Source organism: Monodelphis domestica, chromosome 8, assembly GCF_027887165.1.
Source record: "Monodelphis domestica isolate mMonDom1 chromosome 8, mMonDom1.pri, whole genome shotgun sequence".
NCBI lineage: Eukaryota > Metazoa > Chordata > Mammalia > Didelphimorphia > Didelphidae > Monodelphis > Monodelphis domestica.
Window position 1 is genome coordinate 213,958,765 of NC_077234.1, and position 144,179 is coordinate 214,102,943.

General features: G+C 36.4%; 1 protein-coding gene across 2 annotated transcripts; it reads right to left on the reverse strand.

Annotated features, from left to right (window-relative positions):
- Nucleotides 1-8,471: 8,471 nt before the first annotated feature.
- On the reverse strand, nucleotides 8,472-83,946 carry P2RY8 (P2Y receptor family member 8). 2 transcript variants are annotated; one of them, XM_007501009.3, is made up of 6 exons: nucleotides 83,642-83,946; nucleotides 53,860-53,938; nucleotides 48,508-48,620; nucleotides 43,919-44,047; nucleotides 35,236-35,411; nucleotides 8,472-13,530 (listed from the first exon to the last, which is right to left on the reverse strand). In XM_007501009.3, exon 6 carries the CDS (start codon nucleotides 13,466-13,468, stop codon nucleotides 12,392-12,394), a length of 1,077 nt encoding a protein of 358 aa, XP_007501071.2. In that variant the 5' UTR covers nucleotides 13,469-13,530; nucleotides 35,236-35,411; nucleotides 43,919-44,047; nucleotides 48,508-48,620; nucleotides 53,860-53,938; nucleotides 83,642-83,946; the 3' UTR covers nucleotides 8,472-12,391. The 2 variants fall into 2 exon arrangements, with proteins under 2 accessions (XP_007501071.2, XP_016280299.2); XM_016424813.2 differs by lacking the exons at nucleotides 43,919-44,047; nucleotides 48,508-48,620; nucleotides 53,860-53,938; nucleotides 83,642-83,946 and having other exon boundaries at nucleotides 35,236-37,693.
- Nucleotides 83,947-144,179: the final 60,233 nt, after the last annotated feature.

A 144,179-nucleotide genomic window follows, 5' to 3' on the forward strand; every position in this document is an offset into this window, starting at 1 on the left:
ACCAGTATAGATGATTAACAATGCAGAATGGTTCACTAATTAATAATACAGATTCTGCAATTTATACTTGACTAATGCTAAACTACAGATTTTACAATTCATGCTTAACTAGTACAAGCTGGTGAGAAATACAAGATTTCAGAAAATGAGGGTCTATCATTGCCCATTGCTACCCACTGCCCAACTCCATCAATAAGGCAGTTATAACAAAACAGACACATTACTTTTAGGAGTAAGAAAAACAGATTTCTACATCTTTATAAATATAGTTGGAAGGCAGGGACTGGCTTCTTCTTCCTTTTTTTTTTACCCACAGTATCTAGCACATAGTAAGTGCTTAAAATGCTTATTGAGGTGTTGGTTAGGTGGCTCAATTGATGATGAGAGCCAGGTCTAGAGATGGAAGGTCTTGGCTTCAAATCTGGTCTCAGATACTTCTTAGCTGTATGGCCTTTGGCAAGTCACTCAACACCCTTTGCCTTATCCTTACTGCTCTTCTGTCTTGGAACTGATACTTAGTACTTCACTAAGTGTCCAATTCTAAGACAGAAAGTAAGGGTTTTTAAAAAATGCTTATTGAACTGAAAATGAATAACTCCATTCTGGCTAGGGATAAAATATTCATTATTAGCTAAAATCCCATATACAATAAATATTTATTAAATACTTGCCATGCTAGGCACCATGAGAAGTGCTAGGGATATAATTAGTAAAAAAGACAGCTCTTCACACCAAAGGTGCATACCCTTTGACTCAGCAAAACTCCTAGTAGGTCTGTTTTGAGATCAAAGAAAGGGGAAAATGACCTATTGGTACAAAAATATTTATAGCAGTTCTTTTTGAGATAGCAATGAATTGGAAATCGAGGAATGGCCAAACAAGTTGGTACATCATCATAATGGGATACTATTATGTCATGAAGTGGGGCACTTCATAAAGTGCATCCAGATACCCAGAAATTCAATTCTTGGAATCATTATTTATTGATAAAGAATAAAGAATCTACCAGTTGGGACAGACTTGCTAGTGGAAGCTGTTATCAGACTGACATTACAGGATAGTTTATATAGGTTACAAGATACAAAGTTATTTCCTTTCACATACAGATTTTTATTTCACAATCAAGCAAACATTATCACAAAACACAGGTATGTGTTGTCAGTGATAAGTGGACAATACTCAGGTCAATTCAGAGTTTGTTTACTTTCACATGAACCTAATCACTTATCCCTAGTTAGCTAAGAGTTACCTTGGATTCCATCCTGACCTCTGATATTTCTTTGTTTCCTGACCTTCCAGATTCTCAGCTTTAGGTTAATTAGATTCTAGCCTGCTGGCTGCATAAACTGCTTGATCTCCTGGGGGGGGGGGACTGGGTCAGTTTCCTAAAAAATGAAGGAAGGGATTAATCTGCTTTATCTACTTCAATTTTATTCTCTTACCTACTTCCCTTATTCAGACTTCTTCAGTCATAAGAAATGACAAATAGGATGATTTCAGAAAAACTTGGAATGATTTATACAAACTGATGCAAAATTGAGAATAAAATTAGATAGAAAATTGTAAATAGTAGCAGAATATTCTACCACAATCAACTATGAATGAACTTATTATAAGCAATGCAAGGATCCAAGATAATTCCAAGGGATTCATGATGAAAAATACTATTCACCACCTTAGAAGGAATTGATATGCAGATCAAAGCAAACCACTTTTCACTTTATTTCCTTTCCTTCAGTTTTTTCTTATAAAAGTGATATATGTCTTCTTTCATAATATGATGAGTATGAAAATACGTACAGATTATATCTCTGAAAGGGAGATAGAAGAGAGGGAGGAATTTAGATCCCAAAATGTCAGAAAACAAATGTAAAAATTACTTCTTCCTGTAATTGGGGAGAAAATGTAAAAAAAATATTACTGGGAGGAAAATAGACAGTTCTTGCCCTCAAAGAGCTTACCATATAAAGGCAAAACTAGCACACAAAAACAGTCATTAAAGGGAGGAAGAACACCAGGGTGTACTTGGCACAGTGGTATTTTGTATCATGAAATTGGAACTAGGCAGAGCAGCAGATGCAGAGTTGAGTGAACAAAAACAGAGTGGAAATAGAAAGAAATCCTTGGGAAAATGTTAAATAGGGTCAAATCCTCTGCACAATTTCTTTTTTAGAATTCTAGTTAGTAATATTTTATGACTATGTGACATGTGAATAAAAACAATCACCCCATATATTTGAGTATATTTGTATATCAATAATGGACTAGATTATCTCATATAATTGTATCCTTCATAAATTCTGGAGATCTTTATCCCAATTTTTAACTGTTTGGTCCTTGAAGTCTAGGCTAACTACTGTTCCCCTTTGAGTTCTCAGGACAGATTTAAGGAGTTTTTGGGTATCTGAGACACCAACTCAAACTTCCATTCCAGAGCATTTTCCCCTGTTATAAATCACTACTTATAGTCAGCATCTCTCATATCATTGATTACTTCTAGTGGTTAACATTTATTTTCATTAAACACTTAACATTAATTAGCTTTTACAAAGGGATATTTACTGGTCATACATAGGACAATTGTACAAACCATTCTCCCCAACACCTAGGGCCATTTTCTTCCCATACCACCTTGTTTCCTAGGGGGAATAGTCTCAAATTTAGAGTAGTTTCTGTAAACTTTTATTCCACCAAATCCACTTCCAAATTGAAATTAAGCAGATGGACAAAGGAGCTCCAAAAAATGGAATCTTGGCTACTGAATTTAATTTGCTGCTGGGTGGCTCTTTCAGGGTCTCATTGGCACTTTTACTGGACCATTGTTTTTCTGATTTTTTGAACCTTATAAAGTTTTCGCTTGCTTGTCTCCTTCTGCTTCATCTAACAGTAGGAAAGAATTGGCACAATACAAAAAGAAGCAATAGTTAGGGTCATGCACAACTGTGGTGGTGGGCTAGTTGGGGAGATAAAGGCCTCAGACTCTCTCCCTAACTGGAGACTTACAAACAGGAAACAGAGGGATCAAAGCATCTGGTCAGTGCATCACAGAAACAATATCTGTATATGCTATTAAGCATATATGGAGGTTACTGAATTTATAACCAATACCCTTCCCCTTACATAATTAAATGCCTTCAAGATAAAGTATATTAGTAGTTGTTTTTCTCTGGGGGAGGGGGTAGAAGGAGGAGGAAAGAGCATTGCTTAAGAAAGGATCATGGGTTTTTCTGGCACTTTTATCTTCTAAATACCCCAGGATATAAAGTTATTGAATCTTGACCTCTTGAGGATTTTGAAATATTTTATAAGGTCTTATTTTCCTGTGTTATACTTTGATGAATAGTAACATTAGATATCATTATTGTGCCTTTATTGTATTCCTCACCTCCCTTCAATGCAAAGCATGACACCTTGAGAATCTGGTGGAGGACACTCTTGATTCTGTTGCACACTTTAGGCCATAGAAACAGATGCCTTTCTGAATGCCAATTTGGATGTCCTATCCAGGAGGCTGGAAGGAGAGCCAGAGAGCTTTCTTGTTCCTTCCAAGAGATGGGAATTTGTGAATCTAGAGTAGGGAGGAAGAGGCCTCATTGAAGTAGAGTTGGAAATGGGAAGTAAAGAGGCAAGATTGTACCATGAGAAAGTCATTGGTGAGATAGAGTCCAGTTGACCTCTTCCTCCATCCTCCAAGGGCTCAGAGAGGAAATCTCTGCAAATTCTAAAAGCTTGTCATGATTTCTTTTTCATCTTTCTTTTTATTTGCTAAGGAGGCAAGTTGTGGGGAAAAGGTAATCAATCCAAGCTATCATGATTCCTGCAGTTTGCCAAATGAAAGTCCGTTACAGTTTGTGTGTTTTCCTGCTATTTCAATAAATCAAATCAGATGGCCATTAAAAGAGTAACTTTCAATTCTATGAACAGGAATTCTAAAAGAGGAAAGAATAAAACCTCAGGAGGAGGATTTGAAAAGCAAAAATTAGAGAATTTCATAGATATGTGGAATTCTCATACATCTGTGAAATTCTCTAATACATATGAAATTCTCTAATATATATGAAAACCTCTAATATATAAGAAATTCTATTATATATGAAATCTCTTACATATCAAATTTTATTATATATTTACATATGTATTTATTTTTGGAATTTGGGGACAGATTCCAAAGCATTTGTCTAGAACTCTTTAGAACCTTGAGAGCCTCAAAAATCTTTTCAGGGACTCCGGGAAGAGCCACAGCCAGATATGCTCATTAGGTGGTTTGACCACCATCTACTGGCCAAATTGTACATTACAGCCTTCACTAGTTAATAAATTCATCACAGGACCAGGCTGCTCCCATTAAATAGCAAGAAGCTGGGACAGGAGTCAAGTAGTTTTGGCAATACCATCCATGCCAGCTAATCATGTCTAGTTTCAGAATTAAAAACAACAGTAACAATTTTTTATTAGATTATAAACAATTGGTTTGACAAATTTCAGGAATTAATACTTTTTAATGTAACACCTTTTGGAGTTCAAGCTCTCAAATTGTTAATGAAAGGACAAAAGCAAACGTAAGAAATCATTTATTTCTTCTTAAAAGAAATGATATTTAAATAAATATATAATAAATATTTATATATAATGTAATAAACTGTATATTCACATATAATTTATACATGTAACTATAAATAAACAAATAAAATTTTAAAATATTTAAAATTTATTTTAAAATACTTAAAATAAAAAATTTAAAAATAAAATAAATAAAAGTTGCTATTATTTATTATTTTTGAGATACAGAAGGTCCAAAGGGCAGAATCCATCATTAGGGCTGGTGTGTGTGTGTGTGTAGCAGGTTGCTTCTGGGGCTATCATTCCCATGACTTATGGACTTTACCATTTCTTCCCCTCACCTAGTCTATTCCTTAGGGTTCCCTTGGCACAAATCTCCTGGATTCATCTTATCCCTTAATTCATACAAAGGCACAGGAAAGATTCTCTGGGTGACAGGCTACCCCTCATCTCAGGGTGAATGAGCTCAGTTGAATAGTCTTAAGCACTTTTGCTGGTAGCCTTATCCTCTATTATTTTTTTCTCTAAGTTAAGTGATTACTAATTATAGTTCTGCCAAACAGTTGCAAAAATCTCAAGTAAATCATATCATATGGTGTCTCTAAGTCTATACACAAGTCCAAATACTGTTATGTCTTATGTGTATGAGGTAATGGAACCCTTTCTCCCATACTACAGGGTTTAGAACAGTTCTCACAAAACTGACCCGGACCTGCCATTTTGGGCCATTCTCCAGATGATTGTTTCTTTTCTATCCATGAATAATGGAGTATAAGATCTCATTTTCTCAGGTTAAATTTTGAGGATAAGATCTCATTTTCTATGGTTAAAATTTGAGGGGAAGAGAAATATAGTTATAGCAGAATAAGAACTTAAAAGTTTTTTTATTGTTCAATCATTTCAGTCATGTTTAACTAATTCTTCGTGACCCTATTTGAGGTTTTCTTGGCAAAGACACTTGAGTGGTTTGCCATTTCCTTCTCCAGTTCATTTTATAGATGAGGAAATTGGGACAAAGAGAGTTAATTGATTTGCCCATGGTCACACAGATAGTAAGCTTCTGAGGAGAGAAACGAACTCAAAAAGATGAGTCTTTTTGACTCCAGGCTTTGCACTCTATCCATTGGGCCACCTAGCAGCCCCTAGCAGCAGTAGAATCTTAGAATTAATCATAGATTCAGAAAGGAAAATGACCTTAGAAGATCATATAGTACAGCCCCCTCATTTTACACATAAGGGAACTGAGACCCTGAAAAAGGACTTGCCCAAGATCATACAGGTGCAAAAAAGCAGAGTTGGGATTCCAACCTGATTTGTCTGACTCCAAACTCAGTGCTCTGGCAGCTAAGTTGCTCGGTGGAAAGAGCAGAGCATGGGATCTGAAATCAGGAAAACCCAAGTTTAAATCCAGCCTCAAGACATTTTTACTAGCTATGTGATTCTGGGAAATAATTTAACCTCTGTTTGTTTTAGTTTCCTCACCTATAAAACAGGGATAATAGCATTTTTCTCCCAAGACTGTTGTAAGGATCAAGTGAGATGATATTTGTAAGTTGCCTGGCACAAAGCATAAATAAATAAATAAATGCTTGTTTCTTTCTTTTCTTCCTTGGTATTCCACTGAATATCTAATTTCAGTTTCCCCAAAGTCACATATTTCCTCTCACTTCCATGTATTCTTTGGAAAATTGAATAATACATTTATTAAAAACTTTTACCTTCCATCTTAGAATTAATACAATCTATTGGTTCTAAGGCAGAAGAGCAGTAAAGGCTAGCCTGGGGATTACTTGACTTGCTCAGGGCCACACAGCTAGGAAATGTCTGAGGTCAAATTTGAACACAGGACCTCTAGTCTCTAGGTCTGGTTCTTAATCCACTAAGCTACCTAGTAGCCCCAATAATATAATTTTAATTATATTGTTTATTTATATTAGTTAATATTATATGTTTAATTATATATGATATTTATTTTAATATATTTTAAATATATGTAATAGATCATATTATATATATTACAAATACATAATATATTTTTAATTATATTAAACAACTACTTTGAAGATTGACTAATAAAGATGTCAGGAAATATCTTGAAAATAAAAAGAAAATCTGTTTTTTCTTTGGCTACAATCTTTCCCGGATAGTAAGATATTACAAGGGATTGAAATTGTAGTTTTGGAACTGGGAAAAGAACTTGGAGATGTTATAGGATAATATCTTTATTATGGAGGAGACACAAAGCTCAGGAATGTTAAATAATTTGTTCAAGTCCACAGAACAAATCTTTAACACTTATATAGACTACTTACTGAGTTTCCATCAATTGATTACTGTAGCAATTGAGTAAACTGTTCTCTAGTGATATTCTAAAAACATTTTAATTATGAAAGTCAACAATACACTAACATTCCAATATACAAAGGACAAAAATATGATTGCATATGAAACCATGTACATATTACATAGTTTTAAAAAATACATTAAATTGAATCAGAAAGTAACCATTGTGAGGAGTAACAAGTGGATGGTTTAATTGCTCTGGATACCCTAGCTTTGTCAGGAGAAAGCAAACAATTGTAATGGGCATACCACCTATGGAGAAGTTTTTCAGAGGAATATATGAATTGCACAGAACTGGCAAACTTGAGTGGGTTGTGGTCTGCATTGTCAGAAGGAACACTAGAACTGAAGAGATAGAGAATCCATCTGAATACTGTATAAAATAGTAACAAAATTATCCTATGTATACCTTTTTCTGAACATTTTTTCTTTTCTTTTTTTTTGTAGAAAACCATCCCCAAGACTTTATTTTTTTTCCATTTGAATTAATTTATTTAGTCAATTATCAAATAATCACATTATTTCCCTCCCTCCCCTCCACCCACCCTTCCCGCAGCCAACATGCAATTTCATTGGGTATTACTTGTGTCCTTGATCAGAACCTATTTCCATGTTGTTGATGTTTGCACTAGGATGTTCATTTAGAGTCTACATCCCCAACCATATCCCTTCAACCCATGTATTCAAGCAGTTGTTTTTCATCTGTGTTTCTACTCCTACAGTTTTCCCTCTGAATGTGGATAGTGGTTTTTCTCATAGATTCCTCCAAGTCTGAACGTTTTTCTTATTAATTTAATGATGTTCCTTGCTTCCTCCTTACCATCATCTCTACCTACTAACTTATTCTCACCTCTCCGGAGTAATTGATCAAGTTAATAATGTACCAACTCAGTGCCCAGCTCATGATAGTAAAGGATTTGGGCAAAGGCAAAAATTTGTCTCTAGATAATATTTATAGTGAAATTTATGATAATAGTTCATATTTATAAAATGATATTTGTAAATCTGTAAATTTCTAATTGTCAGCATTGCTTTTTTTGTGGGAAGATACAAGGGGAGAACATTTTGAGGATAGGATAAGGGCTTGCAAAGTGAAAAATAAAGAACTTCTATGAATCCTACAATGAACATAGAGCCTTTGGATGTCTAGGAATGCAGATCTGTAGCTTATGAAGTTAACTATTTACCTGTGTAGAATATATGCATATATACATAGAATATATGTACACATACATACACATAAACACTTATACCTATATAGAAATTCTGGTTTAACTGACAAATGAGAACTTTCACAGTCTTCAGTGTTACCATGGTGTTACGACACAAATGGCCATGTTAGCTGATTTTTACAGGCTGAGGTTCAGAATAGGTACAGTGTTGCAAGATATTAAAGAAAAGGCAGAATATTTTATGTGGACATAGGTTTTTCTGACTTCACCATGAAGCATATTGTTGACAGAATGTTTTTTAAAATTCTAAATTCTAATGTTTAAACAAATATGATATTATTTGAAGAAAAGAAAATCAGTGAAACAAGAGCCTAGGCTCTATGAGAACAAAAACTGTTTGGTTTTTGTCATTTTGTCCTGATTCTTTGAGAAGGGCCAACTAAAGTAGAGGCTTAATGAAATGAAAGGCCTGTTAAATGAATGAATATTTATTTGAATTAGTATAGAACATCCTGTTTTAGAAAGCATTAGATCTCATTCAGTCCTCTGCAAAATTTAAAATTTGATCTCAAATAATAAAAATATTATATTTTACTGAGGTTTACCAAATATCATTAGAAATCAAGGAATAAAGAGGATACAAAATAAAAACTATGTGCCGGTGGCTAGTTAGCCATTTTCAAAATTCCCACTCACCACCATCATTGCTGATTCTACATCATGCCAAAAATAAAAGAGGAAGAGCCTCAATGCCCACTCCCTTTATCCTCTGTCTACAGGAAGTATGTAATGACAGGAAGTCAGCGGGCTCTTGGGATATGTAGTTCTTTTTTTAGGGAAACAGATTTTCAATTATATACCTCATAACCCTGTGAGGTAGGCAGAGCCACCATTATTATTCCCATTTTCTGGATGAGGATGTGATGATCAGCTAAAGTCATGAGGATGGAGTCCAGCCTGGAACCCAGGACTTCCCATTTCATTTCCATTTCTTTTTCTACAACATCAAGGGAAAAGGCCATAGTAATTTTTCTGTAGATTCTGCACTAGCCTCTTTAAAGCGATATATAGAATATACATATTCTCTCTATATGGAATAGGTGTGTATATAGAATACATACACATACATACTGAAGGTTTATGTTATAGCTATATAGATTTGTATATCCATACAGATATCTATATATCAATAGATATCTAGATATAAATATATCTATATAGATGGATCTTTCTATCTTTTACATTGGGGTGGTATATCTACTGTACCTTGTTGAAAGTGGACCAAACTGAACTCCTGCATTTCCCAATCACCTAAGTATAAATGAACTCTAGGACTTTTTTTTGGTGGATAGGGCTCCATTCAACCAAATGACTTGACCCAAGGCAGAGCTTCTTCAAGAATCAATTCTGGCCAAACAAGCGGACCTTCCACAGTTGGTTGACCATGAGAGTGCATCTAGACATGCCTAATCTTTCCACTCCTCTTGACCCTTCTCCTTTTTCTCTGTGGTTCTAAAGTTGGTTAAACTTTTCCTTTTGTTTCCAATGGTAGGCCTTGGGCATAAACACCCAAAGCAAATAGAAAGAATGTCTGCTATAGATAATAACATATAGACAACATTAGCATTTAAAATAAAGGAACAGGATGCAAAATGGAAAGGCTTTTATTCTGGCACCAAAGTCACACCACAACAGGTTTGGCCATATCAAGGTTTTTCCAATTGTATTTTGTGTTGCAGAACAGGTGACATCTATTTTACACAATTTTTTGTTGATTGGGTGAGTATGCTTCCCCTTGCCCCCTTCCCCCCTTTCCCAAGAACATACACATGCCTAGCATGCTGTTTATTTATAGGGTTTGCCACAGGGCCATGCTATTTTTCTAGTGTGACTTGAAAACTAGGCGAAGGCTTCTTTGGCTTGAACACTTGGTAAAATTCTATCCAAACTAATATCGTGTTTTGCTCTTGCCTCATTTTCAGAGGTATACACTGGGAAATCCAGCATCAGGGGCAAGTTCATTGTTCCTGACCCAGGTTGCCTTGCCAATCTTGGTCAACCCATAGATGTTAAATCTTCAGTCTTGGCAATGTGACAGATGGCAATTCTTCTTGGTCAGTCCCAATGCAGTAATGGCAAAAGGAATCACCAGAGGAGCATGAGAGAGATGCTGCTCTTGGAAGGTGGTGGCCCTGTCACTAAGGAAGGGAGGCTGGTCTTAATTCAGAATAAGCAGCGTCAGCATCACCTGCTCCTTTGATATCAGCTCCCTGGGACACAGACTCAGTTGTCCTGATATCCATCTCCCAACCCTCATCCAATACTATAAGATTTTTCCATGTTCTAAATTGGTGTAAAGTCAATAGCAACAGAACATTCTCCTGCACCCACAATCCCAGACATTTTTCAAGCAACATAAATTGACACTCAAACATTGGCCCATCTCAATTTATTTGTGACTTATATGATAACTAATCCTTATAAAAGTCCACAGACTTCAGCCAAAGTATTGCCTGTAAAGAAGAAGGACCACAGTTGTGGTCATAAAGCATAGCAGCCTCAGAGAGCTTCTAGGATAATCTTTTCATTTTAAGATGAGGAAACTCTTTTGGAGGACAGGGTTCCCTTTCAGACAAATGACTTAAAACAAGGTATAGATTCCGTGACAGTCAATTCTGGACAAATAAGCAGTACTTCCACAGCTGGCTTATCATGGAGTAAAATAATAATCCAGGCCTGCCCTGTGACTTCTCCAGGGTTATAGTGTATGTCAGTGGTGTATCTGAGACTAGAACCCAGGTATTTCTGAGTATCAGTTCGGTGTCCTTTGCCTCCAAGGATTATATTTCTCTAATCCCAATTTAGGTCCATTTCCTTCAGCTGTTCCATGATGGTTAATCAGAAATGCCCTGCTCTGTTCTCATTTATCCTGTTCTTTGGCCTGCCATGGAAAAATTCCTGGATTAGGAGGTTTGTGAATTTATTAAGAGTTCTATATACAGGTGAAATCATGGGTTGAATCTTTTCCCTTCTCTGCCATTTTTTTCTTCCTTTTTATGCCTCTTACTTTGTACTACCATTTTGGTAGAGCTGGGTCTTGCACTTAATATAATCCTAACTCTAGGGCTTCTGCAAGCAGAGAGTGGAATCTTCCTTTGGTTCACTTACCTGTTAGCTATCCTTCTTTTCCCCCCTTTTTCATTGTCCAGTCCAACCGCACTAACTTTCAGTGAGGTCAGCTTAGTTCATTTCTGTGTTATTATTTTAAGTGTCACAGTTTGGCACCTTTCAGAAAGAGGAAGATTTGAGTATAGAAAGACAGAGGTCAGGAAACTCAAACCACAATAAAGGGCCTGGTAGCACACAAGTGGGCTGATTTTACCATTGGGTATATGAGGCTGAGAATTGTCAGATCCATTAATGGAGGCTGATTCAACACAAAACGATGCCTCTGACTGTATATACTTGGAGATCCTATTCAGCATTCATTTTTCTCTTGTTTTCTCAGAGATGTATCAAATGCAAAAGAAGGAACTTTCAGACCAAGTCCTCCCATGGCTGCTGAAATGGACCACAACACACTTAATCTGGTCTTGTGGGTCATCTTGTCAGCTGTTGGTGAACACTTGATTGCTCGTGACTAGAACACAAGATTGCTTGTGTGGTAGCTTGGTCTTTAAGGGTGACTGGGCCTGACGAATGCCCTTACCACTCACAAAAATGCCCATTTTTCCATATTCCCTATGCCATAGTGACCCAATTGAAACCGGCTATTTGAGCACATAGTTCTTATGATAATAGCCTTAGAGCTGGAAGGGATTTCAGAGGTCATCCAGTCCAACCCCCTCATGCCCAGGCCAGGGGCAGGAGGAGAGAATACATCTGGCTATGAACATAGTCAAAAGGCTTATTATAAGCACAGTATTGCTGGGAGAATCTCTAGTGGAGACTAGAGGCAGGAGAGTAGCTGAGTCTGTGAATAGCTGCCTGGAAGGAAGAAAAAAATTCTTCCCTCCCTTTCTGGGTTCAAAAGCCTTCAGTCTCCGACTTCTTACTCAGAGAACTAGACTGGTTATTTCATACTGCTTTGCTTTTCTTCTTTTTCTTTTCAGGAATCCATCTTTCTAAAGTCCATAGGGTATTCTGTGCCTGATGTAACGGGCATCCTTTCTTTGGCTCAAATTTTAGCCACCCCCTCAAGAACCGAGTCCTACTGCCAAGCTTTTTTCAGACCTGAAAGAGATGGGCTTTTTAGTTTAATTCCTTCACACTCACCTCCCACAGGCATCAACTTTTTTTGCCCTTCTTGCTCACTGTTAAAATAAACTTTCCTGTCTTTTCAAGCAGGCCCGGCTGCCTCCAGCTGACCCTTCCACCTGCCCACTTGACATTGATCTGGCCGAAAGCGTCCTGGCAGAGAATAAACTTTCCCTTCTGGCCTCTGAGCTATCACTGAAGAGTGCATTTTTACCCAGGAACTTCTTTAATTTCTGATGAAACTCTTTGGAAGCAAAGTAGTAGATGAAGGGATCCAAGCAGTTGTTGAGGCAGCTGAGGCAGAGGGTGAGTTTATAGATGTGGTAGTAGCTCTTGTGGAAGTAGAGGCGGCTGATCATGTGCACGAGGAGCACAAAATTGTTAGGGGCAAAGCAGGTGACAAAAGCGAGGAGGACGATGCCAGCAAGACAGATGGACCGGCTCTTCTGCCCATTCCCGTACCTTTCAGAAGTTCGAATCAGCTTGAGGATGGTGGCGATGTAGCAGGCCACGGTCACGATGAAGGGTATAAAGAAGAGAAAAATGAACAGGGTGAAGAGGAAGATGGCCCACATGGCAAGGCTGGGCAACATATTCCACTTGAGGACGTCAAAGCAGGTGACAATACCCAGAGCTTTCACTTCATAGGTCAGGTCTGTGATGGCCAAGGGAGACAAAGCAAGTAAGAGAAGGAGCCATATGCCCAGGCAAGCCAGAACCGCATATCTCTTCCTTCTCCACCTGGTGGAAGTCAAGGGGTACACGACGCCCAGGAACCGCTCGACACTGATGCAGGTCATGGTCAGGATGGAGGAGTACATGTTGGTGTAGAAGACCACTGTTACCAGGTTGCAGAGGAACTTCCCAAAGGGCCAGTTGTTGCTGTTCAGGTGATAGAAGATCTGAAAAGGGAGGGCCACAGCCAGCATGAGGTCAGTGATGCACAGGTTGATCATGAAGATGACCGAAGGTGATTTGGGTTTGGTGTGGCAGCAAAGGATCCAGAGGGAAAAGAAATTCCCAGGAATGCTGATGAGAGCCACCACTGAGTACACGATGGGGAGGGCCACGCCAATGGTTGGGTTCCCAAGCATTATTATTGTTTCGTTATCTGGCTGGGATATGTTGCTATTCATAATTCACAAGACTGTAGATCTCTCCACAAAAGAGGGATCATATCCTGAGGTCAGTTGAAAGTCTGAAAATTAAAAAAAAAGAAATCAGAAGTAATCAGGAACATACTCAAAGAATCAATACTGGATTTAATACTGATTTATTTTTATTTTTATTAGCATTTATGTGGCACTTTAAGGCTTGCAGAAAGCTTCATGAATATTATCTCACTTTATCCTTATACTAACCCTAGGAAGTAGATGTTATTATTAATTATTATCCTTATTTTACTGAGGTAGATAGAGGCTAGGTTGGAACTCAGGTCTCCCTAAATCTAGTTCCATTGTTTTCCTAGTTACTGATTTAGGGTCATCTTTGTCAATATTTTTATATGGATAATAAACTATATAGGATTAAAAAGGAAAACAATTATATTGAAATATCAAAATATATATGTATAATATGATGCATGCAATTATACGACTATTTTATATATGTATACTTATAATGTATTTGTGGATAATTTTTATAATACATAATATTATATACAATAATGTGTATATAATAAACATATAATATATACCATATAATATATAAATATTTTATGTACACACCCACACACATGTATGTATATACACAAATATATATGCATATATGTATGTTTATATAACACATATGTAAATATATTTTATTACATATAAATAAAATAAAATTTTAGTAAAAAATTTTTGATTTAGTCAAAAGCAGAGGAGGACAGGGAGTTCCATATAGGAAGGTAGAGAATCCATTGAGATTGAAGACAGAAAAAATGGAGACAAGGCTTCCACAAATAGGCCAATCTAGTTGAAGCAAAAGTTTCACACATGTGCCATAAGAAATAATGAGCAGATTAATTGTTTTAACTTGGAAAGAACTACATGAGAAAGTGAAGAGTGAAAAAGTAGAACCAAGAGAATATTATGTACAGATTTAATATTTGAAGAACAACCTGTGAATATTCATCTCCAGGGAATGAACTGAGAAACAAAGACAGGAAAGACATATTTTGCCAAACAATGCCTTTTGTAGTGTGGGGAGAAGAGGGAGGGACTGAATAAAAAAAGAAAGAAAGAATAAAAAAAAGAAAAAGTTGTTAATGTAGATTAAACTTTTTAAAAAGTAACATTACTTATTTTTTTAAAAAGTTTCTGTTTAAAAAGTTTCATACAGATGAGGAGTAGAAATTACTCTTAAAAAATCTATTTGGATTGGGACCAAAACAGATGAGATACTGGCTGGCCTGATCAACATGAAGCCAAGAAATTCTTCTTCCCAGAATTCAGAGTCACTAGTTCACCTGGTCTGTAAAGAAAAGCCAGGACATAGAAACCCAGGAATACATCCCTTCCTCTCTGTGGGCCTTTTACATTGATGAGTATAAAGGAGAGTTAGCACAAAGAGATAATTTAATTGTATTAGAATTGCCTGTAGAAAACACAAAAATCTCAACAATATTTGTAACTAGAACCCATAATTCTCATCTCTTATTTGTGGTCTTTCCTATTCTTCAGAAGTTTGTAAGAAAATATTCATCTTACAGATATTAACCACAGGTGAAAGGGGGGAAAGGCATGAACAGGCACCTCAAGATTTGAGTACTTGAGGTTACAGAGAACCTTCTCCCTTAATAACCCTTACTCATTTAAGGGTTCCCTCACTCTTACAAAGATATCTAACTGTGTTTTTATTAATTATAGATGAATTTAATAATAAGTTTAAACTGGGAAGGTATCAGGGTAAAGGGAATAGATTTCCTTGTACTTTGCCACAGATTGGGTTTGAGTCTCTCTCACTTTTTGAGCTGAGGTCAGGCCTCACAGGCTGGTGGAGGGTTTCTTTTATTCCTGACTGTGCTAATCTATGCTAGCTTTCTTAAGTTCAAAATCTTTAGCAGGAGACAGAAAGTGGAAAAAGAGAATCTGACCTTCAAAACTGGTTGGACCTGTATCATCAGGCTAATGCCCCTAAAGACTGGCTTTATAGTTCAAACCACTCCCTTTAAATCCATCTGTTTGTTGACATGATCACAGGGATCCAGATAGAGCACACAGTTGGGAAAAATCCAGGAATAGAGGTACTTCTATCCAGAGATAGGGAGAGAGCGCTCCTTCCAGTCAGGAAAGAGTGCAACCATTTTTGAGCAACAGTCACTCTCCAAGTCTCCCCTTTGCATTTATTTTGAATGTAATTTTATGTGGATGTGATATCTCCCCTGATAAGAATGTAAATTCCATAAGAGCAGATAATACTTAATTTTTGTCTTTGTATCACCACTGCCACACATACATATTAGGTACTTATTAAATATTTCTTCATTGAAGTCATCAATGTAGCTTGCATTTAAAGTTAAAAGCCAGAATTAGAAAATTGCCTAAATTAATCTTTATGAATGAATTAGGTTTAATCTTGCTGCCTAACAGTAAGTTACTTCAGGAAGAGCAGGTAGTTGGCACAGTGAATAGAGTATAGGAGCTGAAGTCAGGAAGACTGAGCTTTGTGAGTTTAAATCTGGCCTCAGATGCTTACTAGCTGTGTGACCCTGGACAAGTCACTTAACCCTGTTTGACTCAGTTGGAAAAGGAAATGGCAAACTACTCCATTATCTTTGCCAAGAAGACTGCCCCCCCCCCAAAAAAAGAGTCATGAAGAGTTGGACACAACTGAAAATGACTGAACAATACTTTAGGAAGGAGAGAGAACACTCAGAGTATGCAGATCCATTTTAGAATGGATTTAAGAATGAATTTAAGAATTATCTTTTCTTATGTATTCCATGATGTATAAGCTGCTGAAAGTACAGACATATACCCAAACATACACAAAAACACTGGGCAGATAAGTCAGGGTTGGAAAAACAGAACTCAGAAATGATAGGATATTCAAAGTAAGTTATTTAGCCCAGGCTCCAAGTCTGTATTAATTTGTTCAGACTATTAAACCAGACCAATGAAGTGGAAAATCTAGACACAAGAGGACAGTGTGCAAGACTGCAATTTGAATGCTGGTTTTGAGCACAAACCTCATGCATCAGCAAGGATTTACACTGTAAGTAAGGGTGGTAAGTGTTTGACATCCTACTCTCTGGGGGAAAATGTATGGCTGGCACACATTTTTTTAAACCCTTACCTTCCATCTTAGAATTAATACTGGATATTGATTCCAAGGCAGAAGAGTGGTAAGGGCTAGGTGATAGAGATTAAGTGATTTAGCTAGAGTCAAACAGCTAGGAAGTGTCTGAGTCTAGATTTAAACTCAAAAGCTTGTCTCTGAGCCTGGCTTTCAATCCACTGAGCCACCTAGCTGCCCCCTGCATGACGCACTTAAATTTTCCTCTACCATTTAAGTCTGGACAATCAACAAAATAATAAACTCTGCTGTGGAGCATTTACTGGTTTCTGAAGTACAAGTGTTCACATTAAAAATTTAATAATAGGGTCCTAGCCGTAGCTGGCCCTAGCACACTACTGGTTAATAGGTCATATTTAGAAGTAGAAAGGACCTTAAATTCAGGTTATTCTTACCCTTTCATTTGCCAGAAGAATAAACTGAGGTTCTGAGAAGTCTTTAGCCCAAGATTGCTGTTGACTATTACAGCCAAGGTTTGACCCTAACTTTATTCTGACTCCACATCCAATGCTACTTTCACCAAGATAATAGTCTAGAGCTTTTACTATATACTTATTATCCTCAGACACTTACTGACTGCATGGCCCTGGGCAAATCATTTAACTTCTTGCTTTAGTTCCCTCATCTGTAAAATGGGGAAGCATAATTAAACCTACCAAACAGGGGTATTGTGAGGATCAGACAGGATAAGCTTTGTAAAATGCTTTGCAGACCCTAAAGCCTTATATAAAATATAGTTTTTTGTTGCTATTATTACCCCCTTTCTCTCTTTCCCTTTGTGATCCTGCTTCTAGATCAGATCTCTTTCCACAGATCAATCCATTTACTGACTTCAGTAAATTCGTGTTCATTTGTCTTGACTTGATTCTTCCAAAATCCACATAAAATTCAGCCATGCTTATCCCTTGAATTAAGAATACTCAAACAAATTGCCCAGTGTCCTTCTACTCTTCCCCACCCTCCTAACATATTTATCTAAGTGACATGCCCAACAGAATCTTGGAGGGACTTGGAGGGGAAAGGAACTTCAGAAATCATCTGTATCAACCTTGACCAATGAAAATGTTTTCTACAGTTTACCCAAGAGGTCATCTCTCCACTAGAAACTTTCTAATGATCTGGAACTCATAAAGTAGCCCATTTCCCACTCCACTCCCCCTTTTTAAACCCTTATCTTCTATTTTAGAACAAATTCTGTTTATTGGTTCCAAGGCAGAAGAGGGCTAAGTACTAAACAATAGTGATTAAGGGACTTGGCAAGGATCACAAAGCCAAAATATGTCTGAGGCCAGACTTGGACCCAGGACTTCCCAACTCTAGTTCTAGTTCTAGCTGCCACCCCCCCCCATACCTCCCCATCCACTTTTTTGTTGTTAAAGTTGTTATGAAATTTTTCCTTATATAATAATCTGTTTCTCTACAGACTTTCATCCACTGTACTAGGGGGACAAAGAGAATATGCCTTCATATGCATGATTGACCTTTGAACAGTTTCATATGATATTACAGTTAGGAAAAACTTCAAAGGTCATTCAGTCCAACCTTTTTAATTTTATAGATGAGGATTCTGAGATCCAGAAAATTGGAGTGATTCTCTTGAGGCCACATAAGTCATTAGTGACAGAGTCAGGTCTTCTGACTCCAAACCCAATGTTTCCCCCACTGCATGTAACAGCGATCATGTCTCCTAAATATTCTCTTCTGTTTTGGTCATGTCCAATTCTTTGTGACCCATTTGGGGTTTTCTTGACAAAGATTGTGGACATGTGGGGGTTTACCATTTCCTTCTCCAGTTCATTTTATAGATGATGATACTGAGGGAAATAGGGTTAAATGACTTGCACAGACTCACACAGCTAGTAAGTATCTGAGACCAGATTTGAACTCAGGAAGATGAGTCTTTCTGCCTCTGGGCTTGGCACTCTATCCATTGTGCCACTCACCTACCCTTTTCTTCTCCAGGCGAAAACATCCCTAATTACTTCAACTGATCTTTGCATATCATAGTCCCCAGTCTTCTGGTCAACCTTAAGAAGAGAACAAAGTTCCAAATGTACCCTTAAGTGTTCCATAATTTCTCTAGCTTAATGGCTGACCTGAAGTTGTATGAATAAGAAATTCAAGTTTTTGTTTTTGTTTGGAAAAAAACGCATTCACTATCAGGTATTCCTTTACTACCCCATGGCCCATCACTGCAACAACTCAAAACCTAGGTCTATAACCCCAGTTTTCCAAGCTGTAGGAAAGACAATTGACCACCAGAACATCATACCCTGTTTTCCCACTTGTCCAAACATAAGGATATGACACTTTTGTCTTGGATTGTCACCTGACACAGTCATAATTACATTTCATGTAACAGTTGACTGGTAAGAAATTCGGCAGGTGACTAACTTTTTATACACCTTGAAATATTTTTAAGCTTTTAGTAAGAACAGGGAAAACATTTAGTTAATATTCTTCTCTCTTAAAACCTCTGGACTCTTGCATAGAAATGTAAGAAATAAACCATAGAGGTTGATAGGCAATAGCAGAAGAATAGATGACAATAATAATAATAATAATAGTAATATTTATATAACACTTTCTTTATGCCAGGCTCAGGGGAGCTAGTCATGAGGGACAGCATGGGTAAAGGTACAGAATCAGGAGATAGGATATCATATTTAAGGAAGAAGGTGACATTTTTAAGGCCTATAGGAGATTTCTCCAAATATTTTCCCAGCCACTAAACAACATATGGGCTCTTTGCAGGTCACATAGCATTTTTAGCTAAAGAAAAGTCAGGTCTTACCTTCTTTTAGTCTTTCTTTTGAGTCAGTGGTATGTGTTAAGAGACACCTGTATGTTGTTTGGTTTTGCAAGGCATGACTTTTCATGCAAGAATGCAAATGCAAAAGAGACAGCACAGAAATCTCATGGCCAATGGGCAAAGAAAGGATGAATTTGTGGTTTGCTGCCCTGCATTCATAGCTTCAGCAAAGGGGTGAAAAGATAGGCTTGTACCTACAGGCTTATGAGTTTGTTTTTTTCTCTAGATCAAAATGTAAGAATGATGGAAAGACCCCCAGAAGAGGCAGATAAGAACACTAATTGAACCAGATTAACATTCACAATGTAAAGAAAACTAAATTAGCTGATTTCCAGGGACATAGAATTTCACAGGGAAGAGTCTCTGAGTCCAACCATTAGGGTTCTAACAAACTTCAATCAAAATGTAATTCAAAGCGTGTGTGTGTGTGTGTGTGTGTGTGTGTGTGTGTGTGTGTGTGTGTGTAATAGACATAATGTGCATTTTGACAGCATGAAGATATTTATAGTAGCTTTTATTTTTTTAATTAACAATCATTTTTCCTCCCTACCCTGAAAAAAAAAGAAAACCAAAATCCCTGTTAACAGTTATGTGCAATCAAGCAAAACATGGACATATTTTGAATTGGTGCATGACACTGATGATAGTAACATTTGTAAAATGACTATATTACTTAATGAAAATGACTAACTTTGGATGTTTTGTAAGATATTCTTTTGATAGTTGATATGACTGGCCAATATTTTTCATAATTTTGCTCTCTAGTTTTGGATCCTTGATTGTACTAATGTTGCAAGAGTTATCTACAGAACTATAACTGAGAAAGGACTACAGGAGTTTATCCTAGGGCAGGAAATTGAATGGATACTAATATCATCATTGGGCTCAAAGTGAAAGTGGTCATAGATATCCCAGAAGATCTTTCTTCCTCTACTTAGCCCTTCCCTAATGGTAGTGGTGGTGGCAGATTTGTCCTAGGTTATCCTTCCTCTTCCAACAGCAGGGTAGTTGCCTCCTGGTTTCCCAGGAGAAGGATGAGTTTCTCTTCCCTAGATTAGTCCTGAGCCCAAAACTTGCCAGATTTTCATTTATATTTTAGTTTTTATTATAGTTTTTATATTATTAAAATTTTATATTATAATTTAGTTTAGTATAGTATAGTTTAGTTTAGTTGATATTAAGAGTTAAATTAATTTTATCAGAGGGGAGAAGTCTGGACCCTTGATTTCATCAATGGAAAACTCTACAAGTTGAAAATTCCTTCCACCAATGAAGATCATAAAACAATAACACACATTTTTAGAGACTATGTGAAACTGAGTGATTAAGTAATTTTTCCATGGTCACATGACTAAAATGTGTCAGAACAGGTCTTGAATTCAAGTATTCTTGATTCCAAGGCCAGTGCTCAGTCTACCATGTTCTATTACCTCTCAATTAAGTTCATATGAGCTATGTGAAAGAAGTAGATTACATTTATATTTACTCATAATTCCCTTACCTATACTTTCCTTTGCTCATCTTATTTCTTATAGGTTTCACAATTATTCCTCCCAGATTTTCCAGAATAGATACCATATTCAGTAAAGAAAATATACTTTTGGGAGAGTTAGTTGGCTCAGTAGATTGAGAACTAGACATAGAGACAGAAGGTTCTGTATTCAAATCCAAACTCAGCCACTTGTATCTGTATGACTCAAAGTAAATTACTTAACTCTGACTGCCTACTCCTTACTACTCTTCTGCCTTGGTACCTGTAATACAGAATATTGATTCTAAGATGGAAGGTAAGGGTTAAAAAAGTATATTTTTAATGAGTCTTTGGGCTTATCAGGCACTTCATACACTATTATTTATTGTCATAGAAATAGATTTAAAGTTGGAAGAGAGTTTAAGATCATTTGCTTGATACTTCTTATTTTACAGATGAGGAATCCAAGCACCAATGAAGGTCTAGCATAAAGGGTTATTTGCTCCTCTTTCCTCTTTTAGAATTATTAAGAAAGTATTTTTAAATTATCCTAGTTTAAAACCTTCATACCAATCTTAAAGAAAAAAACTATATCTGTCTCTTTTAACTATCAATTCCAAAACAATATTCTGTTCTCCTTTTTCTGAAAATCCCCCAAATGATTTATCTCTCAAGTAATTCAGGCAGTAATTAGTCAAGACAAGGGGTATTTTATTTAATCTGCCTAAGAGTAGTAGCCTCTCCTTGCCTTTAAAGATTAGGGTAATATTTATCCAAGTTGAAGTTTCTTTACATAAGGTCCACGATTCCTCCAAAGGTTCGTAGGTAGATTTCAGGGGATTTGTGACCTTGAATGAATGACAAAAATTTATTTTCACTAGCCTCCAACTGAAAATTGGCAATTCCTTTAATAATTAATTTTTTAAAGCCTCACATTTTTCTGAGGTGCCCTTGGCTTTATCAGCCGGCTTTAAGAGTTCATGAAATACACACATGCATGCATGTACACACAATCTTAAGAACCTCCAAACTAAGAGAAGGAAGTTCTTTTAATAACTTGTTTAATAGTGGTATTGATGAATTGGAAAGGGGAATCTTTTAAAAGAATGGTCAAAGAGGTATTAAACGATTTTAGGAAAAATAAAATAAATAAAAAATAATTTTCTGAGGTTGACTATTTGATGAAAAAATAGTTGAACTTTTATCTTGAAGTCTGTTGAGATGTTTTATAATATGTCAAATTTTGCCTGTTGTCCAGAAATGTTATAATTGGAACTATAAAATAGCCTAGGAAAAAGAGAGATTTTAGAATTATATGGTGTCTCTGCCAATCTTTGGTTCTATCTCTAAGTAGAAATGCTTGTATTAAAATATTCTAAAATTAATAGAGAAGCTGGGTAGCATAGTGGATAGAGTAATGAGTCTAGAGTCAGGGAGATTCATCTTCTTGAGTTCAAAGCTCATCTAGACATTTACTACTTGTGTGGTCCTTGGCAAGTTATGGAATTCTGTTTGCCTCAATTTCTCATCTGTAAAATGAGTTGAGAAGGAAATGGCAAACCCTGAATGGTGTCATGAAGTGTTGGATATGAGTGAAATGATTGAACAACAAACATTAATTTAAAAATCAATTTCTGGCAAGTGGGTGCCTACTGAATGTTTTGTTATGGATAGGATACCTTATGCCCTCAGGTTTGATTTTTTTCCCCCCCAGAAGCCAGAAATACCTTTCAAGTTTTCTACTGATCAATCCCCTCATTTGGCACATACTTTGCTAACATCAATGAATCCTAAGACAAACATGCTAGTTTTTGGCCCACTTTTTTTGGCTTCCATTTTCCAGTTTACAATGGTAGATTATAGCCATTGTTAATATTATGTTGATAGAGGGATTTTCCTTGCTGAGAGTTCTCCATGCCAATAAACTCTAGAGTGAGGTGTAAAAAAAACCACACAAGACCATGGAGAATGAATCACTCAATATAGCTAAGGGCTATTTAAAGGTTGGAAGGGAACTAAGGTAACAATCTAGTTCAATCCTAACCAGAAATTATATTCGTCTTTATTTTGATATCAGAAAAAGGATCTGGAAATCTCATGTGATAAAAACAGGGTAAATATTTTTCATAACATTCAGAGAAGTCATACAAATTTATCTCATTCACATGGTACTAAAAATGGACAGGAAAACCCAAATATAACAAAAACTTTTATTCACTCAAGAAATAGTCCTAATACCTTCAATATGGTTTGAAATATATTCAGCTTGCTATCTATCCAATACAGCACCTTAGTTCTCTTCATCTTAAGGCATAATTTGAGAAAGCACATAAAACTTGAGTTTCCTTTCCCAACTGGGAATTAATTATGGAAGGAGGAACTATGAAGGTAGCAATCCTTTGGTAGATGTTTGCTTCAAGGAATGAATAGCAGCAGTTAACAGTTAATCAATAAACATTTATTAAATATTTACTATGTTCTAGGCACTGTGCTAAGATCTGGGGATATAAAGAAAATCAAGACAGTCCTTGCTTTCAAGTCTCTTACAATTGCTGGAATACTATGTAAATGTCATTTCTTAATGTTAAACTAAAATTTTTGGCTTTTCTGAGAATTGATTTATAGTAGGTGTTAATATGATATTGGTAGAGGGATTTTCCTTGCTGGGAGTTCCCTATGCCAATAAATTTTTGAGCCAGTTGCAAAAAAATCAACAACCAGACCATGGAGAATGAATCACTAAGGATAGTTAAGGGTTATGTAAAGGCTGGAAGGACCAAATGTGACATCTGATTTAATCCTGACCAGATAAAGGAACTCTATTACAACATACCCAGTGGCATGCTGGTTAATGTTTAACAAACAGCTCTTTAAAAACAACACATATTTAAATTTAATTTCCATGATTAATATTTCCTCCATTGATTTAAGTCTAGAAAATCAACAAAGCAATACAGCAAGCCCTAATGTGTAGTTGCTGATTTCTCAGGTATAAATAAATGCCCACAGAAAATTTAACAGTTGGCTCTGCTATGAACTTGCTCTAGCACCCCCCTGTTTATTAGCATTGGACTCTCAGGTCAGGTTTAAAAAAAATTACAGAATTACAGTGAGGCCATGGGTTAGGGATCACTAGAGATAGCTAATGGCTATTTTAGTGTGGGAAAAGATGGAAAATGATATTAAGAATATCATAAAAAAGATTCCTGATGCAATGTACCTGGCTAATGGTCATCTAGCTTCTGCTTGAAGACCTCATCTCCACTGAAGGGGAACCCATTAACCTCCTGAGAGAGCCTATTCTCCTTTTTGAAGAGTTCTCTAGCGATTGTGAAGTTTCCCCTTATATTAAATTTCTTTGTAACCAAATCCCTTTATCTACCTACCTACCTACCTACCTACCCACCCACCCATCCATCTTTCCATCCATCCATCCATCCATCCATCCATCCATCCATCCATCCATTCCTCTATCAATCAATTAAAAAAAAATAACACCTTAATTTCTGTCTTAGTAACAGCTCTAAGATAGAAGGGCAAGGGCTAGGCAAATGGGACTAAGTGACTTGCCCATGGTCACATAGGCAGGACATGTGTCCTCTGGACTCTAGGCCTGGTACTCAATCTACTGTGCCACCTAGCTGCCCCTAATCCTCTTTAAAGTATTAATATTTTTTAAACAACTTGAATTAATTTGTATGGAAATTTTTCTAAAATGGGGTAAACAATTCCCATTTTTTTCAATAAAAAGATTAATCACAAGAATTGTAAAACAACCCTTAAAGGACCAGCTTTCTCAGAAAACCATAGATACTACATAGAAATACATAGAAAAAAAAGCACTAATGCTTTTTTTTCTCCTATTGTTTGGATGTGCATTAGAATCAGAATATGAAACTAGCGACACAAATCACCATTCTTTAACAATGTAGACTAGGAGAAAAATACTGCAGGAACAATAGGTTTACTTCAAGCACTAGGAAGAAAGGTAAGAACAAATGGATTTTCTTAAATGGAGTAGACTGAACTCTATGTAGCCTTAAAAAAAAAAATAAACCCTTACTTTCTGTCTTAGAATAAAAAGTGTATTGGTTTCTAGGCAGAAGAGTGGTAAGGGCTAGACAATGATTAAGTGATTAATGAATTAATTAAGTGAATTGCCCAGGGTCACACAGTGAGGAAGTGTCTGAAGCCAGATCTGAATCCAATCCACTGAGTTATCTAGCTGCCCCTATAAAGCCTTTTCCAGATAGCTCAGGAACATCTTTATATAAATTTATAATAATATTTATAATAATAATAATAATTTATATAATTTATAATAATTTACAAATTAAATTATTTGTTTTAAGGGACCAAGATACTCCGAGGTCAACAAGGTTCTTAGTGGAGATGTGGGCTCTAATAATAATTTTAAACATTTAAATAGTGCCTGTTTCATATACTTTATCTCATTTCAGCTTCATAATAACTCTGCAAGGTGGGTATTTACAGGTATTTATTATCCCCATTTAAAATAAATTATCCCCATGTTTAATAAAATTGAGAGACTTGCCCAGGGTCACAGGTCATATTGCTTCTGCTAAAAGAAGCCAGACTGTGGCTTCTTGAGTTTTTCAAATTTGCTTTATATGATTTTTTAGTTCCTTCCTTTGTTGCCTGACTGTCTGCTGTTGCTTAAAAAAAAACCACCTCAAACTCAATATTTTGTGCATCTGTAAGTTGCTGAACTTTCCCCTATTTGAATGACAGAATCTCAGAGTTCAAAAGGACCCCGAATCCATACAGTGTAGCTCTTATTCAAGTAGTAATCCTTTCTCTAACATCCCTAAAACAGTCATCTGGCCTCAACTTGACGCTCTAGTGGTGGGGAACTCATTACCTCTCTAGGTAGTCAATTCCACTTTTTGGATAACTGAACATTGCTATGAAACGTTTCCTAATGCCAGTCCTAAAACCTGCTCCTCTTCAGCTTCTATCTTTGCTCCTAGATTTGTCTTCTGAGGTAGAACTCTCCCCCCTGTAACTCCCCCCCCCCAAATAACCAAGTCTAATCTGTCTGAAGCTGAGAGGCACAGTGGATAGAGCACCTAACCTGGAATTGGAAGCCTTATTGTCTTGAGTTCAAATCTGGTCTCAGATACTTTCTAGCTATGTGATTCTGGGGAAGTCACTTTATCCTGTTTGCCTCAGTTTCCTCATCTGCAAAATGAGCTGGAGAATGGAAAACTATTCCAGTATCTTTGCGAAGCAAAACCCCAAATAGAGTCATGAAGAATCAGATGCAACTGAAACACAGTGGAACAACAGAGAATTTATCTTTCACTTGATAGTCTTTCAGGTATTTGTGACTAGAGTGAGAATGAGTACAGATGTGTGGCCATTCCACCCTTCTTGAAGGGGAGTCTTCCTGTTAGGCGTTATTGCCCCTTTTCCTCCCAGTCTCCCAATTGCACAATGTCCTAGGGACAAAGCCAGATTATGGTGGGGCTTGATGGGTGTCCCAGTTTCATTACCTCCACTCTCCTAATGAAACTCTGAGGAAAGGAACTAGGTCTCACAGTTTCCTGAAAAAAGTAAGCATTCAATAAGCTTTTATCGTGATTGTGATTACAATTGAAATGTTTCCTATCAAACAAACCTGTCCCTAACTGTAATCACTTGAGGTGGCTCCATCTCAAAGTCAGGATCTGCAGAGCCTCTTAGGTACCATCCCAGTTGGAACTTTGAAGTCAAGTTAGTTTATTAATGCTCTGTAGATGGATGAACCTATTTGCTCTCCCTCCTCAACTCCATCTACTGACTTCCCTTTCTTTAAATACCAACTAAAACTCCATCTTTTATAGGAAGCCTTTCCCAACCCTTCTTAATTCTAGTCCCTTCCCTCTGTTGATTATTTTCTATTTATCCTAGTCATAGCTTGCTTTGTATATATTTGTTTGCATGCCTTCTCCCTGATAAGACTATGAACTCCTTGAGGGCAGGGACTGTCTTTAGCCTCTTTTTTGGATCTCTAGAACTTAACATAATGCCTGACACATTTTTGCTATGAAGTTCTGTCTGACTCATTGTGACCCCATTTAAGGTTTTCTTTGTAAAGATACCGGAGTGGTTTTCCATTTCCTTCTCTAGCTCATTTTACAGATCAGGAAACTGAGGCAAACAGGGTTAAGTGATTTACCACACAGCTAGTAAGTGTCTGAGGCCAGGTTTGAACTCAGGAAGTTGTGTCTTCTGGCCTACAAGTCTGGCTCTCTATCCACTGTGTCACCTAACTGCCTGCCTGACAATAATAGATACCTGTTGATTGATTGATTGATTGATTGATTCATTGTTTATAACTGCAGACTCAGTATAGCTAGCAAATTCCAATTCCAAAAATTCCAATTATTGCAAATTCCAATAATCTCTCAGATTTTGGAGTCACCTTTTTCCTAATTGAAAACCTTGTTTCCCTGTTACCTCTTCCCATATTCTATCTCTATTCAACTAATCCCTAATGGTTCCCAGTCCTCATTCTCTTCTTTCTTCCCATTTCTCTGAGCCTTTCTCTATTGCTAAAAAAATTCTCTATCATCTTAGATCTATTTCTCTCACATTCTTTCCAATTTCTGGCACCTACAGAGACTCAGTTTTTGTTTTTGTTTTTGTTTTTTGTTTTGTTGTTGAAACTGCTTCTCTCCAAAGGTGGATTCTCTCATCTTGTACCCTCTTACCCAGGACCAGGAGGCTCAGTTGGCATGTTCCTTTATCTTCACGTCCAGACCCTCCCTCTGTTACTGTCTCTCAGAAACTTCCTCTCCACCTTTATAGTTCATGCCTAGATCATTGGTGCTGCCGTCTGTGGACCTTGACTTCTCTCCTCTTCTGCCACAATTAGTTCAGGACCTATCAGTTTTGCTTTCTACCCTGATTCTGTTCCACTTTGAACATCTCAACTTCCCTATTTCTCAAACTCCTCACCTTTGTTTTTACTCTATGTCAACCATAAATAAGGGTGACTACTCCACACATCTGAATTTTTTCTGAGTACTAGAATGGATAATTACTGCTCCAAATGCAAGAGGCACTGTGATAGAGAGAGTAGAGTCCTACATTTTAAACCAGGAAGATCTGGGTTCAAATATCACCACTGCCACTTACTAGTGATGCGACCATGGACAAGACACCTAAACTTTAGTTTCTTCATCTATAAAATGATCATTATAATAACTTTCAGCATTTTCTTCACAAGGTTGTTGTATTAGGTGAGATAATGTACATAAAGAACTTTCCAAACTGTAAAGTGCTATTTAAATGACCATTTATTATTTTCTTTTCTAGACTAAGCAGTTCATAGTTCCTTTGACCAATTGTCAAATGACATAGTTTTCTATCACCTTCATCATGGAGTTAGTTTTCTAGGTAGATTCAAATTTGTCATTTAAAAAAACAAACAAACAACCTTACTTTATGTTTTAGAATTGGTACTAAGTATTGGCTCCAGTGCAGAAGAGTGGTAAGGGATAGACAATTGGGCTTAAGTGACTCGTCCAGAGTCACACATCTAGGATGTCTCGGAAGTCAGCTTTGAACACAGAATCTTTCATCCCCAGGTCCAGCTCTCTATCCACTGCACCACCTAGCTGTCCTTCATTGTCCTTAAATTGTGGCAATTAGAAGTGAACACTTACACCAGAGGCAGCATGGTGTTGGAGACTGTTAGATTTGTTGTCAAAAGCTCTGAGTTCAAATCCTACTTCTGACATTAACTACCTGTTTGACTTTGTCAAATCATATAAACTCTCTGGGTCTTAGGTTCCTCTTGTAAAGTGAGAGAATTGGATGAGATGATTTCCCCAAATCCATCCAGTTCTGTATGTATGAAACTCTGAAAGATGTGGCCTAAGCATAGAATAGTACTGCTGGAATGACAGAATCTTCCTTTTCCTGCCATCGTGTTTCTGTCCAGGCTTCCTAAGATTTCCTTAGTGTTTTTAGTTCATGCAAGTAACCTGTGTTGAGCCTGAAGTGCGTGAAAGTCCTGTGGTCTCTAAAAAAAAAAAGTTCTCTTGTACACAGAGACTGAGACACAGTGGTACAGTCAAATGTAATGGATTTCTCTACGGGTAGCAATGCAATGATCCAGGACAATTCTGAGGGACATATGAGGAAGAATGCTATCCTCATCCAGAGAAAGAATTGTGGGAGTAGAAACACAGAAGAAAAACAACTGCTTGAATACATGGGTCACTGAGGATATGATTGGGGATGTAGACTCTAAATGATCACCCTATTGCAAATATCAATAATATAGAAATAGGTCTTGATCAAGGACACATGTAAAATCCAATGGAATTGCTTGTTGGCTTCTGGAGTGGGGGTGGGAGGAGAGGAGGAAAGAACATGAATCATGTAAGCATGGAAAAATATTCTAAATTAATCAATTAAATAAAAATTTTCAAATCACAAAAAAGAACTACAAAAACAAACAAAAGAATAAATCCAATTACCAAAAAAAAACCCAACCCCAAACAAACAACATTACAGCTATTCAACTTTTAAACAGTTGTCTGAGACTCTAAGACTTATTCAGTCTCAGATATTAAGGGACATGGCCAATAAGTCTTTTTTTTTTACTACTTATTTATTTATTTGTTTACTTATTAACTAAAACTCTTATCTTCTGTCTTGGAATCAATACTGTGTATTGGTTCCAAGGCAGAAGAGTGGTAAGGGCTAGGCAATAAGGGTCAAATGACTTGCCCAGGGTCACACAGTTAGGAAGTGTCTGAGACTAGATTTGAACCTAGGACCTCCTGTCTCTAGGCCTGGTTCTGAATCCACTGAGTCACCCAGCTGCCTCCCCCCCCCCCTTTTTTTTAAACCCTTACCTTCCATCTTGGAGTCAATACTGTGCATTGGCTCCAAGGCAGAAGAGTGGTAAGGGCTAGGCAATGGGGGTCAAGTGACTTGCCCAGGGTCACATAGCTGGGAAGTGTCTGATGCCAGATTTGAACCTAGGACCTCCTGTCTGTAGGCCTGGTTCTCAATCCACTGAGCTATCCAGCTGCCCCTTCCTTTTTTTTTTTTACTATTTAAGAATGATTCAGTTGTTTAAATGGAATTAGACTTGCAGAATTCCACAAATAAAATACTGTAAATTCTTTTTAAAAAATTAATTCATTTAGTCAATTTAGAACATTATTCCTTATTTTCAGGAATCACATTATTTCCCTCCCTCCCCTTACCCCATCCTTCCCGCAGTCGACGCACAATTCCACTGGGTATTACATGTTTCCTTGAACAGAACCTATTTCCATGTTGTTAGTGTTTGTATTAGGATATTCATTTAGTCTACCTCCTCAGCCATATCCCCTCGACCCATGTATTCAAGCAATTGTTTTTCTTCTGTGTTTCTACTCTCCCAGTTTTTCCTCTGAATGTGGATAGTGTTCTTTCTCGTAGATCCCTCCAAGTTGTTCAGGATCACTGCATTGCCACTAAGTATTAATAGTAATAATAGTATTCCATCACCAATATATACCACAATTTGTTAAGCCATTCCTCAATCAAAGGGGATCCTCTCATTTTCCAGCTTTTTGCCACCACAAAGAGTGCAGCTATGAATATTTTAATACTGTAAATTCTTTTAAAAAATTAAAAATTTTAAAAATTCTATTGATATTCTTTATTTTTAAGACCACAGCTACTCCTCAGAGATTCCCTCTCCTATACTCCATTCTGACCTAGTTCTCTGGTTCCACAACCAACAAAACCTTCCTTTGCAAAGAACAAAGACATTACAGCAAAACATGTCAAGTTTGACAACCAAACAATGAATCATCATTTGTTAAGTGTTTATTATGTTCCAGGAAGCTAGATGGAGCAGATAAGAGTGCCAGACCTGGAGTCAGGAAGACCCAACTTCAACTTCCCGAGTTCAAATCTGACCTCAGATGATTCTACTTCAAATTGCTCATGTGTAAAATGAGCTGGCAAAGAAGTGGCAAATCACTCCAGTATCTTTGCTAAGAAAACTCCAAATGGGTTCACAAAGAGGCAGACACAACCGAAATAACCAAACAACAGGAATTCTTCCCCAACCTCTCAATTCTAGTGCTTTCCTTCGGTTAATTATTTCCTATTTTTCCTGTAAATATACATTTAATCAAAAGACATTGGTCTAGCTTTTTACATTGAAAAGCCAAAGTGGATGAAAATAATTTATTTTTCAGCTTGGATATTTGGATGGGTGGCCCAATGGATCTGTCTTTTAATATGTATATCTTGAACTCGTGGTAAAGAGAAATATTAGTTGACCTCAGAATTGAATAAAAAATGATCAGTATAGATTCTTTTGGGCAGCCTCTTAGCTTCTATTTGCCTCAGTTTTCTCATCAATAAAATGAGGACAATAATAGGACCAATCTTCCAGGATCAAATGAAATAATAATTATACAACACTTATCATGGTGCCTGGCACATATGAAATACTATGTGAATATTAACTATTATGATAATTTCTGTTGTTATTATAGACTTTCACCTATATCCACTATGCTCGATACAGGAAAAGCTTATCTTTTTAGTACCATTTCAGACAAACCATTGTTATTACCAATATTTCCCCAGTTAATGGATGGCTGAAAATCACAACTCACCACAGTCTCAGAAGAATAAAAAATGCAAGTAATTCAAAGGGAAATGACTGATTCAGAATGAGTGCAAGTAGACTATAAATTTCCTCAGGATTTGCATACTTTTTTTTTTGCTGCTTTTTCAATTTTGATAAAAATTCAATTTTTGATAATTTCAATTTAGATAATGCTGTATCCCAAACCTCAGAGCCCACACTCTCACTGTGTTACCACATTCTCTGTAGCCTTCATAAACCAGATGCTGACATGTCATTTGATATTTTAAAATATTGTCCTCTCTGGCTAATCAAAGGGCAGAATATGTATTCTCAAAAGGTCAAGTAACATCACTGGTGGCAGCAGGATAGGTTTTATGGTCAAGAATGACTAAATCTGGCCAAAGTCTCTCTTCCAGCCCTGAAAGTCAAATTTCCAGGGATGTGATTGTTTAATCATTTTCAGTGTGATCCTTTGACTCTTTGTGAGCCCATTTCAGGTTTTATTGGCAGAATAGTTTGCCATTTCTTTTTCCTGTTCATTTGACAGATAAAGAAACTGAGGCAAATAAGGTTAAGTGACTTACTTGGGATCACACAGCTAGTGTCTGAGATTGGATTTGAACTAAAAAAGATAAGTCTTCTTGATTCCAGGCCAGCACTCTATCCACCAAACCACCTAACTGGCCTTTCCAGTGATGCACAATGATTGAGTGCTAATGTACATTAAACAATATCATCAATAATATATATTAACAGAAAAGTAGATGGGTTGCTTATATAGCAAGGATAGGACAACTAAATTATTGTACTAATATCTATCAATATTAAAAGAACCAAGAGAAGAACTTTGGAATATTGAGTAGATCTTTTTTGGAAGTAAATATGGAGGCAAGATAGAACACTGGAAAGAGTATTGGCAGATAATCTAGGTTCAAGTCCTACTCACCACATATGTGACCTTGGTAAAGTCACTTAACCATATTTGGCCTCAGTTTGCTTATCTGTAAAATGAAGGATTTTTGCCATGTGAACTGTAGGGTCTTTTGCAGGTTTATAACTACAGCACCATGAGGGACTATAATCCATAACAGTAGAGGGATTGCCATTTATCAAAATTTAAGAAGAGAAAATAGAATATAGAAATTCAGAAATAATATATTAGGTAAGGTAATTAGAAGTGTGGGTAAAAGAAAATTAGCATTCCTAGACCCCCTACCTTAGCTACCATCAATCTCAGCTCAAATGCTACCTCTTTCAAGAGAATTTCCTTGATTACCATAGTTAATATAATTCTTCAAACTTAAAATTATTTTGAATTTATTTGTATACATCTAATATTTACTCATCCAAGTACATGCTTTTTCTTAGACTGTTTCTTTCTTTCTTTCTTTCTTTCTTTCTTTCTTTCTTTCTTTCTTTCTTTCTTTCTTTCTTTCTTTCTTTCTTTCTTTCTTTCTTTCTTTCTTTCTTTCTTTCTTTCTTTCTTTCTTTCTTTCTTTCTTTCTTTCTTTCTTTCTTTCTTTCTTTCTTTCTTTCTTTCTTTTTTTTGTCTCTCTTTCTCCAGTGCCTAGTACAGTGCCCAACACATAGTGGACACTCAAACACTGTTGATTTGAATTGAATGGAATTGAATTATAGACTAGATGGTACTCAACCTCTGAACTATTCTAGTTAGATAGAATTCCTCTGGGTCTAAGTGGATACATGTTTCCTTTTTCTAGCTTCTTTACAATTTCCAAAAAGAGAATGACTCTTTTCTATGGAGGCATACCCCTGTGCTAACTGGAGATTTGCCTGTCCAGGGATTCTGGATGTATCCCATTCACTTATTTAATCTTTAGGCCCCATTTCAGTCAAACAGAGAGCCTTTTGTTGGCATACTGAGCTTGGAGAGTATTCTATAGCCTCTGTCACACTGTCCAATACATAATTATTTAACTTTTCCTTATACCAATCAAGAGAAATAATATAACTCATTACATAAAGTATTACCATCATGTCAGAAGTAAAATATCACTCTACTCCATGTTCAAAGGACAAAACCATCTATTATAATCACATTTTATGATTCATAAATGTAAGCTTTAGTGCATAGGTTTTGTCATATCTATTTTGAATTTTCAGAGGTTAGTACATTTCCCTCCCAGGCTTTCATCTATGCTCTAGTCAGCAGAAGAGACAACAGAATTGAGGTTCTAGGCAAATGAAGGATTGTGATCATTTTATTCATTGAAGTCATCAAAAATATGAATTTTAGGAAATGGTAGGACTATAAGATTCTTTATAGAAATCTCATGAATCTCGTTACTTACTCAGCATTCTGTCTCTTTTCATAAAATAGACTATATTTCATTCTTTCCCTTTTACTTAAAATGACAGTTACCTGCCAGGCTGCCTTGATTCTGTAGTCCCTCTCTCTACAAGGTTACAATAGTTTTAGACTTTGGCGGTTGCTTTAATGTGAGATATGACTCATAAAAGCTTTCCCCAGTGGAAATTGAATGGGCCCATCAAAAATAGGTCAACACATAGGATTAAGGCTTACCTCTGGAATATGAAGCATCTTTAGTCAGAGACCACTGAATTTCTCCGTTCTTTCTCCTTAACTAAGCTACAATTTGTTATGACTCTCATATTGTTTTAAGGAACCTATGAGGAAGGTTCCTCAAACTAATTTTAAAATGCTCAAGGTTTCATTTTGAGTATGAATTTTCTGCACAAGTAGTTAACACCCAGGTGTGAAATCTACTCATAACTCATAAGTTTGACCAACATCTTCAGGTTCTCTTGGCTAGAAGCCTGCATTTCCCCTCATTTTCAGGATTCATGAACAACATGCCTGGTTATGGATATGTAGTTTAAAGATTTCAAAACTTTTTCTTTGAATATATATTTTTTCTTTCATTTTATATTAGGAACCTAAATATCAGACTACAACATTCAGTATATTTTGAATCAGCTATTAAACCCTTTCAGTCCTGATTCTACATTTTTTTTTCTTTTTTTGGTATCCCTCCCTTTTGACTTCATTCATTCTGACTATTCTGATTCAGGCGGGACCCACTCCATTCAGTTGGGCTATTATAATAGCTTCTGCACTGTTCCCTCTCCTTTCAGGCTTCCTTCTCCAACCTATATTTAATATGGCTGTCAAAATGCTATTCCCAATCTATAGTTCCGATCAAATTAATTCTTTGCTTACAAATCTGTGATGGCTGTTGTTCAGGCATTTTAGTTCTATCTGACTCTTCATCCCCATTTGGGGTTTTCTTGCCAGAGACACCGAAGTGGTTTGCCATTTCCTTCTCCAGCTCATTTTATAGATGAGGAAACAGAGACAAACAGGGTTAAGTGACTTGCCTAGGGTCACACAGCTAGTAAGTGTCTGAGGCTTCTGACTCCAGTCCTGATGCTCTCTACATTTTGCCATCTGATTGCCTCTGTGATGATTATGCACTGCCCCAAATTAAAAGTGAAACTCCTTAACCTAGCATTCAAGGCCCTCCTTAATCTATTATTATCCTCTCCAGACTTATTTCAAACAACTCTTCTTTCTCTAGTTCACATTTCAGTCAAGCTCACCATTCTCTGATATTATCCTGGCTGATCCCACTACTAAATATTTGTACAGGCTTCTCTTCCCCACGTTTCCCCACCTCCCATCCAGCCTGAAACAGATTGTCTCAGTGTCTTGTTTTTGTAGATTGTAAGAACCAAAAAGTACCTTAGAGATGTTTATACAGATGAGGAAGGAGGACCTCACAGTTGAAGTAACCGGTCTAGCATCACACAGCCAGTAAGTGTGGAAGCACATCTCCGGCTGAGATCTCCTCACTTGTGGTCAGATGCTTTTACCACTGCACCACACCAACCTCTTCCATCTGTGGAAAGGATGACAACCTACAGCAGAAGAGGACTTTCAAGTTTACAAAGTGTACAAAAACCCAGTGAAACAAAGAATGCTGATAGCATTACATCTCCCTGAAGGCAGCTTGGTGACCGAGTGGATAAAACAGTGACTTGAGTTCAAATCTAGCCTCAGACCCTTCTGCCTTGGATCAATATACATTATTGATTCTAAGACAGAAGCTGAGGTTTTTTTTTTTTTAACCAAAATAATAACTTGTAGCTGGCTTTTTCTCCATTCCTCATCCATGGCACCCATCTATCTCTGTGCCTTTGCATTGGTTGTTTTCCATCTGTGAAACTCCACCTCATAAGATCTCTCACTTCAAGCATCTCTTTCTACATGAAGCCTTTCCTGATTCCTCTTACAACAAGTACTTTTCCTCCTTTATCTTCTATTTAACAATCTTATAGGTGGTATTGAGGATGGGGTACCAAGCTCAAAGTCAGAAAAACCTGAGTTCAAATCTGTCTTCAGACATGTGACTCTAGGCAAGTCACTTAACCTTGTTAGCCTCAGTTTCTGGAGAAGGAAATGACTAAATCACTCTGGTATCTTTGCCAAGAAAATTTCAAAAGCAGTCACAAAGACTCAGTGGGACTGAAAAGCAGTAACATTTCTTTTGTCATTATTCTGCATATGATTACATATATATGAACATGTTTTGTCTCTCAAAGATCCTTGAAAGAAGGAATTGGTTCTTTTTTTTCTCTTTATATCCCCAGTGCCTAGCACATTGATTGGGATATAATAAATGCTTGTTGATCAATTACTACTAAATATTAATTATTATTACTTATTATCAATTGATTACTAATTAATATCCATAGCATTTAGCAAAATATCTTGCATAGAGTAGACTTTCATGATTCTTTGGGTTCAAGTCTCACCTCTGACACTATGTGTCACCAATATTTGGCTCTGTGGTCCTGGGTCTATCAGTGTTCTCAGTAATTCTCTAAGATTATAAATTGCAGAGAAGGTATATCATAGAAGGATTTTCCTCACCTTCAGAGTTCTCTTTACTAATATAATCATGTCTAGACCCTACCCTTTATTGGAGTGAAATTGAAATAGAGAAAACATATTGAAATAAAGAAAACATATTCTGAGACCAACTTCATTTACTACTTCTAGGAAGTCCTCTTCAATCCCCCCCAGTTAAGAATTATCTTTCTTTAGTCTTTGCATAGCATTCTGTACCATTTGAATGTTCATGATAGTCTATTCTTCTCCATTACTATTTTTATGAAGACGAAGATGATTGTTAGTTCATATTTGTGTATCTGTTCTATCTCCCTTACTAGGCTGCAAATTACATGAAGACAGACAACATTTTGACTGTTTTTGCATTCTCCTTACAGTCCTTCCCTCTTCCATCTCCACAAGCACATACTATCAGGACTTAATAAATGGTCACTGCATGAGCAAATGAATGATGAGTGAATTGCATTAGGGATACTGTAATGAATCGCAGTTCACCTTCTCTGGGCCCTTAAATCACAGTCATCATATAAGGATTCTCAGAAGAATATTGTGATGTGGAAAACAGGTTATATACCAGCCATACCCCCTAAACGCTTTTCCGCAAATGACTAATGTCATGTTAAGTTTCTCCAGATGTGGTGACACCATGTAGCACTTTTCACTATGGGACACTATGAATATTAACTGAGAGATCAGCAATTTAATGAGTTCAGGTGGATAGAGTCCACTGGACTAGGAAGTAGTCTTGAAGTAAAGGTTTTCCTCAGTATGAAATTCTTACTTCTGCAAAGATGCTCTCTTTTTTACCTGTTAGTATGGCTTTGTCGCTAACCTAGAAGATGAAATGCATCTTGGGAAACATCCTAGCTTGTATCTAGTTTGAATATACTTAGCTAGCAAATCTTATCAATATTTTCCTTGGTCTTGTAAAAGCGAAATATCAATTAACCAATAAATATGCATTACATTTCTACTGTGTGCCATGCACTTTGTTTGGTACCAGAGATACAAAGATAAGAGTGAAAGTCTCTGCCCTCAAGGAGCTTATGATAGATGATATGATAGAGAATCAGATAGGTAGAGGCTGATAGATATCTGTTTACCTGTTATTTACAGATAAATAACAGGTAAACAGATAGAGAAATAGATAGGTAGTAGGTAGGTAGGTAAGTAGATAGACAGACATGCAGATAGACATATAGATAGATAGACATAAATAGGTAGTATGTAGGTTGGAAGTAGATGGATGGATTAATAGACAGATGGATGGATGGATAGGTAGGTTGATAGACATATATATATATATATATATGTAGATAGGTATGTAGGTACATAGGTAGAAATAGATAGATAGATAGATAGATAGATAGATAGATAGATAGATAGATAGAAAATAGATAGAAAATAGCTACAAGATTTTCAACAGTGAAAGCAATAGCAGCCAGGAGATCAGGAAAGGCTTCATGTAGAGAAAGTAGCCCTTGAGCTAACCTTTGATGGAATAGTTGGTGAGGAGAAAGAACATTCCAGGTATGTGAGAAGCCAATGCAAAGAAAAAGGAATATCATAATATCACCTGCCTTTAATATGCTTTTTCACTTTGTCAAAATTCTGTCACACAGGATAAAACTACCAACTCAAGATTTATCAAACTTTTTTTTAAAAGACATGCTAATGGGGCTAAACAAGTCCTACTAGTTAGGGAGAGTAAATGTAGATTACCTAAAGTTAGAGATAGGGACTAGATCTGTGATTTCATTGGTGTAGAGATTTCCTAGTGAGGAACTTTATGAAGGCAAGTCAGCATCTTTTCTGTAATTTTTATTTATTTATTTTTAAAACATTTATCCTCTGTTTTAGAATTACTACTAAGTATTGCTTCCATGACAGAAGAGCAGTAAGAGCTAGGAAATTGGGGTTAAATGACTTATCCAGGGTCACACAGCTAGTAACTGAAGTCAAATTTTAATTCAGGACCTCCCATTTCCAGGGCTGCTCTCTATTCCCTGAGTTACTTAGCTGCTACTTTCTGCCTTAGTATCAGTTCTAAGAAAAAAAGACTGGCAAGCACTAGGCAATCTGGTTAAATGATTTTCCTAGGGTCACACAGCTGGGAAATGTTTGAGGCCATATTTAAATCCAGATCTTTTTGACTCCAGGACTGGTGCTCTATCTACCATGCTTCCTAGCTGCCCCTCTTTAGTAATTGATAATCTTAGAGAATGGGCTTAAGCGATAAAAGGATAAGAAACTTACCCACAGTCACACAACCGATGTATGTCGGAGGCCTGGCTGCCTTATCATCTAAACTTACATTTAGTGAAAAGACTGAATTTACTTATAGTGGTACCTTAATTTTAGGATAATTTTGATTCCACAGACATTTGTCAAGCACTTGCTAGATGCTTAAGATACTGTGATAAGTCTGGAAATTTAAAGACAAAAGGAAAAGTGCTCTTTGCTCTCATAGAGTTTACATTCTCCTGGGATGTGTTAGCTAATCTGATTTAAAGATTGTCCCCAAAGTCTTAGCACAGTTGTTTTTAAACCCTTATCTTGTCTTAGTAGAAATTCTTTTTTCTTCCTTCCTTGCTTCCTTGCTTCCTTGCTTGCTTGCTTGCTTGCTTGCTTGCTTCCTTCCTTCCTTCCTTCCTTCCTTCCTTCCTTCCTTCCTTCCTTCCTTCCTTCCTTTCTTCGTTTCTTCCTTCGTTTCTTCCTTCGTTTCTTCCTTCGTTTCTTCCTTCCTTTGTTTGTTTGTTTGTTTGTTTGTTTGTTTCTTTCTTTCTTTCTTTCTTCTTCAAATTTCCATATAAGTTTTCCAAAGTTATATGATTTTAGTATAAATTCTAAGACAGAAATGCAAAGGCTAGGCAATTGGGGTTGAGTGACTTGTCTGGGGTTTCATATAGCTAGATCACATTTGAACCCAGGTCCTCTCAGTTCTAAGCCTCACTCTCTATCTACTGAGCTACCAAACTGCCCCTTTAGTGCAGTTTTTAGCTTTAATGGCTTTATGCTTCAAAAGTTTAAAACTGCATTTAAGATTTTTGGGATGACTTGTATGCGAAAAGGCATTGTCTTATTTCATTGGACCAAAGACTAATACAAATATTTTCTTATTCAGAAACACAGATGATTAATAAAGAAAATCACACTGTTAACGGTCATCAACCTTCCCCAGCCTATGCAGCCCTTGTGGTCTGAAACTAAATGAGGCTTTGCCTGACGGAAATTGCATAAAGCAATGATTGATCTCGGTTTCCAGCTGTTTCAGCAGGCAGCACGGATTGCAACAGAGCTGATCGTGGGCTTTGGGTAATGTAGGGCTATGAATTCAAGAGAACCAATTGAAAAATAGTCAACTCAATTATCCTGGATAGACAAAGTCTGCCTTGTCAATTCATGTTTGCAAAAAGAAAAGCAAATAAAGGTCTGTTGTGTTATGTTAGTATTGTTTCTCAAATACTTCTTTTCCAGTTGCTGCATTTAGAAAAATTAACTACTATGGAAAAAATCAGCAAGAGGAGGGGAATACTAAATGGTAAAAGACTCCTTTAGATCTAAAATCAGAAAGGATCACAGAGATAAACTAGCCAGTTCCCTCATTTTATAGTTGAGGAAATTGAGGTTTACAAAAAAAAGAAGAGATGAAATATCACAATATGGACTTCTATTAATATGGTACTTAGTATTTTTCTAAGTGTTATTGCCCAGGATAAAACTATCAACTTAACATTTATCAATAGATAGAAGAGAGCTAGAATTCTAGCTCTGGGTCTTCTGACTCCAGATTCATTATGCTTCCGATTGTAATGAAGATGATGATGCTTTCATAGAATTCCAGAGTTGGAAGGGATTCTAGTGGTCACTTAGACTAACCGATACCTAAGCAGGGATTCTCTCTCCAACATGCTTGAGAAGTAGTCAGCATGTCTCCAGTGGGGTGTCATCATTTCTCAAGGGAAGCTGTATTTATGAGGGATCTGCAAGACTATCTAATTGAAAGCTGCCCATTTTAAACACCCCCATCCCCACCTGCTCCTACTTCCACCCTCTGAGGTTAATAGAACAAGACTAATCCTTCTTCCACACATCACTCTTTCAATCTATTAAATTAAAGAGTATTAAGGACAAATTGATGCCTAACTTACAGAGAAGTGTTAAGGACAGATTGATACCTAAGTGCAATTTTATCTCTGATATAATCAGAATAATGGAAAGAACCTTAAAGTGGACAGAGAACTAGGACTGTAGATGGGAGGTCTTGGGTTCAAATTTGGCCTCAGATACTTCCTAGCTATGTGACCTTGGGTGAGTCACTTAATGCCCATTGCCTAGCCCTTACCACTCTTCTGCCTTAGAACGAATATACAGCATTGATTCTAAGACAAAAGGTAAGGGTTTTAAAAAAAAGCTTAAAGTATAAGCAAAGAAACTCAGTCAAGCAGGGTGAAATGACTTGTACAAGGTCATATATCTAGTAAGTGTCTGAGGCTAGATTTGAATTCATAAAGATGAATTTTCCTGACTTTAGTCTAGATTCTAGATTCTAAGAGAATCACTAACATTCTACTTGATTTTTCACTTTCTTCAGCTAAAAAAGAGATACCCTGTGGGTCTGTTTTGAGTGAGGGCCAATAAAACTGACCTGAGAGTCAGGAAGACCAGATTCGAATCCTGCTTCTGTCCCTTACTAGCTTTATGATCCCGGACAAGTCACTTAAGCTGTCTCAGCCTCATAATCCTCATCTGTAAAATACAGATAATAACAGCACCTTCTCCTCAGACACTTCCTAGCTGTGTGACTCTGGGCAAGTCACTTAATCCCCATTGTCTACCCCTTACACTTTTCTGCCTTAGTACTGATTTTTAAGGTGGAAGGTTTAGGTTTAAAAAAAAAATAGCCCTTCCTCATTGAATTGTGATAATAATTAATGTGAGTAAAGTGTTTCATAAATATTAAAACACTATAAAAATGCTAGCTATTATTTTTGTTGTTATTATTATTATTAAATAAAGAATATTAAAATGCCAGAACTAAAAGCTCCTCATTAATTCCCTCCTTCTTTGGATCAATATCATTGTTAGGATCTAATCTATTTCTCTACTTGTCATCTCTAGCAGTACACTGGGCACATATGGCTTCAGTCTTCTTCTTTTTTTTTCTCTAAACCCTTAGCTTCTGTTTTAGATTTGATACTAAGTATGGGTTCCAAGGTATAGGAGTAGTAAGGGCAAGGCAAACAGTGACTTGCCCAGGGCCACACAGCTAGAAAGTATCTGGGGCCACATTTGAACCTAGGTCCTCCCCACTCCAGGTCCAGCACTCTAGCCATTGAGCCATCTGGCTACCCTTGGACTCAATCTTTTAGGGATCTCAGCAATTCTCAGCAATATTTATTTCACCTTAATAAGATCTACCTTCCTACCTGCCCCATGACCTAACCACTGATGGAGTAAGACCTTTGTTTGGTATGTTGTGTGGAGCATTGCACTTTTTGTTTTTATTTATTTTTAATTGAAAAATATTAATTAATTAATTAAGAATATTTTCCCATGGTTACATGATTCATGTTCTTTCCCTCCTCTCCTCCCATCCCCCTCCCATGGCCAATACACAATTTCATTGGGTTTTACATGTGTCCTTGATCAAGACCTATTTCCATAGGTCTTGTTTTGCAAGTTTGCACTAGGATGATCATTTAGAGTCAATATCCCCTATCATATCCCCTCAACCCATGTATTCAAGCAGTTGTTTTTCTTCTGTGTTTCTTCTCCCACAGTTCTTCCTCTGGATGTGGATGCACTTTTTGTTTTTAGAAAGGTGTAGAAAGAAGGAATTTATACATTTGTTTTGTGGAAGTAACTGCATATTACATAGAGGGAAAAATCCAGCCTGAGTAAGTATTACTGGCTTTTATATTATCCAGCTCTGAGAACAATCAGAGAGAAAACAGAAAGCTCTACTGAATGGAGGACTGAATTTGTGGGATCTCAGTTTTTAAAAGGAAGTCATTTATAAGCCACTAAATTAAAATCTGTAGTTAAAACAGTGAGAGTCATGCCTGGAGTGAAGAAGACATCTTCTGGACTTCAAATGTTTTTAGACACCTACTAGCTATGTGAGCCTGAGCAAGTCACTTATCTTGTTTGCTTCAGTTTCCTCATCTGTAAAATAAGCTGGAGAAGCAAATGGCAAACCACTCCAGGATCTATGCCAAGAAAACCTCAAAAGGGGTCACAAGAGTCACACATGACTGAAATGACTGAACAACAACAAAGGAGAGAATGATTATGGGAAGTACTGGAGGAAACAGGAACTAGGAAGCAGATGACCATGAAGGAATGGTCAGTAGAGGCAAGTCAGGACTAGGAAAGTTGGAGTTGGCTCTGGATAACATACATGGAAGCTCATTTCCAGCTGGCACTCAACTGATTTTTATCTCAGAGGGACTACTGAATGGCACTGATGCCCTATGAAATGCAAGCTCAGGGAGGGCAGAGACCACTTGGTTTTGTTTTTTATTCCCTTGAATCTAAGAGGCATTTGATAACTTTATTTATTCATCTATCTATCTATCTATCTATCTATCTATCTATCTATCTATCTATCTATCTATCTATCTATCTATCTATCTATCTATCATCTATCTATCTATCTATATCTATCTATCTATCTATCTATCTATCTATCTATCTATCTATCTATCTATCTATCTATCTATCTATCTATCTATCTACATCTATCTATCTATCTATCTATCTATCTATCTATCTATCTATCTATCTATCTATCCGCCCCTTCCTCCCTCCATCCATCCATCCATCCATCCATCTATCTATCTATCTATCTATCTATCTATCTATCTATCTATCTATCTATCTATCATCTATCTATCTATATCTATCTATCTATCTATCTATCTATCTATCTATCTATCTATCTACATCTATCTATCTATCTATCTATCTATCTATCTATCTATCTATCTATCTATCTATCCGCCCCTTCCTCCCTCCATCCATCCATCCATCCATCCATCCATCTATCTATCTATCTATCTATCTATCTATCTATCTATCTATCTATCTATCTATCTATCTATCTCCCGTTCTGTTTCCCTATCTCTCTGTCTGTGTATCTATCTGTCTGTCTGTCTTTCTGTCTGTCTGTCTCTCCTTCTCCTCTCTCTCCCCCCTCCTTTCTTCCCTCCCCCCTTCTTTCTCTCTCTCTCTCTGTCTCTTTCTCTTTGTCTCTTTCTCTTTGTCTCTGTCTCTGCCTCTCTCTCTCTCTCTCCCTGTACCTTCTCTCTCAGTATTAATTCTACTACAGAAAACTGGTAAGGGCTAGGTAGTCAGGGTTAAGTGACTTGCCCAGGGTCACAGAACTAGGAAGTCTCTGAGACTTGATTTGAATCCAGGTCTTCCCCACCCCATGACTGGTGCTCTATCCATTATGCTACCTAGCCACCTCCTGATAACTTTATTTAAATCACAGAGGAAAAGATAGTACCTGATAAAAGTCAAATGATCATTAATCCTGCAGTAGGAAGATCTGGCTTCAGGGTTTCCAACTCTGCCACTTCTTGATTGTGTGACCACAGGCAAATCATTTAACTTCTTTGGGCCTCAGTTTTCTCATCTATAAAATAGTGACAGTAATATTTCCAGTGTCTATCTTAAAGGGTTAATATGAGGTGCAAGGCATAAACTATGTAAAGGGTTCTATGTGAGGGTAGGTTATTATTTTTTATCTGCCTTAAATTCAATCTTGTCATTTCTGAGGCTGTAGACAAATTTTTTCAGCAGATGCTGATTCCATTTTCTGTCTCTCATCTCTTTGGCCTGCTCTGTTCATAATGACTGCAGAGGAAGTTTCAAGCATGAAAGAGATGAGCAGATTGCAAAAGAGAATGAGAAGCTCTCCATCTGAGTATCAGCATAAACTTCAGATCACACATCAAATATCCTCTTCACACAGGACAAATGCAAATGAAAAATGTCTTTATCTTTTTCTCTTGGCATTTTTTCACTTATTGCAGAAGCCAAGTTTACAGTAAGTTAAGGCTAATTTGCATACAATTGTGTATTTTTGTGCTTTTGATCTCAAGCGAGACAGTATTGAGGGTTGTATCTCTATTGGCTTTTTTTCATATCTTCTCTTTTTTTAGCATCACACAGGGCTGCACAGTTTTAAAACAAGTTTCATGCATTTTGGTTTCCATACTTGCCATAGAATAGCTTCTGCTAGAAATTATACAGCATAATTTTTCCATTATAGTTCTGCAAGACCTGATATCTTTTGGGCAACACCTACGTACTGTTAGAAATATCTTTTTGTAATGTAACTGAAAGATGTAGACTCAGTCAGTAAGCCAGGAACAACTGGTAAATTAATTCATTATTGGTGGATTCCTGAATTCTTTGGGAAGAATGTTTCTTTAGTTTTTTAGTTTTATTTTTTATGTGAACAATGTGCCCAAAGACACACAATAGCTAGTAAGTATCTGAGGCCACGTTTGATCTCAGGACAATGAGAGACCATGGCAACTCTCCTCATCCATACCAGGAAGTGCAAACCACAGGACTCCAAGGATCCCATCAATGACTGCTTGGAGCTCCTCTAAGAGCCATGCAGTTTCCATCCTCTGTGCTGTCTGGGTTGAGGTGGGCTTCCTGCCAATGGCCAAGCTACTTAACTTGAGGAAGATCAATGACATTCTAGATAGCCACCTAGTCCCTAAATAAATCTTTATAGATGGCGCTACTGGCTCTCTGGATCAAAAGCTTGGAGCAGCTTATGAAACTGCATACATAGGCAAATACTTTGACAGAGTCATCTACTGTGTCTATTGTATGCTAGGAAATGGGGAGTTGTCTAAAGACTCCATGGGGGAGACCATGGCTTTATAGATTATAGATTATAACAAGTTGGACAACCTGATTGCCATCCTCAACATTAACTGAGAGGGTTGGAGTGACCCTGCTCCATTGTATCACCAAGAAGAAGTGTACTAGAAACAATGTGAATCCTTTGAGTATAATGTAATCATGGTGGATGAACAGTGGGAGGAACTCTGCAATGCTTTTGACCAGGGCAAGCATTAGTCACTGATTGTTATTGCAAAGATGTATAAGGGCAGAAGAATCTCAGGAGTGGAAGATAAGGGATATTGGCATGGGAAACTCCTTCCTAAAAACATGGAAGAATAGATTTTCAGAGAACTGTATAGCCAAATCCAAAATGAGAAGATTCTAGTAGCCTTCTCCAAAAAGGATGCCATTACACTTAACTCACCCACATCCAATTGCCACCTTCCCTAAATTACAAACTTGGAGACAAGATGGTCACCTGCAAAACCTCTGGCATGGCTCTAGTCAAACTGAAGCATGTTAGTGACCTAACTGGGGACACCAAGAATTTCAGCTCTTCAGAACTGTTTTTTAGCCCCTTAGCTTCCATCTTAGAATTAATACTGTTTTTTGGTTCCAAGGCAGAAGAGTGGGGGGGGGTAAGTGACTTGCCCAAGGTCACATAGCTAAGAAGTGTCTGAGGCCAGATTTAAACTCAAGACCTCCTGTTTATAGGCTTGGCTCTCAATTCATTGAGCCACCTAACTGTCCCCTTCAGAACTCTTCCAGAAGAAGCATCTCTATCACTTTATTGAGTGTTTCATTTCTAACAAAACATGATACACATGTCAGATGTACCATGTGGGACAAGACCACACCTTTCTGCATCATGCTTGCTTTCCTTATTAACAGGTTCTTTAAACAGATCCATCTGGCAGCAGTTTCTGAGAATGACATCAACCTCTGTGGCTCACACTGTGAGATATACCATCAGGAAGATGGTCCTTCTTGAATGGCCTTTGAAAATCTTGCCATATTTTGGAGATTCCTAGTGGGATAGTCTTTTACCCAAGTGATGCTATGACTACTGAGAAAGTAATGGAATTAGCTGCCAATGTGAAGGGCATCTGTTTCATAAGGGATGGTCACCAAAAGAATGCTACTGCTTAGGACAACACTGAAGACTTCTAGGTTGGCCAGGCTAAGATGGTGCTGAAGAGCAAGATGACTGTGCCTGGAGTTAAGGCTGACCCACTCTGAAGCCTGGGCAGCTGCAGAGCAGTCAAAGACAGAAAAGATCAATATCTCAGTGATTAATCCTTTTACAATCAAGTTCCTAGAAAAGAAACTCATTCTTCATAATGCCCATTCAACCAATGACTGAATTTTCACTGTGGAAGACCATTATTCTGAGTGTGGCATAGTTGATAAGCCATGGTTGCTTCATAGTGGGTGAACCTGCCATCATCATTACTCACTTGATGGTCAACAGCATCCTGAGAAGTGGGGTGAAGGTGGAACTGCTGAAGGTTTTGGGGATTGAAAAGGATGACTTTGTGCAGGTCATCAAGAAAGCCCTATCTTAAGCCTAAGAAGTTTGCCAGCAGTGGGTAGGAAATAGAGAGGAACATTCTTATAACTTTAAATACATAAATTAACTTTTGTTACTACTGAAGATCAACTAAAAATAATAAAAATTATAATTAAATTGCTTTAAGAAATTTTAAAAATTTGAATAAACAATATAATAGGGTTGTTAATAATAAAGCTAATGAATTTGGAACTATGTCCCTAAAATTGATAAACAATAATACTTTGTAATCTACAAACTAGGCCAGTTATGCAAAGAAATAAAAAAAAGAGGAAAAAGAATCATGTATAGGAAAATAGAGCAACTCTTTTTGTAGTAGCAAAGAACTAGAAACTAAGGAAATGTTCAATTTTGGAATTGTCAGTTAGTCATTTTTCAGTCATTTCTGACTTTGACTCCATTTGGAGTTTTCTTGATAAGAATACTGGAGTCTCTTGCCATTGCCTTCTCTAGCTCATTTGAAGGGGAAACTGAGGGAAACAGATGTGACTTAAGTGACTTGCCCAAGAGTCACAAAGCTAGTAAGTGTCTGAGGCCAGATTTATACTCAGGTCTTCTTAACTCTATCTTCTGTACTCCCTAGTTGCCCAAATTTTGGAATGGCTGAACAAATTAAAGTTTATGAATGTAATGGAATGCTATTGTACTATAAGAAATAATAAATGAGATGATTTTAGAGAAACCTGGGAAGACTTGTATGAACTGATGTGGAGTAAAGTGAGCATTACAAGGAAGATAATTTATACAGTAAAAACAACTAGAAACACAAACAATTTTGAAAACCTCAAGAACTCCAATTAACCTTGCAATTAATCCTAATTCCTGCTGTGAAAGGATATTTATTCATGGTTCTCTCTGACTATTCTGAGTTTACATCTGTGAAAAGGGAATCCTTTATTCTCTTTGCCTAGTTGGAGTTAAAACTTTGGTTATCAATAATATAAGTATCTCTACTTAGTGCCTCTCTAGATTGTGAGGACAGGACTAACTCTCCTTTGTCTACTTTTGAATTAATCAACAAAAGCAAATACATTTAAAATACTTTTGAATTAATCAACAAAAGCAAATATACAAAAAAGCAAAAATTAACTCTAAAGTAAGTACACAAACCCTTACTATAGGAATTTATACCTCCAAAAGGAAGATGCCCCTCAAGGTGCAACTTGGGATATATTTTTTCTGAACATGTCCACTGAAGAAATATGTTTAGCCTGACTATGAAAATTTATTATTTTTAGTAAATGCTTTCTTTCTCCTTTATAATATTATAATTTTTATATAATATAATATTGTAATAATTGTTAAATTATAATATAATATAATATAATATAATATAATATAATAATGTCTATTCCTGTTTATTAAAAAATAGTTTAATGAAAAATAGTAAAGTAAATGCAATCTCAAATTGTATTAGGTATACACATATGTATATAAATATACAAACAAGAAGTTTATGTGTATACAAAAACATAAAGTTATATATATATGTCTATTACTCTACACACACACATGTGTATATGTGAGTATATATACTATATATAAACTCTCTCTTATTTTCAAGAACAAGAAATAAAACTGGTATTCTAAGTCTCTTGAGTCCAAGTCCAAGTCCAAGCTTTTCCCCCTAATATCACATGATCTCACTGATTTCTTACCAAAGATTCTTGCATTGAGGGGAAGATGAGACTAGATAAATGGTCCAGTTCACTGCTCCGACTCCAATCCTAAGATTCCATGATTGATTCAGGAAATTTTTAGCTCTATGACTCTATGGATAAACAGAAACATTTAAAAATAAGCTATTAAAAAGACAATGCCATTTGTACATTTTTGGTCCCATTTTAATGGTTTATTTCTTGTTTATTCACTCATTCTTTTCAGGGAAACAGGGCTTAAATGAAGCAGAATTTCATAGAAATTTAAATCTGGTATATTTCTCCTTTCTCTTTGTTCCTTTTTGTTTGTTTGTTTCTCAGGTTCAAAAGATACAGATACAAAAATCAAAGCAGTTATATTTTCCTGGTAAGCACAGAGTTGACCCATAAAGATACATATGGGTGAGGGGAGAAAGAAAATAGTGTTAAATGCTATTAATTTTCTTTAATATCAGAAAATAAAATCTTGGCAAATTAGTATATTTAATGATCAATCCCAAGGCAATTGTTAAGAGTTTTAGTTCTAATTTTTTTTTAAATGACTAAATTTTTTTTTCTAACTTTATTCTGACAAAATTCCTTTGTCATCAAACCAATGGAGGATGAAAAAGTTGGAAAAGGAACATGTGAACTGGGTATTTCCCTGTTTTGGCTTCAAGATGTCCTTGGATGATTCCAGTTTTTCCAGGAGAGTCACAAATAGGCCACAACAAAACTGAATTTAGTTCATTTTACTAGTAAAAAGTAATTCTATATGACAGTATATTGTATTGATGGGAAAGCAGTTATGTCCTGAAATTAGTGATAGAACACTCCAGTTTCAAAGAAACTAGGAATTACTGGGTCTTTAATATGTGAGAACAGACCTTATCTTTTTTTTTAAAGTGGGCACAGCCATTTGTGGTGACACCTGCCTATATATAGTCCCTGCTGTTGGGGAGGCTGAGGCTAGTGGATCAGTGGAGTTTTGGACAATAGGACTAAAGTGATCAGGTGGATGCACTGCATTAAATTCTGCCATAGTGAACACTTCCTCTAGTCCCCACCCACCCACCCCCAACCTGTGAGGGGGAGCCATGTGCAATGCTTTATCACTGATTTCAGGACATATCTGCTTTCCCCATCAATATGATATACCATCATAAAGAATTAAGTTTTGGTAGTCAAATGAATTAAATGCGATTGTGTTTCTGATTCTCCTAAAGAAACTGGAACCCTTTGGCATCACAAAACCACTAAGGAGGGCTGACCTAGTCCAGAGAGACAAAAATGGAGCAGGTTAAAGTTTCTGGGCCCGTCAGTATTGGGATCTGGTTTGTAAGCAGCCAAATATTTGTAACCCAGGTGAGATGGAAAGACAGAGAGAAAGGAAGAAAGAAGGAGGAAAGAAAGAAAGAAGAAAAGAAGGAAAACAGGAAGCTAGGAAGGAAGGAAGGGAAGAAGGAAGGGAGGGAAGAAGGAAGGAAGGGAGGAAAGAAAGGAGGAAAAGAGGAAGCTAGGAAGGAAGGAAGGAAAAAAGGAGGGAGGAAGAGAGGGGAAAGGAAGAAAGAAAGAAAGAAAAAAGCAAGGAAGGAAGGAAGGAAAAAAGGAGGGAGGAAGAGAGGGGAAAGGAAGAAAGAAAGAAAGAAAAAAGCAAGGAAGGAGGGAGAGATGGAGGGAGGAAGAAAGAAAGAAAGCATGAATGAACATATAGACCATATTAATCTCTCAAGACTAAATGATTATTTGCTCTACTCTACATCAACAAATCATTTTAAAATCACTATCAGAATTAATTTTGTCATGCATAATTTTATGCTAAATATGTTAAGCGGTCTTCATATCTGAAAATCTCCTAACATGTTCTATACTTGTCTTGCACACAAGTTTACTGCTTTGCAGCCCACTACATTTAATTCAATACAACAAATCTTTATTCAACTCCTACTAAGTGCAAGGCATTGTGATAGAAACAGATAGAAATCTCACCACCTTTGTTTTCTGTCGCCTTTTCTTGGTGTGTGCTTCATTCGGATGCTCTATTTTTTGACACTCACAGAGTCTCCAAATTCCAGATCTCATGTTCTGCTGTGATACTCAGAGACAGCTTGCTTCCTTAGTCTTTATCCCCTTGTGCACAGTTAGAGCTAAGGATCATTTCAGGTCAACATATCACAGCATTTTAGCACTGATATTCCTGTTTTGAATTTTCTGAACTTGTTCCCCCTGAACTTTTGGTCTGTGGTTGGATATGGCTGATTTAATCCCCAGTTGCATTTGAATTAAGAAGAAGAGATGTCACAGACTATTTTGATTGATTAGTTAACTCCTTTCATTCAGGAAGTGACAGTTTACTGGTTGGAGATATTCAGGATGATACCATTTCCCCTAGTTTCATTCTTTTTGCTTTCCTTTTAGGTGTGTGCATTTTTATTTGAATTGGCCTAATGTCTGCATATAGGCAAAGCTCCCCTTCTCCCTCAAGAACCGACCTCAATTTCATGGAAGTCCTGGGAAGGCTATTAAATGCCTCCATTTATATCTATGTGGGGGGGACACCAAAGGGGAGGAATAAAGGGCTCTGATGATGAAAGAAAAAAGAAATAAAGTAGAAGATATAAAAAGGTGTTTTGATTTAAAGAATAGCACAATTTATATGTGAGCAACATCTCTACCTCCTTCCCTTCATTTTCTTTAGCTAGATTTCTTTTTTTTTTTAAACCTTTACCTTCTATCTTAGAGTCAATACTGTGCATTGGTTCTAAGGCAGAAGAGTGGTAAGGGCTAGGCAATAGGGGTCAAGTGACTTGTCCAGGGTCAAACAGCTAGAAAGTGTCTGAGACCAGATTTGAACCTAGGACTTCCCATCTCTAGGCCTGGTTTGACTCAGTCCACTGAGCTACCCAGCTGTCCCCTTTATCTAGATTTCTATAGAGTAGAGCAGTCTTCATAGAGGCAAGTAACTCCATATAATAATGCGTTATCAAGCAACCAATGTAGAATCCTGAAGACATACTACAGAAATATTGAAGGTATTTGCCTCCAACATATTTAGACTTCTTGCCACCTTTCACCTTTCTACTTTTAAAATCTTTACTAAAGAGACAACTCCAGCAAATGTTTTGGGGATAATTATTATTTCATATCCTTTGCTGAAAAAAAAATAGAAGCAAAAAACCTTATTAGTTCATTTAGAAGCATTTGTGATGGGCAGTGGAGTTCCCAGATGGATTGTATTCTTATTTATTGATTCACATCTGTGGAATGGAGGATAGGAGGGAGTCCAGGAAGGAATTTCCAATCCAGACAGAGTGCCTCCACTCAGGTGGGATAAATTTTCATTCTCTTTATTTTATTTTATTTTACATATTGGTTATTGTTGTAAGACCCAACCCCCACCCCAGCCCCAACAACCCATAAATACACCATTGTGAAAGATGACTCCAACAGTTCACCATCATCAGGATTGTCTCTGATCCTTGCATTGCTGAGAGTAGCCAAGTTTTCACAGATAATCATTATCCAATACTGCTGTTATTGTGTACAATGTTCTCCCAGTCCTGATTATTTCACTCCATCAGTTCCTGTAGATCTTTCTAGCTTTTTCTGAAATCATCTTTCTTATCATTTCTTATAGTACAATAGTATACTGTCACCAACATGTACCACAATTTGTCAGCCATTCCCCAATTAATGGACGTTCCCTCATTTTCTAGTTCTTTGCCATCACAAAAAGAGCTGCTATAAATGTTTTTGCATAAGTAGGTTCTTTCCCCCTCTTTTTTAAAATTATCTTTTTGGGATACAGACCCAGCAGTAAGTAGCTGGATTTGCATTATTCTTGATTACATTGTTCTGTATTTTCCTTTAGAAATCTGTCAACCATGGCTAGGTACATGTAGTAGTATCACTAGACAATAAAGCCAGGTCTCTATTAGTGAGAGTAGGGAATCCAGTGAAATGATTGCATTACTATTTGAAGTTATAATTATGTAAAATCTGATTATTGGTTCTAGCCCAATGGGAATATGAAATGTTACTTTGAATAATGCAACTGCTTCAGGGGATAAATTATTGGCACAAATTATGACCTAGTTATAAGGTACTGGCTTAGAAATCTTTATGGACGTCAAAATCACATTTCATAATTGAGTTGTACATAGTTTCATTGTTTTACAGGATTCCTTATTTAAGAAAGGTGGTTTGAAGATAGCTTTCTGGGTGCCTAAACCTTTCATCATCATTGGAAATAATTAAACCATCAGGTAGCTTATCGCTCTTTTTCAGAAAAAGAGATAGATACAGTAGTTTCTGTATCCTGCTCTAAGTTTAGGACAACATCTGAACTTCTCTTTGATGCCACATATAATTTCCACCCAGCTGTGCTAGTGAAGCAGTAATCTCTCTTTATCAAACATCTTCATGGGGTAGTCTATTAAGCCAGCCAGAGCCAGTTGGAGGATGCTAGGGGGCGAGCAAAACTTTCATAGGCAAAAAGACACCATCACTAGAATCCATTGCCAGTGGTATGGTTAGAGGAATGTGGCATAGCCTGGATGGTAACATACATGTCTGGGGTATTGAAATTCTTTTTTTTAAACCCAGGAAAATAATTTTTAGTTTAATAATATTTTGGTTTTCCCCCCATTTATATGTAGGAACAAATGGTATTGAAATTCTTAAATATTATCTGTGTCATCTTTTCTCTAAAGGCTTTGGGATTTTGAAAGGACCAGAAAATGCTCCTGGATGGAATCATGGCCAACATTTCAGAGGTTTTACAGAACTTTCCCAACTCTGACTATATCCTCTAAACAGGGAGAGAAGAAGACATCATGTTGTGATGTCAGGAGAACTAAGGAAGGCCCCACAGCTCAGCTATCTTTCAATTCATGACTGATGTCCAGATACCTAGCATTATTTAGTTTAAGACTCTGCTCTAGGGTGTGCAAATAGATATTTAACAACCAGATGAGAAAAAACACACAGTTCACACTTTTAAATCTGCATTATTAACATTTTCTCCATCACTTTCTTAACTTGAGGCAATCATCAGAAAAATCAATCTAGCCCTGATTTGTAGCATTTGCCAATTTCTTGTTGTAAATAGTTGTAAATACTTGCAACTGAAAACATAACGATTTCTTTAGCTAGAACTGGCTCCAGTATATCCTGCTCTGATCATTGTTGCAATGCAAATACTTTTGGACAAAATAATATTTAAGACTCTGAGCTCATTTATAGGATACTCTTTTTGTGTCAATAAATACTGAGTACTTTTGGAGGACGTAGAGTGAAGAGGAAACAAAGGGAAGTAATGGATTTCAAAGACATTTCATCTACTTCACAATTGTGCCTCTGGCTGGTCCTTACCTCTAGCTTCCAAGTTGACCCCACTATCATTTCTTGGATCCAAGAGGGCAGAAGACATCGGGGTTATTCATGCTGGAGCCTGGAAAGGCAAGGATAAAAATCTGGTTCTAGATTTGTCTTTGACTGTATCCCTAGTAGATTGCTATTGCCATCAGTCTAGAGTCCAGGGGTCCTTTTCTTTTTTTTAAACCCTTATCTTCCTCCTTAGAATAAACACTATGCATTGGTTCCAAGATAGAAGGGTGGTAAAATTGAGGCAATGGGGGATTAAGTGACTTGTCCACAGTCACACAGCTAGGAAGTTTCTGAGGTCAGATTGGAACCTAGGACCTCCCATCTCTAGGCCTGGCTCTCAATCCACTGAGCTACCCAGCTGTCCCCCCGTCTAGGGGTTCTTAATCCAGGGACTGTGCACTTGTTTTTATAACTATATTTCAAAATAATTATCTTCCTTAGTAGTCCTATGTATTTATAAATTTAAAAACATTATTCTGATAAGGGTTTCACCAGATTGTCACAGGGGCCTGTGACACAAGTCCACACACACACACACACACATGTGTGCACACACACACACATGAGAAAAAAAGGTGAATTAAGCATCCTTGCTCTAGACCAGAGGTGTCAAACACATGGTCCAAGAACCATATGTGATCCACAATTCTCTGGAGTATAAACATTTAGTTTCTACACAATTTTACTGTCTGCATTAAGAAAAAGATGAAAAAGAAATAAACACATGCAGTTTTCTAAGTCAATATGCGGCCCTTGTGCGCCTTTTCTTAGCCCTCATTTGGATTTGAGTTTAGGCCATTGTCAAGGGAGGGAATTAGTTGTAAAACCTTCGTAGTGCTGAAGACCTTTGAGGAAACCTTTCTTTCATTTTGAGCACCACCAGGCATTTGCTACTGCTGAAGAGCCAGGGATTGTGTATTTCTGCCACAAAGTTGTTTGATGTCAAAGTGTGAAATGTCTAAGAAAACGGACATGGTGGTTTTGTTGCTTACCTGTTCAAACATCTTAACTTTAGATGTTCGAAACAGGCATCTTCTATAGAAACCTCAATGGCATTCATAGGTTTCCCAAATAAGTTTCATACCTTCTTTTCGCTTCATTGTCTATATCCCCTTTGTGGGGTTATTTCTCAGCTTCTTATAGTTGATATTTAGGTTATATGAACGAATTTGGGTTTATTGGATGTGCATATAAAATAAATGTTTTTTTTAAAAGCACATAAATTTGTTTCTAGGACTTGAACTATTTTCTACAATTATAAAAATGATTTTCTTATATATGTCCTTGCATGATGGGACATATTCCTCATGTACATTCACCACAAAGGGATAGAAGAAATCTTAACTCCATACACTTTCCCACTGTTCCCCCAAATTAAGGTTACATTAGCTCTTTTAGACCAGTAGTCAATATGGTCATCAATTCTAGAATTTCTCTGATTGTACAGGCATTCCCAGAAGTAGCTTTACTGGTTCAAGGCAGATGTTTTTCTGGAAACACAGCCAGCCTCCTCCATATGTGGTACAAAAGAAGAGAAAAGTTATAGGATCATGGGATTGTAGATGGAGAACTGGTAGGAACCCCAGAGATCTTCTAGTCCATTTTCCTCATTTTATATCTAAGGACTCTGAAGCCCAGAGGCTGAGTGCTTTGTTTAAAGTCACCCAGATAGAAAGTGGCAGAATTGGGATTTGAGTGAAAGTCCTCAAACTCCAAATCTGATGATCTTTATATTGCTCCATTCTATTCACCCTGTTGTCACAAAGGGATATTAGAATTTCTCCCCACTTTAGAGAGTTTATATGAATCTAGAATCCAACTAATTCTCTTAGAGGCAGTCAGAACATTTGCAATTACAATCTAAAATCAGTTTATATTCTCTTAAGGCACCCCTTCTCTTACATGAATCTGCCAGCAAAGCTATAACAGATTTGAACTGCTCAATGGGTCAGCATCCTTTTAAAAACCATAGTTAATGAACTTACACTGAAATATATACTTTTACTACTCCAGTAACACTAGAGGTCCTATTGGTTCAAAGTAAAGGTGTCCCTTCCGCATTATGACTTCCCCCATTGGGGTTTTAACGTATTGTGGGTTGACATGAAAAATTAAATGGGAATTTTTGGGGAGTTTTGCTGACATGAAGGCTATCACACAACACAGAAGGAGCTTATAAACTCATAAATGGATAAAATATATGTATAATATTATAAAATATAAACATATTTTATATTAATACCATAAGCATACACAATTTCTTTTTTTAAGGTAAGGAAGATTCTTTTATTGAAAATTTATATGTGATTCAGTATCATAATAAATAAACAGGTAAACATTTCACAAAAAAATGATAGAGCTATACTAGAGAAGAAAAACATTAATTGGAAGAACTGTGCACATTGGCAAGGCAGACTTCCTTTAGACACAGAATAAATATTAATAGCATTTTTTTAGCCAATGTTGAGGTCCAATGAAAAGAAAGAACAAAGCTACATGTAATAAATAATTATCCAGAAAACATGTTGCATCGTTAGATGAAAAATACTTTCTATAAACTTATGCATCATTTAGCCCCATCCTTGTATCACAACTTCAAATCACAGGATTCTCTTCTCAAGCTATGTTAAAAGATATTCCTCTGGGCAAGTCAGAGGGGATAAATTCTATTATGCTTACAGTAAAGTAGAAAACAATTGGAGGAGGAAAATGTGGGTAAATATAGCATAGTTTAATAATTTCACAATATTTCTTTTTAAATTTTAAAATAAGTAAAAAGTTAAAATTGGTGAAAAGAACATGAAAGGCAGCAGACACACAAAGGCTAGAGATATCTTAAAAAGTGTAGTAACTCATAAATGCATATAAGGTACTGTAAATATTCCATAAAAAGAAAAAGAAAAATTTCTCTTTTACACAGGTATTACAGATTGCGGAGGCACTGTGTCCCTAATCCTTGCAATGTAGAAGGGTTATCTCTATATTTATTCAAGTGGTATAGCAATTGAAGTAACAGAAAAGTCCCCCTATGAACACATGGTAATATACTGTCCTATAGACTACTAGAACACCACTGAGAAAGACTCATATACAGAGAACATATACTAGTATTGCCTGTCTGTCTGTCTGTCTATCTATCTATCTATCTATCTATCTATCTATCTATCTATCTATCTATCTGTCTATCTATCCATCCATTCATCTATTTATCTCACATCTAGGAAGTGTCTGAGATCAGATTCAGTATTGTTTCTAAAAAAAGTTTAGTTTCTTAGTGGAATTATACTTTTATTTCAGTTTAGTAATTGCAATTTTATGGTCCATTTCCTCTTTGAACATTGAAAACAATTCTTCCTAGACTAGAAAAATAGAACTAATCTAAGTTCTATCTCCATGGGAGAGAAAGTGATTTTTACTGTTCCTCCATATTTACATGTGGCTTAGAGCAGGAATAATGACTTCCCTTCATGACCATCTCTGGGCAACTATAAAAATGTTGTGTTATCCATCAGCCAGATATTAAGTTTTTAAAAGAATTCATAGTGAAGGCATGCTATGGCCAGAATCAGTCTCCCTGGTTAGCTGACTTCTCTGTTTTCCTAGAACTTTTCACATTGCCCTCTGACGGGACTGTCATTGTACTAATAATATTTTAAGTAACTGAATGCTTCTCTTGGAGACTACTTTGGGACTGTGACTCAACCTTTTTTGATTCATGGAAACTTTTGGTAGTTTGGTGAAGGCAAGAAAGCAAGACATCAAGGCACTTGATTCTTACTTTGTGCTAGACACTGTACTGAATTCTGGGGATACAAGCAAATAGGAAGATAATTCCAGCCCTCAATGAGCTTACTATTTAATGAGCAAAGACAAAGATTGAGATTGGAATTTTGAGATTGAGAAGGCCAATGTAGAGTTATTAAAATAAGGGTGAGCATCATATGACATTTTTTGTACTTAAAACGGTTGTTTTTATTTTCATTTTCCTCTACTTGATATAATTTGGTTTATACATTTATATTTGTATGTACATTTACATATAATCCTGTGTGATAGGTGCTATTATTATCCTCATTTTACATATAAGAAAACAGGTTGTGAGGGGTTAAGTAACTTGCTCAAGATCATGCAGTTATTTATAAGACAGAACTTGAAATTGGATTTTCTTGACTCCAAATCTAACATTCTATCTACCAAGTCACCTATCTCTAAAGTCAATTAATTATTTTGTTTTTAACCTTACAAATTTAAATATGGTCATGTACTTATGTTAAATACAGAATTAAATAATGAGTGTATGTGTTTCCTTTTAGTATAATAAGAGGTTTAAAGCACTTTGGAAAAGTTGGTAAGAGGAAAGGGTTGTAAGTGATACTATATGAAGTGGGCAAAGATTTACTTTGAATGCTTCTGACTGAGGCGAGCAGCTGAAAGGAGAATAATTGTATAGACGTTTCCCTTGGATCATTGAATGGTAACATAGATTAGGTAGAGGGTTGATATGCAGTGGTTTGATTATATAAAAAGGTTAGTATATACAGAGTTTGAGAGAATGTAGTAGTACTGGGGGTGTTTGTGGGAGTCACTGTAATTCTCCAGAAGAATTTTGTTTAGTCTGGAATTCAAAAGGCATGTATATCACTTGCCAGGTTTAGTTTAGTTCTTTCTCATATTATTGTGGTGTATTGGAGTATGACATGTGACTGTGGCTCATCTTGCCCCACTGATCATGGGCCTCAGAATTGGGGAAATGAGTTAATGATGAAATCTGTGGTTAGATTGTGCTGCTTATCTGAATTTTACTGGCTATCCATTAATGGTTTCCCATATCTCCAGAAAACCAGGGCATATTGAAGAGTAGCTTCCCATCTTCAAAGTTTTCGATGGCCAAGCTACTGGGAAATACCTTGAGCAAAGGTGGCATTAATCACCCAGTGGTATTGACAAAAGTTACTGTCATAGTCCAGAAGAGCAAACAAATATCTCTTTTAGGTGATTTCCCAAAGGATTCCCTATTTAGTTGCATTGGGAATGTCACATGTCCATCACCAAATGTCATCTAGGTCTTTAATAAGTCTTAATATGTACAACTTCCCTTTCAGCTCTAAATCCATGAAGTGTCTTAAACGTTGGATAGTAGAGAGGGTGAAAGTTTCAATTACACACACACGTGTATATATATATATACATATATATATATTCATAAGACATGCATATATGATGTGATCCTGGACAAGTCACTTAACCATCATGATTCCAGGCAGCTCCCTAGGACTTGCTGATCTGTATTGGTAGAGGTAATTTCACTAACCAGATGTTCCTATACAAAGAAAATGATAGATTGGACCATCCCATCCTCTAAAGTTTATATGAAAATGTTAAATGGAGGAAAGGAATAATTAATACCTATTGTTGAGGACCAATAATAAATACCTTTCTCTTCTCAGGAATAATGCCTGATGTTTATAAAAAATTTCAGGTTTTAATGGACATTTCCTTTTTCCTTTTAATTAAAAAATAATTAGTGTGGAAAACGCATTAATTTATTCAATCCTCAACAACATTTCTATGAAGTAGATACCATAAGTATTACTAAACCCATTGAAAAGAAGAGGAAACTGAGGAGGGAGGAGATTAAGGGTTACTCAAATATGTAAATATCTTAAACAGAACATGAATTCAGTTCTTCCTAATTCTAAAACCAGAACTGTGCCATGGTACTTTTTTAGTAGAGGTGGTAGACTGAAGGTAGGGTGTTGGATATGTTATAGAGAGGGTCCCTGTGAAAGCTCATTTTGCTTCACCATCTTTCCTTGTTACAAGGTGGTGCAGTGGATGGGGCCCTGAACTTGGAGTCGAGAAGACCTTAGTTCAAATATAGCCTCAGACATTTTCTAGCTGTCTGATCCTGTACAAGTCACCCTCTATCTTTTCCGTGTTCCTTATCTTTACAACAGAATAATAATAGGACCTAACTCTCAGGATTGTTGGAAAGATCAAATGAGATAATATGAAGCACTTAGCACAATGTCTGGGACATTAAATAAATGCTCGTTTTAAAAAAAGGAGACTGGGCCAGCTAGGGGGTTCAATGGATTGAGAGCCAGGCCCAAGAGATGGGAGGTCCTGGGCTTAAATCTGGTCTCAGATACTTCCTAGCTACCTGGGGAGGTTGCAATCTCCATTGCCTGGCCCTTACTGCCCTTCTGCTTTAGAACCAAAACCTAGTATTGATTCTAAGATGGAAGGTAAGGGTTTAAAAAAATAAGAAGATGGCTAATTTTCTTGTCTTAGAGTGGTAATTAGGAAATAACTATAAAAAATACAACTAAGACATTGAGCTTGCCATCAAGCACCATTACCCAACTGACCCTGCTCTGGTTCACAATCACAGTCACAGGAATAGATTTGCTCCTCTTCTTTTTCCTCACACCAAAGTAAATGTTTGAAGTGGGTTTTCCTGAGGGTTGTCTGTGAGATACTTGTGATGGTGGTCTGTGCTAATAGGTCATAGATTGTTCCTCAAAAAAACCAAAACAAACAAGATGAAATTTAGTTATTTTTAGTTCACTGTGAAGTGCTGAAATGCTTCATTTGTAGAAAAAAAAAACCCTTAGGAAAACTTGAGACAGTTGCAGAAAAAGAAACAAGAATACACTCTTCCTGCCCTAAGTAGAGATTCCCATCCCTGGCTTTGTTTACTTCCATGAAAGAGATTTTAGCTATTAGAACCAGAAGGACCTTAGAGATCCTGAGATAACCAATAGAAATGGAGGCTCTTCAGATTGCCCCAGAGTCACACAGTTAATAGTAAATGACAATACTAGAGTTCATACCAAGGCCCTCTACCTGCAAGTCCAGGGCTATTTCTATTTCATAACATAGATTCCATTTCAGAGAATCTCTGGTTTACAGATTATAAGATTTAGAGCTGAAGGAAACATAAACATTGTCTAGTCCAACCTCTTCTTTTTGGTTTTTAAGATTATATAGGGGCACAGTGGGTAGAGTGCTGGACTTGGAGTCATACACATTTGATTTCAAATTTTGCCTCCAATGTATATTAGCCCTATGACCCTGGGAAGTCACGTAAATTCTCTTAGCCTCAGTTTCCTCACCTATAAAATGAGAATAATAACAGCGCCTATTTCACAGGGTTGTTGTGAGGCTCAAATGTTATACCATGTGTGAAGAGCCTCACAAACCTTAGGCAATAGTTATTACTGTTATTATCAATGAAGAAAGTGAAACTAGAGATATAAAGAGATCTTCCCAAGGTCATAGAGAGAGAGAGACAGTGTTAGAGCTGGGATTTGAACCCAACTTCTGTGATTCTAATGTTACTGCTCTTCCTACAATAAAACTATGTGATTATTGTAAGAGCTACAAAATAAAAAAAATTTTAATTCACTTTCATTTTTAAATCAGCAAACAACACAATATAAAATATCAATATAGCAACACAAAATAATAATATCATAAAGCACTTCTAGGAGGCGATAGATCTAACACAGGATCCAACATATCAAGACTGAGTTTTGTGCCTTCAGTTCAGATTGGGAACCTTTGCTCTCTTGACAGAATCTATACCCAGAGCAGATTACAATGTAGTTAAGCAGTCAACCAATTAACTAACAAGTTAATGCAAACAAGTTATTATCACAAGTTATAGCAAGTTACTAATAAGTCACTAGTAAATAAGTATTGACAATCAATAATACCAATCAGGTGTTGTTCTATTCCTATGCCACCCCCCTTCTTCCCATTACTGGACTTGTCCCCACATGGACTCTTCAAATTGGTTACTAAGAGTATATGATGGTGTTTGCTGTCTGCTTTTATTATTTTAGCTCCTTTGCAATAGAAGTTGTCACTGAAGTTATTTTTCATTTTATTAATCATTTTAATCAATTAATATTTACTGTGCCCTTACTAGGTACAAGCCCCATGCTGGGTGCTATGAGAGAGTACTGCCCTTAGGGAACTTATGGAATTATGAGATATTGAAGTTAAGAAGGAGATCAGAGGGAATCTAGGACAATTAATCTGTACTTGAACAGGAATTGTCTTTTTTTTTAAACACTTACATTCTGTCTTAGAACCAATGCTATGTTTTCTTTTTTAAACACATATTCTGTCTTATAATCAATACTGTACAGAATGGTCAGGGCTAGGCAATTACACTTAAGTGAATTGCCTATGGTTACACAGCTTGGAAGTGTCTGAGGCCACATTTGAACCCAGGACCTCCCATTTCTAGGACTGACTCAATCCACTGAGGTATCTGACTGCCACTTCAGGAATCTTCTTGACAAAATCTGTGAGAAATGATCACCCAGTCTTCTCTTGCAACCGTGTAAGGATGGATTACTTATCACTCCAAGGCAATCCATTCCATTTTTCAAGTGCTTTAATTGTAAGGAAAGCATATACTTAAATGTCCTAGTAATGACTAGGCTTTACTAGGGTTTCTAATTTGGAACATGCTCTAGGATAATGACTTATGAGTTAATTAGTCATAGGATCATAGACTTAGACCCAGAAGGGACCTGAAAAGTCATCTAGTTCAACATTCCATTTTGCAGAAGAAGAAACTAAGGTCCTTTGTTGAACTTTGAATTATTTTGAAAACCACTTGAGAGACAAGAGCTATTCATAAAGAGTTGAATTGCAAGCTCAGGGTAGTTCAAGAAGACAACCATCACTGTGAGCTGGAGTTGTGTAGAGAGGAAATAGAATTCTTTGTAGAAAAAAGGTGGTTGGACTTGTCTAATCTTGTATGAGAAAGTGCTGATTAAGAGATCAACAGCCAGGAAATAGACAAGACTAGAGGAGGGTTGGAAAAGCCATCATACCTTTTTTTTATGAGCTAGAAAATGTGAAAATTTGACATTAGGGAAGAGAAATCCCAAAACTGTCCTTGTTGCTAGCTGTAAAGGTATTTTTGAGGAAAAGAAGAATTACTGGATTGCTTTCAGTCAAAAAACTTTTGCCAAAATTCTAGTTATTTTTGGTTGTGAATTTCTTTTGCCTAGTTCTAAAGCTTCTCTGTGTGTGTGCACATGTGTTTGTTCACACATATCCGTGTGGTTTTTTGTTGTGTCAAAAACCTAAACATCTAACCACTTAGGCAAATGATATGATTTTCTTTCATCAGAAACATAACAATAGTTACAAGATATAACACTTCTTTTATCAGAAATGGAACAACAATTACACAAATCCAACATATAAACTAATCAAGCACACATTTAAGTAGGTCAAATATTCTTATTAAAATTGTTTTCAAAAGGAATAGCAGTTACAATTAAAATATTTTTTGCAAAGCCATGTAGAAAGATAAAAAAGAGATAGGAGAAGCAATCACCAAAGGGAAGTAGAAGCAACAACTTAAATTTACTTATTGCTTTTTTAAAAAAAAAAAACCCTTATCTTCTGTCTTAGATTTGACACTAAGGTTTTTTGAGGGGCACAGAGTTTTCAAAAATGGAATTTAGGGGAATGAAATGTTCATATGAGGTTAAATAAGAGTCATAAGGAATTTTCTATGTCACATGATTGAGATTAAGAGCTCCAATTTTGTGCCGGACAAAGCTGTAAAAATAACAGGCAATCATAACACTGTAGGTCTTCAGTTGGCCTATGTTTGGCTATCCTTATCTAGGTTTGGTAGGTTGTAGCTTCAGCTATGCTACCAAGAACTATTAGCCTGTCCTCAGATAAGCAACAAATTCATTTTTTCCTTGTATTAGTAACTTGGGTAATTGTGCAATAATATCAATAAGAGTAACAACAATAATAATATGTCTATAGGCAAAGGTGATGCTATGGATTTATGACCAATAAGACATTTTTTATCCTGAATTTAATAAACACTAAATAAAATGAGTATTTCCCAAATGGCCCAAAAGAAAGTGGTTGAACCTGAAAGCAAATCTCTCTTGCTGGGGCATGTTTTTCTCGTTTTGTTTTGTTTTGTTTTTTAAACAAGTACTCATGATAGATTTTTATGAGTCATCCATACTCTCTGACCCAATTTCCTTTTACAGATATCATATATTCCCAGGGAAGCAGTACCAGGAGAATAATGCAGTTTATAGGGATGGACAAGAGTTTTTCTGTGTGCAAAACTAATCAACCCATGAAGAGACTGAACCTGTGAAACAGCTAACTAATAGAACTACTGAAATGGAGTCTAGAGAAAGAAAAAAAGTCAGAGCATGAAATGGCCATGAGAAAATGGCCAAAAAGAAAATTATTTTTCTTTTAACTCCTTTAGCTGAATAGATAGCAATCTATTTCTTTTTGCTGTATGTACAGGTTATATTTCCTCATTGGCATTTCCTTCTAGAAGTTGAAAAGGATTTAGAATTGGAAGAGAGGTTGGAGTTTATCTTGTTTCCTCTAACATCCTGTCCCATTTTGTACATATAAAGAAAAAGAAGAAGCATAAGTATCATAAGATATGAAACTAGTAAGGGATTTGAGATTTGAACCTGTTTTCTGGTTTCAAGTCGAGTACTTTTTCCATTATACCAAGTCACCATCTAATCTTGCCCAAATCATGAATTCTTTTCTTTTTTTCTCTGTAGTCATTCATGTTCCCATACCTTTGGATTCCATAAAGTTTTATCCCCTACTTCACTCTGATTTTCTGTAAGAAAAATTTTAATGTTACAGTTTTGTTTAGATTTCTTTTCTCTCTCTCTCTCTCTGATTGGAAGGAGTGATTGATCAACTTGGAAGGAACCCCAGTAGAATAAAAAGTCATGGACAAGAATATATGCACTCTTCTGCATTCTCCCATACCTCTGTCTTTCCTGAGCCACATTATTTTTCCCTTAGTTTTCTCATCTGTAAAATGGAGAAAATAACAGTACTGCCTCAGAGGGTTTTTGAGAGGATTAAACAAGATCTCTCTCTCTCTCTCTCTCTCTCTCTCTCTCTCTCTCTCTCTCTCTCTCTCTCTCTCTCTCTCTCTCTCTCTCTCTCTCTCTCTCTCTCTCTCTCTCTAGCTATCTATCTGTATATATATATATATATATATATATATATATAAAGTGCTGTATAAGTTTTAAAGTGCTAAGTAAATACTAGCTATTATTACATATAATAATCTCTAGCTTTTACTTCTTCAGTTTCATGTAATAATAATTTTCAACATAAGTTTTCTGAAATTATAAGATCCAAATTGCCTCCTTCCTCCCCACCCCTCAGAGATGGTAAGCAATTTGATCTGGGGTTTATACATGTATTATCATGCAAAATATACTTCTATATTGGTCATTGTTATAAGAGAATACTCATATAAAACCCAAACCCTAAAATAACAAGATAAGTCAAGTAATGAGAAAAAAATTGTATGCTTTGATCTGCATTCTGACTACAACAGTTCTTTCTCTGGAGGTAGATAGCATACTTTGTCATAAATCCTTCAGAATTGTCCTGGATCATTGGAGAGTATAGTTAAGTCTTTCACAGTTGATCATGATACCATATTGCTGTTATTCTATGTAGTGTTCTCCTGGTTGTGTTTATTTTACTCTGCATCAGTTCATGTAGCTCTTCCCAGCTTTTTCTGAAATTATCCAGCTCATTGTTTCTTATAGCACAATAATATTCCATTACCACCATATACCATACACTTTATTCAGCCATTTTCCAATTGATTGGAATCCTTTCAATTTCCAAATCTTTGTCATCACAAAAAAGAGCTGCTAGAAATATTTTTGTACAAGTAGGTAATTTCCCCTTTTTTTGAAAAAATATATTTTATTTGATCATTTCCAAGCATTATTCATTAAAGACATAGATCATTTTCTTTTCTTTCCCCCCACCCCCATAGCTGATGCGTAAATCCACTGGGCAGGTAATTTCCCCTTTTTAATGCTTTCTTTGGGATACAGACCTAGTAGAGGTATTAAGAATCAAAGGGTATGCATTGTTCTATAGCCCTTTAGTCATAGTTCCAAATCATCTTCCAGAATGGTTGGATGAATTCATAACTCTACCAACAATATATTAGTGTCCAAATTTTGCCACATCCTCTCCAGTGTTTATTGCTTTCCGTTACTGTCAGATTGGTCAATTTGATAGGCGTGAGTTGGTGTCTCAGAGCTGTTTTGATTTTCCTTTCTCTAATCAAGAATGATTTTGAACATATTTTCATATGACTATTAATAGCTTTGATTTTTTTCAACTGAAAACCGATTGATCATGTCCTTTGACCATTTGTCAATTAGGGAATGACTTGTATTTTCACAAGTTTGACTTAGTTCTCTATTAATTTGAGAAGTTAGACCTTTATCAGAGGAATTTGCTAAACTTCCACACCTCCCCCAGTTTGTTGTTTTCCTTCTAATCTTGGTTATGTTGATTTTGCTTATACATGATCTTTTAAATTTAATATAATGACAATTATTCATTTTATGCTTTGTAATGCTCTCTATCTCTTGTTTGGTTACAAATTCTTCCCTTCTCCATACATCTTTCAGGTAAACTATTCTGTGTTTACCTAATTTACATATGGTATCATCCTTTATGTCTAAATTATAAATTCATTTTGATCTTATCTCAGTATAGGGGTAAGATATTGGTCTGTATCTAGTTTCTGCCATAGTGTTTTCCAGTTTTCCCAGTATTTGTGTCAAATAGTGAGTTCTTATTAAGTTCTGCTTGACGAATTACTTGTGGGTCAACAAACTGGGATGAGAAAAATGATTCTGGGATTACAGGAGGGTTGAACCACCAGACTAACAGATCAGACATGCAGACATCCTCTTGCTGGGTGGTGACAAAGTTTAATGATTTGGGGTACACACTTTATAATGAAAATGACATAGCCCAAGTGATTAGGTAAGCTTTTTTGCATGGACAATGGCTAGTAATGATTTACAAGACGGAGACAATGTCAATGCAATATGTCACCATATGACCCAGTTTTGTATGGAATACTGTATATTCTTCTCACAGAATTCCTGCATCAGTACTTTTCTTGGCAGGACATCTAGCATTTGGGGGCTAGGGGGAGTTCGCTTTTCTCTTGCTGGGGAGCAGACTATGTGCTTTGCAATTCCTAAGCTATGGCTTTGATTTGACTGTACTTACTCTTACTACTGGTAGCTACAAGTTCTTATCTCAAAAGTTGGAGTCTTTAGATTTATTGAACACTAGATTGCCAAGACCCTGTATATTGGGCATCTAATCTATCCCATTGATTCTATATCTTAGCCAGTACCAGACTGTTTTGATGATTATTGCTTTATTATACAGTTTGAGTTCTGGTACTGCTAAGACATATTCCTTTACATTTTTTTTCATGAATTCCCTTAATGTTATTGACCTTTTGTTCTTCTAGATGAATTTTATTACTATTTTTTTCTAATTCTATAAAATAAGTTTTTGGTAGTTTAATTGGTATGGCACTGAATAGGTAAATTAATTTAGGTAGAATTCTCATTTTTATTATACTAATTTGGTCTATCCATGAGCAATTAATTTTCTTCCAATTGTTTAGAACTAACTTTATTTGTGTTAAAAATGTTTTGTAATTGTGTTCATATAATTCCTGTGTGCTGTCTTGGAAAATGGATTTCCAGGCATTTTGTATTATCAAGAGTTATTTTAAATGGAATTTCTTTGTCCATCTCTTGCTGTTGGATTTTCTTGGAATTATATAGAAATGCTAATGATCCATGTGGGTTTATTTTGTATCCTGCAACTTGGTTAAAGTTATTAATTATTTCAACTAATATTTTAGTTGATTCTCTAGGATTCTGTAAGTATATAATCATATTATCTGCAAAAGACTGATAGTTTAGTTTTCTTATTGCCTATTTTAATTCCTTCATTTTCTTTTCCTTTATCTTTTTTTTGGCTGCCATTTAGTAGCAAATGCTCTCTCTTTATTTTTTCATTTTCTTTTTCTTCTGATATTGCTAAATTTATCTTAAAAGTAGGTTCTATTCTCAAGGTAGAGAGAACACTCTCCTAAACTCCAGTTTTTCCTTGCTGCTATCCTCAGCTCTAGTTTTGGATTTCTGGGAGTTTCAGTTCTTCCAAGGTGGTATGATGCCCTTTGAGCTGGGAGCATTGAAAACCAAACCACCTCCTACTGCTGATTCAATCATCACCTGGCACTGCTGACAGCACTGTGAACTACCTTCTGCTGAAGCTTGTGCAGAGGCTTTGACCTTCACTCTGGGCAGATGCTATTGACTTCCTTGCACTGGGTTTGGGCCTCATCTTGGGCTTGGGCAGGGGCTCAGGGCCGAGGCCAGACAGATGTACTATGGACTGCCTTGAGCTAGGGCTTGGAACTCAAAGGGATGAGTGTGGGGTGCTCAATGTTGGCTTAGGCAGAACTTGAAACAGTAGATGTGCCAGGGCTTTCTGTTGGCTTGTACTAGTACTCCTTGGTACAGCCTTGGTGGGGGCTGTGCTCCCCTTGCACCCCAGTCAACCAGACCCTATGTGTTTACTTCTTAAGTTGTTTCCTGCAGGAAGATTGCTTTACTTGGTCCCCTTGTTGGTTCTGTCTCTCCATTATTTGTTTTGAAGAGTTGTTTTAAGGTTGATTGGAGAGGCGTCTCGGAGGGGTTTGAACTTTCCCTGATTCTATTCTGCTGTCTTAATTCTGCCTTTCTCATCCCACTTTTAAAAGGCTCAGTTAGGAAGTTTTTGCGGATATGGATTTTAATTCTACCTCGACAACTGTCACACATTGCTTCTACCTCTGACCTCTAAAAGTCAAGAACAAATCCACTCTCTCTGCCACCGTCCATGAGCTAATGTTTATTTTCAAGTTTAGGGTAGGAAGCAGATTTTTGTTATCTGGTGTCTCTATATTTGTGAACCACAATCATGATAATGGCCATAATTGGCTTAATGCTGCAAGGCATGCTAAGAGATCAAAGCTCTTAACAGATCATCTTTAGTAATTTGCTATATAGCCAAGCCAAGAAGTAAAGAGAATTTTGTCAAAAAGCCAAAGGAAGGATAGAAAAGTAAGGGTCAAAGTACTGGGAACCAGAGCTATTGGAAAAGTATCAAAAGTAAAGGAAGGGAGTAGATAGGCAGCTCAGTGGATAAAGAGTCAAGGCTGGGGGAGGTGGGGTAGCTGTGTAGCTCATTGGATTGAGAATCAGGCCTAGAGATGGGAGGTCCTAGGTTCAAATCTGGCCTCAGGCACTTCCCAGCTGTATTATGACCCTGGGCAAGTCACTTAACCCCCATTGACTAGCCCTTACCACTCTTCTGGCTTGGAACCAATACATAGTATTGATTCCAAGATGGAAGGTAAGGGTTTAAAAAAAAGTCAAGGCTGGATATGGGAGGTCCTGGGTTCAAATGTGGCCTTAGACACTTACTAGATTTATGACCCTGGGCAAATCATTTAATCCCAGTTGTCTAGCCCATACCACTCTTCTGTCTTGGAACTGATACTTATTATTGATTCTAAAACAGAAGATAAGGGTTTTTTTTAAAAAGTAAAGGAAGATTTTTATAAAAATAAATATGATCAAGATGGTACTGGATTATTAATATGTTTAAATGAAACTGTGGAGATTGTTAGGTAATGATTAAGATGTGTTGTTGTCAGTCATTTCAGTCAATTTAATTCTTTGTGACTCCCATTTTGGGATATTCTTGGAAAAGATACGGCAGTTGTTTGCCATTTCCTTCTCCAGCTCATTTTATAGATGAGAAAACTGAGCAAACAGGTTTAAGTAATTTGCCTACAATCACAGACACAGTAAGTGTCTGAGGCCAAATTTGAATTTAGATCTTATTGACTCCAGTTCTGTTGCCCTACCCACTGTCCCACTGTGCCACCTCCCTGCTCCTCATTAACATCACTCCTTAAAAATCTTTAAAAAATAAACCTAGTTGAAAGTAAAGATTATAAAGAGATTGAGGACAATTTTTTTTTCTTATTGGAGGTCTGAAAGGAGCAAAATCATAGAATTTTTCAAACTAGAAGGAATTCATCTAACAATTTTACAAATATTTTACAAATAAGGAAACTGAGAACCAAGGAGGTTAACTAACTTATTTAATTACTAACAGAGATACAATACAGAAAACCATACAGATACTTCTAATTTCAGAAAGTTTTCATCAAAACTAGAAAAGTGTCAATAGGAATAGAATCTGATCTATTTTCTTGCCATTAACTTTTGGTGTGCTTGAATTTCCCTTAGAAGTTGAAGAGTATAATCAGCTTTGTACAAATTAGAATAGTATTGGGCCTTTAATAATAACAGTTTTTGATGTTACATAGCATTTTAAGATTGATAAAGCACTTTTTCTCAAATGTAATTTAATTAGATTTGATCTTCACAGGGTAGCTGCTATTATTATTCCTAGTTTACAAATGAGGAAATGAGCTTAACTGACTAGCTAGTGGGGAGTGAGTGCATTCCAGTCATGTGCATTGGGCAGAGAGCTGTAAGGGAAAACCCATACATACTAAGCATTGAAGTGTAGACGGAACAGTGAGATATATATTCATATATATAATAAAAATCTTGCTATGTATATGTATGTATATATTATATATACACAGCTATGGAATCATATGTATTTTTATATTATCTACACATAAATATAAATAAATACACACATACCCTATCTCAGATCCCTGATGAAACCGTAGAAAAGCTCATTTTTTTAGAATAATGGCGTATGTTTATATAGCACTTGTTAAGGTTGCAAAGTAACTTATGCACATTAAAGTCATCTGAGTCTCTCAGCAACCATCTGGAGTAGTTATTAGCCTCATTTTGCACTAGTAGTGCTTACTACCTGCGTTATTATATATATTTATGTTTTTTATATATGTGTTGTTTTTACCAATTCATAAGAGAAGCATTTCTCTTCTTGCTGGCAAATGGTACATGAGCATAAATATACTGTATTTACATAAGTCCAGATTGTAATTAATTTGCATGATTGTTTTAAAATGGAGACTTTTTAAAAATTAAAAATAGAACTGCGGATTGCAAAGGCAAACACGTAGGCTATACCACAGGGATTTTAACTGGCTTCTTGTAACTGGTGTTTCAGAGGGATCACTTACCTTGCTTCTTGTGTGTATGAGTCAAAACTAAAGGGCTTAAATGGCATTGAAAATGAACAGAGTAAAATGGAAATGAGATGTGTTTTAAAAACCCCACACAAGATTGCATTCAAAGGGACACCTGTTATTTAAATTAGTGGAATGTAATTGCATTTATGAGATTATAAATAGTTATAAAAATCATCAGGGTATGGAAAACCATCAACTAAATTCAATACCAGAATAATTGGAATCTGAGACCCTGATTTGTTTTGAATTACAGATTTTTTTTCTGTCCATTAGATGAATGTATTTAAGTCAAGCCAATAACCACTTGTTAAATGCTTTTTTCCATGTGCCAAATATTGTGATAAGTGCTGGGGATGGACAACATGCAAACAATTATGTAAAACAGACATTATATAGGATAAATTGGAGATAGTCTCACAGGGAAGGTGTTAACATTAAAGAGAACTGGTTAAAGCTTCTTGTAGCAGGTGGGATTTGAGTTTAAATCTGAAGGAGACAAAGATGAGAAGGAAGACAACTCCAGTGAAAATGCAGAGTCAGGAAATAGTATGTGGAGAGAATTAAGGTGATAAAGTCTGGAAAAACATAAGTAGGTCAGGTTATACAGAGTTTTAAAAGCCAAATCTACTCATATGCTCTGAGTGGACCTAGAGAAAGTCCTAAGACTGAGCTTACTGAGTCTACTACAAATTTGTTATCTAATCTCAACTATGTCCTTACTTTAGCAAGACAATCCTCATATTCTTCCCTAATTGATTCTTTATACTACTCTTTACTGACCCTGTTTCAATTCTTCTGTCCCCAAACCTCCTAAACCTCTTCCTTCCACCATTTTCTCAGGAGAAAACCTCAGCTTTGACTTTATGGAGAAAATAGAGGCCATATTCCATGAGCTCCTTCTTCTGCCCATCTCTGTATCTCAAAACTCCTTGATATAATATCTCATTCTTTCCTTCAGTATTTAAGTCTCTCTTAAGACGTGGTCTTTTTCTTCACCAAGGCTAATTATTCTCCATATTCCTTTTTGATCATATTCTTTCTTTTTTTTCTTCATCAGATTAATCCATCAAACAACCACCAACTGTAATTTTCATTCTCATTCTCCCCCATCTAATTATTCTTGTCCATTCCCAAGTCTCAATACTTAAAAACAACAACAACAAAAAACAACTTCATATGATCTTGTCATCCTCTCAAGCTATCATCCCGTCTGTGTTCTCTCTTTATTTCAACACACTTGGGAAAAAGTTGCTACCCTTATTGCCTGCACTTCTCTCCACTGGTCAACTCTTTGCATTTTAACTTCCAGACTCACTCAACTGAATCTTCTCTCTCCAAAATTATTAATGACTTCTTAATTATCGAGTGTGATGGACTTTTTTCAATTTAGTCTTCTTTACTTCTTTGCAGTATTTGTCGCAACTGAGTATCTTCTCTTATCCTCTCTCCTTGCTGGGTTTTCTTGACCTTGCTTTCTCTAGGTTCTTCTACATTTTTGACCATTCTTTTTCAGTCTCCTTTGCAGGATCATCATTCATGTAATATCTCCCAGCCACATGTATACCTTTAAGGCCAAATTCTGGGTCCTTTTTTTTTTCTTTCTGTACATACTTTCATTCAGTGACTTAATGAATTTAATTATCCTCTCAATGCAGATGACTCCCACATCTCTATAGCTAGTCCTCTTTCCAGTCCTGCATTATTAATTGTGCATTAGACATTTCAAACAATATAGGTATTCTAAACTCAATATATGCAAAACAGAATTCATTTTCTTCCCCAAAACCTATTTCTCTTCTGAACTTCTCTATTTTTGTTGTATTACCATCCTTCCAGTTTCTCAGATTCACAATCTCAGAATTATCTCACTCTCCCTAACTCCACAGAACCACTCAACTTCTGAATCTTGTTTCAACTTTCTCATTTTTTGCCTCTGGCTCCTTTTGATAACCCCACAACCACTACCCTGCTTTGCAAACTCATCTTCTCTTGCCCATATTCTTTTTTTTAAACATCTCCAAATTTATTGAGTCAAACAAACTATTGATCAAGAAAAACAAAATAGTGGCATTTTGGAAAAGATATCAAGAAAAAATATGTTAATTTCCTAAATAAATTTAACCTACACAATGAAAAAAGCAAAAAGAAAAAAATCCAAAACACATGAGAGGAAAAATGATTTCATTAACCAAAATGTAAAGACCTAGTGACCAAGAATGGAATGAGATTTAAAAATAAATTTATTTATACAATACTAGAAATGAGGATTTAGAAGGCTAGGAACAACAATAGTATTATTTCCAAAAATACATTTAGAGTGTTTTTTTTTTTTAAATACTTAACCATCTGTCTTAGAATCAATATTATGCATTGGTTCCAAGGCAAAAGAGCAGCAAGAGTTAGGCAATGGGAGATAAGGGACTTGCCCAGAGTCACACAACTGGGAATTGTCTGAGGCCAGAGTTGAATCCAAGACCTTCCATCTCTGGATCTGGCTCTCAATCTACTGTGACACCCAGCTACCCCCACTTTCAATACATTTATTTTTGAAGCAAAGAAGAGGAAATAATTCTACTTAAATTTTAGAATGAAGATCAAGTAAATCAGATAATCTTAAGATATTAATAGATAAAATTGTAAAAACAATAAACAAGGATAAAAAAATTAAATAGTTGCCCATACTCTTACAATGGCATCCTCATTATTTTTATTGCCTTAACTCTCTTTCTACTCCAATCCATCCTTCATGCAGCTACCAAGCTGATTCTCCCAAATGGAGGTCCGGCTTTGTCCTTCCCTTACACAGTAAGCTCCAGTGGCTCTTTATCATTTCAAGGATGAAATCTAAACTCTTCTCTTTGACATTGAAATCCTTTCACCACTTGGCCTCAATATACCTTGTCAGCTTTACTATATATTACTTACCTTTCCTTCACTCTATGGTCCAACAAACTGACTTAATGCCATGCTAACACACAACACTATTCCTCTCTGTATGCCCTCACACAAAATATGTCACATGCTTTATAAAACCCCACCTCTTGGAAACAAATTTTCCAACTGATGACCCAATTCAAGTGCTACCTTCTATATGAAGATTTTCTTGAGGACTTCAATGCTCTCCTTCCTAAAATTACCTTGCATTTATTTAGTATATATACATATATATATTTATTTATTTAGTATATATTCTCTATATTATGTTTCTGTTGTCCCATATCTCTTCTAGTGTTCTTAGGTAAATTTAAGAATGCAGTTTACTTTAGGTATTTTCACTTCCTCTTCTCTCTCTTATCACTCTTCAAAACTAAGAACAATCTGACTTTTTTTTTAAACTCTTATCTTCTTTCTTAGAATCAATACTATGTATTGGTTCCAAGGCAGAAAAATGGTGAGGGTTAGGCAATAAAGGTTAAGTGGTGACCAGGCTAGGAAGTGTCTGAGACCAGATTTGAACCAAGAACCTCCCATCTGGCTCTTCATCCACTAAGCCATCTAGCTGTCCCTGCAATGTGCCTTTTTATCTTTTTTAGTAACTTGTCTTCAATCTCTTCCTGTCTACTGACTGCTTCCCTACTTCCTACAAATATGCTCATGTCTTCCTCAATCTGAGAAAATCCTTACTTGATCTCCCCATAGCTGTCTCCCTTATTGTGGCTAAACTCCTTGAGTAGGCCTCTACAATAGATACTTTCACTTCCTCTCTTCTCACTTGCTTCTTAATTCTCTACAGTTTGATTTCTGCCTTCATCATCCAAGCAAAATTGTTCTCTTCAAAGTTACCATAAATATGTTAAATATCTTGCTAAATCTTTTAAATTGCCTTTTAAAATGCTTTTTCCCTGTCCTCATTTTTTTTTACCTCTGAAACATTTAACATTTGTTCACCTTCTTCTCTTGAATATTCCTTCCCCTTTAGGTTTTTGTGACATTGCTCTCTCTTGGTTCTCCCCTCAAATATTTCACTTCCTCTTCTAAATTTTCTTTGCTGGCTCTTCATCCATGTCTCATCTAATCATGATTATCCTCCAAGAATTTGTCCTGGGCTCTCTTCCTTTTTCCCTTATCCTATCTCACTTGGTCAGATTCTCATTATTTCCCACAAATTCAATATAGTCCTAGTCTTTCTTTGTTGCAATTTTACTTTACTAGTTTCCTTTTGGATATCTGGATACCCTGCAGATATTTCAAATTCAACATATCCAAAGCAGAACACATCTTCCCCCACAAATCCTTCCCTTTCCCAACTTCCCCAATATTATGAAAGCCCCACTATATTTCTAATCACCCCCAGTTTGAAATTACAGTGTTACTGCCAACTTCTCACTATTACTCCATATATCCAATTCATTACCAAATCTTACAACACAATATTAACAAATACATGTTGATTGACTGATTTGACTCTTCCTTCTCTTTTACCTTTCATAGCCAATCAATTACCACATCCTCTGGATTCAATCTCTAAAATCATTTCTTACATCTGGGCACTCTTGTCTTTTCTTACTGTTGCCACCATGGAAAAGGTCCTTATTAACACCCACATAGGTCATTGCAATGATAGGAGTGACTTCCCACTTCTCCTCTCTACCTACCCCTCATTCTATCTCCTGCCCCCTCCCTCTGCCCCAATTCATCCTTTATTTCAAAGATTAGTCACACGAATATGACTCTTCTCAAAAGATGTCCAGTGGCTTTTTACATGATCTACTTTGCACAAGTTGGTATGATTCTATTGTTGTAGCCTTAATTTACACTACTTTCTTCTAGATATACCATACTTCCTAGCATGGCATCCCTTCTTCTAATCTACCTATTGAATTCCTTAGAGCATAACTCACGTTTCAACTTTTCAGTGCAATCTTCCCAGGGAGAATCTTCATGGCACAGCAACTTTACATATTCACTTCTCAAGTACACTTATCTTGTAATACTACATATTCTTGTTATCTGCATCTGCATCTTATCTTTTTTCTTGAACTGAAACATTTGTGACAGCATAGTCTGGAAATTACCTAATTTTGTATTTTTCCCTTCACCTAACAGAATGCTCTGCACATGGCTATTGTTTAAATGTTGGATGAGTAAACATCTTATTTCCCCAATTAAAATGCCAACTTTTTGAGAACAGGGATCACATGTTATGTTTGAATCATACCCCTACCAGTGTGGCCTATTCTAATTAGAAGTGCCTCTTAGATGTTAAGTAAATACTTATCAAATTGAATGCAGGAGTGTGCTGATAACTCCTTTCAATCAATTCTCAGAAAAGGCTCAGTATACCTTATAATTTAATTTTTTTTCTTCACATCTTCTCAACTTCTTTCTTCAATTTAGGTAGTCAATAAAACAAGACATCAAGCCATGATATGTAGCTTTACTGATTTCCTAGGTGTGAAAGCTCACATTGAAAATATAACAGCGTCCTTTAACTGGTTTGAATTGGCTCCAGTACAGCCTAGATGATGAGAAGGTAACTCCTGTTTCAAAGCCTATTGGTATGGGATTCTCCTTATTGGTGGAGACGAAAGCATTGCCTGGCAGAAGGAAATTGTTGAAATCAGAGAGCTATAGTTCTCAGAAGTTCCTCTTTGAAAAGTATTTAAGTGGAATTTCCCCCTTAAGGACTCTCTAAGCAAGGGTCTTTGCCTAGTGTCCAGTTGGCTTCTGAATTTAAAAGAGAAGATACAGGAGGCCAATCCCACTTCTAGTTGCTGAAGGAAAAGATTGGGAAGACTTGAGAGGAGCAGGCAGTCTCCATCATGTCCCTGTTCCTAGCTTGCTTCAGGGTATTTTCCTGTTGGTGAGATTCTGAACTCCCTCTCTCTTAGTTGAGCCAAGTTATCTCACTCCTGATGGAAGAGTTCCTTCATTCTGTATTGTTTGCTATAGGTTGTCCTACATATACTTTCTTTGGTTTCTGTTTTGCTATGATTTGTTTAAATGCTATTCTCTACATGTGTTCATTATGAGACTGGTACTTGGTGAGAAAGGGGTAAGTTTATCAAGTTTAGATTACGAAACATGAGATTCCTCCACTCCCCAAAATGGCAGGGATCCAAAATTCAAATCTAGTTATATCCCATAGACGAACAATATTTAAGAAAGCAAACACATCATACTTATGGCCCAATACGCCCTCTCTCTGAAGAGAGCAGTGTGGTGGCCTCTGGCTCCAATCTGTTTCCCCCTTCCTGGTAGGAATGACAGTCTTCTCTGAAGAAGGGAAATGTGTATTCTGCTCTCTTTCAAGCCACTCATGTGATGTCAGGCCTCTCTGCCACATGTGGGGCCACTCTACATACATGGGACCCACTGTATTGCTACATGAATATTGCTAATTGAAATATCCTTCTCCCCTTCTCAATTGTCCATTTATCTACATGCTCCGGGTAGATATCTTCTTAATTCACCAATGGATTTGAGGCCTGTTCATTACCCTTAACCTGATTTAACTATCTGCTGAGATAATTTTACTGGAGTATGGTTGCTGTGCATGCTACAGCTTCTAGGAGCCACAAATGAAAGCTGGGTGGCAGATGAACATCAATGGCAGAAAGCATCCCTGAAAAAAAGGCTCAGCAGCCCTTACCAGAGGTACTAGGCTTCCCTGAACACTGAATACACTTTGTCACTTATTACTGAAGATTCATGTATCTCATGACCTTCTAAGGGATACACAAATTTAGACATCTCCATCCCAATTGTTCATTTGGGTTATTCATGCCTGACCTGTGGTAGAGCCTTCCAATCTTGTATTGGTCTGATTGGCCACAGTTGGATACATTAATCCCATCATAGCTAAACCATTATGATTTTCTTTCAGTACAGAGGACAACCACCAACCAATCAGCATAAGAATTGCTAGAGATTTTGATACTCCCTCAAAAATACAGTGGAAAAGATGAGTAAAATAAATGTCACCTAACTAAGCTACAAAGAAAATGATCACACCTTTGGATTTGTTTCAAAGTTAACATATTCTTTAAGAGAATATCTTTTAAGAAAGATTCTAGACTAGTCTCCAAGGGATTGTCTTTCTTTCTTTCTTTCTTTCTTTCTTTCTTTCTTTCTTTCTTTCTTTCTTCTTTCTTTCTTTCTTTCTTCTTTCTTTCTTTCTTTCTTTCTTTCTTTCTTTCTTTCTTTCTTTCTTTCTTTCTTTCTTTCTTTCTTTCTTTCTTTCTTCCTTCCTTCTTCCTTCCTTCCTTCCTTCCTTCCTTCCTTCCTTCCTTCCTTCCTTCCTTTTCTTTCTTTCTTTCTTTCTTTCTTTCTCTTCTTTCTTTCTTTCTTTCTTTCTTTCTTTCTTTCTTTCTTTCTTTCTTTCTTTCTTTCTTTCTTTCTTTCTTTCTTTCTTTCTTTCTTTCTTCTTCCTTCCTTCCTTCCTTCCTTCCTTCTTCCTTTCTTTCTTTCTTTCTTTTCTTTCTTTCTTTCTTTCTTTCTTTCTTTCTTTCTTTCTTTCTTTCTTGCTTTCTTTCTTTCTTTCTTGCTTTCTTTCTTTCTTGCTTTCCTGCTTTCCTGCTTTCTGTCTTTTTGTCTTTCTGTCGTTCTGTCTTTCTCTTCTTCTTCTTCTTCTTCTTCTTCTTCTTCTTCTCTTCTTCTTCTTCTTCTTCTTCTTCTTCTTCTTCTTCTTCTTCTTCTCCTCTCTCTCTCTCTCTCTCTCTCTCTCTCTCTCTCTCTCTCTCTCTCTCTCTCTCTCTCTCTCTCTCTCTCTCTCTCTCTTTCTCTTTCTCTCTCTCTCTTACTTTCTGCCTTAGTAACAACTCTAAGACAGAAAGGCGAAGGCTAGGCAAATAGGGTTAACTGACTTTCCTAGGGTCACCCAGCTAGGGAGTGTCTGAGTCAGATTTGAACCCAGGTCCTCCTGACTCTATCTACTGTGCCATTTCACTACCCCTATATATGAATTTCAAAGGAGAAAAATTATTGAAATTTCTCTGTCTTCTTAATAGAGAAAATCAGCAAATAAAAGTGTGGCTGAAAAAAGCAGAATATGAGATTGGTTGTAGAATAACTCAAGAAACTGAAGAAAAAGCTTGTGTTTGGGCTTTTGCCAGTTTTCCTCTGTAGGAAATGGGAGGTTCCCACAGAAAACATTTCTATAATTTATGGAATAAAAGCCTACACTCATCTCCACATTGCAAACAATGATCCCAAATTATCATTTTGAAAATATTAGAGTCAGCTAGGTGATGGCACTAGACCTGGAATCAGTAAGACCAGGACTTCAAATCCTACTTCAGATACTTAGGGCTGCATGATCCTGGGCAGGTCACTTGACTTCAGTCTGCCTCAGTTTCCTTATCTGTAAAACTAGGAAATAATAGCACCTACCTCCCTGAATTGTTGTGAGTATTGAATCAGATGGTATTTATAAAGCTCTGTGAAAACCTTGAAGCATTATATTGGTGCTATCTATCAATATTACTTGTGGACAGGTCACTGTGTTGTTTATAAAATGGAAGAATTTTACAATTAGGGTACTTTTTTGGTTCTAAATTATATTTTGACTTGATTTGCCCAGGTTAAAATGAGAGATAGGTTAGATTCTGACTCTCTTAGTCCTAGAATCTTTCTAATACCATACCCTACCATTTCTATGAAGTGGAATGAATTATCATTATTCTACGGGTAGTTTTAGCATTAATCTTTTAGTGACGAGACCCTCATTTAAATAATAATTTAAGCCTTTCTAGTTTGATAGGACCTCCTGGAGCTTATGCTTACTGTCAAGGACATTCAAGAACTAAGGGTTTGTGGGTAGATAGTTGGTTCAATGAATTAAGAGCCATGCCTAGAGATGGGAGGTCCTGGGTTCAAATATGGTTCAAATCTTTAATGAAAGTATTAATAGTCAATAGTCACTTGCATAAATGACCAATAATACAGCCAGTTGCTAAATCTCAACATCCATCCATCTATCTGTCTGCCTGCCTGTCTATCTTATCCATCCATCCATCCATCCATCTATCCATCCATCCATCCATCCATCCATCCATTTATCTATCTATCTATCTATCTATCTATCTATCTATCTTATCTATTCTATCCCCCTTTAACAGAATTCAGACCTATTCTGATTGGTATGTTGATATCACTCCAAAATCACCATGAAGGTATATATCTCAGAATAATCTAAGTAGTGTTTTCATCCCCTTTTGTTTCTCCTTGATAGGGTGTAAATTCTCTATCCCAGGAATTAATTATTCCTTCTGAGTTCTCATCAACTCACACATGAGATTTTTCTCTGTCATTGGCTCAAGTTCATGTATAATTTGCACACTGAAGCTATATCTTGGGACTTGAACTTTAAAAGTTAGGAAAATGCAAAGAGGAGGGAGATGGGGACTTATGTACAGATGTGGATGCTAAGAAATACCTGTGCATTTGTGCAATCTGTCAAGGTACCATAGGCATGGAGGAATAGAAGTTCATGTGGAGACAGAGAAGGAATGAAGATGGAGATATGAAGGAGAAGATGGATTAGCATAGCAGGGAGTCATGGTATGAAAGAACTGGACCTAACCCTTTTCAGGTACTGTGTACATTCTGATACAACATGGAATTCACAAGTATTAGTTAGCTCTTTAGAAGCCTCATATTCTTTCTTGTCAAAGGAGCGCCCTAATAATACAATTTCTGGAGGACTTTATGGGTCCTTGGAGAAGCTGGAATTCTTTAGAGGGCAAGAAAGGGGCTATTTAGGTCTCTAGTAACAGAAATATTTTCTCTGAATGATAGGGAGTAGTCTGAAGTGACCTCATGGGTCCCATCAAGTGACCTGGGGCTCATCAGTTGGGTTTCATTGTTTATGGTCTTGAGTATTTTGGTGGCTTTTTTTTAATGATACATAAGGCCTGACTTATATTTATTATTTTATTAGCTTAGATCTTTGCATGGAAGTCTAGTGCCATTTTAAGGAAAGATATGAGCCAAAATTTTAGATTATCAGAATAAAACCAGGTAAATTTCGATATTCCCAGAGTACAATCTAATGTGGGGCAAAATAAGTCATTGGAAACTGAACTGATATTGGTAATCCAAGAACTATCGTTTTTAGGCAATGGTTGTGACATGATGACCAAACAGCAGAACAACGGAGAAAGACACCTAACTAAAAGGCCTGGGGCATTTATTTATTAGATTATTCATTTTTTTGAGTCATAGATTGATGGGCTATCTCACTCCTTAATTTTACAAATGAAGGGTACTGAAGTTCAGAGATGGATGTGCTTTCTGTGTGGAATATGTGTGTTCAGTTGATTTTAGTCATGTTGAACTCTTTAGGACCACATTGAGGTTTTCTTTTTCTTTTTCTTTTTTTTTAAATCCTTACCTTCCATCTTGGAATCAATACTGTGTATTGGTTCCAAGGCAGAAGAGTGGTAAGGTCTAGGCAATGGAGGTCAAGTGACTTGCCCACAGTCACACAGCTAGGAAGTGGCTGAAGCCAGATTTGAACCTAGGACCTCCCATCTCTAGACCTGGCTCTCAGTCCACTGAGCTACCCAGCTGCCCCACACACATTGAGGTTTTCTTGGTAAAGATACTAGAGGAGTTTGCCATTTCCTTCTCCAGTTCATTTTACAGATGAGGAAACGGAGGTAAACAAGGTTAAGTGATTTGCCTAATGTCACATAGCTAGTAAGTATCTGAGACTGGATTTGAACTCAGGAAGATGAATTTTCCTGACTTCAAGTCCAGTGCTCTAACTCTGATTATTTTCTATATAAGGTCTTAAAGATGTAAATCTTTCTGTCTTTAAACAAACCTCTTAGGTTTAGTTGGTTACCCATAACCAGAGATAACCTGGTCTTTAGTTCATTCTTCACAACATAATGAAAACATAAATGAACAGATTTAGTTGTGTGGGAGTAAAGATAATGAATCATTCAATACAGAAATCATAACATATTTGTTGTTTGTTGATTGGCTTTGAATTGTGTTTTTCATTCTACTGTTAAACATTTTTTTCATTTCTTAAAAGATAAAATAATAAATATGCCACTTTCAGGCATGTTCAGACTAGATAAGTAAAGACCTTTAGAAGTGCAAAGTATTATATTCCATCTATTTCTTCCTGATTTCTCCCCTCAGCTCCTTATTCTTGGATAGTCAACCCCAAACGTCTGACAAATACCATAGACATAATCTAGATTTTCAGATAGATGCGTACCCATACTACTTACATAGGACTTTAAGGAAACACTGCAGTATTCCACATGATCCTCGCAATAACCTCTGATATAAACACAACAGGCCCCCATGTTCATTTTGTGCATAAGGAAGTTGAGACTCAGAGAAGTTAATAATAGAATTAATAAAATTTCAGAGTTGGAATTCAAAATTCCAAGTCTCTCCCTGATGCCAAATCTTCCTACTACAGAAGGATATTAAACTGACTTTTAAGAGAGGCCGGTCATCTATCTCTATAATCTTTGAAGTTCTAAGCCAGAAATAAGACCAAATTTGCCAATCAAAATAAAAAAATTGAAGTAAGATAGCCTTGTGTTGTTGTTTTTTTTTAATAGTAAAGATCATCAATAGGTATTTAGCAAATACCTAGTGTAAGGTGAACATTACAGAAAAGAATTAGGTGAAGTAGAGTTTTTGACCAACTGCCATGACATCTACACAGAAGTCGCAGACTTCTGTTTTGCTGGCTCTTGGAAAGATATCCTACCTCTTTAGCCTAGAGGTGGAGGGTTTAGTTATAGAATGAAACCAATATATTTCAGACAGGTATTAATTTGTTTTGCTTAATTTTTTTTGTTCCAAGGGAAGATTATGTTGGAGGAATAGAGATGAATAGTCCCTGGAAGGAAGGAGAGATTTTTTTAAAAAAAGAGTATAGCTCAAACATTACCAAAAATAGAAACAAAACTCCCACTATACCTCTAACTTGTTAAAGGCAAACATTAAGAATCAACAACAACAAACAACAAACAAAAATGAAAATTCCATCTCACAATTCTGAAAAAATAAAGCCAGAAGTGTTCTGTTTCATCAAATCTAATTCACCACCACCAATTATCAATTCACCAATCCTAATGGGACTCAAATTCATACATACAGTCTCTGTTTTATATTTGAAATGTGCGGAGCTAGGATCTTAATTACCTGCAGAATATGTCTGTTAGGATCTTTTTGGAATAAATACAATTTACTGATGTTTGGGAACTGATAAAGAAACATACATGTCATCTCAAAAGAGAACTATTACAGGGAGTCTCCGATATCTCAGATTAGATATCACTGAGGTAAGGTCTCTATATTTTTCTTCCAACATTTGGTTGTCTTCGAGGAATATCTACAGCTTATATCTGGCTTCAGGAAAAAGTTCTTCCAATGGGTCAATTTTCTAAAGATGGTAAAAAATGTCCCTAATGACTTAGTAACTACTTGTGAATCATCGCATTATCCTTAGCTAAATTATTCATCAATTTTAAAGTTTTGAGACTTTTTGTAATTCTGAGCTCCCTTTTAATGCCTTTCTAAATAAAGATAGAATTTCCCTTCATATTTCACTCCTCTAACACACTCTGTCCATTAACTTTTCCCATTAATACACCTTTCTCCACACATACTGAACCACTCATTCAAAGCATGGGCATTATCTTTCCAGTTCCTTAAACATTCACCATTATAGATACAAAGAAAGCAAAAAATCAGTCTGCTTACCAGCAATCTAGCATGGGACGTCTTTAAACTCAGAAAACATTGACAGTTGCTTATTCCTCAAAGCACTCTATGCAGGAAGTGATCTTGCAAGACTAAACAGTTACAGAGTCTCTTAATTTGACACTTTAATCTTCATTTCAGAATATGTGTTGAATCTCACTTGCTGTGAAGTCTTTCTAATATTTCAAAATGTTACCTTGGAGTAGAATACCATGACTGATACTGACATAAAGATAGAGAAGAAACTGTTTTTTGAATTTCCTGTATAACTCTTATGTTTACAAATTACACAGTACTACATTAATCAGAGCAAAACGTGTTCAGAATTGATGACATTCTACTTGCTTCTCTTTTATAAGCACACATTCCTCTCTGCACTGAATTGCTCATATCATATCTTGGATAACTTTAGGCGGTCCAGAATTATTTTAAGCAGGTTGGGCAAAATAAGTTTCTGGACCCTTCTTAAGAAAAATCCATGTAACACATCATGGAAGAACTAATTTTTCTAAGTTTTAGACTATAAATGTTGTGAACCCAGTTTGAACTTTGTGTTAGGCAGAATATAAATTCCTGCTTTTAATATTTTCAAGTTTTTTTTTTTCTATTTAGAGTTCTAGAAATGTCCGCATTGCAACATCCTTTTGGCTATATGAGAGAAACATAAAATCTAATTTCTTACTGCAAGATTTTGCAAATTTGAATTAACTCAAAATTATTTTCTCAATTACATATAATTAATTATTTTAAATTTAGAATTCTAAATCATTTCCCTCTCCTCCCTCCTCCTTGAAAAGACAGGCAATTTGATATAGATTATACATGTGCAGTCATGCAAATCATTTCCATATTAGCCATGTTGCAAAAGAGAAAGCATAACACATACACACACAGAGCAAGAAAAATAAAGGGGGAAAAAGTATGTTTAAATCTCCATTCAGACTCCATCAATTTTTTTCACAGGAGTTAGCATTTTTTCTGTGTAAATTTTTTGAAATTGCCTTAGATTGCAATATTACTGATAGTAGCTAAGTCATTCACAGTTGATCATTATATAATATTGCTTTTACTCTGTGCACTGGTCTTTTGATTCTGCTCAATTCACTTTGCATCAGTTCATATAAGTCTTTCCAGGTTTTAAAAAAAAGTATTCTTCTCATCACTTCTAGCATAATAGTATTCTATCACAATCATACACCACAACTTGTTTAACCTTTCCCCAATTGATAGCCATTCTCTCAATTTCCAATTCTTTGCCACCACAAAAAGAACTGTTAAAATATTATTGTATAATATTGTACTTATTGTACTTTTTCTTTGAGCTCTTTGGATTTTAAATCTAGAAGTGAGATTGTTGGATGAAAGGGTATGCATGGTTTTATAGACCTTTGGGCATAGTTCCCAGTTGCTCTCCAGAATGGTTGTATTAGTTCACAATTCTGCCAACAGTGCATTGGTGTCTCTTTCCACAGCATTCAAATTTGTAATTTTCCTTTTCTGTCACATTAGCCAATCAGATAGGTGTAAGGTTGCACCTCAGAGTCATTTGAATTTTCATTTCTCCAATAAGAAGTGATTTGGAGCATATTTTCATATGATTATAGATAACTTTCATTTCTTCTTTTGAAAATTCCCTATTCATATCCTTTGACCATTTATCAGAGAAACTTGCTATTAAAAAATTCCCCTTAGTTTTTGGTTTTCCAACTTTTTTTTTCAAAAGGAGACAGAAACCAATTAAGTTTTTATTATCATTTTTATTAAATATAAGTTTTAACAAATTGGAACTTATGATCTCATGTACAATTTTATTTTTAAAAAGACATTGTTTCCCTCCTAATTAGAGAAATGCAAATTAAAACAACTCTGAGTTACCACCTTACACCTAGCAGACTGGCCAATATGGAAGCAAAGGAAAGTGATAAATATTGGAAGGGATGTGGCAAAATTGGGACACTAATGCACTGCTGGTGGAATTATGAATTGCTCCAACCTTTCTGGAGGGCAATTTGGTATTGTGTACTGTGGCTTTAATAGAATGCCTACCCTTTGACCCAGCCATACCCCTGTTGGATTTATACCACAAAGAGATAATAAGGAATAAGACTTGCACAAAAATACTTATAGCCACACACTTTGTAGTAGCAAAACATTAGAAAATGAGGAGGTGTCCATCAATTGGGGATTGGTTGAATAAATTATGTTGTATGATGGTGAGGGAATATTATTGTGCTAAAAGGAATGATGAACTGGAGGAATTGCATGTGAACTGGAAAGATCTTCAGGAAGTGATGCAGAGTGAAAGGAGCAGAACCAAGACAACATTTTACACAGAGACATTATGGCACAATCAAATGTAATAGACTTTTCTACTAGCAGCAATGCAATGACCCATGACAATCCAGAGGACCTGTAATATTTATTGGGAAAAGATGGGGTGGATATGAAGAACAGGGGGATAATGAAAGGTTTGTAGCAGGGTATGGAGGAGTTGAGAGGAGAGAGGGAATATTGCTCTACGAGGCAAAGGAGAGAGATGCCCCCTGCTGAGAGGCAGCAGCAGGGGTCCGATAAGGACTCTTTGTCGTTGAATGACTGAACTGATGTTCAGGTCCCTCTATGCCCCAGAAAAGATAGTCCATTTATCTGACTGCAAATTCAAATAAGATAAAGTTTAATAACCAGTTTGGATTGGAAAGGTATCAGGAAAGAGGGCGAGGGATGTCCCTAAATAAGATTGGAGTCTTCCTCAGCTTCAAAGCTGAGGCCAGGCCTCACAGGCTGGTGGAGGGTTTCTCCCACTCCTGTCCTCTGTGTTAGTTTTATCAATATCAGAATCTTAGCAGTAAACACAAAGCTACAAGAAAGTCTGACCTTCAGAGTGGGTTGGGCCTGTGTCTTTGGGCTGAACCAAGAAGAGGCACTCCAAATCCAGACCATGAAGCCAACACTCCTCCCACCTCCAACACCAGGAAGGAAGTGCTAGTCACAAGACCCAACTGCCACTCTCAGTTGCCCTTCCCCCACCAACTATCAGTCTTGTTTCCTTTCCACAGAACTTATGAGAAAGAATACTATCCACATCCAGAGAAAGAACTATGGAAACAGGTCTATCATATATAATTTTTATAAAGTTCTATTTTCCTTAACTTTTGTTGATTTTATGTTTTGATTTATTTAATTCTGAGAGGAGAATGTTGTTGGCATGCACTATAATGGTTTTACTGTCTATTTCCTCCTAAAAGTCATTTAATTTTCCCTTTAAGAATCTGGATACAATGCCATTTGGTACATATATGTTTAGTACTGTTATTATTTCATTGCCAATGACCCTTTTCCTCCTGTTTATCTATTTTTATCAGGTTTATTTTTTGTTTTGCTTAGATCATAATTTCTATTCCTACATTTTTTAAAAACCTCAACTGAAGCAGAATAGATTCTGCTCCAGTCCCTTATTTTTATGATTTATGTCTGTTTCAGGTGTGCTTCTGATAAATGACTTATTGTTGGATTTTGGTTTTTAACCCATTCTGATACTCACTTCCATTTTATGGGTGACTTCATCCCTTTTGTATTCACAATTATGATTACTGTGTATTTCCCTCTGTCCCCCCCTCCCCCACTCAATTGGAGTCAATTTAATTTTCTTCATTTGTACTTTGAGCTTCTTTGTCACTATAATAACTTTTTATGGTGAGATTCTTTTTTGTTTGTTTGTTTTCTTGTTCTTCTACCTTACTTCCTGACTTCAGATTGTATTAGAGCTGAGCTCTACAAACTTTTAAAATAATCAATCAATTAATTAATTAATTAAATTTAGAATATTTTCCCATGGTTACATGATTCATATTCATTCCCTCCCCTCCCACTCTCTCTTATTTAGGCCTGTCTTTCAATCCACTGAGCCACCCCCACCACCCATAGCCAATGAGCAATTCAACTGGGTTTTACATGTATTATTGATCAAGACCTATTTCCATATTATCAATGTTTGCAATAGAGTGATAACAGCTGTTCTCAGAGTATACTCCTGGATATAAGCTCCAGGGAAAGTACAACAAATATCTTTATAATTGACTGAAAACAATCTATCCTATTCTCTTCCTCTTTTTAAACTCTGAATTAGCTCATCTATACTGTTTTGTCTCAGATATGTACTATTGGACAAGTGCTATAGAGTATCTATTAAATAATTAAAAAACTGTATTCACTTGGTCTTTATTGTGTGAGTGGATAGGCCAAATTCCTTTAAGTGCTTGCAGATTTCTTATAGATTGCTCTACAGTTTTCTTGTTCTTGTAGCAATTGATATGTGTGAACATTGGATTTGACTCTCCCCTGATTGTAACAATGAAGGTACTTAGCTCTTCCCTGATAGTGAATATTAAATTGCTATCCCCTGCCTATTTTTAGATTTAATCCCCATAAGTGTACACAGTACTTAAAAGTTGAGTATGGAGATCTGCATATTTTGGATTTAATCACAAAAGGGGCAAACTTCTGGGCAGTCCTAGAGCAGAAAGTCAACTGTGATTGGTAGACATAAAAATTAGGGGAAGTGATGCAAGAGAAAAATGTCTTTAAAAAGAAAGTAACAACTGCCTGAATGCAGTTTGACTTGGAACTCTCAATTGGAGTGGAACCTCCCGTGACAGAGAGTTCTGCTGTATTTCTACTGGCAGTTCTGCTAGAGTGGAGAATTTTCTTCATTCAGAAGAGTGCTGACTGGACCTGTTTCCTGGTGACCCCTTTTCCTTAGCTTTCTGGTGAGTGCAAAGGCTGACTCCCTTTCCTTGGCCTTTCTGGAGGCACCAGTCTCTGGAGAGACCCATTGTCTTGGGACTCCTTTCCCTCAGCTGCTCAGAGGAGGCCAGAGGAGCTATCTCTCTCCTTTTCTCTCTTTCTCTCTTCTTGATGTCCCAATCTTTCCCTATGCATGATTCTTCTACTCTTATGATGCATACAATTTTTGAGAGTTACACAATACATTTTCCCCACATATTAATATATATAATTTGATATAAATGTAGTCCTTATAGAAGAGAGTTTGACTTAAAGAAAAAGATAAGATTTTTCTCCTTTTCCCTTTCTTTCATATTTACCTTTTCATGTTTCTCTTGCTTTCTGTGATTGGATATCAGATTTTCCACTAAGTTCTGGTCTTTTCTTAGCAAATACTTGGAAATCTTCTATTTTGTTGAATGCCCATACTTTCCTATGGAAGTATATAGTCAGTTTTGATGGGTAGTTGATTCTTGGTTGGAGACCCAGCTCTCTTGCCTTTCTAAATATCATGTTCCATGCTTTGCGGTCTCTTAGCATGTTAGCTGCTAAGTGTAACAGTTAAAGTAGTGTTTGGCAATAAACTGTTACAGATAAAAGAGTGGTTGGTATAAAATGTGACTGCGGAAATATGGTTTCAAGATATTGTCTTGAGTTAAATCAAATATAAAGTGGTAGCCAGGGAAAAATTCCCAAATATGAAATATACCCAAGTCAGCTGGGTTTTTATGGAGATTTAATTAATACAAATTAAGGAATTAATTGAAGGGAGAGAGAGAGTTAAGAGGAAATAATGATAAAAGGGGTAGGCCAGCCCAGGCCAGCCTAGGCCCAAGCCCTAAGAGAGATCAGTAAGTCTTTAATCCACTTACCACAAGATTTGTCCCAAGCAAGATTCTAGTGTTCAGAGAGACCCAGCTACTCCAACTAGTCCAAGCTCCAATTCAGCTTTGACAAAATAAATTTTCAGCCAGCCACACACAGTTCTCTCAGAGAGAGTTCCTTTTAAAGATAATTTTCTCCTATGTCACCTCCCCTAAGTTCTCACATCTATCAATCACAGTAGACATTTTCCAAAGGACAGACCATTCTTAATTCACACCTGAGTAGACTAAAACTTCTGAGTAAGTTCACACCTCTTTTCCCTTGCAAGTTTGCAAGTTGCTTGCCCTTTTAGTTATTAATTTGACCTTCATAGGTACTTAGCACCTTTTTGTATTAGATCTAAAAATAGACTTAGCTTAAGGCGTTTGCTTCACTACAAGTATGAGTTAAGTACTTTTTCATTGTTCAGTAAAGAGTTTACAACTTTATCTTCCCCTAAAGTATGCTAAAGTATGGGTGGAGTAGAGTTCTCACATTCCTGACTAAGTCCCTTCATTGTTTAAAATGGGGAATGGTCTTAACCAAGTGTTCTGAAGTAGAGTCTGAGAATTTTTAGGATTACACATAAGTCATGTGTGGTCCTTATGGGGGCCCATCTATATCTGAAGCTCCTCTTCTTGGTTTCTTGTAGGATTTTCTCCTTAGCTTGGAAGCTCTTGAATTTGGCAATTACATTCCTGGGGGTTGTCTTTTGGGGATTTAGTATACAGGGTGTTCTATGAACCCTTTCTATTTCTATTTTGCCCCGTTGCTCCAGAACATGTGGGCAATTTTCTTCTATAATCTCCTGTAGTATAGCATCGAGGTTTTTGTTTATCTCTGGTTTTTCGGGCAGACCAATGATTCTCAGGTTATCTCTCCTTCCTCTGTTTTCCTGGTCTGTCACCTTGTCAGTGAGATATTTTATGTTTTCTTCTAATTCATTAATTATTTTGGCTTTGCTTTATTAATTCTTGCTGTTTTGCAAGCTCACTATCTTCCAGTTGCTTATTTCTGGTCTTTGGGGACTGGATTTGTTTTTCAGCTTGTTCTACCCTTTTGTTAGAAACTTCCAGCTCTTTCTCCAATTGTGAAGTCTTGTCTATCAAACTGCTGACCTCTTTCTTCCATTTTTCTTTCCAGAAGGTTTCCATCTTTTGGATAAGCTCCAATTTGAGTTCTTCCAGAGCTTGTGGATAATTTCTATTTTTGGGGGCATGTTTTGATTTTGTTTGGATTTCATCCTCTTTCTCTTCTTTTCCTTGGATACTTCCACCATAAAAGTTTTCAATAGTCACTTTTTTCCCTTTCTTCTTGAAGGCTTGATTTTGGGCCATGTGAGCCATCCCTTTGATGGTTATTTTTCCCCTTTCCTTTTTGGTCCAAGGTCTGGGTGATATGGGAGGGTTTTCTGTGGATTAGGTTGGATTTAGTTCTTCCCAGCCTCCGTGGTTTGTTCGGGTGCCCGCCCCCATGCTCAGCACACCCCCGTGGTCTATGATCTCTTCTCACCAGTGCGTAGGAATCTCCTGTAAAACTGCTCTGAGGGGTGGATCTCTGGTATTCCCTGTCAGTTTCCAGGGAGCCTGGCTTGCCCCCCTCCCCACTACAGTGAGGGGCAATGCTTTGGCCTTAGGCAGTTTTTAACAGACTCTCGAGACTCCTCACTGTTTATAGTTTGCAGGGTCCCCGCCGTCTGTGAGCTCTCCAATGCACAGGGTTCTCCCGTGAAACCACCCTGAGAGGTTGTTTCCTAGCAGTCTTTAGATCCCAAGGACCCTGGTGTGCCCCCCCCCCCCAAGAGAGAGATTCCTCACTCACTTGCTGTCCTGGTGAGTGCTCTGATCCCCTACTCTGGTTCAGTGGGGGAGGTGTGGGGGGGAAGGGTGGCTCAGTTCACGTTTTTGTGCAAGCTTTTCCTCCTTCTTATAGTGTGGTAATGTTCAAACCCCATGTACCTTCATTTCTGTGGGGTAATGGAGAGTCCCTCTGTTCTTCCAAAGATGATTTTTATGCTCTTTTGAGGAAGTCTATTTCATTCGGTGCCAGGGAGAGGAAGCGATTCGCGTCTAGATTGCAGCCATGTTTACCCGGAAGTCCTTTCTCTCTTCTTAATATCTTCCCTCTTTATTGTAAAATAAACTACCATAAATTCCATTCTGACTCAAGTAACTCATTTGGGATTTATAAATTTAAATCCCTGGTGACAAACTAAATTATATTCAATCCAACCATAAATTTAACATATGTCATCCATAAACAAGATCATGAGATAGACCACACAGTCCACAGATACTCATTATTATTATTATTATTATTATTAAGACTGAGCTATATCTTCTCCATCACTGCAGTGAATGCTTTTTACAAGCTCTTTTATCCATTGCTTGTACACAGACACATAGCTAGGAAGTGTTTGAGGCCAGATCTGAACCCAGGTCCTCTTGTCTCTAGGCCTGGCTCTTAGTCTACTGAGTCACCTAGCTACTCCTTTTAAGGCCACTTTTATATACTCTATGTGTCCTAGCACAGGTGGGACTGTGATATTAGTGTAGAAGTATGCTGGTTCCTCTAATTTTGATGGAGAAAAATTCTAAAATGTTTTGGACATTTTTGCAATTTCCCCCTCATTTTTCTTTTGTTTGTTGTTTTTCACTATTATCCCTGAATGCCATTAAAATTCCTTTTCTTAATTGAATTTTTAAAAAAAACTCCTATTTTCCATTTTACAGTCAACACAGTATATTAGTTCCAAGACACAAGAATGGTAAGGACTAGACAATGGAGGTTAAATGACTTGCCCAATATCACATGGTTAGAAAGTGTCTGAGGTTAAATTTGAACCCAGGATCTCCCATCTCTAAGACTAGCTCTCAACCTGAGCCACCTAGCTTCCCCCCACTTATGTAAATATCTTATCAAACTTTCTTTTAGTTAATTTTAACTTCCACAACTTTTCTGTGCTTTATATAACAATACCTATCAGTATAAACCTTCAAGGATGTTCATAAAATTTTACAAAAGACTTTATATTCTTACCTAGCATTGCCTTTGGCAGTTAAGTCTCTGGAAAGTAAGTCAATATTTGTTGACTAATGCCCTTTATGTGTTCTTTCGCTGGTTAAAGTTTTGGTTGAAGTTATTACAGTAGGTATTGATGTCTATTTCTCTGTCTCTGGCACTTTCTCCAAACAGTTTACTTTCTTGAGTCAGGGAGTTAGTGAGCTTCTTTGCCTGAAATTTCTCTCAAGTAGAGAGAGAGAGAGAGAGAGAGAGAGAGAGCAAAACCAATGTTTGCTAGGCACACTGACAAAAAGCCAACTATAAAATTAGGTTTACCTTTTAACCTTGATCCCTTAATACTCCTAGGTACTACTAAGTTGGTATCCAAAGAAATGGGGGGGGGGGGGCGGGGGAGGAAAAAGGTCTATATGTAAAATAAATTATATTTATTTATATATTTATAGTAATACATATATAGATTTATTTAAATATATATTTATAGCAGCTGTTTTGGTGGCAGCAAAGATTTGGAGACTGAGGGAATGCCCATCTATTGGGCATCTATTGGGAAATGGCTGAAGAAATCTTGGCATATGTTTGTGATGGAATACTATTATGATATAAGGAATGATGAGAGTAATGGTTTAAAAAAAAAACCTGAATATGAGATTTATACAAACTGATGCAAAGTGAAGTGAGCAGATCTAGGAGAATATGTACACAGTAAGAGCAATATTACAATGATTTATCAACTATGATAGATAACTACTCTAATCAAAATAATGACCCAAGACAATTCCATAGGACTCAGGATGAAAAATGCTATTCGCTTCCAGAGAGAGAACTAATGAACTATGAGTTCAGATGAAAGCAAATTGCTTTTCACTTTGTTTTTCTTGCTTTCCCCCTCTCATGACTTGAAATGTATAATGGATATCATATCACTTGGCTTCTCAGTGGGTAGGGTTGGGGATGAGATTGAAGGAAGAGAGAAAATTTGGAATGCAAACTATTAAAAAAAGTATGTTAAAAATAAATGAATTACTTTTTTTAAAGAAAAGAAAAAGGAAAATTCAGCAAGGTAACTAACATATCAACTCTCCCTGGCAGTATATTCAGTATTCTGAAAGGTAAGCATTGCATTTTCTAAACTCTTCATTTTATCTAAGCTTGGTCATTATAATTACACAATATTCAGTTAATTCCTTGTTATCTTTGCTATTTACATTGTTGAAATCATCATATGGGAGGCAGCTAGATGGAGCAGTGGATAGTGCTGGGCTTGGAGGCAGGAAGAGCTGAGTTCAAATCCAGCCTAGGAACTTCCTAGTTGTGTGACCTTGGGCAAGTTATTTAACCTCTGTTTGTCATAGGGAGAAGGAAATGTTAAGCCATTCCAGTAATTTTACCAAGGAACACCCACAGATAGAGATCCATACAGTCACAAAGAATTGGACATGAAGGAAACAACTGAAAAACAAGAAGTCATCATCATTATATACACACACATATATACACACATATATATAGACATTATATATGTGTGTATGTATATATATATGTATGTGTGTGTATCTCTCTCTCTCACTCTATCTTATCAGAGATGTTCATAGCTATGACAGCATTCACATATCTCCACAACAGGACAGTGGGTCACCAATACATCTCAATCTAACAAGCAACAGACTTCTGACTTCTAAACTGGAGCTCTGCAACAATAACCCATAGAAATCTGTTTTGGACTTGACACAGTTATGTGTAGATTCTCAAGAGCTCTCTCTCTCTCTCTCTCTCTCTCTCTCTCTCTCTCTCTCTCTCTCTCCCTCCCTCTCTCTCTCTCTCTCTCTCTCTCTCTCTCTCTCTCTCTCTCTCTCTCTCTCTCTCTCCCCTCTGAAAGGAAAGAGAAAGAGTTTATGTGCCTTTTTAAAAAGTTTCCTCAGGCTGTACCAGTTTCCTAGTTTAATGTTATAGACACTGCTTGCTGCTATCACATGAACGAAGGGACCAATAAAGCCATTGTTTCAGCAATGCCAGAGCACCAAGTCCTTCAGCACGGAGCCAGCATACCAAAAGTTCCCAAGAAGAGCTCAATTCAACACCATGTGTGTTTCATAGGATGAGGATTGAAGGCACACCAGTTAAACAACAATCATTGTGATAGACTGAATTTACCAGTGAAAATGACTATTATCTTAGCATCTCTCCCTCAAAGTTCCAAGTCCAGCTTAATTATGGGTCATCTTAAGAAAGAATAAGGAAAGAAACAATTAGAAACCTAACTGGATTCAAGTCAGTTGGAACCATGTTGAGGAGATGAAAGTGGTTCTAAGAGCTTTGAGTATTTCTAGATCATCCTTGTCCTTTTCAGACCTCCACACAGTTGTCATAATTCCAAATTATCTTCTTAAATCAGACAGAAACAAACTAGCTTTTGTTCATTCTGTCCAATTTTGCCTCTAATATTAAATGATACACACACTAACTAGTAAGAGTCTTTTGCCTAGGCAGGCAGTTGTCTTTTAACTTTTGTTTCTGGAATCCTAATACATTCTTTATAATTGACCTACTTTGTTCATTTGGCTCCCCAACCCCACCCCCTCCCTTTTTTTTAAATACTGAGAAGTTTAATGAGTGCACCGGAAAAGGAAGTACCACACCCTATACCTAAATCTCCTTCAAGCTTTTGGTCCTTTTTAACATGAAGTGATTCAGTTTCATTTGAGTTGTTTTACAATGAAATTTCCCCCAGAGATTTTGTATGTTGAAAAATAAGCATGAAGAAAAAAGGCCAGAAATTTCTGGAAAGTGTGACTTTTTCATATCTACTTTTCACATTATGGGATTGGTAACCTATTCTTTATTGAATGATCACATTTTGTATCAAACATCAACAGAAGCCCTAGTGCTAGATTAAAAGAAGAGTGAGATAGTATCAGTTCTTCAGAAATGCTTCAATAGCAAAAAAAAAAAAAAGATATGTATTACATTAATCTAGGTACAGTGAACAGAAAGGATTTTACCCCTTTTTGCTTCTCTGGTACTTTCAAGAAAGAAGGAATGGGGTGGGGCTCGGGGTCTGAGTTCACTGGAAAAGAAAGTTTTTTGCCTAATGACATTATTAGAAATTTGTGTCATTTTTTAACCCTTTTCCCTAATGCTCATGGCAAGAGCATAGAGACCTCTTTGAGTGCTGATCATGCTATAATTTCACTTCTATAATTTTGCACAGGCTGTATTCTATGCCTAGAAGTTACTCTTCTCTCACCTTCATTTTTAGAATACCTAATTCTCTTCAAAACCCAAATGAAGTACTACCTTCTTCATAAAAACTTTTCTGATCTCCCCACTAGACTTCTCCTTCAAAATTACCTTCTTTTTATTCAAATCAGATATTTATAAAGCACTTTGTTCAGGGTCTGACACATGGTAGTAGGTACTTAATAAATTTTTGTTACCCTCCCCCCCCATACATACCTAAATAGTGTGTCCCCAAAATCCTAATGTAGTTTTAAGATATTATGCAGTTTTAAGTTATTAAAGCTTAAAACTTTACTAAGACTTTTGAGACACTGTCTTTGGGTACATATGGATTGGGAGGTGGGGGAGGTAAAAATAACAAGAATTTATTAAGCAGATATACCATGTTCTAGGAACCCTGCTAAGTGCTTTACAAATATTAGCTGATTTGACATGTCCTTGTATAGGTATATGCATATATTCCCCTAAATATTATCAACTTCTAATAGGAACTATTTAATTTTTGTCTCTGTATTCCTAGCATATAGTTGGTATTTACTAAATACTTGGTGAATGAATTAATTCATTAAGTAAGTAGCCTTTAATGTGAACTGAGGCAGCTGCTACTCAGTCTTCAGTGAGAGTTCCACAATTGATTTAAACTGCTTAACAGATAGAAAATATAGTTAAATTTCATTGACACTCACAAATATTTAGGTGACTCATTGAACTAAAGTTTCTGAGAAACCATTGTGTTTACAAGTATTTGTGTGAAATCAAGGATTCATTAAGAAGGGCATGGCTTCCAGGAAAAAGGTTGTGATATTTGTACTATACTCCAGTCTCCTCAGATTTTATCTGAGTGTCTGTGTTTAGTTCTGGGTTTAAGAAAGGCATTCATATGTTAGAAAATGTCCAGATTAGTGTAACAGAAATGTTAAGTGCCCTGAGTTCATATAAGTAGAGAGGCTGAAGGAGTTGGGAATGTTTAGTAGGGGAAAAAGCTCAGGTGGACATGTGATAACACTTTTCAGGAAGGGAGATTTGCTTTATTTGGCTCTAGAGGGCAGAACCAGAAGAAGTTGCAAAGCTTCCTAGTGACTAGAACTGCTTAGAAACGGAATGGACTTCCTTGGAAGGTGGTAGATTCCTTTTTCTTGGGAGTGTTAAAGCAGAGGTTTGGTGCTCATTTTTCAAGTATGTTATAATGGTATTCTTTTTGAGTAAGGTTGGATTAGATGGTTGTAGAGGTCCCTTTCAACTTTCAGTTTCTGTGATTCATTGGACCTAGAAGACTATAAGGGAGGTACATGACTCTGGAACCATATAAACAGAAGCCTTATAAGTCAATATAAGTCCAACTGCTAACTGAACCAGAGAGAGATCTGCATATAGAAATATAATTCGTGTATTAATTATTGTGAATAGAGGAACCAATTAGAAATAGCTGACATTTAGACTCTACCCTTCCACCATTTTTTTTTTACCAGACCTATGATTTCATTTGTATAGGCAAATCCTAGAGATAGAGCTCTTTATTTGTTTTGGAACTTATATTCATAAAGAATTCTCTGGGTTACTAAGACTTTAAATGACTTGCTGAGTCACACACAGACAACTCAGCCCTCTGGTAGTGCTTGTTTTAATTGTGGTTATTCATATTATTGAATGCATTCATTCCTTTTCGATCAATGAATCAGTCATTCAATGAGCATTTGTTAAGTGCCTACTATGTACCTGGCAATGGCTTGGTGCTGGAAATACATAGACAAGAATAAAACAGTCCTTTCCCTCAAGGAATTTACATTCTGTTAGAGAGAAGAGACAACATATGCATACATACATACATACATACATACATATATACATATATATATGTATATATATAAATATCTATTTATCCCAATACACAGATATGAAAAACTCAGGGATGTGCTAGAAACAAATTGAATTGGTTTACATAAACTGATAGTTAAAATGTCAGTATAATCATTTATATTTCAGAGGTTGGAAAACTATAAATATGGGCTTGATTTATTATTTGGTTGATTGCCTAGACTTGAGAAAGTGATGAAAAAATGTTAATAATAAAGATTAAATTAAAAGTATGTTTTGCATAGTTTTTTTTTTATCAGAATTTCAGTTCTTAAACATTTAACAGCACATTGCTATTTGTAATATATACAAAAGAAATATAAGATAAATTTTGTACGAGTTGGACATTAGCAGCTGAGGGGGAGATCAAGATTTTAAGTTCTTGTAGGTTATTTCCTCATATTTTAAGAGACTTCCCCTCTGCTCAGTGCATATCTTAGCATTCTTTGAGAACTCAGTAAATTCACCTTGTAAGATATTAAATGGATAGCCATATGTCAGAGACAGAAACTGAACATAAGCATTTTTGACTCCAGTGACTATCCACAGTGTGATCTTACTTTTAATTAAGGCCATATTCTTAATTTTGACAGTAGTGCCACTAAGGTCCTAAAAATAAACTAAGTAATTTCCCTTTTGCTTGTTGCCCCATTTTAACAAGTAACAGTGAAAAGCATTTTTATTGCTCACTTTCCTGGTGCAAAATGATTTATCAATAGAAGTTGATTACAAGAAAGCCAGATCTTATATAATACTTTGTTTTTTACGCAAAACATTCAAAGATGATTTTGCTAATGATCATATATGACTTTTAAAGCTTTTTATTACCCACTTTTTTTGCCTTCCTATGGTTTTCTGAGAAACAATCACTTTTGGTTGCCTTCATGAAACAATCATTAGTCCAGTGTTATAGAGGAGAACTTTGGAACCAATTCTCAACAGAAAGTTATTGGAAAGAATTTAATGCCACAAAGAAAAGCCCCAGTAAACCACTTTCTTCTTATCATGATAACAGTAGAAAATTATCTTCTACACATGGAAAATCCCTTTATGGGCCCAAAGAAAAGTGCTGGTATTTCTAGAATTAAAATGAGGAAATAAAAATCCAAACAATCCAATTATCATGGTCATGGAAATGGATAGGTCAAGTCAAGCATAGTATTCAATGTCTTTAGCTTCTTTGTTTGGGGAGGCTGAAACTGATGGATCATTTGTTTTGTAAGTTTTGAGAAGCAGCAGTCTAAGGTCCACACATAGTATGTCCCCATTATGGAAAGTCCCTAGGGAGTGGGAACTATCAGGTTGCCTAAGGAAGGATAAATTGGCCTAGATTGGAAATGAAATAGGGATTATCAGTAGTAACTTATGAGTAGAACCATTTTTATGAGTCTTAGCCACCCAGAACAATCCAGCCTATAGGACATGCTTATTTCTGTTGGGCTATTCATATTATTGACCGCATTAGCCCCCATTCATTTATTGAAATAATCACTCAACAAGCATTTATTAAGTGATAATTACATATATTGGGGAAACATAAACATATTGACTTACACTGATAAAATCATATACATTTCTGATGTTGAACCATTTGAAAGTGTCAAGGACTTTGGGAGTGAGAACTTTTTTTCCTGCTTCATTATTTGTGATTGTAGAATCCTCAGAATCAATTGCCAGGCTACATTTTCTCCAAATGATGCCTATAAAGATTGGGCTGTGTAAAGGATAATTTTGGTGTTGTGACCTAAATTATATTAATTATTAGTCGCCATGGATATCCCAAATAATAAAATAAAAATACCCAAGTGAGTCTGAAATTTTATGGTGATTTAATTAATATAATGGAAAGAAATTAAGAAGAAGGGAGAAGGAAAGGGTGTAGGATTTTCTCCCACCTGGCTTGTACTGGGTGGGAAGATTAGGGGATCTAGAAAGTAAGGGTTTGGAATGTGAAAAAGGAAGGAATCAGCCTGAACTTCAAGAGGGCTCAGCCAAGATGCCTGTACCTGAATTAGTTCAAGGGAAAAACCCAGACAAATACCTGCCACCACGCCAAGATGTCAGAACGCTTAGCATGCTGCCAGCCAGAGACACCTCTCTGGGAAAAGAGCACAAAGAGAGCAAGTGACATGCCTTATATAGATGGTTTTACATCACTTCCCTGCATCTCATCTGTACCAAATGATAGCTTAGCTTGACTTAGGACAGTCCAGGGGTCTGTCTGCTGTTTCTTCAGATGTCTATTGAAGGCCATTTTCTCAGATAATTAAATCTTTGAGTATGGTACAGACATTCCTGACCTTGTTAAACTAAGTAGGGTGGAGAAATGTAGAGTTCCCAAGACTTGATTCTGTCAAACCAAGTATCTACATTGTTACTAATCAGGAAATAACTAAATCAGATCTTCTAAAGTATAGTCTGAGTAGAGTGGATTAGTTTTAAAATTCACAGCTGACCCATGTGCTGTAAAAATTAAAATTAAATGTCAATAGTAAAAATGTTATATTTTAAGATATTTATTAATGATCATTAGAAATCAAGGAATAAAGAAGATACAAAATAAAGACCACGTGCCCATGGATGGTTAGCCATTTTTTAGTGAACCCCACTCACCCCCATCAATTCTACATCAGAGAGTGGGAGCCTCCAAAACTCACACCCTTTATCCTCTGTCTACAGGAAGTATGTAATTACAGGAAGCCAGTGGGCTCTTGGGATATGTAGTTCTTTTTTAGGGAAACAGATTTTCAATCATCCATTCTCCCCTGAGACCACTGGAAGACTAGTCTCTCCAGTGAGTCTTGTAAACATACCAATTTTGAAATTGCAATAATTTGAGAATAAGAGGAAAAGATAACAAAACCAATAATTGCTAGGTACATTGACAAAAAGCCAGTTATGGGGCAATCCCCTTTTGGCATAAGAGTATACATTCAAATTAAATGTTCAATCTACCTTCAGTTCAATTAACCACACCCAAAGTTCATTCTGGATCTTCTTGATGTAGCTTGTGGTCTGTGAAGGCATCTTCATGGTGCCTTCTAAAAAGAGTTCATTTTCTGGATTTGGAGAGGTAGCATATTTCTTAACCTAAAATTATTCTCAAAAAGAACACAAAATTTGCAATTTAAAATAATAAGAATACATTCCCACCCGAAGAAGGTGTTGAAAAACACAGGGATCACTTAACGATGTATGGCTAAGTTATGAGGTATATGAATCAATTGGCAAGAGAAATAAAAAATATTAAAAAATCCAAATTAAAAAAAATAATTTCTGGATGAAATATAGATAATCAAAGTCTTATGTGTAAAAATTCTAAGTAAAGGAAAAATAAATCCATAACAGATCCTTGAATCAGGGCCCAATTAAAATGATTTAAGCAATTATGCATTTACCCAATCTGTTGCCAGGACTATAGAAAGTTTGCCACACTATGAAAGACAGAAAAGGGACTAGATTATAGGAGCCAGGTAGGAGCCAAATTTGAGATATTTGGTAGAATGTGGGACAAGGAAGACCTGCCTTTAACATATGTTAAACAGCTGCAACCTCAAACCCCAAACAAGTTCAAGTCCTCTTGTCTTGGCTCAAAATTTTCATGAATCCCATGGTTTGGGATTGGTTGGTCTCTTTGACCTTGTGCTCAATAGGCACTATACAGTTTACCTTTGTGCTTCTTTGGCACTGTGCAATGGCTCTTTTTGTATTCTCTTGTCCTGGAATCAGAATCATTAAGCAAAATCCCATAATTCTTTTTTAAACAATCAGTGGCATCATTTTTATAGTCTCAAGCTTTTGGGGCATGCATTGACATTATAGCAAACATATTTTAAACTTATATTACTGCAAAATCAAAAAAGTTAAAGAAAATTTTCTCAATGCTGGTGACATGTGCTTCAAATACAAAATGGAGAGAAAAATAAAACTGAAATAGTCTATTGCACATGCAAGCAAAAACAAAAATAAAAGAGTTTTAAAAACCAAAAATATATAGTTTACAATCATTGACACTCTGTCAGCTAAGGAAATATAGAATACAAAGGTTTCTCACCAAAAATGAGATCCATTTTCTCTTCAAACCTGACCATGATCCACTGTGAGTATAAGCAAATGATTTTCACAAAGTAACAGTTTTTTATAAAGAAAAATAGTACAACATGTAATGCATATTCAAAAAGTATCAAAATCCCCAAAATTATAATAGCCCATTTAATGACAATAGCAAACAAACCCACTATCATATTTCATATAACTTGCTGTAAATGACAAAAAATAAAACAACCACAACCCTATGAACTGATGGATATTTGTCACAATTTTTACAGTCATAGCAAATCTTTCAACCTTGACAAGTGTATTTTTAAACAAAGTAAAATTTATTTGGGTCTAAAACATAACCAAGAAATCAAGATTGTTCTGGTGGAAGTAAATTAAACTGAAGAATTTTGCAGGAGCTTTTTTGGCTTCCTGCTTCATATAAATACCTTGGTAGGAACATTTCTTTGTTTCTCTAACTTTAATACAACATTATTTAAAATATAAATATTAAAAAAACTCATCCATTCAGAAACCACTAGTTAACTAAAATTATTTCTGAGAGCAAGCATCTGGGCAAAAAGTAGTAAAAGAAAAACGCAGCAGCTCCAATGATAGAGTTTGAGAGGGTGGGTGGGGTGGGCAAAAAGTCTTGGCAGGAGAAATGTGGCTTAAAATTTTTTTATCTAGGCTATCTTAAAAATTTGAGAGGTTCTTCTCTGACTAGTGGTTGCCATCAATGTAAAAATTAAAATTAAATCTCAATAATAATATATTTAAGAGATTTATTAATGATCATTAGAAATCAAGGAATAAAGAAGATACAAAATAAAGACCACGTGCCCATGCATGGTTAGCCATTTCTTAGTCAACCCCACTCACAATCATCAATGCTGATTCTACATCAGAGAGAGGGATCCTCCAAAGTTCACTCCCTTTATCCTCTGTCTACAGGAAGTATGTAATGACAGGAAGTCAGTGGGGTTCTTGGGATATGTAGTTCTTTTTTTAGGGTAACAGATTTTCAATCATACAGTGCTAGGGGACACAACTGGGTTCCATGTTTAGTAAACTGGGCATGCTCAAAAGGCATCCAAAAACCTTTCTCTGGACATGCCCTGAGAGCCTGGATTACATATTTATACTGATATTTTTGTTTTTTGACCTTATGATAGGGTCAAAATCTACCAGTGTCCCTTCTTTCCCCTATGACCAAGTTTGGAAAAAGTGATGAAGGCAGAACTTGATTGCTCTAGGGATTGGTCAAGGCTCAAACTGTGCTTCCCTGGACATAGCTTCCTGATGGCTTTTGACTGTGCTGATGTGGCTTTTTTGTCACTTAGAGGCATCCAAAGGTCTCATCCTTGGAACCCCCAGGAACCCTTCTGACTTGGGAGTATATCTGAAGACCATAAGAGTTATCATCCCTGCCTGGCTGATTAGGATCATTTCCATATGGAGATAATCGTTCAGTGAATTAGGGGAGTGTCTACCCCAAGCATGTGAAGACTTCCCTGGATGGAATGGGTAGATTAGAACAATTTGTTTCAATGGCCATGAAGCTGGCTGAAGTAGGCATTTAGGGACTGTGGAGTGTTTAGAGCTCAGTTATATAACACAGGTGATAAAGTCATCTATTACATCTTAGGCCATCACCAGTCATCCTGACTTTTTTTTTTCCACTGGACATCGATGACTCTATAAGAGAGTGAGACTGATGACTTTGTGCAACTTTGCCTCACTTAAGTCCAATTCGTGCATAAGTCAAATAATTTCTCTATGATGTCTATGGTTCTCTTTCAAAGTAAAAGAAAAACAATAAAATAGGCTTGGCAAGTTGACTTTTTATCTGCCCCTTTACCCTGTAAGGGGTAAAAATTAGGGGTTATTGACTGAATATATCATACTAGTGGTCATCAGGGATTAATTCAGTACCAGTAAAATGCTCAAGTCAGTTTGGGATTTTTATGGTGGTTTAATTACAATAGAGGGAAGGAATTAAGAAGAAGAAGAGAGAAAAGGATATACGTTTTCTCTGGCTTAGCCTAAGCCAAGGGAAGTTCAGAGAACTCAGCCATGAGGCCTCCTTAGAAGATTAAAACTAGCTGGGCTTCCAGCCATTAGGTCTACTCTGAGATGAGGGGCCTCCTAAGAGGATAGTGCTTTAGGAGGTAAAGGAAAGGAGGAATCAGCCTAACCACTCACCCAAGTGGCTCAGGGAAGACGCCTCACCTAACCCATGCTACAGAACTTCTCCAGTCACCTTGCCAGCAAGCTACAAATGCCAAACTGCTTCCCAGTGTCCTCCACATTGCCAACAGAGCCACACACACAAGAGAGAGAGAGCAACATCTCTGTGAGAGAGAGACTGGAGAGAGGAAGTGATGTGAAATATATAGACTGTTCTTTACATCACTATGGGGTGTTCAGGGAGGGGTAGTATCTCTGGTATGGAGGGCTTGTCATGCCCTCCTAGGGCAGCTCTCCAACCTCTGACCCTCACCTGATACCCAGCTCTCACTTGTGGCTCCTAGTAGCTGCTAGCATGAGGCAGCGGCCACACCTCGGGCAATGGCTTCGACAGGCCGGCTAAACCTTGTGAGGGTAGCCATCGGGTCGTCGTGGACCCCTGGTGAACTAAGCCTTTGCTCACCCAGCATGTGAAGACTGTTTCTGCTGAACAGATGGAAGAAACCAATAAGAAGGTTCAATGGCTGAGAGGGCAACGCAACAAAGCACTGTGGAGTGCTTAGGACGTGTTGGAGCACAAAAGACAACATGGCCATCCAATGTAGCTGAGGAAGTCTCCAGGTGTAACAAATTTTCATGTCAATGGACCCAGGCTTCCAACGCCGAGAGAGTGGGACTGTCTCTGTGCATCGACTTTTCCACTTAAATCTCCTTCATGCACAAGTGTTTTTTTGTGCACACTCTACATCACAGATGAAAGCGCACAAAGACAATCGTCATCCTTAGTTACCAAGAGACTACTACTATACATCACTTCCTGTGTCTCACATGTACCAGTGGTAGCTTAAGCTTGACTTAGGAGAGTCCAGGGAATCTGTCAGTTGTTTCTTATTTGTCACTTGCTAGCACACGTTTGTCATAGGCCATCCTCCTCAACACTTAATTCTTACGCAGGGGTGTATACATTCCTGGTTGCTAGAATTTTAAAGACTAATCAGAGTGGAGAAAATCTAAAATTCACAACCCCTTCTTAGGTGAGAGGATCAAAGACTATGCAGAAGGCACTTGAATCACTGAGAAGAACAATAACACATCTCAACAAGACTGATATGTCTCTGACTACTGGGCATTTATCCATAATAGATTCTTTCCCATATCTCCCCACTCACTGTCACCTTCAATATTTTCAGATCTGGTTTTAATTCATTAACATTTTCTCCTTATGAATGAATCTATTCTTTAATATTTTTTTTCAATTTTCAGTTGCAAATTTTCTCTTTCCTTCCACTCTTTTCCCAATCTAGTGAGAAGACAAGAAATATGATGCCCGTTATACATAGGAAGTTATACAAAAACAATAGAAAAAGTGGGTTGTATATGAAATGATGACTTGGTGCTTATAATTTGATATAGCAGTATGGCATAGTATCTGGAGGACTATGGTATAAATTCCATATTTTCCACATATTAGCTGGGTGACTCTGAGTAAGTCACATAACCTCTCCATTCTCTGGGCCAGAAGTGACAAACCCATAGCATGAGGTCACATACCACCCATATATTTCTCATTGTAGCCAAGAACAGATTAAAATGTAATTGAGAAGGGCAGGCAAGTGACTTGCTAGATAGAGAGCCAGACCTGGAAATGGGAGGTCCTGGGTTCACATTGGGCCTCAGACACTTCCTAGCTATGTGCACCATGGCAAATCACTTAATCCTAATTTTTGCATATTTTCTATTGATTCTAAGATAGAAAGTAAGGGTTTAAAACAAATATAATTGAGGAAATATTTAACAAAATAATATATTTACATTTATGTTAAAATGACAACATATTTAACAAAATAAATAAAATATTTAACAGAGTAAATAGTTAAGAAAAAATACAATAAAACATAGATAATGTTGATATGTGGTCTTTAGTCAATGTTTTTAGAGATCCTTATATATTGTTTAGTGGTCCCCATTTCTATTTCAGTTTAGCAACTCTCTAAGACTACAAATGGCAGAGAAGGTGCTAATCTACATTGGTAAAAGGTGTTTCCTTACTTGAAAGTTCCCCATAGGATTTAAACATCAGCTCCAGTTCCTATTCATGTTTTAAATTATAGGAACTGAGCCTGGAAATTGGAGGTCTTGAGTTCACATATGGTCTCAGATACTTATTAACCATATTACTCTGAGGAAATGACAATCTCTATTTGCCACAGTTTCCTCAACCATATTTAGTAATGCTATATAAATATTTACAGGAATAGCTGGTTTGATTGTACATTGTTTTATTGCACTTTGAAAATATTGTGTTTTAATTTTTTTCTTTTTTTTTTTATAAATTACATCTTAGTAGACAGCTCTCCCGAGTTTCGGTTTCTTTTATCTTTTTTTAAACCCTTATCGTCTGTCTTAGAAGTACTGGTTCTAAGACAGAAGAGAGGTAAAAGCTTGGCAACTGGGGTTCAGTGACTTGCTCAGGATCACACAGCTAGAAAGTGCTTGAGGCCAGATTTGAATCTTGGACCTCTCATCTACAGGCCTGATTCTAGCTGCCCAACTTGAAAATTTTCTAGCATGATTAGGGCTGCCATAGCTCATGTTCTTTTGTCATAGCTCAGTGAGAGCCCCAAGTCAGTTCTATACCATCATAATATATGACTTGAAGAATGTTAGTCGGACTTTTTCTTCCCTTTGGAGTGATTATTTAATGTTATTTATCAATGTTTTCCCATATTGATAAGTCGTTTACTGATGAAGATGTCTAAAATGTTTAAATGGGTCTCTGATATTGTCAAAGTGGATATTCTAATTCCTCTCTGAATTCCATTCCTGACTCTCTAGATATTTTTCTCTACCATGCCAAAGCAGTTTTCTGAAAGAGTACTCTACCCTGCAGCTCCTTCCTCCAATTAGATAGTTCTTCCTGTGACCTTCATTTTAAGGAAACTACCTAGATCATCTATGTTCATTCCTTCATTCCTCTCCAGTCTCCATGGTGAATCTTTGTATTTATTTCTCCAGCATCCCTTTCTTGTCAGTGAAGAAAGTACTTCAATGCTTGTTTACTTGACTTGTTGATTTGAGTACTCTCTATTAATGCAGCCTATTTATACTTTCTCATCCTGTGTGATTTTTTTAGATTTAGTATCTGTTCAACCTCAGGATATTTAATGATTTATAATGGGATAGTCAATCAATATGCATTTAATATTTGCTATATACAGAGACACCATACTAAGTACTGGGGATACAAAAAAAAGGGAAAATGTAATATAGAGTATATTCAAAATACTTTGAAAACTTTAAAATGTTATGTAAATGCTAGCTGTTATTATTATCAATAGCAGTGTTATTGTTATTATTGTCACATTTTTATTTTATTTCTTGGGAACAACCTTGATTCTATGTATGAAAATACAGTTGGTTTCATTTTACTGCCTTCATTTCCATTTTCCTTTCCTCTCTCTTTTGGGTAACAGCTCCTAACTCATATAGTATAATTTAACCTATGTTGCATTTCCTCAGAGACTTGTACTCAGTAAGCAATTAGATAGAATTATCCTTACTAAGATGTTGACTAGTAAAGGCTCAAGGTATTATCCTCTGTGAAGAAATGTCCAAGTACAATGAGAGAGAGGATGAACAACTAAGTCCCAGCTCTTCTTAGATGCCCAAATCTTAATCCCAAGTCATTATGCCACATGGCATAATCCTTAGTGATTGATGCCACCAAATAGCTCCTATTAAGGCAAAGGAGTTTTAAAAACAAATTTCTAGAAAATGATTAAGGGGAAAATTCATCATTAAGTTAAATTCAAAATGAGAAAGGATATTAAGTGAGAGGAAGGACTTTTTGACACACCTGAAATCATATCAAATATGTAGTTGCCATTTTGTAATCTTGTCCCTACTAATACATATGATCTAAGTATGAAATATCAGAGTATCATTATGTAATTTTGCATTACATATTTCATTTAAGGCAACTTCATTCACTTTAATCTGTCTGTCTCAGTTTCTTCTTCTATATAATGAAGATAATAATAGCATCTACCTTCCAGGGTTGTTATGAGGAGCCAATGAGCATCCTATAAATATATGTGAATAAATAAATATATCTATAGCACTATAGCCTAAAGTGCTATATAAATGCTAGCTAGTTATTTTTATTTTCCTCATAAGTTCTTCTAAGAAGTATAATTTTGCTTCCATGAATATTCCTAACTATGCACTTACTAGCTACATAGTCATGTGTGGGTCATCTCATCTCAGTGGACCTAAATTTCCCCATTGTGATAGTATTGGACTAGGTCATTGTAAATTTCCTCAGCATTGATATACTTTAGTCCATAGTCCCCTTGTTCTATGTAATCCCAAGAAAGGTATACAAATGATCTAGGGAATATAGAGAGCTGATTTGAGAGTGAAAAGATTCTCTCTTACATACTGTTGTATATCCCCAGAGTATCTGGTTCAGTGCTGTGATTGTACTCAATTATTTGTGAAAGAATAAATATAATGGGGGGGGGAGCTTAATAGATCTAAAAATTTGCCAACTTTATTAGTAAATGAGCCATTTCTCATTTGGCCCTTGCCATAAAAGTCTGTCCTTCATGCAACATTGCATTATGGAAAGAACTCTGGATGTGGAGTCTTAGAGAATTGGGTTCAAGCTCCAGCTCTGATGTTGACTAGCGCAATGATTGATAAACAAATCATTTAGCATTCTTAGCGTCAGTTTCCTCAGCAATAAAATAGGCATTATGATTTTTTTTGGTTGTTGAATTATTTCAGTTGAGTTGGACACTTTGTGACCCCATTTGGGAATTTCTTTTTTTTAATAGATGTTCTTTTTAAAAAAATTAATTTATTTAGTCAATGTAGAACATTATTCCTTGATTACAAGAATCACATTATTTCCCTCCCTCCCTTCTTCCACCCTTCCCACAGCCAACATGCAATTTCATTGGGTATTACATGTGTCCTTGATCAGAACCGATTTCCGTGTTGTTGATGTTTACACTAAGGATGATCATTTAGAGTCTATATCCCCAATCATATCCCTTTGACCCATGTATTCAAGCAGTTGTTTTTCCTTCTGTGTTTCCACTCCCATAGTTTTTCCTCTGAATGTGGATGATGTTTTTTCTCGTAGATTCCTCCAAGTTGTTCAGGATTACTGCATTGCCACTAATGGAGAAGTCCATTACGTTCAATTGTACTACAGTGTATCAGTCTCTGTGTACAGTGTTTTCCTGGTTCTGCTCCTTTCACTCTGCATCAATTCCTGGAGGTCATTCCAGTTCCCATGGAACTCTTCCACTTTATTATTCCTTTGAGCACAATAGTATTCCATCACCAACAGATACCACAATTTGTTCAGCCATTCCCCAACTGAAGGGCACCCCCTCATTTTCCAATTTTTTGCCACCACAAAGAGAGCAGTTTTGAATATTTTTGTACATGTCTTTTCCCTTATTGTCTCTTTGGGGTACAAACCCAGCAGTGCTATGGCTGGGTCAAAGGGCAGACAGTCTTTTAGCGCCCTTTGTGAAAAGTTCCAAATTGCCCTCCAGAGCCCATTTGGGAATTTCTTGTTAAAGAAACTGGAATGGTTGCCATTTTCTTTTCCAGCTTATTTTACAGTTGAAGAAACTAAGGCAAATAATGTGAAGAAACTAGTATCACACAGCTATTAAGTATATGAGGTCCTACTTGGACTCAGGTCTTCCTGACTCCAGACTCAGCATTAATCACTGTGCCACCCATCTGCCCTCTGTTATGATTAGAATACACTATGTTACCATGGCAAGAACAATGAATCTAGAATCAGAGGACCTAGTTCAAATCCAACTTTTCATAGTATTTCTCCAACAGTGGGCAAGTCATTTTATCCTCTCTGGACATTAGTTTCCTTATGTATAAAATGAGGTTATTGGAACAAATGAATTTGAAGTCTCTTCTACCTTTGGATCAATGATATTATTTATGGTTACATTCAGAAAACTATTCAGGTTTCCAAAACTATCTCCACTATGATTGACTAAGCAGTTATCAAGAAAGAATTCGTTGATGCTTTTAAATGTAGAAAAATGAACTGTCAGACAATCATATCCATCCTTATTAACTAAGAAAATCATATCTATCCACATAAATGGGCATAATGCAAGAGACATAAATATTAGTATTCATTTACATAAAAGTTTAATCACTAATTTTAATTCACCCATGTCAAATTAAATTAATCCAAATGTCACACTCGATTTATTTGCAAAATCAGAATGCTTACAGATATAACATATGTCAGGAACTTATATTAATTAGTAGAGAGTAGTTGAAGTTAAAAAACTCAAGTTGGTCAAGAGAATGAATTACAACTTCATGTCTTGGCTCAATGGCATGATTAACTTCATACATCTTGGTTTGGATTTTGGTAAGAATTTACTTGTGAAATTTTCCTCTAATTTACTTTGAGATTGACGGCAGCAATGAAGTCCCAAATAGGTTGTGTGTGTGAAATTTTTAATCCAAGAAGACAGATGATGATGATGATGATGATGAAGGGTCCCAGCTTCCTATAGGATAGTTTTTCCATTTAAATTGGAATTTTCCTAAGAGAATCTCTGGCAAGGCATCTCACCTCAATATATGACAGTTTCTTCATCTGTATCATGAGTAGGGCTAAAATACAAAAAAAAGATATCCTTATATGTAAAATAAGGGCTACATAAACCATAAATCAGATACCCATAAAATTAATCATGGCAGGCATCACTGAATGATTCTTACAACAGTTATAGATGAATAATAGCATAGTTTCCCAGAAAGATCACTAGATTTAGAATCAGTAGGCCATGGTTCAAATCCTAGCTCTGATACTTATTACATACATGATAGAAGATAAATCTTAACCTCAGCTTTTTTTTTTAACATTCATTAATAGAAGTTCTTTCATCTATAAAATGAAGTTAGACTAAATGACTTCTAAGATCCTTTTCGCTCCTAAGTTCTATCATCCTATGACATGACCCACCCAGAATCAAGGAAGAGATTTTACAGATGTTTCTATTTGTAACATTGTGAAATTGCAATTAAGAGTATTTCTAATCTTAATTTGATTAAACTCCCCTTTTATTAAATAGGAAATAGAGATGATTGAACAGAGCACAGAAGTGGCTTTGGCTCAGGCTCAACATACTGATGACAACCTGTCCTCTCTGCTTCCTGCCCTGATGAAAGTAGTCCTGAGCTTCTTGCCTTGAGATCTGCCCCTGGACAGCTGGTACCTCCTGATAACAAACAGTCCTGAGCTTCCTCCTTTTTATCTCCCATGGCCTTCCTGCCCTGTCTCCTGCCCTTTTGTTTGAATGGCCTAATCCTTACTTCCTTTGTTTGAATCATCCAATCCCCACATACGCCAATGTTAGTCCATTGTCCCTAAATCACATATAAAGCTTCTCTGGGATTCCCCCAGTAAGCCAATCAAACAATAGGCTTCCTGCTCCTTATTCATGTTCCTTTGCTCAGTAAAAGGGTTTATACCAGATTTCTTGCATTTTATTTTGTGCCTTAGTTTATAGTTGATATCATTTTGTGCCTCTTTTATATCAACTTTTCAATGAACAGATTAGAATAGTCTGAAGCTAACATTTCACAGTCTGTGCCACTGCCTAAAAACTCTGGGCTTCCAACAATAGTGGTCCAAATAAGAGCATTATATTTGATAACTGGTTGCCTAGAACAGGATGAAGGCAGAAAATGGCATTCTCACCATCCTTCTCACTGCCTCAATCTTATCTCTTCCCATTATCCTTCTAAGAAGAAATAAGTACACAGATTATATATATTTAGTGACAAATTGATTATATAAAATTACATTATAGAATATATTACATATTTAAGCACATTCATATGATATATTTATTATAGATTATATATATAGACATAATCATTACTGATACATTAATTTTTTTAATATAACAATCATTGTATAATTATAGTCTGTATTTATATTATAGAATATATTATATATGGAGCTATTAGATCATGTTTACAATATTTTATAATATCTGATATGCATATATGGCACAATTAGTATCTACATATATAATTATTATATATAATCTTGTGTTATTGATCACATATAATTATAATTTATATCAGTACATAGATAATACATCATATGATAAATATACAAAATACTTTTGTGAACACGCACATTACATATTCATATACATATGTGTACATACACTATATGTATACACACGGTATATCTATATGTGTATCTAATGTCTATATACACATACGTATGTGTGTATATGAAGGTGTACCTATAGGCATACACATGATGTGTGCACATATTTGTAGTTGATGGGTGTACAGACTGTAAAGATAATTTTAGGGTTGTGACTTAAAATCTAAATTAATTGGTCTCCAGGGAAAAATTCCCCCCAAAATACCCAAGTCAGTTTGGAAATTTATGGTCATTTTAATTAATATGGAGGGAAGGATTTAAGGAGAAAGAGGGAGGAGGATATAGGATTCCTCCTGCCTGGCCTGTGCCAGGGAAGAGTTCAAGATCTCCGCTGCTATGTCTCTGAAGGAGATTAGAGGCTTCTAAGAGGATAAAGTTTGGAAAGTAAAGGAGAATAAATTCAGCCAGAAACTCACCACCGAACCAGACTATAGCTATAGCCATGCCAAGATGCCGAAAGGCCCAGCATGCTCCCACCAGTCAACTCTCTGCCACCGAAGGTACTGGAGAGAGGAAGTGAGCCAAATATATAGACCTTTTACTCTTGTCTCCCCTCCTCTAAATGCCCATTCTTTAGTTCTCATCTTCTTTGATTAGATTATATCTTTAGAGTTACTTAACACTTCTTTGTTAAGTTCACCTTTTGTTAGTTACTTGACCTTTTTGAGATTAATTTACCCTTTATAGTTACTTAACACCTTTTTGTATTAAGATCTAAAAATAGACTTAGCTTAAAGTTCTAGCTTCAGTATAAAGTAAGAACTAAGTACCTTTATTGTTCAATCAGGAGATTACAATTTCATCTTCTCCATAAAAGATCTAATTAGCTTGGAGTAACCTAAATTTCACAACATGTACACATATACATTTAAAGGTATATAATGTATATAAAGTTACAGAAATTGCAAATGTTATATTTATTATGAAACATTATCTATACACAGATAGTATATTTATACATATGTCTGTGTGTATCTATCTGTCTATGTATTTCTTCTTAGAAGCCTAGTGGAGGGGGCTGAGTTGAGGCAATGAGAGAGATGATGAACATGTCATTTCCTGCCTTCATCCTCTTCTTTACTAGGCAATTATTTATGAATTGTCATTTGGGAGCATTATTGTTGAGCCCCCAAATTTTAAGTCAGTGGCACAGCCTATGAAATGTTAGCTTCAAAGGCTGTTCATTGAAATGTGTGTGTGTGTGTGTGTGTGTGTATGCATTTCAAATATTACCACATCTCCTTCAAATATTGGGAAATTTGGGCTTGGGTAAAGCTGTGCCACTTTTGGAAGGAGTGATTAAAACAGTATGATACTTTAAGAGTCAAAATTAATTAAAATGTAAATAGTTACCAACTTTAGTTGTTTATATTGATGTTTAATAAAACGTTAAGAAAAGGAAAAGTACTGTCACTAAGACATTCATGTTACCCAACTTCTGAAAAAAAAATGCTCTAAATGTCCCAGGAAGTAGAGTTGAGACAGTCTTCCTGTTTAGTTTGCAAAATGTTTCCTAGGAGGAGAAATACAATGTATTAACTTAATGAAAAACTGTCAGTTTCTGGTAAAGAGTCATGGTTGGTAAAGTTGAAGATTTTGAAGATAATCAAGTAGAATTTATTGATTTCCCAAAAGGGACAAATCTTATTGACTTTATTTTCCAGAGTAGCAATGTAGTTTTCATAGTTTTAATTTTTGTTTATTGTAAAATTTATTAAATTTATTTATTTAGGGGCCCTTACATGTAAACAGTGACCTTTCTGCTGTTTGCTCAGCTGCAAGGTTATAAAAAAGGCAAAAAATGGTTCCCAGGGTAAAGGAGTTTACAATCCAATGGAAAAGAAAGCTGCAAGCATATATATATATATATATATATATATATATATATACACATATATATGTATATGTATATATATATATATAATAAGTAGGAAATCATAGAGAAGATATTGGAGTTAAGAGGGGGTTGGAAAAGACTTCCTGTAATTAGTTTATATTTATCTACTTTATTTATCCTGTAGACACATATTTTTATACTTACGGTCTTCCTTATTTGAATGCTTCTTGTGAATACATTATTTTTTTATAATTATATCCATAGCAGCTAGCATAGCATAATAGCCAATTAATTCTTGCTGACTGCTTGATAACAAATATAAATGAGGCAGAGGTACATACATTGTGCTCATGGATACATGGTGGCTGAGTAGGAGAATGCAGCTTATTGCTATACCTTACCCAGCAGCTCCCAGTAGTTCTTGTCTCCCTCATGACTGAGAATATAAGGTTGTATGTAAACTCAGTTCTGGCCCAGTACTTCATAAACCATCAGATCTTTTTTCTCCTTAATCAAATAGTAGAATTTGGTCATCACATAGTAATAGTCCTTCAGGCACACATAGATGGAGATAGGCTCCTTGACCCCAGATTTTCATATAGTTTCTCGGACTAGAACCAGAGGAGAAATATATACATAAGATTGATGGACTGATCCAATATTGGTTAGTGCTTCATTACACAATCAAGCTCTTTTGTAGAAGTCAGATTAAGAATGCTATCCAAAAAAATGAGGGAATGCCCTCCAATTGGGGAATGACTGAACAAATTATGGGATCTATTGGTGATGGAATACTATTGTGCTAAAAGGAAGAATAAACTGGAGGAATTCCATGTGAACTGGAACAACCTCCAGGAACTAATGCAGAGTGAGAGGAGCAGAACCAGGAGAACATTGTACACAGAGACTGATACACTGTGGTACAATTGAATGTAATGAACTTCTCCATTAGTGGTAATGCAGTGATCCTGATGTGAAGATTGGATTTAACTATCTCCTGATTGTAACAATGAAGATACTTAACTCTTTCTTTATTGTGAAGATAAAATTGTAATCTCCTGATTGTAACAATGAAGGTACTTATCTCTTTCTTTATAGTGAAGGTAGAATTGTAAGCTACAATCTATTTTTAGATTTTAACTACAAAAAGGTGTTAAGTAACTACAAAAGGTGAACTTACTAAAAGAAGTGTTAAGTAAACCAAAAAGATATAATCTAATCATAGAAAGTGAGAACTAAAGAGTGGACAGTCCTGGAGAAAAGCATCTGCTGTGATTGGTAGATGTGAAATTTAGGAGAGATGACAAAAGAGAAAAAGATCTATAAAAAGAGCACCAAAAGACAGAAGGAGATCACTTATTCAGATTCAGACATTTGGAGAGTTGTTTGGAGATTTGGGCACTTGACTTGGAGGAGTGTTATATTTATTGGGAAAGGAAATGGGAGGATTGAAAAACGAGGGGATAAAGTGAGGTTTGTATTGGGGGTATGGAGGAGTTGAGGGGAGAGAGGGAATATTACTCAGTGAAGCAAAGGTGAGAGATGCCCCTTTGCTGAGAGGAAGCAGCAGGCGTCCTATAAGGACTGTTTGTCCTGGAATGACTGAACTGAAGTTCAGCTCCCTCTATGACCAGAAAAGATAGTCCACTTATCTGACTGCAAATTCAAATAATATCAAGTTTAATAACCAGTTGGGATAGGAGTTTTTTCCTCAACTTCAGAGTTGAGGCCAGGCCCCAGAGGCTGGCGGAGGGTTTGTCCCACTCCCGTCTACTCTATATCAGTCCTCACTTTGTCTAATTCAGAATCTTAGCAGTACACAGAAAGCAACTAGGTCTGATTTTCAGAGATGAATGGGCCTGTATCTTTGGATTGAACCAGGAAGAGGCACACCACATCAGATTGGGCTGAACAAGCTCCTCTCTCCTCCAACACCAGGAAGCAAGCAAGTCCACACCCGGCAGGAAGGAAGTGACAAGTCACAAGACCCAACTGCCACTCCCAGTTGCCTCTTCCCCCACCAACTGTTAGTCTAGTTTCCTTTCCACAGGAGCAACTGGAGGATGGACCCTTGAGGAGTGACCAGAAGGCAGACACTCAAACTTAAAATAGTTGTCTGCCATAAACTGTGATAATTAAAATGGTGGATGTTGTAAACTGTGAGAATTAAAATAGTTGAGGGTCATAAATTGTAGTAGTTAAAAGAGTTAAGGAACATAAACTGTAGTGAGTAAAATGGTGGAATATATAAATTGTGATAGATATAAGAGAGGGTGAATAAATTGTGACCGCAGAAAATATGTTTCACTACAGTGTCTTGGTTTTTAAATCAAATATAAGGTGGTCGCCAGGGAATATATTCCCAAATTATGAATATGCCCAAGTCAACTGGGTTTTATAGAGAATTTAATTAATAATACAATGAGGAGTTAAAGAAAGATAGAAAAAGGTATAAGTATGAAGGGCCTTAAGCCAACATGGCCTAGACCTGAGTCTTAAGAGAGAGAGAATCAGTCAGTTTTTTATCACTCACCACAAGATTTGTCTTAAGCAAGGATGTCTGGGGAACAGAGTCGCCCCAGAGGGAGTTCCAGCCAGAGTCAGCTTCCCAAGGGACTTCTTCTCAAGAGATCTTCAAAGGGCCTCCTCCAAAAGGATCTATCTCCAAGGATCTAAGGATCTTATCTCCAAGGATCCCTTGCTCAAGAGATTCCTTTTCTTATATAGGGTTTTTTTTCCTATGTCACCTCCCCTAAGTTCTTCCATCTACCAATCACCGTAGATGTTTTCTAAAGACAGCCCATCTGAATACCAGCTAAGTTGTCTAATCTCAGTAAGTCTGAACCAGAGAAAATGCCGCTGTGTCGACTAATCCCCTCAGTAAGTCTGAACCAGAGAAGACACAGCTGATTTGACTAATCTCATTAAGAGAAAACTTGCCCGACCCTTTTAGGTACCTAGCATCCCATTGTATCAATTCTAAAAAACAGGCATGGCTCAAAGAACTCCCTGCCTCATCATAAGTATGGGTCCAAGTACTTTCATTGTTTAGCAAGGAGTTTTCTCCCCTAAAGCAGTCTTAAGTACGGGTGGAGTAGAGGTCCTCCCATTTCTGATCCTGGCGAGTTCTCACATCAAAATGGGGAATGTTTCCCAGTAGGGAATTTGTTCCAATGGAGGATTCCTCAATGTGGAAATTTTTAACATTCACAAGTATGAGAAATTTCAAGATTTACAAGTTTGCATCATGTTTTGTGGATCTCCTTTAATGAACTTATATGGGAACATGAGGAAGAGTTGCTCATATAGGATATGATAGGATAGTTGCTCATATAGGTTAGGTATGGATGAGGTGTGATCTGTATCATTAAAGGAATACCGACTTCAATATGATCCATTACTATTTTGGAGTCAATAAATTGTTTTACAATCCCCACATATTTAAACCAATTGTGTGATTGTAAATATGTAGTCTTTTGTAAAATATAACTTGCAAAGGCCTGTCCATTCCTTTTTTATACTTTTACCAAAAGCTATACTTTTAATAAATATGTATATTTTTCTCAGATTTTTGTAGCAATGAGAAAGTAGGCATTTAGTTATTAAGTTAAAAAGTATGTCAGCAGTTATTTATAATTTCTCAGTTTCCCTTTTTCATTAGTAATAAAGGCTGTGATTCTTCTTGGGCATTTAATATCTTCCCTGGTTTTGGAAATCTTGAGAAATATTAAGACTCTTAAAATTATGTAAGCTCCAGCATCCTTCTTTGTGTATATTTGGATTGGTCCAGTTGCTCTAGCTAGATCTTCTGTAATGTTACTTCTCCATCCTCACTCAGCACATCAGTGACTATGATGTGGGTACATATGTGGTTGTTTCATATTTTTTTCTGCCTTTATGTTCCTCCTGCCCAGAGGAAGAGTTCTTGTCTAGTCTGACAAGACTGATTAAAAGTGCAAAGACAGTTTAATATTAGGAAAATAATCAGTAAAATAAAACACATCTATCATAAGACCTATAAAAATCACATTACCTCAAGAGATGTAGGGGAAAAAGCTATCATCAAATACAACACTAAATTTTTGCTAAAATAGTTTTCTTTATTATGATTTAGAAACATTGATTTGAAATTAAGAGCTAAGATAAACAATGATGATAAGTTAGAGGCTTTGCCACCAACAAAAAGGTTAAAACAGTCTTCATTAATACTTGACATAGTTTTAGAAATGCTAGATTTAGCAATAAAACAAGGGAAAAAACAAAGGAAGTAAAGATAGGTTTAAAAAAAGGGTGTTAAAATAAAATATTTTGATTTGAAGATAATATTGTGTTTCATTTACAAAATTAAAAAAAACACCCAAAATCCTTAACTAAAAAATAGCTTCAGCAAAATGCTAAAATCTAAATGACTAGCTCAATTGAATTCTGTAGGTGCTTAATTTTGAAAGAAGCATTCATTAATTTACTTAAGCTCATAGGATTATAAATTTAAGTCAGAAGAACCTAAAAGCCCAAGTTCAACCTTCCTATTTTATAGATGTGGAAACTGAGGCATATAGAGATTAATTAAGGGGGCAGCTGGGTGGCTCAGTGGATTGAGAACCAGGCCTAGAGATGGGAGGTCCTAGGTTCAAATCTGGCCTCAGAAACTTCCCAGTTGTGTGACCCTGGACAAGTCACTTGACCCCCATTGCCTAGCCCTTACCACTCTTCTGCCTTGGAGTCCAATACACAGTATTGACTCCTAGACAGAAGGTAAGGGTTTAAAAAAAAAAGAGATTAATTAACTTGTCTAACATCAAATAACCAAGAGGTGTATGTTAGGAGTTGAAATAGAGGTCTTCTTGACTTCATGTCCCATGCCCTATCCCTTCCATTTTTAATTATAAACAAAAACAAAAGAACAACAAAAACTAGAAGAAATGTGTATAAAGATGAACATTATTTACAGTGAAAGTTATTAAATACTTTGTAATTAATCTAATACAGAACCCATATAAAGACAGATATAAAGCAATTTTTTGCAGAAATTAAGGAATAATTAAATAATTGGAAAGATATTCAATGCATATTCTGGATTTAGTGATTATAATAAAATTGGCAATACTAATCAAATTAATCAATGGCTTTAATTCAATATCATTCAAAATATGTATTGTAGTCAGATAAAATGAATTTGAAACATATATAAAAGAATATCAAAGGAGATTATAGAGAAAACTAGAAGAGAAACTTGCATTAATAGATCTAAGATTATACCATAATTTGACAATAAGGAAATATAACAATTTAGTATGTGATAAAAACAAAATTAAAAAGGTAAAGGGGGGCAGCTAGGTAGGTACTTTCTAGCTGTGCAACCCTGGGGAAGTCACTTAACACTGATCACCTAGTCCTTTCTGCTCTTTAAGGTAAATGGAATAGAGAAGATGTCAGAAGAATAATCAAATATATGCAGTGGAATAGTATATAAGAGAGACTTTCCCTAATGTTTTGTGATCTTGTATTTCTCATTCATGAAAAAAAAATATTGGGAATTTTGCATTGCAGTATGGTGTCAACTCTGGTTAGAGAAATATTTCATGCAATTAATCACAAATTCAAAATAGGCGAATGATCTAGATAATAAAATGGCATAAAATTAGAAGATAAAGGAGTTTGTGTCTATTGAAATTGTGGGGAAGTGGAAAATTCAGAATTATTTAAGAAATAGAAAGAAGAGAGAAATTTGTTTATGAAAAAATAAAGGTTTCTATAGAACAACAAAAACAATGCATCTGAAATAAAAAAGCAGGAAATAAATTGGGCAGATATTTTTGTTATAAGTATTGTTGATAAATGTCTGACTTTAAAAATCTCTAAGTTATTGACAGATTTCTCAGAGTACTCATCATTCCTTAATAGATAAATCATAAAAAAAACTATAGACAATTTTTAAGGCATTTAAAAATTCTGAACTTAAACACCACATAAAGGTATTTTTCTTATACAAGAAGAAAATAGAAAAAGAGGATTGTACATGAAGCTATGAATTTCCATGATGTATCATTTTATTTTCCTTTTAAGTATATAATTAATTTAATAGTTCTTGGAAGGAGAACTATAAGTTATCAGTAATACAAAAAAACCTTGTTCAAATTGTCTAAGACACAAAAGCAAATTAAAACAACTGTAAGATAGTACCTTCCACACATTAAATTGGTAAAAAATGTGACTAAGAGGAGCTTGAGGAAGGTTTTGTTCTGGGACTAAATATATTTTCTTAAAGAATGTATAAACATTTCACCTCATACCACCTTTGAGATTCTGTTATGTTAGTAAAAAAATTATTTTGTTGGATGGATAACAAACATCCCTTCTGGGATATCATCTGACCAAGGGAGTTATGTAGCTTCATGAAGGAATTTACCATATATACTGCTCCAACTAATGTTGTTTCACTATATTGCTATTGATATATTTTTGCTACACTTTATATCATAAAATTCCTAGGCAACATCATTGGCCTTTGGTCTATTAGCTAAGACCAAGTAGACACTGTCTAGTGTTGTTCACACTGGCCAGATTCCATTTATTTCACTTACATATATCCTCCATGCCAGGGCTCTGGATCTGCTGATGTCTCTAGTATAGACATTCCAACAATAATAGATAAAGGCCCAGAAAGTCTTTGTCAAGGATGCAATCATCATTGACCCTCATAATGCAATCATTATTGCTGGTTTTGCTAATGTTTCTCCACTGTATAAACCAGATAATGAGATATCAAGTCACCTATGCATGAATGTACACTGGAACTTTGGCCTGGGACACCCTCTTTCTTTACATTCTATCTAATTGGTTATTTTTGTCAGTTTTGATGGATTCAACTCTCTTCTCTTTGGAGATGACTTTCAGATCTAGATATCCAAGTTTCATTTTCTACTGAGTTCTAGTACCCCTTATTTAACTACATACATGACATCTGCACTTGGATATTCCTGATGTAACTGATATTCAAAATATAAAAAATAATCTCTCCCTCTGCCTCTCTCCCATTCACGACTATTCTGAGGAAGCATCCCCATCCCCATCCTTATCACCATCACCACTATTATTCAGATTGTCCAGAAGTTTTCCTTAACTCTTCATTTTCACCCCACATATCTACTTGTCAAATCTTTTTTGTTCCTATTGCCAGGATGTCTCCAAGATGTTCCTTCTCTTTATTCACATCAGCTAAACTAGTTTAAGCACTTGTCAGCACTAGCCTAAAATATTAAAATAGCTTTCTAGTTTGTTCCCCAACTTTATCTCTCCTTACTCTCTCTGTCATTTCTATTCCCCCCCCCCCCTCCACTTTATCTATCTATCTGCAGTTTTGAACAGTGAAGACTAGATTTGGAGTCAGAAGACCTAGGAATGAATTCCAGCTTTAGTCAGGGTTTGAAAATAGTATCCCTGAATGACAGATATGTTTAGTAAGGAAATAACCATTGCATAATATATAGCCTAGCATTTGGTGTCTGAAAATTGAAAGAATATGGAACACTCATTACAAGCTATATTGCAGTCATTGACCATGGGACCCAAGCCCAGGACGAAAAGGAGCCCAAAGCAAAGAAGGAGCCTAAGGGTCCTTTATTATCTAATTGAGAGAAACTTGCTCTTTGTTCAAAAGAATTTACTTGGGGGAAGCTGCTGTGGTTCAGGAGATAAGAGGCCTCTGTAGCCAAGATTCTGAGGAAACAAAAAAGAAGAATATCTTTTGCTCATCTTCAGATAATAGTTTTTTGTCCTGTCTAAGAGCCAGTAAAGAGTTTCAGCTGAGCCAGAAGCTGGAGGCAGTGAGCAAGTCCTGTGAATTAAAAAAAAAAAAAAAGAAAAAAAGAAGCGATTCCAGTGGTAGTTGAGCACTATGAGTGGCAATGGAGACTGTAGTCTAGCTGAGTAGGACTCTATATAGAGAGAATGTAAGACCAGTGGTGAGCAGGCCTTCTAAGCGCAGCATAAGGACATCATTAATTCCGAAAAAGTGGAGGAATTGTCAGTCTATGCTTGTGCCCAAGCCATATGTATTCCTTTCTATGTCTATTCCTTAAGTGTGATTTTTGTGATGATGCTTTATCTGCATATATGAGAGTGAACCAGAGTTCTAAAAGTGCTTTGTTACAATTTTTCATATTTTGCCTCTTCATTAAATGACTATGAGATGACATAGTAGGAAGAATATTAGCATCAGGAGAATCATATTCCAATATGGTCCTAGATTTTTTCCTTGTTGAATGTCCCTGGGTAAGTCAATAAATCTCAGCCTCAGTTTCCTTATCTCTAAAAGGGTGATAACAATAGCATCTATGTCCTTGGGTTCTTATGAGGGTAAAATTAGACATATTTGTGAAGTGCTGTGCAAACTTTAAAGAGTTATATGCTAATGCTAATACTTTGTCTTTGCTTTTAACTACATGGATCTTCTGACTGGTCAGACAGAGTAAATACCTTATAGTGTACTCTGAACCAGGGGTTCCACTTGTCTGTGAGATGGGGGTGGAGTGTGGGTCCCCCAAGGAACTGCACAGGATTTCATTGTTTTGTTTCATAACTCCCTTATGGTTTTCGTCTGAGTTTAAATATAGACCCTGCACTTCTGAACAGCTTATGTTGAGCAGCCAGTTCTGCAGCTTTACAATATCCCCAGGCAGATGTTCTAAATTAAACTACTTTCACCTCCTTCTGACTAAACAACAACCAATTAAAAGAGACTTGACCCTCTTCATAACCCTGACTCCAACCTAATGCTTACTTCAGTTCAGTAGTACTCTCTGACCCTCAGGACAGCTGTACAAACAAAATTAGCTAGCTTGAGTTGCCCCGACTCAATTATAAAAGATTCTGTACATTAGATTACAGCCATTTTTATATTCACTCAATAGGTGGTGCTATTCCCTACAGAATCCCAATCTCAGAGTTGGAAGAGAGTTGAGGAGGCTTCTTATCTCATTTTTACTTGATTGAAACTCAAATCAGGATAATCAAACTTTTCCTACCTGAATGTATTAAGAGTGAAATAAGCAGAACCAAGAGAACATTCTAGACAGCAACAGAAATATTATTTGAAGAATGACTTGTATATGTCCACCTCCAGAGAAAGGACTGATAAAAAGAAACAAGCAAGGCATAGTTTTAGATATTATGTATATCTTTTTGTCAAATTATGCCTTCTCTAATGTGAGGAGAAGAGGAAGGGAATGGATATTTTAATATTATAAATTTTAAAAACATTTAATTAACAAACCTCCCCTCTACTATATGTGTGTATACAAACATAATTACACACACATGTGCACATACATACATTATCTATCTATCTATCTATCTATCTATCTATCTATCTATCTATCTATCTATCTATCTATCTAAATTAAATTGTCTTCTAGCCTTTGCTTGAAGTTTTCAAATAAAGAAATTCAGTTCACTTTTGGATATTTCTAATCTAATTAGTAAGGTATTTTCCTTATATCAAGATTACTTTTTTTTTCCCTTTAAAACTCCACTCATTTCTTCTGGGTTCAATAAAATTGTCAAATCCCTCTTGCATATGACAACCTTCTAAAAGCGAAGACTTTTTCCTGCTAAAACACCTGCGATTCCTTCAACCAATTCTCATATGGCATGAACTAGGAGTCCTTCAATATCCTGGCTATTTTGCTATGGACATTCCTTGGCTTATGAATTTCTTTTCCAAAATATGGTACTCAGTGATAAAAATAGGATTATAATTCTAACTGGATTGAGTAAAAAAAAAATACATAAGTAGTGCTTAATGAGTGCTTATTCCCTCTTCCCATGATCTTTAAAGTCTTTTCTATCTCCCAAGCAATAATCTTATGATTCTATTTGGTCTAACCAGAGCTGACCTCCCTAGGGGAGCTATATTCTGGACCTTTTATCTTCTTAATCTTGGATGCCTCTCTCACTGTAGATCAAAATTGGCTATTATGTCAGTGTTTATTGTGGCCCATGTAATCAGGCTTAGGCAGAGTTCTTTGACCAGGAGGGCAACTTGGCATGAAAGAATGAAGTAGAGAGCCAAAGGAAAGTTTGAGCAAAGCTCTAGAGCTGATGGATGCTCTAGCTTGAGGTATTTGTTAGGAAAATCATTGCAAACTGATACATGATGGATGTGGGTTGGTGACAGGCAAGGGGAAAAAGTCTGTATTAAACATGTTTGCTCAAATCTTTATTAAGGGTAAAGCTCATAAACTCATGGCTATGTGACTAGGAATAAGGACGATGGGGAGAGGGAAGATAACTAATAGCAAATCCAGGGGATATGAGGTGCCTTGAGTTTGAGAGATATCTGTGGAAGTTCTTAACTTGTGAGGTTCTATTACTAAAGATGTTTGATATGCTAAATCCAAGGATGTTTGAAATACTAACTGGGAATTTTTTTTTTAAGTTTTGGAAAATTTTATTTAATTAAATAATTTAGAATATTTTTCTATGGTTATAAGATTCTTGTTCTTTATCTCCCCTCCCCCACCTCCCTCCCATAGCCGATGAACAATTCCACTGGGTTTTACATGTGTCATTGATCAAGAACTACTTCCATATTATTGATATTTGCACTAGTATGATAATTTAGAATCTACATCCCCAATCATATCCCCATCAACCCATATGATCAAGGAGTTGTTTTTCTTCTGTATTTATATTCCAATAATTCTTCCTCTGAATGTGGGTGGTGTTCTTTCTCATAAGTACCTCAGAATTGTCCTGGATCATAGCATTGCTGCTAGTAGAGAAGTCCATTACATTTGTTTGTACCACAGTGTATCCATCTCTGTGTAAAATGTTCTCCTGGTTCTGCTCCTTTCAATCTACATCAATTCCTGGAGGCCTTTCAGTTCCCATGGAATTCCTCCAGTTCATTATTCCTTTGAGCACAATAGTATTCCATCACCAACATGTACCACAATTTGTTCAGCCATTCCACAATCGGACATCCCCTCATTTTCCAATTTTTTTGACACCAGAAAGAGCACAGTTATGAATATTTTGGTACAAGTCTTCTCCCCTATTATCTCTTTGGCATATAAACCCAGCAGTGCTGTGGTTGGATCAAAGGGCAGGCAGTCTTTTAGAGTTCTTTGAACATAGTTCCAAATTTCCAACCAGAATGGTTGGATCAATTCACGACTCCACCAGCAATGTATTAATGTCCCAATTTTGCCACATCCCCTCCAACATTCATTACTTTCCTTTGCTGTCATGGCTAACTGGAAATCTTAATACTAATGTAAACACTTTTAGAAGAGTCAGAAAATCAATTGTTATTCAGCCAGTACTTTTGGCTGAAAGGATGGACTAAAAGGATGGACTTTTAGGAATGTGGATTGCCTATCTATTCTTTTTTATAGGTAGAAGTAAGGACTCATTAACATAGTAAGAACTCATGAGATTTTCTGATATTGTCACAAGAAAAATGCTTTTGCAACAATATATTTTTTTTTTTCCCCCCTGAACCCTTGCTTTGGCTAAAAGATCCAGTGGGACAATTTCATTTCTCTCATGTGTATGTGATCCATTGTGACCCCCTCTACTGTTGACTTGTAGGAAGCTAGCTTGAAGTTTACTTAGACCCTAAGATTTTGTCAGATGATTTGATATTTAGCTGTAAAAAGTATACAGAAATTAAGACATGATGGAATTACAGGTAACTATAGTATAATGCATTTGTAGAGACTTAGTACATGGCATTCACATTAGAATCATATATAGCTGGTCATGATAATGGAACAAGCCAAGTACACTGCATTTAATCACTATATTTATGACAATGGTGCATATGGAAGCCTAAGACACAAAGTAATTTATTGTATAGGTAATACAGCACATGCATATATAGCAATACCGCATGCTAACATTTATATTGAATTGTTGTGAGTCTTTTGTTTCAAAGAGGAACAAAGTCAACCCACGGTGATGCATTGCCCTGCTTGTGAATTGGATTTAAGTGAAGCAGTTGCATAAAATCATCAGCCTCACTTGACTTTTCCAGTCATAGAAGTCCAGTGGGAAAACAAAAGGCAATATAATTGGTGATGACTGGACATGCAATGTATGATAAAGCTCTAAGCAGTGCACAGTCCTGCTTCACCCTCACTTCATGCCCATTGGAATAAATTGTTCTCAACTATCCTGGTGGATCTTCCTTAGGGGAAGTCATACCTGAAGCAAACATTTCCCTTATTCGCTGACAGGTTTGAGATCTATTGGTTATTTTTGCCCTGGTTTAATCCATCTGCTGAGATAGTTGTTTTTTTTTTTTTTACTGGGGTGTAGTTGCTGAGTAAGTGTGCTACACAACCTCTTAGAACCACAGGTGAGTGTTAACTGAATTGTGGCCACAAAAGAAGGATGCAGTATTTGGGGAGGACCAGCACCTCTGGTATGAAAGCTTTTATCTCAACTGCATTGCCCACGAATAATGGCATATTAGCTCAAGCCTCACCAACATATGTCAATTAAGCAAAAATATAATAGCAATAGCCCATTTCAAAGAAAACATAAAAAAGTTACAACAAATAATATCACACACTTTAGCTTCATATAAGGCTTATACTAATTAAAATACACTCTAGCAATGAGTATCATCAGACCATGTGAGCAAATACCTGCCTCATCTTCCCCAGGGCATCAAAAATAAGCCTGGGCATTGGCCAAGTGGGCCTAGTATTTCTTTTTGTACCCTTGAGTTTCAGGTGGACTAATAGCTTCTCCATTGGTTTGAAACCTTAATCCTAATCTTGTGTATGTACAAGGTTACTTTCCATTTCCAGGTTTAATTGATATCCTCTGTTTCCTAAAGGGCTTCTACAAACTGACTATTAGGCTGAACCTAAATCCTTTGACTCTAGTAAATATCAACATTTAATTCTTTTTCCTCTTCAAAATTGTCATCATTTGAACTCTTTTAAAAGTCTGATAGTTGCTTTAATATCAAGCATCAAAAATGATTAATGCACTCTTGTCAAGGTTTTATGACTGCCCGTATCTTTTCCTCCTCTATAGTAGGATGACTAAAAATGACTAAACCCCTCAAAGGTGCTTTGCTATGTATTTGTAGGTCTCCAACCACTCTGGCAAAAAGTGGTCTAAAAGGTATAATTTAGGAAATGTATGATTGGAAAAGAATGTGGGTCAGTTGTATAGTCAAGAGTAAGGATTGCAAGTGGACAGAGAGCCAGGCCTGGAGATAGAAGGTCCTGGGTACAAATCTGAATGAACTCAGATATTTCTTAGCTGTATAATTCTGGGCAAGTCATTTAACCCCAGTTGCCTAACCTTTAATGCTTTTTTGCCCTGGAATTGATATTTAGTATCACTTCTAAGTAAGAGTTAAAAAAAAAAGACAACACAAGTGTTGCCCCAGTACTCACAGAAAACTAAAAGACGTAAGGGAAGGACTTTCAGTCATTAGGTTGATCCTTTAAAGAGGATCTGAGGGAAGAAATTGCCCTGGATAAGAAAGCATTATAATCTGCACCATTGGAGGGAATATTCACATAGCTGAAATAATTTATTCATCAAAGCATTAATTGAAGACCCTAAATATATACATATATGTTTAAATCATTTTTTTCTTTAAGGATTCAGACATTTGCTGAAGAGGTTATAATACATGCATATATACATATGTATACGTATATACATACATATATGTGTATATATATACACACACATACAGAGAGAGAGAGAATTGTTAGTTTCAAAGTTTTACATTAATAGAGGGTTTCTAAATACGAAAACTGTAGCCCCTCAGTAGTTTTTGATTTTTCTTTTAAATAGGAGAAATTAAAACTTTTAGGTAATAAAAAGTATATTGAAAAGATTGTTGGGGAATAGAAAAATTGTGTATCTTCTCAGTCTCTTTTTCAGCAATGTCATTTTTGTCTTACCCTCTACATATAATAAGTGTATCCCAGTTCTCTGCTCTCTTCTTTTTTTCTCTCTAGATGATCTCTTCAATTCTTATGTGTTTCATATCACCTCTATGTAGACAACTCCCAGACTAAGCCCAGTCTCTCTCCTAATCTCCAATCTTGTAGTACTAACTGCCTAGAGGTGTGTTGGTGAAGACATGGCATGTGTGCCCTGGTGGCATGGAGAAGGCTGCTCTGTTTCCCGTCTCCACAGCCCCGAAGGACATTTTTTGCATGCCCTGCTCCGCTGTCCAGTCGCCCAATGCAAGCACTTCCTCCCTCCACTGTCTGGGATAATGTTGGGGGCTCACAGGCAGCTTGAAGTTGCAGTTTGGACACTGTAATATAACTGCAATATGAGGGCAGGGAGAGAATGGAGTCTTCCTTCCCTGCTGGGTCAGGACCAGAGTGAGGTAAAGATAGAGTTGAGTCAAGAAGAGAGAGAGAGGGGGGGGGGGGGAGAGAGAGAGAGAGAGAGAGAGAGAGAGAGAGAGAGAGAGAGAGAGAGAGAGAGAGAGAGAGAGAGAGAGAGAGAGAGAGAGAGAGAGAGAGACAGAGAGAGAGAGAGACAGAGAGAGAGAGACAGAGAGAGAGAGACAGAGAGAGAGAGACAGAGAGAGAGACAGAGAGAGAGAGAGAGTTAGAGAGAGAGTTAGAGTTGTTTTCCCTCTCAGCTCCCTTTGACAACCCCACACTGATTGCCTTTCCAGACTTTAACTTCTGTTCCCTGAGAGACCTTGATTAGACAAGCTTGATACTTATTAGCTTCCTTCTCCCCGGGGAGAGAGATGTTACTTCCTTTCCCCTAACTTCAAGTCTCTCTCTCTAGATGTAATGGAGTCAGTTGCTTGTTCTCATTTAAACTGTATATTCTAAAGAAGAAGATAAGGGATAGGACAGATGGGTCTAGGAATAAGGCAGAAGGGAAGAGGGAGCAGGGGATCCCTAAACTAACTGAAACCCCATCTCCCAAGAGTCTGACAGATCAGGCTTTGTTGTCTGAACCTCCCCCACCTCCCCGGGGTCAGTTAGAAGAAGTCCTGGCTCTAACTGCCTTGGCAGCTGTAATCAGTCCAGGACTTTAGGGGGTCTGGAAGAAATCTTTCCTTGGTGAACAGCTTTCAGTCCTATTCACTGGTTTATCTTCTTTGGGGTGTTAGGGCAAGTTTTCACAGGAGGAGATAACTGTTAGTAGCTTCTCAGGGAGAAGAATATTTCCAAGTATCCAGTTTAGCTCACTTCCTCTCCTTTCCCAGAATTCTCTCTCCTTCCTGCCCTTCCCCATTCCTGCAGAATTCTCCAGTTTACCAGATCTGCTTCTCTCTGTTCTGCTGGTAGATTAAGCACAGTTTCTCTCTTACAACACACAGTCTTGAAAAGTTTCACCAATGCTGGCCTATGGTATATCTCCAAGTAGGGGTCCATGGGCATCCCAAATTCAACAAGTCTAAATAGGATTCACCTTCTGTCCCTAAATTCACCCTTCTTCCAAAATTCCCCATTTCCAAAGAGAGTACTGCTAATCTTCTAGTTACTATGGTTTATAATCTTGGAGACATCAACTCTTCCTTTTTCATGTATCACATCCAACTGCCAATTGTTTTTTCACAATAACTCTCATATCCATTGCCTTTTCTTCATTCACATTATTACTCTCTTAATTCAGGTTCTGATTGTCTCTCATTTGTGCCATTGCAATAATCTATTATAGGGCTTAAAGGGGCTTTGTTTTTCTCTTTTAGGGCTACTCCCAACAGTAATATGGATAAAGGATCTAGAAGATAGGAGGAGGAATGCATGCTATGTTCTAGGTCAGAGACTCAACTCGCTGTTATGGACTCCTATGGCAGCCAACTGATGTCTATGGAACTTTTTTCAGAATAATATTTTTAAATGTATAAAATATGTATGAACAGCATTTCAAAGGAAATCAACAATGTTGAATTTCAGTTATGAAATAATTTCTAAAAATTCATATAACCCAGATAAAGAACCCTTTCTCTACCCCTGCCCCCTTGCTTGTAAAAGATATGTCATTTAAAGAATGCTTTTCTTATTACTAGAGGTTTAGTGGGTACTCCTTTTCAAGTAATCAAATCATCCCCCTTTTTTGATTATTTCAGTTTAGCCATGAGTTTTATATAGCTCTAATGCTACTAGGTGGCATAGTGGATAGTGTGCCATATCTGGAGTAAGGAAGCCTCATCTTCCTGAGTACAAATCTAGCCTCAGACACTTTCTGGGCAAATAACTTAACCCTGTTAGCCTCAGTTTCCTCATCTGTGAAATGAGCTAGAGAAAGAAATGGCAAAATCATTCCAGTATCTTTAAAAAGACACTCCAAAAGGAATTAAAAAGAGTTCCAAGCAACTGAAACAACTAAACAATAGTAACAATTGTGACTATCCTCCATCTGAAGGCTGGGTATATTACATTTTACGCCTTTTTCCTCCTGGGTTCTTCAGTGCCCTGAAGAGAGACTAAGTGTATCTAAGTTCTTTGCCCATGCCTCCATCCCCTACCAATTGTGCTTGTCCTGTCAATTGTTTTGTGCAATCCAGTTCTATTTAACCAGTAGTAACAATTAGATTAGCTTTTACAAAAGAATATTTACTTCAAAAGGTATAATCACAAATATCCAATTTACTCCCTCAATATATGGAAGTCCACTTTATACCTAAAAGAGAGATTAGGTTCATATTTTAGTTCAACTGTTATAAAACAGTCTCAACTCCAAGTCCCAAACCCCTTTGGGCTCAAGCCCAGGTTTCTTGACTTCTCTGGGCTTTCTTGCTGATCTGGCTGGCTGGCTGCATTATCCCTCTTGGAATCCTGATTTCAGGGTCTTCAAGGCTCGAACCCAAGGGTCTGGTGGAGATCACTGCTGACCCCTAAAAATGAGGATGACAGAACAGACAGAAGCACCTCCAGACTCATTTCTTGGAGCCAGGGTAAGAGAGCATGAGCAAGGGAAGGAAATCCATCCCTTCTCACTGCTTCCTCTTATGGACTCCACCCAAACTGTGGGTAAACTGTCGTCTTTATCCTCTAGATTCATTGTGTCAGAAAAAGAGATTCTCAATTCTCTCAGTTTTAAGACAAGTTACAATGTCAATCAAAGGAGGCTACCCTCGCTCATATGGTAAGGCATGAAGAATAGCTCTATCTTTGGAGATGTGGACACTGTCAAGCAATCACTGCTAGGGGTACCACCATGCTAGGCAAACTGAATTGCTCCAAAGGTCCCAAAAGACATCTCTCTTGACTTATTGTGGTTCTGTTTAAGAAACTTTTACTTATGTAGGAGTTATGATTTCTGCCATGCCTCTATGCTCTGCAGACGCCTGGACACTGTTGTTCTAGCTTTCTGGTGCTCCCTATGGACTATAGGGTCTTGCCACTTACCATGTTGCTTTACTTTTATGACTTCTGGGCCTTTCTATCTATCTTGCAGCTGGACTCTTTTATATGTTACCTCCTTCAAATAGAGCATAGGCTTTTTGAGAGCAGAAACTGCCTAACTTTTCTTATTTCTATTCTTAGCACTTAGGACAGTGTTTGACACATGGTAAGCACTTAATATTTTTTTCAGCTGTCAAGAACACCAGAGGTTAAATAACTTGTTCAGGGACACAGAGCCAGTATGAGTTCAAGATAGGATTTGAAACCAAGCATCTTGAAGGCCAGCTCTCTATTAAGAAATAGAAAAACTTCTTTACCGACTTCAGCTTTCTCCTAAAGGGAAAAGAAATTTTCCACCAGTTTAACTGAATTCTCAACTTTGAGGTAGTTCCTTTTTTAAAAAAGCAAATGAGAGGAAAAGTAATGTTTCCTCCTTCACTGTGCCTCGTTAGTTCTTGGGGCACAGAAGGAAAAAAGTAGCTACTCAGCTTCCAATTTCTATTATGTGATTAGATTTTGGAGACTTTTCCATAGGTCAAAGGAGTAAGTAAGTATCCAGAGACTGGACACCATGCTTGACCTTGTGCTTAGCTTCCTCTGGCTTAGTGGGGGTTTAAAATAGCTACTCACCCTCATGGATTCTTTTTCCCACAAGGCATCAAGAACAGAATTCCAGAAATCCAAACTGGTTAACTCTGGGATATCATCTGCATGCATATCTTACCTCCATCAAAGGCCTTGAAATCAGGGCTATGCTCATAGATGGGTTTCCTTGCAGCTAGTTCCTTCCAAGGGAGGCTTTCAGGGCCCTTTAGTAGGTGCTATAGCATTCTTTATGTCATTCCATTCTTCTTAGCTCCCTACAGAGGACTTCAGTCTCCTTCTGCTATTTTGCAAGATGTTGTGATCTTTATATTCTTCTGTGTAGAATTTCCCAGTACTCACTTCTCTAGCACAAAGTGTTCAATTAGAAAACTAGAGATAACTCTATCAGGCTACTCCTCAGGGGAAATTCTTTCATTGAGAGGCAATGGTCCCAGAAGTCCTTTAACTGGAGATATAGGAATTTCCTTCCTTGAGCTCAGGCTCTATCAAAGGGAACATGTACTAAGTTATACTACAAAGTTGCATTTTGACTTCTTACACAGTGCATGTACATATGTCTGAAACTATATTGGTCTCTGGAGAAAAGTTCTCTAACAGGTGTTACTGTTTCTATAGACCCTAATATAGGTTCTTTTTGTTTTCCTTAGTCTGTAAATAATTTCTTTCTTTAGTTTTGGAAGTTAAATTTGCAAGTGAAATTATTGATGATACATTAACAGGATGCTGCTACATAGTTTGGTTCCCAGATGATTTGGATGGGGTCAATGAGCCAGAGCAACAGGAAAAATTTCATAAAGTTCATTTGTCTTTCATGTCACCTGACAGCTGCTGATTCAAAAAATTGTTATATACAATTGCAAAAATATGACCACATGTAAGCTCATGTATTCTCAGAATCTCATTTTCCCCTCTTTCTCTCTTTTGTAAAGAAAGATAGAAATGATAGAGATGAGTTTTTGATTTTAGATGTTGGGACTACTTTCATAGGAAAATACCCCCATCTTGTGGACTTTAAGGGTATTGCTGTAAATAATCTAACCCCCACCCCCCATCTGTAGTTATAGTCTTGCTTAAAGGAACAGCTAGATGGTGTAGTAGACAGCCTGGAATCAGGAAGACATCTTCCGGGAAGTCTCTTGATGAGGGTGAAAGAGGAGAATGTAAACACTGGCTTGAAGCTTAACATAAAAAAGCAAAAACAAAAACTAGGATCTGGAAAACACATTATTCTTGGCAAATTGAGCATGTCAAATTTTATAATCTTAGGCTCAAAGATCACAGCAAATGATTACAATGGCCATGAAATTAAAAGATGATTCCTCCTGGGAAGGAAAGCTAAGGCAAACCTGGACAGAATCTTAAGAGACATCACCTTGCTGATAAAGGTCTGTATGGTCAAAGCTATGGATTTTCCAGTAGCAATGTATGACTGTCAGACTTGGACTAGATGGAAACTTGAACACCACAGAATTGAATCTTTTGAACTGTGGTGCTGGAAAAGACTTTTGAGAGTCCCTTGAACAGTAAGGAGAGCAAATCAATAGATAAATTGATTCAGACTTTTAACTGAAGCAAGAACTTAAAGACTTTGGCCACATAATGAGAAGATAGGAGTCATTGGATAAGACCTGGACGTTGGGAAGAATTGAAGGCAAAAGGGAAATGGGAAAGGGCGAGATGGATAGAGAGTATCATGGAAACAATGAACATGAAATTGAATAGACTTTTAGAAATCGTGGAAGATAGAAAGACCTAGCATGCTATAGTTCGTGGGGTCACAAAGAGTTGGACACCACTAAATGATTGAACAGCAATGAAATCTCCCCATATCTCTTCATGGACCTATCTTAGCTTTGAGATTTCTGTGAGTAATTTAGAGTATGCTAAAAAAAAAAAAGTTTAAAGCATGGACTCTTTGATAGAATTTGTGTCATAAATTACCTATCTACCTAAGATCAGAGAAGTTCATTTCTGATAGGTTGCCCAGAAGTTGACAGATTATCTATTTTTCTATCGATTCATTCATCCATCTATTTATATATATTCATTCATTCATTTATTCATCTACTCATTTATTTATTTATGTGGCTACACTAAGCCTTTGAGCAATGGTGTAGAAAACATAAATGACAGAGAAATTGTATATAATTCTCATGTCCATGTACCTGGAACCTAGAGTCAATTCTACCTCTGAAGCTTACATTTACCTTCCCTCAGGCTTCCATTAACTCATCTACAAAATGAACATATTGGATCAGATAAATGCCTTCCACTTCTAGATTTAGATTTGAAAGTATTGAAGCATGGTTAAATAATTATGGGCATAAATTAATGGGGAATTTCAGTTGGTAGACTAGAGAATCTCAAGAAATTTATTCTTGCCTTTAGAAACATCAAACATTTATGGTTTATTCTTTTCCTTTTAAATATTTTAATGAAGTTTTAAAAACCCAAATTTGTCATTTCCCAATATCATCCCCTCAACATTAGCTATCTCTTCTAAGTTAGATCTTAACCTGGGGTCTATGAATATTTTTAAAAATTTTGATAACTATTTCACTATAATTGTTTTTCTTTGTAATCCTGCATATTATATGCATTTAAAAACATTATTCTGAGAAAGTGTTCATAGGCTTCACTAGCCTGCCAAAGGGTCCTTAAGCAAAAAAGATTAAAACCTCTGTTCTAAGTAAAAATTTAATTTAATTTAAGACAATATGAAATTTAATTGTTCAATTATTTACTTTTCTTTATGATTAGGTTATTGAAGTGTTTGTTTAACATATTTTATAAGATAAACTGGTTTATATTTCAAAATAAATACATAATTTTTCTTAGACTGTGATTTTTTTTTTATAGAGAGAGTTTCCATCTTTCCCTCTACCGATGCATTCAGTACCAGATTTACAACTACTAGTTTAATTTAGAAAGTTTTCTGAGGTGTAAAGTTAATTCAATCAAAGCACCAACAGGCCACTAGGACACAACATATAGCAAAAGACTGATGGAAAGATCTTATGGTCCTTAGGCTGTAGGTACAAATCAGATAGTAATATATGTTTTTGATGCATTAATTTATGCTGTTAAAATCATATTCATTTCTAATGTTGAACCATTTGAAAGTGTCAGGGACTTTGGGAATGAAAACCTTCTTTCTTGCTTCATTGCTTGTGACTGTAGCATTCTTAGAATCAATTGTCAGGTCACATCTTCTCCAAATGATGCCTATAAAGATTGGGCTGACCCATGTGCTAAGGGACACAACTGGGTTCCATGTTAAGCAAACTGGGCATGCTCAAAAGACCTCCAAAGACTTTTCTCTGGGCTCTGAGAGTCTGGATTACATATTTATACTAATATTTTTGTTTTTTGACCTTAGGATCCCATCAAAATCTACCAGTGCCCCTTCTGTCCCCTATGAACAAGTTTGAAAAAGTGAAGGCAGAACTTTATTCCCCTAGGGGTTAGTCAAGGCTCAGACTGTGCTTCCTTAGACATAGCTTCCTGATGGCTTTTGGCTGTGCAGATGTGGCTTCTTTGTCACCTAGAGGCATTAAAAGGTATCATCCTTTGGACCCCTGGAAACCTCTCTGACTTGGGGTATACTGAAGATTAGGAGTTATCATACCCAGCTGGCTGACTAGAAACATTTTCATATGTATATCAGGGGGCCACACATCTATAGAAGCTAATTACCACTGCATACTTATTACATATTCTCCCTGTTGACAACCTTGTCTTCAAGAAAACCTCAGATTGACCCTTGCCTCAAATTGACCAATAAGCTCTTAAACTCTTAAATACTTCTAAATTGTCCTAGGCTCAAGTCATTGTATACTTATTGTGAACTTTAAAAATTATACCACCCTACTCAGACAGTAGTTTAGGGGAAGGAAAAGTTATAATCTCCTGACTGAACAATGAAGGTACTTAGTTCTCACCTTATAGTGAAGCTAGAACTTTAAGTACCTATAAAGGTTAAATTAATCACAAAAAGGTCAAGTAACTAACAAAAGGTGAACTTAACAAAGAAGTGTGAAGTAGCTCAAAAAATATAATCTAACCAGAGAAGGTGAGAACTAAAGAGTGGAAATCCTGGAAAAAAGCGTCTGCTGTGATTGGTAGATATGAAAATTTAGGGGAGGTGACACAAGAGAAAAGGTCTATAAAAGAGGATGAAAAATTTAGATTCAGAGATACGGGCAGTTCAATGGTGAAACTCAGCCTGGAGGAGCTCACTCAGACAGCTTCCTTGAGACGGTCTCATGGTGAGTGATAAGACTGACTTTCCTTTTCCCTTAGGCTCAGGGAGGCCCCTTTGGCCAAGGCCTTTAACTCCTGCCTGGCTCAGCCTGATCCAGAGCAGTTTAAATTAACTCTTTCCTCTCTCTCTCTTTCTTCTCCTTAATATCTTCTCTCTATATTAATTAAAATCACCATAGTTCCAAAATTCAGGGATTTTCCCTGGCAACCACTTAATTTAGATTTTTAAGTCACAACACTAAAATTATCCTTTACATTATCAAGTTGTCTGTGGCTGGTATGTTACAATAACTTTTTGTGACTCCCTCAGGGTCAGCTCATTTGGAATTAAAACAGGGGAGGTATGATAAATCCTTATGTTCCTAAAAAGTTTTTGTTGTTTAGTCATTTCATTGGCACCTGACTATTCATGATCCCATTTAGGGTTTTCTTGGCAAAGATACTAGAGTGGTTTACCATTTCCTTCTCCAGCTTATTTTACACAAGAAAAACTGAGGCAAACATGATTAAATGACTTGTCTAGCTGTTAAGTGTCTGAGGCCACCTTTGAACTCAAGAAGATATCTTCCTGATTCCAAGCCCAGCACTTTCTCCACTGTGGTATCTAGCTGCTCCTCCAGAGAGATTAAGAATCCTTGAGTTGGATTCTACTAGTACAGACCTGCCTTATAGAGTAGGACAGAATGGAGGAGCTGGTCTGAGAGGATCATAAAATAAAGAGATCTCAGAATTTTAGCCTTGAAAGTGTTCCTAGAGATTAGCCCAACATCTCCTTAATTATTAGACATGAAAAATGAAGGCCAGAGTGGTCAAGCAGTCTGTTTACAGTCTTACAGATAACGAGTGTGATTTCAAAAACCATGATTTATTTCTGTCCTTTTGAGATGCTTTATAATGATTGGTTAGAAGGGAGAGGCTCTAAGATTCTGCTACTATGCCTCCATCTTGGCTCTGCCTCTGAAAATCATGATTCAAATCAAGATCATGTAAAAATGGAGATTTTTGAGCATTTGGAGAAGTCCCTTAGTATTTCCCAAAATTCCCTTTTCCTGCATCCCCATTTCTTGCGTGATTTTATTTAGATTTTATTTTTATTTATTTATTGGCTGTAACTCCTCCTTCTCTCTCTTTTTGGACCTGAGACTGGGCTGAATTCAGGCAGTTATTTTGCCTTAGTTAATATTAATAAAATTTTAAAATATAATAGTTATTGAATATTAATTTTAAAACTCACATTTTGGCTTACCACAATTGGATTAAAAATTCTCAAAAATTTTTGAGCAGATATCCTTACAGTAAAGATAGTAAATTTGCCTGGTCACAGCACACCATGAGGGTCTGGTGGCAGGGTGTGCCTGTGCTCCTGCCCCACCCTGCAGGCTGTTGCCTGCTGCTGCCTGCTGTTTCTCCTGTCCATCTGCTTGGCCAGTATTCCTCGCCACTCTCCACCCAGCTTGGAGTCTCCTCTTGCCAAGACCAGACCCACCACAAGAGCCTGCCAATCTCCGCAATTTTTTCCCAAAGAGGGTGATGTATAAAAATCTTTCCATACCAATACCTTTCCACATTCCACATGTGTGTTTCTAGCCAGTCATAACCATTTTTCAGTGTGGAGAAAAGAACCCCACACCTTCTAATTTTCAAGCAGATTTTTTTTAAAGCTGCTCCTGGACTCCTAGTTTAGAAGGCTGTTACTAACAGAGAGGGCAGTTAGTTCCAAATCATTAGATTTAAAATCAGTTTTAGGGAATAAGCCTGTTTTTTCCCCTTCTTTCTCTTGACCCTAAAAACCAAGAAGTGTTTTTTCTCTCATATGCAAATACGCTATTGTTTTCTCTCAAAGTTTTACTTCTTTCTGTTTACTTGGTAAACACACTCCATTCAGAGTCTTTCCAGGAAAATGCTATTGCAAAGCATGCTTGAAACTCTGAAACAACAGTTTGAGTTGGTAGAGCTAAAAAGTGTAGTTTGGATCTGCTTAATTCTTTTCCTGGGAGTTTTTATTTTCATTGGAGATTTCCCACTTTATTTCCCTCTCCTCAAGAATATGCCACAAGCTAGGCTGCTTAAACTACAAATCAAACTGAAATATTTTGACAAAGTTCTAAAAGTCTTCAATGCTCTCAACATGCAGAGTGGAGATTCTGCCCTGTGCTTCTATAAGAAAGTTCAGAGCTCTGACAAAAGAAATCTAAATGAATAATAAATACTGGGAGAGGGGAAGGAAACTTTAAAAGAGATCTAGAAGTTTCTTGCTAGCTATTTTGAGTTTATTCTCCTTCTATAATGTAGAACAAGTCTATTGGGACTGGTAAAAAAGGATTTTGATTGCACTGCCTACCTGCACCTTCTCATTTGTTTATATTATTGTATTTACTGATTGCTTTAAGGTTTAAAAAAATTTTTTTAAAGTTTATCTGTATTAATCTAGACAATACCTTTCCATAATACTGAATCATTTTAAGCTACTATGTTTTGCCTATATTTTTCTTTAATTTGTACCTTTACCTCTGCTGAAGAACAAAATATCACTGTATAAGCCCATGAACATCTTGCCCAAAACCCTTGTCTGTAAGAGTTAAAATTTTGGGGAAACTGAAGCAAGGTAGAAATTAGTTTCTCTCTGCAAGGAGTATTATATTTTTAGAGGTTTATTAAAGGTTAAGGATTAAAGAAAATTACAGAATAAGAAAGCACGTGTCTAGGACCAGAGAGGCCTAGACACAACCTCACCTACATTATGAAAAGAGATGTGTCTGCTTGCAAGAGGAAACAGGAAAGAAAAGAGAGCCAAAAGCCTTTCCAATCAGGTTAACTACCCCATCTCTATCTCTGCCCAGGTGATAATTCAGTGATATTACAAAGCATTCTGGGGAAGTGGGGCAAGGACTTCTGGGGATTGAAGTCCTGAATTCAAGTCTCCATTTTTACATCCCCCTATTTGATCCTCTGGGAAGAAGGACTTCTCCCAAAGGATCATAAAAACACAATCAATTTAAAGATTACAATAATTTGAGGAAAAGAGATAAAAAACAAAACAAAACCAATAATTGCTGGATGCATTGACAAAAAGCCAGTTAGGGGACAGTCCCCTTTGGCATAAAAGTATACATACCAATAAATGTTCAATCAACTACACCCAAAGTTCAATTCTTGTACAGCTTGTGATCTGGAGACTTCTTCATGGTGTCTTCTCCAACAGTTCAGTTTCTGGATTCAGAGAGGTAGTATCTTCTTTACCTAAAATTCTTCTAAAAGGAATTTAAACTTTGCATTTTAAATAATGATATTTTTTACATTTCCCCATTAAGAGGGTGATTGAAAAATACAGGATCACTTAGGGATGCATGGCTGAGGTATGAGGTATATGAAACAATTGGCAAGATAAATTAAAGGGATAGATATCAGAAAAATCCAAAAGAAAAGAAAAATTTCTGGATGAAAATACAGACTATCAAAGTCTTATGTGTAAAAATTCTAAGTAAAAGAAAAATAAATATATAACAGGTCCTTGAATCAGGACCCAATCAAAATGATCTAAGCAATGATGCATTTACCTAGTCAGTAGCCAGGACTACAAAAAGGTAACACACTATGAAAGACAGAAAAGGGACTAGATTATAGGAGCCAGGTAGGAGCCAAATTTGAGATATTTGGTAGAATGTGGGACAAGGAAGACCTGCCTTTAACACATGTTAAACAGCTGCAACCTCGAACCCCAAACACGTTCAAGTCCTCTTTGTCTAGGCTCAAAGTTACATCAATCCCACTAGGATTGGTTGGTCTCTTTGACCTTGTGTTCGATTGGCACTATGCAGGTTAGCTTTGTGCTTTTTTGACACTGTGCAATGGTTCTTTTGTGTGTATCTTGTCCTGGAATCAGACAGAATCATTAAGTAAAGTCACCTAATTTTTTAAACAATTAGTGGAATCATTTTATTGTCACAAGCTTTGGGGGCATGCATTAGCAAATGTATCTTAAACTTATATTACTGCAAAATCAAAAAGTTAAAGAAAATCATAATGCTGGTGACATGTGCTTCAAATATAGAAAGGAGAGAAAAATAAAAAAAACTGAAAAAGTATATTGCACATGCAAGAAAAATATAATTAAAGTTTGAAAAAATTCAAAAATATAGCTTATAATCATTGACACACTGTGTCAGCTAAGAAAATAAAGATTACAAAGCTTTCTCACCAAAAATGAGATCCATTTCCTCTTAATATCTAGCCATGATCCACTGTAAGTATGAGCAAATGAATTGAACAAGGTAACATTTTTCATTTTTAAAGAACAGTAATACAAATATGCTGGATATCAATATCCCCAAAATTCTCAATAGCCCAATTAATTACAATAGGAAAAAAACACACCATCATATTTCACATAAGTTGATGTATGACATTATAGAGCCTATGAATTGATGGATATCTGTCACAATTTTTACAAACGTAGCAATCTTTCAACCTTGGTGAATAAACATATTTTTAAACAAATTAAAACTCATTTTGGGTTTAGAACATCATCAAGAAATATCATTTTGGTGCACGTAAAGTAGTGAGCTGAAGAGTACAAATGAGGGGTGCTCCTTTTTTGGAGGCTTTTTAGGGGTACAAATGCCCTGAGATTAACCGCCCAACTTCCATTCACATATTTAGAAATGCGGGAAGGTTGGGGTTTATAAAATGTATTTCACTTCAGCTACTAGAATGGGCCTTACACCTCATGGAAGGGGCAGGCAAAAATGACCAGAGATTGTTAAGAAAATTCTAAAAAGCATGTCTAAAAAACCCTTAAAATCAATTGAGATATTTAACACATTAAATTTTCCAAAGGTTGTTATACAATTGTAACCAGTTCTGATGAAGTCCATTTATCCTCTATGTGACAATTTACAAAGTCAAAATAGAAAAGCTGTTTTTATATATGGGCTTATTCAGTAATACTTGTTCAGTACAGTTATAGGGAAAAAGCAACGGAATATAATAGTAGTTAAAACCCAGTACATGAAAATGAACAGTATAACAGAATAATATTGAATGTAGTAATATATGAATTTAAAATCACAAAGTTAAACCTTAAACAAAGCAATTAGTAAAATGCAATAAAATACAGAGATTTTTAATAAACCATTGGAGTCTGAAATGCCTTAAAATATATAGCCTCCAGTCTTTAAAGTTCTTTGGGTTATTATCCATTTAGATATCTATTGTCAGAAGGCAAATTGATAAGGGGTAAGCAATGAGGTCCAAGCGATCTGCTCAGGGCCACATGGCCATGAAGTGTGTGAACCTTAAAAATTCCCAGACCCTACTTCATAAGATTGGATTAAGACCATTCCCCATTTGGGCAGTGAACTCTACTTTAGATCAGAAATGTGAGACCTCTACTCCACCCATACTTAAGCCTGCTTTAGGGGAGAAAACTCCTTGCTGAACAATGAAAAGTACTTAAACCCATACTTAAGCCATGCCTATTTTTAGAACTAATACAAAGGGGTGCTAAGTACCTATAAAGGTCAAGCAACTTGTGAACTTACAAGGAACAAAGAGGTGAAAACTTACTCAGAGCTTTCCTGATGTGAATTACTCAGAAGTTTTAGTCTACCCAGAAAAGGTGAGAGCAAGATGTGGATTAAGAAGGTGATAACAAAATGTGAATTAAGAATGGCCAGTCCTTTGGAAAAAGTCTACTGTGATTGGTAGATGTAAGGACTTAGGGGAGGTGACAGGAGAAATTGCCCTTTAAATAGGAGCTCAGATAGGAGCTCAAAGGGGACACAGTCTGAAACATTCAGATTGAAGATTGAGGTGGTGAAAGCAGCTGAGATGATGCTGGCCTGGTGTCACTGGAATCCTTGAACAGATGTTATGGTGAGTGATAACTGACTGACTGATTTCTCTCTTAAGGCTTAGGCCTGGGTTGGCCAGGGCTGCCCTGGGATGGCCTATTCTTTTCTCATTAATTCCTTTTCTTTCTTTCTTTAATTTCTCATTGTATTATTAATTAAATTCTCTATAGAATCCATTTGACTTGGTTATATTCATAATTGGGAATATTTCCCTGATGACCACTTTATATTTGATTTAAAACCAAGACACTGTAGCGAAACATATTTTCTGTGGTCACAAATTTACTCACCCACTCTTATATCTACTATAATTTATATCTTCCACTATTTTATTCACTACAGTTTACAACCTCAACTATTTTAATTCTTACAGTTTATGGTATCCACTCTTTTAACTGCCACAGTTTATGGCAGACCACTATTTAAATATAACACCCACATTCAACCAAATATCTCAAATTCGGCTCCTAACTGGCTCCTATAATCTAGCCCCTTTTCTGACTTTCATGGTGTGACAAACTTTCTATAGTCCTGCTTACTGATTGGGTAAATGCATAATTGCTTAAATAATTTTAATTGGGCCCTGATTCAAGGATCTGTTATATATGTTTGTTTCTCTTTTACTTAGATTTTTTAAGACATAAGACTTTTACATTTTGTATTTTATCCTCAAGTTATTTTTCTCTTTTATTTGGATTTTTTTCATGTTTTTTATTTTCTTTAGCAAATTGATTCATATACCTCATAACTCAGCCATGCATCCCTGAGTGATTCCCATGTTTGTTATTATTCACCTCAGGGGGGCCAAGTTAGTGTGAACTTTGATTTAAATTTGAGCAATTTTAGGATAAGAAACTTGCTACCTCCCAGAATCCAGAATTCTCCATAAAGATAGTTGCCTGCAGGAGCACAAGCTGCACCAGAAGATCCAGAGTGAACTTTGGGATGTGAATTGAACTATGAGGGGTTGAAATGCCTTTGTTTTGAATGTATACTCTTGTGCCAAAGGGGACTGCCCCCAAATTAGCTTTTTGTCAACCTAGTAATCATTGGTTTTGTTCTCTTTTCCTTTTATATACAAATTATTGCAATCTTTAAGTTGATTGTTTCCATGATCCTTTTAGGGAAACTGGTTTCCCAATAGGATTACAGGGGGTATGTAAAAATACAAATTTTGAGCCTTTGGACTTCATCCCCCAGAAGTCCCTTAGTATTTCCCAAAATTCCCTTTTCCTGCATCCCCATGTTTTGTGTGATTGTATTTAAGTGGCTGTAAGTCCTCCCTCTCTCTCCTTTCGGACCTGTGACTGGGCTGAATTCGGGCAGTTCTTATGCCCTAGTTATTATTATTTTTAATTTAAATTAATTTATTTAGTCAATTTATAACATTATTCCTTGGTTACAAGAATCATATTATTTCCCTCCCTCAACTAGCCCACCCTTCCCATAGCTGATGGGTATTACATGTCTCCTTGATCAAAACCTATTTCCATGTTGTTGGTGTTTGCATTACGATGTTCATTTAAAATCTATATCCCCAACTATATACCCTCGACCTATGTATTGAAGCAGTTGCTATTCTTCCATGTTTCTACTCCCACAGTTTTTCCTCTGAATGTGACTAGTGTATTTTTCTTGTAGATCCCTCCAAGTTGTTCAGGATCACTGTATTGCCATTAATGGTGAAGTCCATTACATTCTATTGTACCACAGGGTATCGGTCTCTGTGTACAATGTTCTCCTGGTTCTGCTCCTTTCGCTCTGCATCAGTTCCTGGAAGTCATTCCAGTTTACCTGGAATTCTTCCACTCTATTATTCCTTTGAGCACAATAGTATTCCATCACCAACATATACCACAATTTATTCAGCCATTCCCCAATTGAAGGGCAACTCCTCATTTTCCAATTTTTGGCCACCACAAAGAGCGCAGCTATGAATATTCTTGTACAAGTCTTTTCCCTTAGTATTTCTTTGGGGTACAAACACAGCAGTGCTATGGCTGGATGAAAGGGCAGACAGTCCTTTGGGCATAGTTCCAAATTGCCCTCCAGAAGGGTTGGATCAATTCACAACTCCACTAGTAATGCATTAATGTCCAGACTTTGCTACATCCCCTCCAACATTCATTACTTTCCGTTGCTGTCATGTTAGCCAATCTGCTAGGTGTGAGGTGATACCTCAGAGTTGTTTTGATTTGCATCTCTTTGATTATAAGAGATTTTGAGCACTTTTTTATGTGCTTATTAATAGTTTTTATTTCTTTATCTGAAAATTGCCTATTTATGTCCCTTGCCCATTTATCAATTGGAGAATGGCTTGATTTTTTGTACAATTGGTTTAGCTTTTTATCAATTTGAGTAATTAGACCTTTGTCAG

Excerpts from the sequence above, each read along its gene's own strand:
- P2RY8 (XM_007501009.3), bottom strand. The coding sequence starts at position 13,468 with ATGAATAGCAACATATCCCAGCCAGATAACGAAACAATAATAATGCTT.